The following is a 144,179-nucleotide window of genomic DNA, read 5'->3' on the forward strand; positions in this document are numbered from 1 at the left end:
TTAATAATAACATTTTTGAATGGAACATTCTCAACATGAATGCATAAATTCCAAATAAATATAACTTAAATATGTCCAAACATTACATGTAAATAGAAGGGGGTGTACAGAGGCTTTGGATAATTAACTTTTGGAAGAAAATAAGTTAAATTAATTGTAAGTTTAGTGAGTACATTATCAATATAACGTTATATTAATGTTAATTATTGATGAATGATGAAAGGTTACTTAAACATTTTTTTCTTAATGTTCTAAAATTGTTTGGGCCCCCATGGTGAGGGTGTTTGGGGTGGCCAATAGGGTAGCCAGGATTCAGCTGGGGGTGGCCACGGCCTATTTTCACAAATAGAATAAAGGTTTCACAAATCTAAAACTGTGTTATAAAGAATCTTTAGACTCTGGGATAATCCAGTCCAAATAAATCGGCTATGCAGCGATTTAAGAGGTACAAACACGGAGGATTGTTCACTCAGCGCTGTAAATTAAATGTCCCTTAACTTTCCCCTTAACTGCCGAATCGGAAGCTCTGAATCGGAAGCCAACTTCAGCGTCGTCAATTTCTGAACATTACAGTAAATATTCTGTTTTAAAAAAAAATGTCCTTGTCTGTGAACGTTTTTTTGTGTTTATTTTTAATTACTGAATCAAAGATATGAGGATAAGGATAGAGCAGTGGTTCTCAAACTTCTTCTGTCATTCCCCACTTTGAACAGGTGGGCCTTTTCAAGCCCCACCTGTTCCTCATCGCTCCAATAAAATGGTAGGCCAAGCTTAAAATTGTCAAATGTATCATTCTATAACAGGGGTCTCCAACCTTTTTTAGGATGAGAGCTACTTTAAAAAAATAAAACAAGTCGTGAGCTACTTTTACTCCTCTTTTTTTCTTTTTTTGCAGTGTATATATTTAGCACATTTTAACATTATTATATGCTTACCTCGCAGACACGCTCTAGGGGGGTCCGAGGGCATGCACCCCCGGGAATATATATTTTTTTACTGTCCTATAGTACACATTGGAATGATTTCTTACTTTAGTTTTTACAACTAGGCTATATTAAATAGATAAAGGTGTGCTCTCTAGCTCTTTCTCTCTCTCTCTCTCTGTCTCGCTCGCTCACAGAGGCTGTGTGCTCCTCCGTGGCGATGACGGCTTGCGTTAAAGAATAATAATAAACATATTTGTAAAGTGGGGGGACACAAACGGGATTTCAAAGTGTCACGGTTAAACTCCTTATGAAGTGGTGAGGTGCCGCTCCACATTGCTTTTCTTCCCGACTGCAACGCTGGTGTGTGTGTGTGTGTGTGTGTGTGTGTGTGTGTGTGTGTGTGTGTGTGTGTGTGTGTGTGTGTGTGTGTGTGTGTGTGTGTGTGTGTGTGTGTGTGTGTGTGTGTGTGTGTGTGTGTGTGTGTGTGTGTGTGTGTGTGTGTGTGTGTGTGTGTGTGTGTGTGTGTGTGTGTGTGTGTGTGTGTGTGTGTGTGTGTGTGTGTGTGTGTGTGTGTGTGTGTGTGTGTGTGTGTGTGTGTGTGTGTGTGTGTGTGGTGTGTGTGTGTGTGTGTGTGTGTGTGTGTGTGTGTGTGTGTGTGTGTGTGTGTGTGTGTGTGTGTGTGTGTGTGTGTGAGCATTTCACATGTGTGTATTAGACATTTTTACATATGTCTGTAAATGATTTTGGTTTCAGATGTGTTTGTGTGAGCAGGCTCGGATTGGCCATCGGGAGATTCTGGAATTTTCCCGGTGGGCCGCTGCCGTTGGTGGGCTGCTGCCGTGGACTTTCACAGCGCCGCTGCGCCGGTACTGCATCCGCCGCCGCAAACACCCGCCGTTGCGAGGCTCCGGCGGGTCCGACGCAGTGGCGCTGTGAAAGTCCACCGCCGTTGCGAGTCTCCGGCTGTAACAGTCCACTACCGCCCGCGAGGACCTAGGTTCGATTCCAGCCTGAGGTCCAAAAAATGTATTTAAAAAAATAATAATCTCCCGTTCATCACGTCCATTCGCGACCCACCTATCACATCTCTGCGCCCCCACACTTTGAGAAACGCTGGGATAGAGGGAGTCGTATCTATGTTGTACAGATTGTTAAGACCTTTGAGCCAAATTCTTGTTTTTGGGCTGTATAAATCAAATTGACTTGAAACAGTTGCTGTTTTGAGTACTGGCACCTTTTTTATTCCAATTCAAGCACTGCCTGTGACAGACTGGTACTTCTACTTTTATTCAAGTACAAGATCTGAATCATTCTCCCACCATTGCTAGCAGCACCATTGCTAGCAACAACGATGCAATAATAAAAACATACAGCTGAAAAATTGTTCACGCTTTTGTTGACATTAAGAGATGTTTATTATTATTTTACGGACAGTGTAGTGCAGTGATGTAAAGTAACTAAGTACATTGACTCAAGTACTGTACTTAAGTACAATTTTGAGGTACTTAATCTACACAAAAACTTAATTTTGTGTAACTTTGTACTCCTTAATATGAGGGGCCGTACAGGCCGTAATTCATACTGGTCCTCTCACACACATTCTCCTATATATTTTCACTCTTACACACATACATTCTCCTTTTACATACATACATTTTCATTCTCACACACATATATATTTACACTCACACATTCATACATTTTGCTCTCATATTATCATATTTCAATGCACACATTCATATATTGTCACTCACATATTTATACATTTTTCTCTCACACATATATACATTTTGCTCTCATATTCATATATTTTAACGCTCATATTTATACATTTTGCTCTCATGCTCAATGTTTACATTTAATATTATAAATAATATATGCATGTCTGAAGACAATATATGTATGCAAGAGAAGAATGCATGTATGTGTGAGAGAAAGTATAGTGGAAACGGAAGGAGTATAGTTGAAACGGAAGGCAGGTCATTATCGCGCTGTGATTGGCTCAGAAGGTCAAGCGGGGCGGGCTCATGTTCAGAACTTCGGATTCAAATCAACGTGATGGAGGGAGATGAATCCGTGTATCTTCGGACCATTTGTTTTTCTTTATTAAAAAAGTAAACGGAAGAGCGTCTGCGAGGCGGTTTTGCTTTTTACCTTTCTAAATGGTCTAATGGTCATTGGAGCGAGGGGCGCGAAACTCGCGGAAGTGATTTCAAAACAAAAGCACTCGTTTGCTTGGAATGGTGATAATATTATAAACAAGGGGAAACAAGGTGAATTAAGCGATCACAACGAAAACGGCCCAGACACACATTGAGCCCAGAAAATGAATGTTATTAAGGGCTGTAAATATAATAAGCCTGTGTCTAAAATTGACAACATTGTTAGGAGATTTAAACTATACAGCGATTCTGCACTGCGGTCAACTCAGCCGTCTCTCTCGCGTTTGTTTTTTCATATGCTATATTTTTTACCACAAGTTCTTAATAAAACTGACACTGTTGGACTCGGCAAGGCAAGTTTATTTATATAGCACCTTTCAACACAAGGCAATTCAAAGTGCTTTACAAAAATGAAAGACATTAAGAAAATGGCATTTAAAAACAGTCATTAAAAAGCAAAGATAATAAAATAAACATTAAAAGAAAAAATACATGGATAAAAGTTACAGTGCAGTTTAAGATATGAATAGTTCAATTAAAAGCAGCGGCAAAAAGAAAAGTCTTCAGTCTGGATTTAAAAGTAGTTGCAGCGGACCTGCAGGTTTCTGGTAGTTTGTCCCAGATATTTGGAGCATAATAACTGAATGCTGCTTCTCCATGTTTAGTTCTGACTCTGGGGACAGAAAGCTGACCAGTCCCTGAAGACCTGAGAGTTCTGGATGGTTCATAATTTAGCAGTAGGTCAGAAATGTATTTTGGGCCTAAACCATTCAAAGCTTTATAAACCAGCAGCAATATTTTGAAATCAATTCTTTGACACACAGGAAGCCAGTGTAAAGACTTCAGAACAGGAGTGATGTGTTCCACTTTCTTAGTGTTAGTGAGGACTCGAGCAGCAGCGTTCTGAATCAGCTGCAGCTTTCTAATAGATGTTTTTGTGAGACCTGTAAAGACACCATTACAGTAGTCGAGTCTACTGAAGATAAAAGCATGGACGAGTTTTTCCAAATCCTGCTGTGACATTAGTCTTTTAATCCTAGGTATATTCTTTAGGTGATAGTATGCTGATTTAGTAACTGTTTTAATATGAATGTTGAAACTCAGGTCAGAGTCCATGACTACACCTAGATTTCTGGCTTTATCTGTTGTTTTGAACATTGCAGACTGAAGCTCAGCGCTAACTTTTATACGTTCTGCCTTGGCTCCAAAAATCATTACCTCAGTTTTATCTTTGTTTAATTGGAGAAAGTTCTGACACATCCAGTCATTGATTTGTTCAATGCACTTACTCAGTATTTGTGTTGGAGCATAGTCTCCTGGTGAAATGGTTATGTAAATGTGTGCGTCATCCGCATCTATGGTAACTTATTTTGTTGTTTTTCATTATCTGAGCCAGTGGTAGCATGTCGATGTTAAAGAGAAGAGGCCCCAAGATGGAGCCTTGAGGTACCCCACATGTCATATTTGTCAACTCAGATGTGTATTTACCTATAGAAACAAAGTTGTTTCTGTCCTTTTAAGTAGGATTCTAACCAATTTAGAACTGTTGCCGAAAGTCCCACCCAGTTTTCCAGTCGGTCTAGTAATATGTTGTGGTCAACAGTGTCAAACGCAGCACTGAGATCTAATAATACTAACACTGAAGTTCTGCCACTGTCTGTGTTTAAGTGGATGTCATTGAAGACCTTTACAAGAGCAGTCTCCGTGCTGTGGTTTGGTCGAAAGCCTGACTGGAACACATCGAAACAGTTATTTAAATGCGAGAAATTACTCAACTGTTGAAAAACACCTTTTTCAATGATTTTACCTAGAAATGGCAGGTTTGATATGGGCCTGTAATTGTTCATTACTGAAGCATCTAGATTATTATTTTTTAAGTGCGGTTTCATGACTGCAGTTTTCAGGGCCTGTGGAGTGAAGAGACTTGTTTACTATGTGAAGTAGGGATGGGAATTTGAAAGCAAATGTATATTCGAATATTCGACCCCCAAAAAAACGGTTAACCGATTAACCGAAATGTACATATCCTATAAAGAAAAGAAAAAAAAGGTGGGGGAAAAAAAAGAATTATTTCGAAAAATACATGTGGTGATCACAGTTTGAACAGTTGACAGCTATAGGCCTACAGCTTTCATGCTTAAAACATAACTTGGTTTTTAAATTAAAGAGGGATCATACACGAACAACATAACGGGTTAGGGTAACGTAACCCTATTACAACAGACATCAACAACCTATAACAGGGCCTATGCACAGAATGCAGCTATTCAATACTCATTCTTGTTTAAGAATATGAGCATGTCTACATGCTCAGGGGAGAGGCCGGGTGCGGAGGCGATTCACAATCAGGCCAGCTGTAGAGAAGACCCTCTCAGCTGGAATTTGGGCATAAGATGAGGTTTGAGTCTGCGTGATCTGCGTGTAGGGAGGGGCAGCAGCCATATCATTAGCTAGTACTAGCTAGATCTGATGGATTTGGACATAAACGCGAGTGAAGTATAACCGGACGAGAGAGAGAGAGAGATCCACACCTGCAGTCAAAGATCTGACATTTAATAAAGCTAGTTTAAGTTCGTTAAATACACTATCAGTCAGATTTTTTGTGACAAGCTGTGGCTGACATGGAGTCACTGCTAAATTTGATAAACTGACCCAAACGTTTGAGCGCTTCCTGTTCCTAAACTGATTCTCCGCTCTCAATCTATTACCCATCAACACCGATATCGGTAAAGCTACTGGCAGGCAGGGCCCCGGCATGTCCTGGAAAGAGTTGAGTGCCATACGCCCTTAGCCTGGACCCAGCATATCAGTTAGAGTTTGCTGCGTTTTGTACACACACATCCTTATCAGGCTTCGGAGACCGCAGATGCTGTCTTGAAGGGGGGAGGACGTTTTGGTCCGGATGATTGTGGTAGGCATGGTGATGAAGACGGGGGACATGGTGCGCGTCTCTGCTTCGGTGATTCTGGTGGGCGTCGTTGAGGGACGGGGTCAAGGACATGCTGCTAACCCTTTGTATCGCCTTCATATTTTCAGTGAACTCTAGGAAGGAATTGGTGGCAACCCTGTGTATCTCTTTCGTGTGGTCATCGAACTCCAGGAGGGGGGGCGAGTGTGAAAGGGTGAGCGGAGAGAAGAGAGCGCTGGGGGATGAAGGAAGAGTATCCTCAAAGGTGTTGGTAGGGGGGGTGAAGGGTGGTGGAGACTCCTCCATTTGTCTCATAGGTCTCTCATAATTAAGACATTCCTCAGGCGGGTGCAGTGATACTTCTTCAAGGTTTTCTGCGCGATGTGTTGTGTCTTTCTCCTGTTTTGATTCCTCTTCTCGCTTGTCCTTGGCAGAGGGAACAGATTGATGGCGCAGGCAGTTGAATATGTTAGAGATAAACAATTTCACTCCTGACTTGTTCAGGCAAACTCCATCTGCCTTAAAAAGATGTCTGCGGTCCCAGAAAAAGTTAAAATTGTCAATAAAATTGACAGAATGGTCAGTACAGGCAGTTGAAAGCCACGTCTTCAGTGCAAACAATCTGCTGAATCTCTAGGTACTAGTTTGACTGCTACTAACAATACATTGAAGTACTTTTACTGTGTATTTTTTGAGAAATACTCTGTCAAAGTCCCCTCCTGAGAACAAAATCAAGCCACTTTTGCTAAGTTTGATGAGGGAATTATTTTTTGTTGCCATTAGTTCTTCGTGAGATTGATCCTGTTGGACTCAATACTAGTGAAACTACCCCCACAAGTACGATGAAGTACTTTTACTGTGTACTTACATTATAACCTCTGAATCTTTTGGTGCTTGAAGAAATACTGGTTAAGCCGGCCAGGTTATATATATATATGCCTTTTTTGCAATATTTATTAAAATGTCACTAGTTATTTAAACAAACCACTATCTGAGGATAATATACAAGCAACCATAAAACGCCCTTTATCTAGAGAGCCATTGAAGCCCATGAAGAATGTAACCTTCCACAAATCTTTTCAACTGCTGTATTAATAAGGTTGCCACGTGTTTTCAAATTCAAGTTAAGGCACTATCTGTGCAGAACATTACAAATATTCTTCATTTGCGGTATTTTATTTTAAAAGTGTTCAGAAAGACTGCATCAATGATATGCTATATATTGTAACGGACTGGTTATAATGTTGATGTTTGATGCGTTTTGTTGTTCAGAGTTTGTTTGCATTTTACAGAGTGTCAGTGAACGTGCCACTGTTTTGATGGACAGTTCTTGTGACCTGTGGTTGCGGGATGGGTGGGAGAGTGTTGTCTGGTTGGTTGGCTGTGGAGGAGGGAGATTCCTGGAGGGAGGGACGGGGAATGTGACTTAGGCCCAATCCCAAACCGCCCCTACACCCTAACCCTACCCCTCCGTTTGCGCGTTCGCGCGGAGGGTCCGCCACATTAAGTGCTGTTCCAAACCAACGAGTGTGGAGCAGTGTGGAGGGGGAGTGGGCTATCAAGCCATCAAACAGCGAGTCTGCATCGGTGCTGACTGGAGACCGGTGTCAACCTGACAGGTCTCAACGCTGTGTGTGTCCGTCAGGAAACAAGCTGTTTACAAACAGTTCCAGCAAACATCCACTGATAAATTGCGATGTTAACAACCTCATGATAACCTCACATTGTTTTTACTTAGGATCATACCTGTGTATTAAAGATGTTTGGAGTTTTATTTGAGTTATTAATTTTTATTTTTTGCTGATTTGAAACCGTTGTTACATACAGTTACGGCATTTCCTGTTTCTGCCGGAGAGAGGGGAGTTTGTCCTAAAGCTTGCCGCTGTATTTACTCCCTCCATCTGACAGGAGGGAGCCTCGTTGAGCTGCGAGTGTCACTCCACAGAGTTCGGTCCGTCACTGAGGGGTAGTGTGTAGGGGTAGGGTGTAGGGCGTGGTTTGAGATTGGGCCAGAGAGTGAGGGCTTAACAGAGTTAGTGGATTGTTTTGGCGTGGTTACGGCCAACAGTAACCTGTGATCTTGATAATAAACTCCCGGATAAAGGACAAACCAAGCCTCCCTGTGTTTCTATAGCGAGACGCTACAATATATATATACACAGGGATGCAAACTTGTCACCGTTCGGCGAAATTCGCTGTTTTGAATCCAAAGTAGGTCATTTGTTAGACCCTCCAGAAAAACGCGGGCTAAAATCCTTGATTATGCGGGCTAAAATCCTTGATTATGCGGGCTAAAATCCTTGATTATGCGATTAAACATGCGGGGTTTTCATGTGATTTTATGCGGTGAAGTTGCGAAATATGCGGAAATATGCGAAAAGTTGCGAAATATGCGGGAGGCGGAAAAAAGGTGATTCTTCTCCCACACCCTGTTACTAGGCTACTACTGAATGAAAGTGAGCCCTTTTAAAGAGTTCCTATGATAAACAAGCATACTAGAAGCAAGCTACATCACAAAGTGTTATTTATGTATTTATATATGGGCTATTTTAATCACTCTCTCACACACACACACACACACACACACACACACACACACTCTTCTCCGCCTCATTCTGTTTTCATTTACTCGTTCGTTATCTGACCAGCTTCAATCTTGTAGGCTACTCACCTCGTTTTTGTAGCCCTCGAAAGGGTTTTGGAGGTTGATGCCTCGATGAACGCGAGTTGTTTGACTTTCTTGTCCGCAGCAGCAGAAAGCATTTTAGAATGTTTGAATGAATCAAAGTGGGTCGTCACCGTCGATTTTCTCTTATGCTCCAACACACAGTTGCACGGGGTGCAGAATAGTTTCCCCCCACTTTCGTTCAAGACATCGGCGTACTGCTTTGCCCGGTCTTTAGCAGAAATGTTCGTAGGCAAATGAGATGGATTCGATTTTTTCATCTTGGTCAGAGCCGTATAATAGTATAATAGTATATAATAATAATAGTATAATAGTATATAATAATCTATATGGCGCTGATCTTGTTGTTTTCTCTCTCGTGTGAGTTCCACACATTCACTCTACGGTGTTGTTTACCTGCGCGAGCTGATGACATCACTACTTCACGTTAACTTTTTTTTCCCTCAACTTTGTGTGGAAAAATGCGGGGATTATGCGACCTTTTAATAAATATGCGCCCTTTTAAAAATCTGCGCCATTTTGCTGATTATGCGGTAAATTATGCGTTCGCATAATCGCGTTTTTCTGGAGGGTCTAATTTGTGTGATTCATGTAGATCTGCAATACAAATATTTTTGGGGTATGGGGGGGTCTGGGAACCGGAGTAATCTGCGGCCGCGAGCTGTTATGTGCCATCATGACACGCATGGTGTTCTTTTTTCTATATATTAATGCAGCGCGAGCTGTGTGCTCGAGTCTTCCTGCCTGTCAGCTCTGCTCATGGATGTATAATAAGGCTCTGCTGCTCCGCGGTGATGGTCTAGCTTCATTAGCTACATTACCTACGGGTGCGTTCGTTAATATTCAGGGATGCAAACTTGTCACCTTTCGGTGAAATTCGCCGTTTTCAATCCAAAATAGGTCGTTTGTGTGATTCATGTAGATCTGCAATAAAAATATTTTTGGGGTATGGGGGGGGGTCTGGGACCCGGAGTAATCTGCGGCCGCGAGCTGTTATGTGCCATCATGATGTGCATGGTGTTATTTTTGTATATATTATAATGAAGCGCGACTGTGTGCTTGAGTCTTCCTGTTTGTCGGCTGAACTCTGCTGCTCCGCGATGAGGGTCTAGCTTCAGCAGCTACATTACCTACGGTGCGTTCGTTAATATTAACTGTGCGGTCCGGAGTCACTGTGGCACAGACTGGACCGCTGGTGAACAGCTGTTAGAACGGGCCGTTCAGGTGTTCAGAGCAGAGCTCCCTGTTGGAGCAGCAGAGCGTGATGTGAACTGAAAAGTTTTTCTGTCGCAATATTATTTAAGGAATCGTTGAGCTAGCTAACTAGCATACAATGTCACTATCTGCTAACGTTAGCTTTAGCCTTCGTTTTCAAATAGTTTTTTCATAGGCTATAAACAGAGGTGGTATAAGTATAGATCTTGTACTAGAGTAAAAGTAGAAGTACTCGGATCTTGTATTTGAGTAAAAGTAGAAGTACTCAGGTCTTGTACTTGAGTAAAAGTAGAAGTACACAGATCTTGTACTTGAGTAAAAGTAGAAGTACTCAGGTCTTGTACTTGAGTAAAAGTAGAAGTACTCAGATCTTGTACTTGAGTAAAAGTAGAAGTACTCAGATCTTGTACTTGAGTAAAAGTAGAAGTACTCAGGTCTTGTACTTGAGTAAAAGTAGAAACTACCAGAGTGTAGGAAAAGAGCAGTTTTTTTTATTATCTGCGAAATAATCACCATGATAATGATTGACTTTATTGCCAGCAATATACTTTTTTCACAGAAAAATTAATAACTTGCTACATCTCTCAGCCAGCCAAACTACTACTCAAGCAGCATGCGTTATGCCATCATCTATATCTGTATAGTTCAATGTTTATATGACAATAATTATTGTTGTTTTTGAACTGTATTTCTTTATTTGATTGGCAGTCAGTTGTTGATTACATGCAGACGTTGATACAGCTACAGGCTACTTCAATATATATCACACTAATTCATAAAGCAAGTTAGACATTTTCATGTTCTGGACCTTTGCATGGGGACATTTTCTCTAACTGGACCTCGTTGAATACCCCTGATCTACGGCAAATGTGCATTCAGGAAAGCAAGTTCCCGTAAAGGCGAGTGGATTTATGGCAGGCAGTGAACCAACGATAAAAAGAACGGCTCTCACCAAGTACGACTCGGTTCCCTTTGTTCGTACCAAAGAGCCGGTCAAAAGAATCAGATCGTTCGCGAACGTAACATCACTAGCAGCTAGTTTGAATGACTTTGTATACTGCAGGGTAGCTTGTGAATTTACTCCAGGTGGAACTAAAGTCTGATTTAACACTTGATTATATTTCACATCATTCATCCACATCTGTGAAGTAACTAAAGGTATTAAATACCATTTTCCTCTGAACTGTAGAAGTACAAAGTAGCAAAACATTGAAATACTTGGGTACAATTTTGAGATGCTTGTATAGTACATAGTAATACATTTTCAAAATGCTCCACAGTGCTGCCAAAATTATAAACTGACTGCTACACAATTAAAATAAATGCTTTTATATATTTCTATTAGATGTGACTCTTTAGCGTTTCTGTTATTAACACTGCTGCTTGAGTTGTTCTGACTGCTAAAATCCTCTGTTATTCCTCATTTTAAAGCCGATATTCCGTGGGGTGGGGGGCTCGGATCCTTGTCACCTTTTTCATACCTGATGAGTTTGCATCCCTGTATATATATATATATATATATATATATATATATATATATATATATAATATCAATATTTGTATTAACTTCAACCAAAGTCAATTTAAATAGCGGGCAAAAATGGGTTAATTGCCATGGATGTGGTGTTTGATATAGTTTACGTTCAATTTCAACCATTTTAGGCAGAAAAACGTATATTGACTAAAACTTTTTTAATAATTTACTATAATTTAGAAAGGTTTTTGTGAGAAATCATTTCCAAAGTAAACTTATTTTATTTTATATTTAAATTTGAAATGTTTGCACACAACATTATTAATTGATACATTTTTATCAATTATTTTTAATTATGAATCCATTTATTTTATTGTATTTCCTTGAGGCTGGGGAAGATATATCAGCATGTAGTTCAACATGCAAATGTTCTAATACAAGTAAGTAGAAGTATAACATGGAAAAGGAAATCAAATTCGTTTCATAGGAGGATGTGGATTTATTTTCTCTCACCTTGTAATTACACAATCAAACAGCTCTGGCCTTCACTCACAAAAAAACATTTTGTTGAATTGGACACATTTTTCGAAGCTCTATTGACTGACATGCAATGACTGGGACTGATGGAAGAATCTACGAGGAACGAACTAGCGGCAGAGAAATAATCATATTTTAAAAGACAGCAGCTTCATAAGAGGCCAAGAAGAGTGACAAGGTGTGTCAGTGTGCTGAAGGATAGTTGTGACCAGCTATCCAGGCCAGTCTCTAAAGACTTTCCAAGGTGTAAAATGCTGCTGCTGGAGTACTAGTGCTGATATCATGTCTACCATCCTCTTAAAATAGTAGTACTTGTGCGGGAGTAGTTTCACTAGTCCAACAGTGTCAATCTCACGAAGAACTAATGGCAAAACAATTATTTTTCCCTCCTCAAACTTAGCAGAAGTGGCTTGATTTTGTTCTCTGGAAGGGACATTGACAGAGGATTTCAACAACAACAAAAAACACACTAGAAGTAGGTTGCTTCATTGTATTGTGGTAGTAGGTGTAAGACTACCGAGTCCAGCAGTATCAATATCGTTAAGAACTTATGGTAAAATTGTCTTTTTATCACTCATCAAAGATAGCAGAAAACATGCATTATGTACTATGGAGGGGACTTTGACAGAGGATTACTCACAATGTACACAGTAAAAGTAATTCATTTTATTTTTGGTAGCAGTCAACTAGTACCGAGTCCAACAGTGTCAGTTTTATTAAGAACTTGTGGTAAAAAAAAATGAAGAGCTGCTGATTTGGAAAAATAAACGTGAGAGACGGCTGAGTTGACCGCAGTGCAGAATCGCTGCATAGTTTAAATCTCCTAACAATGTTGTCCATTTTAGACACAGGCTTATTATATTTACAGCCCTTAATAACATTCTTTTTCTGTGTCTGGGCCGTTTTCGTTGTGATCGCTAAATTCACCTTGTTTCCCCTTGTTTATAATATTATCACCGTTCCAAGCAAACGAGTGCAGGGGTAGACATTAAGGGTAACATTTCACTGGCCCAAGAGCATTCGTCTAAACAATCGACTAATAATGAAGAAAATGAACACATTTGTTGCAATAGTAATTTATGCACAAACTACATTACTACTTGTACTACAACATTTGAATCATCAGTTCTTCCTCATTTTCCTCAATTGTTCATATTTGGTTTATTAAAAATAATGATATTGTGGTCATTGTTAAAAAATGTCCGCTATTATCATTATTATGAGTATTATTATTTGTATAATGCGCTTTCTGCCTTCCTGTCATTAGGAGTTAGACATGTAATGGCTATGTAATAGCCTAGATTAGAACCTTCATTATCCTAAACTTTTGGGACATTTCCCTATTGCGAATATACCTTTATATTTGTTCTACTCTTCACTTACTTGTCCGCATAGGTCGGCTTTGATGTAAAGAGCCGAGAAAAGACCTTGTTTATATTGGCATCATATAGAGAACCGCAGTGACGCGTCCTAAAACCCGGAAGTAAACTTCTTCCGATTCCTTCGACAAAAATACAATGCTCCGATCGATCGGCCGCCGATCGATATCGGCCGATATTCACTCTCTGCCGATCGATCGGTGCCCTCTATAAAGGCCGACCGGGAGAGCCGATCACATGACGTAAAATACATGACACTTTTCTCTGTGCGCGGCAAAACAAGCTCGCCAAATGGCTTCACCAGTATTTGAAGGTGTCCGAAAAAGACAATAAAATAGCGGTATGCAACGTGTGTGTGAAGCAGAAATCCTGCAGCTCCGCCCGCTGTGACGGACCGGTGAGCGGAGCAAAACACACAATAAGAGTTAGACCTAACACACTTAGCTATTTTATCTACCTCTGGAACTAGCTAAACTAGTTATAAATATGTTTATTCTTCACTGTCGGGTCACTCATTACTGGATCAGTGAGCTGCATGAGACGATACTGACGGGCTGTCAGGGGAGAGAGGAAAAGAGAGCGCTTCCGCTCATTTCTCCCGTGTTATTATCCAAAGTTAATGTAAACTTGAATAATGTACTTCATTTGAATGTAATAATTATGTTGGTTGTTGTTTGTGGAAGCGCCAGTGAATGAGCCCCATTAACTGAGTTTTAAACATCAGTTTAAATCATAGACTGTATATGGTTTAAATAGAAGATCCCCATAGGCCCCGCCCACTCGATCGGTATCGGCCAGAGGTGGGAGTAAGTCCTACATGTGCAAGTCATGAGCAAGTCTCAAGTCTTGACCTACAAGTATCAAGCAAGTCCCAAGTCACTGTGGTGAGAGTCAAGCAAGTCAAGTCAAGTCATACAACATTCTGATGAATAAGCCCAGTTTCCACATTTAAATCAGTTAAAAGACAATGGTTATGAAAATGGATTCAACTCACACTATGATCTTCATTACATACACAGTTAATCATTTGAAATCTAATTTAGACCGATGGCAATCATATTAGATCAATATTAACCCTAGAACTGCAGACAATATAGCTAGGACTCAATCAAAAAGTCTGTTCAAAAAGGCAGAATTCCAGGTAAGAAAATCGTATATGGCATTTGCCATTACACATATTTAATTTAAATGTCTGTTAACACTAGAACCACCAACAGCGTCAGCACCTACATAGATATCATTTTCAAATCATTTAATTTGTTCCTCTTCATAATTTCCTTATAAACTAAGTAGGACGATTTAAAACTCAGTTAATTGGGTTCATTTAGAAATTGCTTCAGTTTATCATCACAACAGATCAAAAAGTTCAGATTCATTTTACAATAAATCAAGGAATGATGCACTTCTACAAACAAAAACAACATAATTAAAACATTTAAACAAACTACTAAAAGTAGATGAACTACATTATTCAACAGTTTACAGTAACTTCTGATAATAACACAGGGGAAATAAACGAGGCATCTCTTTCCCTCTCTCTCTCTCTCTCCTGACAGCCCGTCAGTATCAGGGTTAGTCAAAATGAATCCCTTGGAGGTTCTAGTGTTCATTTACCGTTTTGTCTTCTCTTTGCAATGCTTAATCGATTTGAAACCAAGTCTAACGTAGCTTAAACTTAACGTTAGCTTTCTAGCTAACACAACACATTCACGCACCTTTCTCTGTGGGGTTTTTTGTAGTGACGAATGAAGTTGGATGTTGTGGTGGTCGTGTCACTGATCTTTATAATGCAGACCCTGCATACCGCTGTTATCTTCTTATTAACGTCATCAACAACATAATCCTTGAATCCAAACTTCACTATTTTTGGAGTAACGCTAGCCGCTGCCATGTTAACTGACGCTCCTGCCGTCTAGTGGGTTGCCAGGTTTGCGCGCACGGCGCTATAATCACCCAATCACGTTTTTCGAAAAAACTAAACGTAATATCTCACTACAAAAACAAACGCAAATATTTAATTTTAAACAGTCAAGTCCTTTCAAGTCATCTGTCTCAAGCTTAAGTCAAGTCTCAAGTCATGAATACCAAGTCAAAGTCAAGTCAAGTCTTTTATCAATGTTAGTCAAGCAAGTCTCAAGTCAAAAAATATGCGACTCGAGTCTGACTCGAGTCAAGTCATGTGACTCGAGTCCCCACCTCTGGTATCGGCCGATACTGATTCTGGCGATCGGAGCATCCCTAGTGAAAATATATGTATGTAAAAGGAGAATGTATACTCAGTGAGAGGACCAGTATGAATTACGGCCTGTACGGCCCCTCATACTTTAACGTGCAATTACTTATCTGCCACTACGTTTTTTTGCACTATTAAATACTGCTCATCACTGTACAGTATTTTACATTAATTGTGTGACTATCTATGTTTCTTCTAGTTATTGAATTGCTCTTTTTACTGCACTGTTAGTGTACAGTTTTGTTATTATGCTGCTGTGTTTATTGTATTTTTGTAACTCTGGCACAACAATTTCCTTTGGGATAAATAAAGTATAAAGGTATAAAGTATACAAAGTCATTCAAACTAGCTGCACCTTTACCAGCTTTATAAACACTTTAATGCATCAATAATTATAATCAAAACATACAATATATATTTTTCTGAAATGGACCAATCTGCATAATGAGTTCTTTTACTTTTGGTACTTTAATTATACACTCACCGGCCACTTTATTAGATACACCTTTCCTGTACAGAGTCTTTCCACCACATCCAAAAGGTGATCTACAGGATTTAGATCTGGTGACTGTGGAGTAGGGCTGCACGATTTGGGGAAATAATTGAATTGCGATTTTTCTGACAGATATTGCGATTCGATTTGCGATATTTGTTTTTAAGCGACCCAACGGAAGTTTATTGTAAAATGCGGCCATATCTCCGGCTAGGAAGGTCGTATCAACGTGCTCCCGTCTCTAGCACCCCCGCAGCCCGAGCTACGAGTGAAAGAAGTGAACTTACATGAAACTTCCGTTGGGTTGCTTTAAAGTCAAGCTTCAGTTTAAGATTCACCCTGTAATAGATGTATAACATGTGATGGAGCATTACTAACCTGACTCGGATGCTTTGTTTCACCAAACCATCTAGGAAAGCTCCATTGGAAGCCATTTGGAAAAGTATTTCAAATATACTAGGCAGGTGATTGGATCAATCTGTCTATCACCTACTATCATGGGCCACTTCTGATTGGTTAACAATGACTGGTACATGTGGAGCACAGCACTTCTGATTGGTGTGGATGACTGACACACAAGAAGAACAAAAAAAACTTAAAAAAATCGCAGGCTTTGCGATTTGATAATTGCATCATTTAAAATTGCGATTTCGATTTAAAATCGATTAATCGTTCAGCCCTACTGTGGAGGCCATTTGAGTAAAGTGAACTCATTGTCATGTTCAAGAAACCAGTTGGAGATGATTTGAGCTTTGTGGCATGGCACGTTATCCTGCTGGAAGTAGCCATCAGAAGATGAGTACACTGTGGTTATAAAGGGATGGACATGGTCAGCAACAATACTCAGGTAGGCTGTGGCGTTTAAACGTTGCTCAATTGGTACCAAGGGGCCCAAAAAATTCCAAGAAAATATCCCCCACACCATTACACCACCAGCCTGAACCGTTGATACAAGGCAGGATGGATCCATGCTCTCATGTTGTTCACGCCAAATTCAGACACTACCGTCTGAATGTCGCAGCAGAAATCAAGACTCATCAGACCAGGCAACATTTTTCCAATCTTATATTGTCCAATGTTGGTGAGCCTGTGTGAATTGTAGCCTCAGTTTCCTGTTCCTAGCTGTGACAGGAGTAGAACCTGGTCTTCTGCTGCTGTAGCCCCTCTGCTTCAAGGTTCCACGTGTTGTGGTTCAGAGAGGGTCTTCTGCATACCTTTGTTTCAATGAGTGGTTATTTGAGTTACTGTTGCCTTTTTATCATCTTGGACCAGTCTAGCCATTCTCCTCTGACCTCTGACCTCTGGCATCAGCAAGGCATTTTCGCCCAGATAACTGTCGCTCACTGGATATTTCCCTTTTTCCTATTGTCTCCGTCTGTCTGCTTTTTAGGTGTCTGACGAGGAGCAGGAGGCTGTGAATCCTCAGCCCAAACGCAGACGCATCCTGGACCCTTCAGCCATCATCTCGGTCCCCGTTTACACCAACCAGGTACACAGCAGCTGGTGGGCCATTCGGTATACGAGCCATTATAGATTAGAAATAAAAGGCCAACCAACAAGAGAAACAAATCACACATTTACGTCAAATATACTTTGAAATTAAATGTTTAAACTGAAGATGGAAAGATCCAATATTCTCTGATATTTAAGTGGTAAAGTTAGGACAAAAAATCTCACTTATTTAACCCTTAGATGCACGAATGACTGGACCCTACACTCTTCCATAAGTGGTTCTAAAAGGACCCGTATTAGAATAATATGTGTTTTTATGCAATTTTTGTCATTTTGGTTAAGAAAAATCTCTTGTATAATATTTAGTATTATATTTTGGTTCACACTAGAAATATTTTATATTTAATTTTTCACTATATAATTTTATAAATGTCTTTTACATTTTGAAAAAAAATGTTTTCCCATAGGATTCCATAGAAAATGCATGCGGGTCAGTTTTGCCCCACTTATGGAAGCTTGGGGTACTAATACAAAAACTACAATTTCTTAAAACAACAAATGTAAATTAAAAATGTGAATGGCATGATATGAAAAACATGTTTTTTGAGGAATAGCTGGAATATGAAATGATACATTTTTTTAATTACAAAGATACTTCAAGAAAACCACCTCACCGTCCAAAAAGACCCACTTATGCATCTAAGGGTTAAGAGAGAAAAGGTTGAATGTTCTCTGATGTTAAAGCAGTACATTTACACAAAGAAGTTAGACATTTACAGGAATAACATTTACATTTTCTCTGACTTAAGTGATACATTTCACAATAAGCGCACAAATTGGTGTGCTGGAGTTGATGAATTGATGAGGTTTTGTTAACAGAAAAGAAAATTGCAAACATTTCTTAAATGTACAATCCTACAAGAAGTCTGAGTTCTCCCAGAAAGCCTGAGGTCCTCACCAACCCCGAGTTCTTTTAAGTCGAGGTTAAAAACATTTATTTGTACTGCTGCTTACCCAGAAGTCATTTAACTTTGTTTTATCCTTACACTTCTTGCAGCATCATCCGTATTTACAATGTTGATTTTAAACTACCCTGTAACTCTTTTATGAATGGTCTTTATGAATCTGTTATTCCATTGTGTTTATTTATTGTGTTTCTTTTCTTTTGTTTCTCTCTTAACTATTGTGTGTTAGTGTTGATCTAATGCGCTCTGAATTGCCCTTATGTCTGAACATTTGCTATATAAATATACTTACCTTAAACTTCTATTCTTGTAATTTTGTGATTTTATAATCCCAAAGATACCTTGACTTTAATCTTGGAAATTCTTAGTTTTTTCCCTTTTTAAAACTCATAATGGCCCCTGGTCGTAAATGCCTCACTGCATAATAATGTGCAAGATCTTTGTGTGTGTTGATGACATTTCTGATGTCCTGAAATACTTGCAAATCATTTACATTTTATAATTATGTTTTTAATTACCTGAGTTTGTCTTTTTAATCAGGTAAGCAACGGTTTGCAGCTGAAGCAAATCTCAGGTAAATATTTGAACAAGACTTAAACCCAATGTCTGGAAGATGTTAATCTGGTGTTAATCTGTAAATGTGACTGTCTTCGTCTCTGGGCAGACGACGGGGCAGACGACGGGGCAGACGACGGGGCAGACGACGGGCAGACGACGGGGCAGACGACAGTTTATGGTTTCAGTTTTTCCCTCCGAGCAGCAGAACAACCGCCGTCTCCTACATTGACTCCGAGGAGGACGAAACAGAAGTGCTTCTGAAGAAAACACAACCGTAAGTAGTTAAACTAGTCTGATGTTGAATCTTTCTATTAATGCGCTCCCTTTCCTGTCACTCAGGCCCAATTGTCCAAAATAACACTGCACGATATATTAAATATATATTATATATAAACATAAATGGCTCATACAAAATCAATAAATCTGCATTTATATGTGTCATTTGTGGCTTCTACTTTAATAAAACTAAAAGCTTTTAAGATAAAATCTACATGTTCTCTTAATAATAATAATAATAATAATAATAACAATAATAATACATGACACTTATAGCGCTTTTCTAAAAACTCAAAGACGCTTAACCTTACCTTTTTTATTCCAGGGCCATCTTTAGCTCCCCGTCTCCTCCAGGGAGTCCGGAGGTGCTTCAGTCCAGACATGCCAAGAACATGATCAAGTGAGTCCGGATCCTGTGCTACCCAATACGTAGCTCTTCAGCTGATATCTCTCGAGTCACCCATCTCAATTCAGAATTGTGTCTGATTTATGTACCTTGCTATGCAATTGAAGTTAATCTAGTTTATGAAGGTTCAGAAATGACTTGGGACATCAACATTTTTTATCTCATAAATTCTGCATATATCTATGAAAAAAATCTTCATAAGTAGCACAGAGAGAAGGTTTTGTAAGCGGGACTTTCAGGTTGGGACTTTTTCAGGAAGTAGGTGGGGGTGGGGAGGGATCCGTATAACCAGGGGAATTGCAGATCTTGCTTTAAAATTGAATTGTGACATCTATAATAAATATAGCACAATTCATGTAACTCAAAGTGGTTTGCACAAAAAATAAATAAAACATTGTGTGTTTTTGGTCGTCAGTAAGACCGACATAAAGCTGAGGGCGGCCAACACTATAGAGTCCCCTGAACCCAGAAGACGGCATTTCATCGAGGAAGACGATGATATCATCTGCATAAACCCGATTTCTGGCCCTCAGAATTCTCCGTACAGCGAGTCGTTACGGGAAATACCGCTCAAGATCCGCTGCATGACACACGTACACAAGATCCCCGTGCTGTCGGTACGTATGCTTATTTTCCCTATTTTATTTATTTTTGAACTGTAGGCTTTATACTTTTTTTTCCTACTTGTTATTTTTCTATACATTTTGTATTATTTCATTTTATTTTTATCAAGTTCCAAGATGGAGCAGCTGTTACGAAATTACAGTTCTGATAGTATTATATGAGCAGCAGTACGTTAAGATGTCGACCGTTACATTGTTTAACACAGGGTTTGTTTTGGTTTTAAGTCGACGCCTTTAAGTGACGTGCTGACTCGGCTATCCGTCATCCTAGACGCCCCTCCCCCTCGCCTCATGCTGCTGAGAAAGGAAGAGGTGCTCCCGGCGAACTCCACCGTCGGCGAACTCGGCCTCGGCATCGCTGACATCATCGGTGGGTCACATGACATCACATGTTAATTATTTCTTTAGTAGCAAAATTGATAAGCAAACATTAAATAAAAAAAGTTAGTGAAAGGATCATATATTCATATTAAAACTTGAAATAAAAAAATGAAATGTATTCATTTAGTTGTATTTTTCCCTATTTTTGTATCCGTTTCATTTTCTTTATAGTTTTCTTTTTCTTTAACCTTATTACTCTTCGATAAGGCACTCCTGTGACTCCATACACAACAGAAGTCAAACAAACAATTCCAGGTCCAGATTATTTTGTGTTTCTGAGGCTTTCAGCAACACAAATTGTAAACCACTAGAAGGCACCAAATCATTATCGTTGACTAGTGCTACATGATGTGGTGGTTTAGGGCACCAATATAACAGAGAGAAGCAGGAGCAGGGCTCACATTAGTGAACACTCTGCTCCTCCTGAGAAGTGGCTTCCAATGTCCTTCTTTAATTATTTCCTACCTATTTAGGGGTTAAAGAAACATCTTGCAATTACAACAAATAAATAATCTACAAAACACAAATTTCCTTACTTTTTGTGTTAAGTTTATATAAAAAGCTGCAGGAAAGTTCAACCGGATATATTGGCATCTCCGCAGTACAGACCGCATATCGCAAAAACTACACACAGGCTATTGATTGGAAGAGAATATGGAATAACATCACATATCCACATCACCAATTGATACAGTATAAGATACACAGATATGACCTGTCAACCAGGAAATGCTGTCAACTAAGGATGATTCCAAGCCCCATATGCCTTCTGTGTTACCAAAGGACTATTGGAACATGTTTTATGAATGCACTGCAGTTAGAAAGTTCTGGAAACAAGTGATTGACATTGTATCTGAGATTATTGGAGTTCACATACCCTGTCTCCCAAATATTGTATTGTTGAATGATGATTCCTCTCTTAACCTACTAAACCATCAGAAAAGGCGGGTCTTCGCTGGTTTGACTGCAGCCCAAAAATAATGTGTAACACGATGGAAACTCCCAAATGTATTAAGGCGTGGGCAAGGGACTCCCTACCTTTTTTCTCTTTCTTTTTGTATTATCGTTTACATAATTTGTATCTGTGTATATATGTTCCTCAGTTAGGGCAACTAGTTGGTCACATAACAAAAACAGATTTACACACATGCATTGCACAATGTTTTAAGTAGCACATGGCAGCACAAAATTAAACTTTATAACTTTTCACTAACTCTCTCTCATGTGTGCCGTGCAGAGTGTGTGGTGATGGCAGCAGAAGATGGCAGCGCCACAGAGAGCAGCAGCAGCCTGACTGTGAGGCTACAGAGCAAAGACAGAGACTCCTCTCAGGAGTTCTCCTTGCACAGAGTGCGTACAGCTTCTGCTCCTCCTCTTCTTCTGCCTCCTCTTCTTCTTCTTTCTAGCATCAGCTTTCTTATTGTTCCAGCAGCAGCACATTATTATCAATGTTGGAAGAAGTACTCACATATTTGGAACTTAAAGCTCCTATCATGCAAAATGCACTTTTTAATGTCTTTTATACATAAATATGTTTCCCCGGTGTGTAAGGGTACTCACAAACCCTCTCTCTTTTCCTCCGTACCTAAATCTCTAAAAACCGAGGTACAACGGAGCTGATCCAGATTTGCTGCCAATATGACGTAATATCAGAAATGTGGGCTGGCTTTACACCCACGGCCCTATCAGAAAGTTGCTATCAGAAACAATGCACGACGTGTTTTGGAAGTAATATGGTCTTTGTTTACATTAGCAAGCATCGCTAACACTCAGAGCTAACCTGTACTGGAGAGAGTATGTGTAAAAGAGCAGGAAATAAAAGGAACTCACCTTTTAGTAAACCCGCAAGAGAAAAAGCATTTGAGCTCCATACTGTTTCAGAAATAATCCTTAATGTGGTTTGGAACATGATATGGTGTTTAATCACGGCAGCATTTAGCTGCATCTGAGCAGATCAGACAGCTCGTCACAGACCTCACAGTGTGCCTGCGTGCTCCAAAGGGGGCGGGGCCAGCAGCTACTGACCCAGAATCAGCACTTCTCTAACAGGGCTGAAATAGAGGGATGTCTAAAATGCATGATCTGTTTGGTATTTTGAGCAAACTGACATGTTTTTTATATATATTTTTTTATATATCTGAAACCCATAATATATGCCTAAAAATAGCAAAATAGGAGACCTTTAAGTTAAAAATAGCAATACAACAATGCAAATATACTCATGTTAAAGCCCGCATTAAAACCTACCTTACGTAAAAGTACAAACGTTTTAACATCTAAATATACTTGAAGAACCGAACACATGAAGTACCGACATGAAGAATGATATATATGTTATTATTAAATTATAAACTTAAATGCCTTATTGTGTTCATCACTTCAGTTTTACAGCTGGTAAATGTGGGGTTTTTAAACTACTTGATATACTACTGCGTAGCTTACCCTATGATAATATCATAATGTATTAGTTGATATAGATTTTGTAATATAATCCTAATCTGCAAAGTATCCAGTAACTTAAGCTTTCAAATAAATGTAATTGAGTAAAAAGTACAACATTTGCCACCAAGATTCTAGTTTAGTAAAAGTATAAAGTAGCATAAAATAACAATTCTCAAGTACCTTCAATGTGAACTTGGAACAGAACTTACAACAGAATCAGAATTCTTTATTTTTCCCAGGCTGGAATGTGATTTTGTAAAATGTTCTCTATTTTAGAACAAAGTAAAATAAACAATATATATTTTAGAAACAAGAGGTTTATTTGTTATAAAATGTGCTCACTGTACTACCACACAGGTTGCCCAAAGTTATTTCTCTTAATAGGCATGATGGGAATTGTAGTCTCTTTTTTGATTTAGCCGTTTTTAATATGGTTTTAGCTGCTGGTACGGGAAGTAAGAACTGGAGTATATGTATTTATTAACTTTCCAACAAAGATTATTATATTAATAATTATTACAATGATAATAATAATGTGTGTTTGTTTTTCAGGATGCTCCGCTGGGCTCCATCTTCTCCCAGTACATGTCCAAGATGTCCGCCCCCTCCAAGAGTAAGTGGCGCTTCCACTTTGACGGCTGCAAAGTGACGGACAGGCAGACTCCGGCACAGCTCGACATGGAGGACGGTGACATCATCGAAGTTTGGACCTAGATCAATTCATTTTGCATTAACCATAGCGTGCTGCAGGGATGAGTCCTACACCCCTGAAATTCGTTTTTAATTTCATTTTAGCTATTCCTACTCGTCTCATTCAACGTTTTTTTGGAATGTTATTTTCATTAGAAGCATGAAATAAGGTGTGTGCTTAACACAAGCTTAAGAGATTTAAGGTTTTATTAACCCACTTTTCAAGCTTCTAAATGCCATCACAGCAAACATTAGCCGCATTTAGCTTTGCGTGGTGACAAAAAGGAATTTTTGACCGTTTAGCCTAACGTTAACACTTTACTTCTGGAAATTGCTTTTAGGCTTCAACAATTATACAGTAGCGTTAATATCTATAAATTATAATGCAGAACCAAACGTGTTAGTATCATTAATGTTTGTCTGCCACAGAGCTTATTTTCCGCAATAGTAAAACAAAAAACAATGGAAATCTACTGGTTTGGTAGTGCAGTTACATTATCTCTAAAAGTCACTTTATTTGTAGATGTTAAATACAGAGTTAATAGGGTTATATGATAAACCATTTCTTTTTTTAAACAGAGTAAATAAGCCCTCATTGTACAATTGTATACTTGTAATGTTTTTGTGACTGTACAATAATACTTGTTAATTTTTTACTGTTACTGGAAATAATAAAATGATTAGAAGTTACTTATGTCATAGTGGAAGAAGTATTTATATATTGTTACAAAAGAAACGGAACCACATTGTTAAAATATTGCAAAGTAAAAGTCCTACATTCAAAATGCTGTTGACTATCAAAATGTGTTTTTTTCATCCATTCATTTAAAATGTCTTTATTTTTATTGTTACAATGGCAGCTTGTCATTTTTTATTTTTCCAGAAACTATGAATTGCCGTATAATTAATACATAATAAATTCATAGACATATAAATATGGCTAGAATATATAAAAGAAAATAAATATGGCTTTGAATTAAATAACTAAGCTTATGAAATAAATATGTATGAATTTGGAAATAGAAAAATATGACTGAAATGAATAACTCTCTGACATTAAAATAATTGGCTTTGGATAAATAAAAGTTATATATTAAATAATTATGTCCATAAAATAGATCAGTATGTCACTGAAATAATACATATGCCTATGATCTATATGGATAGAAATTAAAACTCATAAATACAATAAATGGCTTCAAAATAAATTAATATGCAGATAATATTTAAATATGGTTATGAAATAAATACATACAATTGAATATGACATAAGTAAATATGTAGATGAAATAAATAAACATGACTATACAACAAATATGGCTATGAAATAAATAAATATACGTAATGACTAAGAATTTATAAATCTTCCTGTAAAATAAATAAGGCTATGAAATAAATCAATTTGCATTTTAAAGTAAAAATATATACCTATTAGGATTTAAATGTGTGCTATGTAATTAAAGAACATACATATGCAATAAATAAATATGCATATGTAATAAAGATATACTCATCAAATAATACAAATTCCCCACCACGTAATGAATAATAAAGCCTGAAATGAATACACGACACAATTATGATATAAATAACTGTTTTCATCAAATTGATTAAATTAATCATTTCATTATTATTGTCACGTGACCACAGAGTCATGTGAGCTGCGAAGCGGAAGGTTGGTCAGAGCCAACATGGCCGCGGTGCACAATTGTCATCTCTGAAGTCTCCTGGAGTTAAGATTTTATATTTTAAATCGCTTCCCGGTAAAGATTGTTCTTATGAAGTAGCATTTTTGATTAAAGCAACAAAATGGAGTTTGAATAAAATTCACAGCTCGGTGTGACGAAGACGATATTTGAAGCGGCGGCAGCGAGAAGAAGGAAGCGAGAGCCCTTACTCATCTTCCCAGGTAAACAACACCAACAACGGATCACTGGACCACAGTTAGCTGCGTATTATCTGCATCAAATGAACAACAATTATTACACACATGAGTTTCCTCATAAAGACGGATAAGACTTAAGGTTTGATAAACTTCGCTACGTACCTTTATCTTGTACTTGGCGAGACATCTCATGCCAGACTCCATTCAAAATATTGCGAATTTAGCCTCGCTTTATTGTCTGCTTTTTATTTTTGTTAAAACATTACTAAGGATAATGTATTTATTGTAAGCATACCGTCCTGCATCATTTACACGCAATCAATATAGTGTCATTGTTACGTTTTTTCATGATACTATTTTAGCGACGTGTTTTCAACTGTTATGAAGGCGATGTATTGTTTTCTCGGTGAACTGTTTTTCATATTGAGCGTTGTAGAAAATATTCATAGGTTATAACGAAGCGTTGGTGAAACCATCTGTTGAGTAGGCCGAATGCATCATTTAATTTAATTACCTTTTAATTGTTTTAAATAACGTTTAGTTCGTTGCAAACCGAGGAACATAAAACAGGCAGAATTCTGAATTGAGTCTGGACTGTCGTTCATATTGTTTCAGAATCATCTTAAAGACGTGTCGAGTTTTGCATTACACACCTTTTAAACGTCCCAAGACATTTCATCACCACTCTAAAAGTAACGTTGTATGCAACGCAGAGTACCTAAACATGTCATCCTTCTGAATGGAGTCTGGAGTGGTGTCCAACAAGTAGGTTAACTGTTGGTAGCCTATATTTAGCAGTGGCTTATTATTTACTCGTGCGCACACAGCGTGAGTCTCTAAAGAAGTTAAAATGCCAGTTATAGGAACATCCGACAAGAAATTGTGTGGATTACTGAGATTAATGATATGATCATGTCCTGAAACTGATAACCCTATGATCAAGGAAATGCACTTTCGAATGGAGCAAGGTCCAACACAGCAGGTTAACACTGGTTAAGTATCATTGTCTGCCCTTTTCCTTGTAATTAAGCCACATTCAAGATAACAAGTGCATCCATTGATATATCCAGTCTCTGATTGTGTTACGTTATTATGAGAGTGCTCTCATACTTGTTTGATTCTGAAATTGTATATATTTATATAAATATATGTGTGTTTATATGTCCAAATCTGTAGCCTGTTATTGTCTCATTATACCGCACTGTAAATGAATTAAAAGTAAATATATAAATCGTCATGAACACATCTGTCCATCAGACAGAGCGCAGTGTCATCATTAATGGACGTCCGCTCAGAGGAGAGGATTTCTCATTTCTCTAACCGCCTGCTGCTTCCTCTCCTCTCTCCTCGGTTCCCCTCCTCGACTCCTCCGCTCGAATCTCCTGTGGGCGGGACTAAGTCACGAGGATAGGAGTCGAGGAGGGGAATTAGAGAATTGAGAAGCCTTCTTTGTCATGAGCTCCTGGCCATTGTGTTTAGTGATCACATGACTTTCTCTGGTCACGTCTTCTTCACTTCTGTCCAGCACAAGACATTTTTTTCTGCAGGCAGTGAAGTTGCCTTTTAAGGTACTCTGAGTTAGTTTTATTTTAATTTAAATGTTATTAAGTACATTTACTCAAGTACTGTTGCTTAGCTTAGCATATAGACTGGGGGGCTATGATAGCATGGTTCTGAGCTAAGGTAACATAACCTTACTGATTATCATGTTAAATATTTTTTATCTCATTTACCATTTTTTAGATTAATGTGAGAAAAGAGAACCATCCCAGTCCGAGGGGATTTCTTGTAACTGGGCTCAGTTTAGTGAAACTAACATTACTCGTGATGGCTCGACAGAGAAGCTCACATCTCTCTTCCTTTTTCTGTCCTTTAATGTGCGTCAAGAAAGTGATTCTTTTGCATAGATTTGTCTCAAAAAGTCAGTCATTATTAGTTCAAAGTTAATACTGGATCCCATTTTAAATTGTTTTCGTGCAACAGACTTAACATTGATTTTTCTGTTTCGAGACAAGTGTTACACATTTTTTAATAATATAATCTATCTTAATTGTTCGATGGGTTAAGGTTTTGTGCAACATGATTTATTCTTAGAAATAAATCCTTGCTGATGCCTTTCAGCCATAGTCTAAAGCATACGATTATTACATTATTATATTTTGTCATGGATTATCTTTCTTCTTTATAATTAATGTTATTTATAACACAATATAGCGTATCCCCCAACTATATAATACCCCTATTCAGCACTTTCAATCTGTCTTGTAAAAAACAAAGCTTCACATATCTATTTTTGGACAGAATGGACAGAACATTTTTCTTTTATGACAAGTAAATATCTGTTAGAGTCACTATGAATTCAATCATCTCAGAAAAAGCTTTGTTTGAAATATGGAAATTCTCAGTGTATATCATAAGAAGTCATTATTATTGTTATTATTATTATTATTATGGACTGACAAAACAAGACATTTAAAGACGACCCGTACAATTTGAGAAATTGTGTTGGACATTTTTCACTTTTAATTTATCTGGGAAGTTATATCAATTCAAGCCTGAATGTATTTTCTTATGATTATTTTTGCGCATTTAATTGCATATTAATTAATTCATTCATTCATTTACTCATTTACTCATTTATTGTTTATTTTGGCCTCTCCTGACCTCCATAAATGACAAATGCAATATTTGTAAAATGTTCAACGCATCAAATGTACTTTGATTCACTGTTGTGAGGCACCAGAACACCAACCCTTCCTACGGGGAAGAGGGAGAAGACTTTTCAGAGATGTTTAGTGTCACTTCAGTCCCACATGATCAGTAAACCTGATGCTCCGGTGCAGCTGCTGCTACCGTTTGTTTGCACAACTAATTCAGGCCAAACACATGACACAGAACGATTCATTGTTTTATGTTTCACTTTCAAATTCATTTCTATCTGTCCTGACACTTTGCACAGAGTGCCAAAAAGAAGGACACATCTGTAAACAAAAAAGGTTTCAATGAATGTAGGAATATAAAGAGAAATGTAAATAAAATGTAAGTAAAGATAGAAATAAAAGAGAATAAATAAACCACATTTAAAATAATTATAAAAAGGAACAAATACAAATATTTAATAAACCATAACACCGTATAAAATAATAATTCTTAGCATCTTAATTTATATTAGCGTTTATTTATTGATTTATTTCTCAATTAATTTGAAAATATATTTTGAAATGGATAGTTATTTATTATTGGATTTTCTTTAGATATTTCTTTTATAATGATTTTTAAAAAAAAAGGTTAAATATTTGTTTTATCCTTTTCATTTGACTTATTCTTATTGCTTTGCCCTTATTAATTGTATTCCTTTCTCTCCACATTACTTCTGTGATAATTCTCTTATATTCTAATAGTGTATTTTCATGGCAGTCCCTTGACTCTCCACTCACCGTCTCTGTTGACCCCCCCCTCAGCGGCGGCCATGTCTCTGAGCGAGCAGGCGTCGGACGTGGTGCCGTTCTTCTCCGATGAGAGCGAGGCGGAGGGTCCTGAGGAGCAGGGCGGGGGGGCTCCGCGCCCGCAGGAGGAGGAGGAGGCGAGTGGCGTGTCGAAGGTCCGAGCCCTGATGACCGTCCTCGTCCTCTGCTACATCAACCTGCTCAACTACATGGACCGCTTCACTGTGGCAGGTACACCGCTCACAGGCTTTCATTCTGACCTTTTTATTATTGAAGATGTTTACTCCCAAAGGCAACATGCACACAATGTACACAATATCTGTTTTCTTTTTTTATTACTGACACATTTTATTCCATATTTTATTCCATTCTATTTCTATGTAAATACTGCTATATTTTGTATTTTGTATAATAGTTCTCTATCTGTGTTTTTAATTCTTGTTTTATTTGTATGTATGCACCCTGACACCAAGTCAAATTCCTCGTACGTGTGAACCTACCTGCTACAAAACCTGATTCTGATCAGGGATGTAATATCACAAGATTTATGAAGATGGGTTGTAAGAAAAACTGTTATTTTTCCTAATGTCCTAATAATCTTCTAGAAATAAATATTAGATATTGATTAGAAGCATATATTTAGAGGCACTTTGATGAATCCCTCAATGAATAATATGCATTAAATAATTACTGCATTATGAAAAGTTTGTTTATGTAAACAATAGAGACAGCTAGTGAGGATCATAACGTCCCATCCCCAATTATTTGTATTCCTCCCTTATTTTATTTCAGTTATTTGCTTTTAAAATATTTTATTTTGTGTTCTAATTGTACTTATTTATTTCGTTTTGTCATCAGTTTACTGTTTAACAAGCTCAGGCCTATAACAAGATAATGTTGTAACGTATATGAAAAATGACCAACATTTCATTATCAAAATAACATTGGATAACAAATCATTTGGTCTCGATTAAAGCAGTAATATACATTTCTTTAGAAAAAGGCTTAAATTAAATCAAATATAAATATGTATAAAAAATGTATTTATTATTCAAATATATATATATATATATAATCTGAATAAAAAATATACACATGCCATCTTGCCCTTATTCTTTACCAAATGATAGTTTGAAAAATAAATTAATACATTCAGGAAAGTAGAATTAATTTCAAGTAAATTGTAAAATCCCGATGCCGTCTTTAAATATTTTGTTGTTGTCTTTAAAGCTGTGGTGATTGTGTGTCTGTCTCCTGAGAAGTCAAATGAAAGCCTCTTTGTCCCCCCACAACCCCCAACTCCCCCCCCCCCCCAGGTGTTCTCCCCGACATCGAGCACTTTTTTGGGATTAACGATGAGAAATCCGGCCTGCTCCAAACTGGTAAACAGAACTAGATTATTATATACATATTAGCTATTAGAACAAGAATCACTAAATGTGGAAATATAAAGAGGAATTCATAAACTAGAGCAAGCTAATTTAATAATAGTTAGCTAGCAAGTTCTACTTTATTTATTATTATATTCATAATCATAATCGTACACATTTTTATATTTATATAGTATTTGTATATATATATATATATATATATATATATATATATATATAAGTGTAATATATGTATTAAGATGAGTTCTGAGTGTTGTTGTCTGTTCCAGTTTTTATCTGCAGCTACATGTTCTTGGCTCCTGTGTTTGGTTACCTGGGCGACAGGTACAACAGGAAGTACATCATGAGCGTGGGCATCTTGTTCTGGTCCCTGGTGACTCTCGCCAGCTCCTACACCCCCAAAGAGGTGAGTCGGCTTCTTGATTTCCTCTTGCACAACTACATACATCTTTTTCATAGGCTTCAGTGTGTTGTGCACAAAAACCCAGGGAGTTGTTGTCAAGGACAATCTGAAATGCCAGGCTCCTTCAACATTGCAACGTATGGTATACTGAAATACGATTGTGCTTAAAGGTTTAAGGAATATGCAGGAATAAGAACAAATAAATGCTGCAAAGCACAGCAGGAAACAGACCTTCAAAATAAAAGCTCTGTTTCTGAAATTCCCCATTCTTCAAAAATCAGGAATTCAATATTTATCGGAAATAATTTAAAAAGAATGATCTTACTTAATATTCTGCTTCAATACAAAACGCTTTAAATAAATATAATCATAAATATATAAACAGACCCTCTGATGTCCTTGCCAAACTTAATGAATACTATTGATTCATATTCTAAACTTTCAGGATACACAGTCAACTGGAATAATTCTGAGGCCATGCCTCATGCCATCCTTATATGTTGGACAAATTCCAATTTAAATGGGTTCCGAAAGGCATGAAATAACTTGGAATCAAAATATGTCAAGATTTGGAAGAACTTATTTTACTACATTTTAACCCAATTTTACAAAAGATTAAAACAAATTTAGAGAAATGGGGAAAGATCAAGCTTAAATTATGGGGAACAATTTGTATTATTAAAATGGTTATTGTCCCTCAATTTAAAGTGGACCTATTATGCTATATTGGAAAAATATATTGTAGGGCCATACCTATACAAAACATGTCTGAGAATACCAAACAGATCACCCATTGTAGCCATACCTCATACTGCTCATACCCCTCTTTTGCAGCCCTGTTAGAGAAATGCAGATTTTGGGTCCTTTTTTAATTTCCTGCTTTTTAAACACATGTGCTCTACAGTACAGGTTAGCTCCAAGCGGCAAACTCTGGGGCAGAGCCGGGAGGCCAATAAGGAAGTGCCACAAACTGCAGTTCATCTATTGGTCGATAGGCGATGACTGCAGAAAGGATTAATTTCCATAGACCCCCATGTTAAAATGCCCAACTTCACAGCAGAAATAAACATGTTTCTACCCCTGGATGCAATACAACATTATTCGGGATATAGTTAGATTCCACCTTTATGATTATTAATTGTTGAGTGAATTGTTTTATAACGCAACCCTTTTATTTATATTAGGTCTTAACGTTTTTGCATAAATTAGGGCGTTGTCACTTTGATGGACAGGTACGTGCTAGTGATGGGAATTATGGCTCTTTGAAGGGAGCCGGATCTTATGGCTCCGTTCCTTTCAAAGAGCCGTTCAAAAGAGCCGTTTTTTTAAAAGGGGGCGGGGTTACTAGGTTTATCTGCGAAATAATCACCAGGATAATGATTGACTGTATTGCCAGACCTAATGTCAATAATCTGCATTGTAAACATGACACAAGGTGGTGCCATATCCATGTCATTCATGTCAGTGAATGTACTTTGAATTTACCCTCTGTATGTGTTAAGTAAATAAAGTTGCCTTGCCTTGAATGAAATTCATGCAACTCTTAATATTAGATAGGCCTACTGTGTTTTGAAGTGGCAATAGAGATTATTTGTTGACCCTGCTTTAAAGGATATTTTGCCTTTACAAATGGTGCACTTTATCACTGCCTGCGTTTTGGTTGAAGTGCATCCAAATGCTGCTGCGTTTTCGCGTTTGGCTCATTTTCCATCCGAAAAACACGTCGTCTACCTGTCCTGTACCACTTGTTATGGCTTCTCTCTCGCGCGTATTCCGTTAAGACCCACCCCATCTCACTCCTCGTGCTGAAACCTACCAATCAGAGTAGGGGCGGGTCTTCACAGAATACGTTTGGGGAACAAAATCAAGCTTTTTAAAAGGCGAGTGGATTTTGGCAGACAGTGAGTGCGGACCAGCGATTGAACGATAACAAGAACGGCTCTCACCAAGTACGACTCGGTTCCCCTCGTTCGTACCAAAGAGCCGTTCAAAAGAATCGGCTCGTTCGCGACCGACACATCACTAGTACGTGCCTCACTGTCAGCTAACAGCAACTTGTCCACTCTGCTAGGCTACAACGTTAGCTAGTTGTAGTTACTGTACTTGACCCTTTAGCCGTGATTGTGCCTTTTAGGGAATGTTGTTACAAATACCAGACAATTAAAATGTCGTGCTGTGCGGTTGAATGTACTAACATAACTTCCAAGAAGTCTAAAATGATAATATTATACATGTTAACCCCGTTAGCAGGTGTTTGTGTGCTTGTTAGCTTAACTTGTTATATAGCTTATTAGCCAGCTAAGGACGTAACCCTTTATACATGTGTGTGTGTGTGTGTATATATATATATATATATATATATATATATATATATATATATATATATATATATATATACATACATACATACATATACAGTTTAGTTTATGATTCAGCCTTGGGTAAGACTTTTATAGTCAATAAGCGCTTTCACACCGCAGTACTAGAGATGGCAAATCCGGATCCTTTTACGGACTCAGGGTCTTCTGAGTCAGTCATTGAAGAGATCCGGATCATACGAGTCATTTGAGTCATATGAGTCAGCATCACCAAGACCGTAGAAATCCTATCGGTGAAACCGAAAACGTGTTGCATTTCACGAGCATATTAAACTGACGTTATATTAACCTCCGCTACACAGTGTATTTTGCTTTAATAAAACATTTTGATCACAAAAAAAAGGGTTATTTTGCGATTTGGTGAATCTGAGTCTGCTGTTGACTCGTGCATGACGACGAGTCTGCTGGATCTCTGGATCTGCTGCTATATGGTTACGGCTCTGAGTCCGCACGAGTCTGCTGTGTGTTGCAGCGAGTCAGGATTTGCGAATCTGAGTCTGTGAAGTTCCGCTGACTAACTCGTAGACTACTGGTCTCTCTCGATCATTGACCTGGATTCACGGATCCCGCGATTTTGATCAAGTCCATTATGTTTCCGGCTCTAAATGAAGTTTCAGTGTAGACTTCTAACAAAATGGTCATGTTGTGCAACAGTCTCCTGCGTGTAATAGCTGCATTTCCAATAAGGATCTTACTTGGCAAAACGTTTATTTTGAACATAGCACACAAAAAGAAACAAACAATGACAAATGATTGCAAAACAGTTAGAATATATAAAATGTCTTAATTATACAATTATTATTATTATTAAACATATAATTAGGCTATATCTAATCATATTCCCCCCATATTTTCTCATGGACTGCGTAATCATTGCAATACTGGTGTTTATGTGTGTAAAGTGGTGTATTTTGCTTTAATAAAACATATTGATCACAAAAAAAAGGGTCATTTTGAGATTTAGCGAATCTGAGTCTGCTGTTGAATCGTGCATGATGACGAGTCTGCTGGATCTCTGGATCTGCTGCTATACGGTTACGGCTCTGAGTCCGCACGAGTCAGCTATGTTTTGCACAGTGAGTCAGGATTTGCGAATCTCTGAGTCTGCTGTTGACTCGTGCATAATATAGCCGCGGGAGCCGGGAGCTGGAGGAGGGGCTATGCTCGTGCACATGACGAGTATGGATCTCTGGATCTGCTATGCTATTACGGTTAGGAGCCGTCGGCTCCTCTGAGTCCCCACGAGTCTGCAGGAAGTTTCACTGATCCGCGTCCCTTCCCCTGAGCCAAACGATAACTTCTGGCAGGCAGCTATCCTGTATACTTGCTAAAGGGTAGGCAGATGGACTGGGGTACGTTGTAATGTGATTTTACATGTTATAAAGAGAGTAGCGAGTGACGCAATTTATAGTTTTAATTTGTACGTCACACCAAGTGTGGGACTCAAAGGACTCGGGTTAATGGAGAGGGGAGACTCATCACGACCAGCTCATTTCTAGGATCCGGGTTAATGATCCGGATGAATCAGGACTCGCCCATCTCTACGCAGTACTTTTCCCACAAAGGTTCATCAGAACTCTTTAGTTCTCATGAACTAAGTACAGATCGCGTTCACACCGGAATAAGTCCCTGGGGAAGGATTAGGCAAATGACGTCACTTCTTCTTCTTCTGCTTTGGGTTTACTGGCAGGCCGCAAACAACTTCACGGCGTATACTGCCGCCCAAAGTCCCCGGCCGGAAGTCCCCGGAGTTAGGGACTGGCTTCAGTAGAGGCTGCTGGGACTCCCAGCAGCCTCTACTGAAGCCTTCCGAGTAAATCGCCAGAACGCCGACACCTCCTCATCTCTACCGCTCCCATGTTTTCTTTTGTGTTGCCATAAGTTAGTCTCTCTACGTTTCTGCGCTAGGCTAATGCTAATGCTAATAATGCTAATGCGAGGATAATAAAATGGCGGCTTCACAAAACGTTTTGGGAGTTTTACGGGGCGTGGTTTGCTTTCCGCCCAGCCAATCAGACATAGGAACCTTTTTCTCCCACGAAAGTCCCTGCTCTCTAGCAGGGACGGAAAAGGGGGTAAAAAGGTTCTCATGAACTAATTTTAGTTCCGGCTCTTTTTGGTGTGAACGCGACATTTCGGAACTATATCGGAACTAAAGTGGGAAAAGTACTGCGGTGTGAACGCGCCTTATGGCTATGACGCCCATAATGCTAAACGGGAGCAAATGTTAAAAGGGGACCCAATTATCCCAGTGGTGGCCGCCGGAGCTAACGGAGCCGCAGGGGGCTCCGTTAGCTCCGGGCGGCGGAGTCCGGCATTATAACTGGAGATCAAGGAATGCAGCGAAACGCGGACTTGGTTCGCCTGCAGCCCGCTGTAATATTAGCTAAATAAATTATGTTGAACAAGGCTTATTAAGCTGAACATCGCCACAATTGTTCTGCTATGTATCGGTACTTATTTTATTTTATTAACGTGTGAATGACAAGCATTAAGAATAACAAAAAATAGCTAATTATCTTGCAGATTGTCTCGTTTGATTATGAATGTAACGTTTATACAGTGGAACTACACTGTTTTATCAAAACCAAAGTGCCACGCAGTAACTTGGTATGCATGTATTTCATGTTAGCTTAGCTTCTTAGCTTGAGCTAGCTCTGTTACTTCCAGCTCGGTGGCAGCAGGTCCCGCCTAGTCTCCGCCTCTTTGCCCTTATTTGGATCAGGCTGGAGCAGGTGGGAGTTAGACTCTGACGTCACTGTCGAGACCTTAGTGGCCGACTCCGCCTACTAAGGGCTTCTCGGCAACTCTGCAGAATCCTATGGGTGACGTCACGGACACTACGTCCATTTATATATACAGTCTATGGTTAGCTCTGAGTGTTAGCAGGCTTGCTAATGTAAACAAAGACGAGATTACGTCCAAAACACGTCCGGCATTGTTTCTGATAGCAACTTTCTGTGGGTCCGCCGCCGATTTGACGTCAGATCGGCAGCATATCTGTATCCGCTCGCTTTTTAAAAGATTTGGGTACGGAGGAAAAGAGAAAGGGTTTTATTTTCTGATGCTGCGTGAGTTCCCCGACGCACCGGGGACACATATTTATGTATAAAAGACATCAAAAAGTGCATTTTGCATGATAGGTCCCCTTTAAATAATATAGTTATGATGCTGCCAATCAAAATACCACCTGCCATTTTCAAAAGGTATGATGTAATAGTCAAACAGTTTCTATGGGATGGAAAAAAGGCCAGAATTAAATCATAAATATATAAAGATAAAAAATAAGTCAAACATAATAAATACAGTTTAAAATGTAAAAACATGCCCTCTGATCAGCCCTAAATAGAGGCACCAAAAGATGCTAACCAGTTTTTTTCACTTTAACTTAATTTCTTAAAATCCCAAACTAATCCTCCCCCTCCTCTTCTGGCCCTGCAGCACTTCTGGGCCCTGCTGCTGACCCGGGGCCTGGTGGGCGTCGGAGAGGCCAGCTACTCCACCATCGCCCCCACCATCATCGCAGACCTCTACGTGAAGGGGAAGAGGACCAACATGCTCTCCATCTTCTATTTCGCCATCCCTGTCGGCAGGTGGGTTTACTGGACCAATCAGCATTATTATGTAAACTCAAGAACCATTTAGGAATTAGGGTTGCTAAAATAATTGATATATCACCTTTAGTACATTACCAGAGTCTCAGGAAACAAACAGTGTCATTAAATTGTTAATAATAATAATAATAATAATACAACATTACATTACATTTATAAAGCGCTTTTCCTGGTGCTCAAAGTGCTTACAAACAAGTAAAACAAAATAACAACAAAAGTAGAAAGTGCTAGGTGGAATAAGGGCAAGGGGTTAGTTGATTAGGAGTTGAAGGCAAGAGTGAAAAGGTGAGTTTTGAGGGATTGTTTGAATGATGTGAGAGTGTTGGCGGATCTGACGTGGCTGGGGAGGGAGTTCCAGAGTGTGGGGGAGGCTGCTGCGAAGGCCCTGTCACCCCAGGTCCGGAGCTTTGTTAGAACATTTTACAAACATTTCTTGTTTTGTCCAGCCAAGAAATGTAACATATTGAAGAGGCAGGAATCAAAAAAATAGTTCACAATTAATGAAATAGTTTATTGGTAATTGATGAATCTATGCAGCTTTAGTAGTGATGTTATGTTTCTATTTGTAAACCCTGCTTCTTTATAAGTACTCCTGCACTGGAATAAAATAAGCAGCCAAAAACTTCTTTAAACGTCACCTATTGTGCAAAATGCACTTTTTCCTGTCTTTTCTACATAAACATGTGTCCCCTCTGTGTAAAGAGATTCTGAAAGTTTCAGGAACAAAGACCCCCTCTCTTTTTGTCCTGTTCTGATTTATATAAACACCTTTCTGAAAATGAGCTGATCCGATTTTGGCCACTTTATGATTTTTTGGGTTGTGTAAGCATTAGCCAATCACCTGAATCTCCACTTCAGAGACATGTATATATCTGAGACCTATTATATATTGATGAAAAACAGTATATTAGGGGACCTTTAAATAATATTTATTATTATTCGTATCGCACAGGAAGTGTTCTTTCTTACTTATTTTTATTCTTTTTTTTTCTCTTCGCACTATAGACTTTTTCAGTGTATAGGAGGAAGTACAGAGTACATGTATAGATAATGCATAATAACAAATGAAATAATAATAAGACACCCCCCCCCCCACACCTTTCATCCCGCAGTGGGCTGGGATACATCGTGGGGTCTCAGGTTGGAAACATAGCGCATGACTGGCACTGGGCTCTGAGGGTGAGTCTCTCTCTCTGTCTCTGTCTCTGTCTCTGTGTGTCTCTCTCTCTGTGTCTGTGTGTCTCTCTCTCTGTCTCTGTGTGTCTCTCTCTCTGTGTCTGTGTCTCTATCTCTCTCTGTCTCTGTGTGTCTCTCTCTCTGTCTGTCTCTGTCTCTCTGTCTCTGTGTCTCTATCTCTGTCTGTCTCTCTCTCTCTGTGTCTCTCTCTCTGTCTCTGTGTCTCTATCTCTGTCTGTCTGTCTCTCTCTCTCTGTGTCTCTCTCTCTGTCTCTCTCTCTGTCTCTGTGTCTATATATCTGTATGTCTCTCTCTCTGTCTCTCTCTCTGTCTCTGTGTCTCTATCTCTGTCTGTCTCTTTCTGTCTGTCTCTGTCTGTCTTTCTCTCTGTCTCTCTCTCTATCTCTGTGTCTATATATCTGTCTGTCTCTTTCTGTCTGTCTCTCTCTGTCTGTCTTTCTCTCTGTCTCTGTGTCTCTATCTCTGTCTGTCTCTGTCTGTGTCTCTGTCTGTCTCTCTCTCTGTCTCTGTGTCTATATATCTGTCTGTCTTTCTCTCTCTTTATCTTTGTCTCTCTGTCTGTCTCTCTCTCTGTCTCTGTGTCTCTCTCTGTGTGTCTCTCTCTCTCTCTCTCTCTCTCTCTCTCTCTCTCTCTCTCTCTCTCTCTCTCTCTCTCTCTCTCTCTCTCTCTCTCTCTCTCTCTCTCTCTCTCTCTCTCTCTCTCTCTCTCTCTCTCTCTCTCTCTCCTGATGTTACTGATGGTGTTGTTGGTGCTCTCTCACGGTGTGTGTGTGTGTCCCAGGTGACCCCAGGCCTGGGTCTGGTTGCCGTGGTGCTGCTGCTGCTGGTGGTGCAGGAGCCCAGGAGAGGGGCGATTGAGGCCCGGACCGACCTGCACCACACCAGCTGGCTGACCGACGTCCAGGTGCTCAGCAAGAAGTACGTTCAGCTCCTCTCACTCATTAGAACTCTGAGACCAGACTTTGTAAGGGCTTGCTTTGGGCCAAAATCACTCTCATTGACTAAAGAATGAATTGATTAGAACTCGGTGAACAAAAGTCAAAGGTCACTGTGACCTCATAAAACACATTTCTTTGTGCCAAAACATCTTGATTTTAAACATATTTTTTAAAACTTTTTTTAATATTTGAAAATAAACAATTACATTTTAGGATCTGATTGTCGTTTCCAATCAAAATCAATATGGAAAGCTGGCAATATGTAGCGACCTTTGTCTGACGCGCTTTCAAAAATGTTTTGCTGGGATCCAAAAAATGCAGTTAAAATGTGTAATTTAATGAATAAAATAAATCAACTTATTACAATGTGCACAGAGACATTTTATAAATAATCTCAGTTATGGAAGTATTTGCTCTGCGGTCAACACAAGAAACTACGCCCCTCTCTTCCAAACACACCTCACAGATTTGAACAGGGGAATTTATTCTCTGCGAGTGCTGCACAGATCCATGGGACCCACGCTGACCAACCCATTGCAATCACACAATAATATTTTATTATTTGACTTCTGTCGCGGCTTCCTTCCTTTGTTTTCTATCCAAAACTCTTCATCTTACAGCTGATTTTACACGTGTTACCAGGGGTTAAATTGGGATTTGATATGGGGGGGGGGGGGTCTTGTTATTTGACCTTAAGGGCTTTACTGTATATGAGGCCCTGAAGTATCTGCTCCATTATCTGTATCAAATGCACACATTGATGCCACCAAATGACACAATACAAATAGTAAGTACTACAAATAAATACATTTACATCTTAAATTATTAATATATACACAACATATTTTTTACAAATATCCAACCTTCAAATTTATATTTTAAATCAACATTGCTCTGCACACTTGCTAAAGAACATTTGTGTGGAAATCTCAGTTCATTTGTAGGGCTGCGCGAGTATGGCCAAAGGTGTGTGAGTAAATCTCACTGTAAACTATTGAATTATGACCGACCATAACTCAGCTGTTTGCACACACATACATTTAGCATGGATTAAGAAACGAGCTCCGTGTTACAAGACGGGTCGGGTCGTTTGGCGGCACCGCCGCAGACTCTCTGTGTACACACACACACACCGCCGCAGACTCTCTGTGTACACACACACACACGCACACCGCCACAGACCTTCTGCACGGAGGAGCCGCGGAGTCTGAAAAACGATATCCGGTCCCAGAGATCTGCTATTTTAAAGTAAAGTCAACACATATCGACCCTAAATATAGCATATATTAAGAACGAGAAAAGTTTTAACATATATAGCGTTTTTTTTTTTTAAACATATGACAAATGTGCGAGGGTGATGACGTCATAGCATCGTCCTATGTGCTGGGGGTGAGCCCCGGACAGCCCCGGCCCAATTGAACCCCTGCGTGTCACTAATCAGAAGGATACTTGCAGCTCATGTTTGACGATGCAGGAGGATAACTGTAGGGTTTTAAAAGAAATGAATCCACACATTTCTGAAAACGTGCCATAATCGGCAGCACTTTGCACATTTCTTTTGGTTTTATTGTGTAAACACTTGCAGCTCTTTCTGTAAACATTTGCACAACGGACAGCTACGTTTGAAATACAAAAAATACTTTTAACAGGTAGATAAAACAGCGATCTGACGTATATTCCATCTATAAAAAGGGCTTTAGAAAGTTGAACTGATTACAAATGTTCCTGTTAGAAATGGTCAGGTGTGTTGGCTCTCTATTCAATTCAATTCAATTCAATTCAATAGCTTTATTAGCATGACCATAGTTACATATAGTATTGCCAAAGCTCTGGATAGTTGCAACATCTATACACAAATAAACAGTTATAAACAAACTGCTAAGAATTTGAACATTAAGCAAGAACATGTTGTTTTTTTTTCTTACAAGGAATACAGATTCATTTAATTCATATAATACATTAATACAAAATAGAATATGATATAAGATATATAAGATGTGAGGTGTGTTCCAATAAGTGAGGTAGTTTTTTGTGTGTTATAATTTGGTTGACTCTAATAGTTGTGGGCTCAGACTGGTCCTGAGGCAGATCACAGTTTGGACCGGTTTGTGAACAGAGTGTCAGGACCAGCTGAGAGAGGGGACTCTTTCCCTTGTTCATCTCTTGATGCTGCAGGGCTTTGTGGTGGTAGGAGTGGGGGTCACTTTCTTTTAGATGTAGCCAATATTTAATTGATCGTTTCTGGATTTGTATTAATAATGGAAATGTGCCTAATTCTCTCTCTCTCTCTCCCCTCTCTCTCTCTCTGTGTGTGCAGCCGCAGCTTCGTGCTCTCCACCCTGGGCTTCACGGCCGTGGCCTTTGTGACCGGCTCTCTGGCTCTGTGGGCCCCCACGTTCCTCTTCAGAGCCGCCGTAGTCAACGGGGAGAGGCCGCCCTGCTTTGAGGGGAACTGCGCCTCCACGGAAAGGTGAGCATAAACACACATGTCAACGGAAAGAAAGTCTGGCCTTCTAAACGGAAACATATGAATATATTACAACAGTACAAATATATTCAGTAGTGCAAATAACTGTCCATGGCAGCGTAGAGGAAATGTCTGCTCCCAGGTTTTAGCCCTGACCCATTTCATCACTAGAGGCATTCTTAGCTGCTTTATCTTTGAGTTGTTTGGAGCATTTCAGCTGTGTTGATGCATACGGCAGGATGACCCTCAGCTGCTAAAATAAAATAGTAAATTAAAAATTAAATATAGAAAATGTCACATTAAAAGCACTATCTAAAAATGCTGTGCACAGTGGAGTTATGTAAACACACTGAAATTCAAAAGATTTTAATCCTGAAAATAAATATATTTTGTGGTGACAACCAAGACAGGTTAGGGTTAAAAGCTTGAATGGCAGAAATATTATTAATATACTATTTATTTTTGCAGATTTAGGAAATGAAACAGTTTTTAATTTTTTTATTTTATCTGACATTGCATGAAAAATAAAGTAATAAATATATTATGTTTTATGTGGATCAGGACATAATTTGCTTTAAATAAAACCATTTATTTTTATTTTTATACAATCTGAATAACTTAAATGTATTAATACACATGAGCTTGACTGTGAAAATAAAAAACAACCCAAGCATAAGTATACCCATAACAATTTCAGTTTTTGAATACAGCAACAGTTGCATTATAAAAACAATTGGCATTTGTATTTCTTCAAATATGTGAACACCTGCTGGTTGTGATCAGGAGGGCAGCCCCTGACTCTCTGACTGTTCCTCCTCCAACAGTCTGATCTTCGGCACCATCACCGTGGTGACGGGGGTGCTGGGCGTGTCCAGCGGCGTGATGATCAGCAGGAAGCTGCGGACGCGGACCGCCCGCGCCGACCCGCTGGTCTGCGCCGCTGGACTGCTCCTCTCCGCGCCCTTCCTCTACCTCGCCATCGTCTTCGCTCAGTCCAGCACCGTCGCCACTTACGTGAGTCTCACACAGTCCTTCTCTGACGAATACAAGTCTGAGAAGACACAAATAATAAGGCTGTTTCCTGTTTGTCCCCTCAGATCTTCATCTTCCTTGGAGAGACCTTCCTGTCCATGAACTGGGCCATCGTGGCCGACATCCTGCTGGTGAGAGCCTGAGCCCTGTCTCAAAATGTGCCGCTCTGGGTCCTTGATATAAGGGGAATGGGCCTGGAAGGTTTTGAATTTGTATTTGAGAAGGTGTGGGAACCCTGTGTTTAACTTTAGCTAACTTGAATCGTCTGAGATGTCAAGCCAAAGCTCACAATTTATGTACATTTCAAACAAAAATGTAAGTTATTGACAATTGTCTAAAAATATTTATTTGAGCCTCAAAGCAAGATAAGTTTATTTGAATGGCTGCGCTGACCTATATTGACTTGTTGGTGGCTAATATATCATTTTTTAACCATTTGTTCAACTATTATATCTACATAGTAACTTCTGCACTGATTTAGGTCTTGGATTCTTTAACATATTTAATGAGCATTGTTGGAGGGAGCCTGAGATCAAAGATACTTATTGCCAATGACTGATTCTGTGTTGTACATATATTTATAATAACTCACTTTATTTACTGCCTCTGTCAGTATGTGGTGGTCCCGACGCGCCGCGCCACAGCTGAGGCTCTGCAGATCGTCTTCTCTCATCTGCTGGGAGACGCCGGGAGCCCCTACCTCATAGGAGTGGTAGGTCATCACACACACACACACACACAATGATCTGACACACTCACTCACTCTCATAATGCCTTGCACTTTTTATTCTCTTCCACAAGTATTTTTTGGGGATGAAATGGAACCAAAAATACCCAAATGATTATTATTAAAAATACAACTGACCTTCAGAACTAATTTTGAAATGAACAACAAATGAAATAATGTCGAAGTATATGATGTAATCACTATATGAAAGGTTTGTAATAATGCGAGTCTCTTTTAATGTGTGTGTGTGTGTGTGTGTGTGTGTGTGTGTGTGTGTGTGTGTGTGTGTGTGTGTGTGTGTGTGTGTGTGTGTGTGTGTGTGTGTGTGTGTGTGTGTGTGTGTGTGTGTGTGTGTGTGTGTGTGTGTGTGTGTGTGTGTGTGTGTGTGTGTGTGTGTGTGTGTGTGTGTGTGTGTGGTGTGTGTGTGTGTGTGTGTGTGTGTGTGTGTGTGTGTGTGTGTGTGTGTGTGTGTGTGTGTGTGTGTGTGTGTGTGTGTGTGTGTGTGTGTGTGTGTGTGTGTGTGTGTGTGTGTGTGTGTGTGTGTGTGTGTGTGTGTGTGTGTGTGTGTGTGTGTGTGTGTGTGTGTGTGTGTGTGTGTGTGTGTGTGTCAGGTGTCGGACTCCCTGCAGCAGACGGACTCCTTCCTGTGGCAGTTCCGCTCCCTGCAGCTCTCCCTGCTGCTCTGCGCCTTCGTAGCTGTGATCGGGGGGGGCTTCTTCCTCCTCACCGCCCTCTTCATCGAGCACGACCGCAACCGCGCCGAGAACTACGTCCCCACAGGTGAGCCTGACAGGAAGTGAGTGGCCACATGTAGAATCATTTCCAAAATAAATCAGCTTTGTCACCGGTATTAAGCAGAATACAGAATGAGATCAGTGTGTGGGAGAGAAACTCCCTCTGGAGGGGAGACAGGGAGTTGAGCCTGTGTAGACCTTTGCCATGCACACAAACCTATAGAACACACTATAGGAAATAGAAAACCCAGAGAAGCAGAATAGAGCCTCATTAAAATATTTTATATTCTGATAGAAAGACACATACACCTCGCTAAAAACATCACTACTGGTTATACAACATTCTCAGTTTTCTGAACAAACAACTAAAGTAAATGTAGTGGAGTAAAAAGTTAGTAGAGAAGAAAGAAGCAGATTTTTATTATCCAGAATAGTTGATATTGTTTGTATTGATATGCTATTTTTCCTTTTCCTTTTCATTTTTTATTGTTAATTCTCTATTCCACTTTTTAAGTATTTGTATTTCAATGATGAGCACACTGCTTCTGTAACAAAATCATTTCAATAAAGTGTATGTATCTATCTAAACTTGACCAAAGCCATATTATACATAGAGAAAATCAGTCTGATGTTTCAGATTTCTTTCAGCGGTGCAACAGAATAAACCTACCTTTGTCTCCCTCTGTTCCCAGGTGACGAGCCCATCGTGGTCCCGAAGAGCGGCCGCTCCACCAGAGTCCCGGTGTCCAGCGTGCTGATCTGAAGACACATTTTATTATTATATATTTAATATTTTTTTGGACCGATCGGACTATCTGCCATGCAGAATAGTTTATGGACATGTTTATATTTTAATTCTGGACTCTTTTTCTTTAAAAATAAAATTGACCGTGCCCGGGAACATGAAGCTGGTTGGAAGTGTTTTCAGAGCGGCGTGACATAGAAGGACTCTCCTGGGAGAAGTTGCGCATCTGTAAACTGTAATTATTATTTTTCTTACCTTCAGCAGCTGGTCTGGGATCAGCTGGAGATCCAGAAAACACAAAGACAATATTCCTATTCTCTGTAACCAAAACACAGAATGCATTGTGCAAGCTCGGGTTATTTTGTATACAGAAGACGCTTTATTAATCTAATCCTAACCAAGTGTTTGTAGTTTAATTATAACACTAGCAGAACCAGAAAACCTTTATTATCCTTCTGGTTTACAAATATCAGCCCTGCTTTTAAATCCTGTTATATTTTAAAATGTTTCCGATGATAAAGGGAATTTTAAGAGCTCGGACATTTTATTTTAACTTTGGTTTTCTTCGCAGCTGAGTTTAAGAAGGAAACATTTCCCCACCGTTTGTGTCCGCAGGTAGAGCACACGCTGCGGAACATTCCGTTCTATTTACATTTTAAATTCATGTTGATAAGCAAAGTTTGTAATTATTCTCAAATTATTTTAGCAAACCTTTTTGTGAAATATTAAACAGGAATGAACTTGTCACATGTCTGTGTGTTTGCACTTGATGGAAATGTTTTCTTATCATCTAGCTCAGAGTTTTTATGAAACAAGATGATCAAATCTGTTGATGCGGCTGTAATTAAACATCAACATTCAGACCTTTGAGTATTTCCTTTAAATCTGAATCTTATATTCAAAGCAAAAGTTAGATTTTAAAACATTCATTCATTCATAAAAGAAAAAGGCAAAAATACTAACAAATTGACAAGCACCATTAAAAAGTCATTACCACTCAATGATAACAATTATTAGTACGTTTATAGATCAATACGATCAATATATCAATTCAAATGTTAACAAGTTATAGTTAGGTAAAAATCCCTTTGCAGTTATGGTAGATAATGAGATCAATTAAATGTAAAATCAAATGATTGTTCTAAAATGTAAAACAATTACAAAAGACGAGAGGTTTAAGATCACATTCCTAAAAATGTATTTGCTAAAAGCCTACCAAGCTTCACATTACTTCTTAATAGCAAAAAAAGAAAGAAAGAAACCATTAAAGTAATAACTCTATTAAGGTTAACATATACATGATGACTGGTAATGCCTTAAGGAGAGGTTTAAGGGCATTACAAGAAAGTTATGTCATTTTCTAATTTGTTTTTATTTGTTTTTACAGAAAAGTCAGTATTTCCACATCAGTGATGGTTATTTATAAAAAATGTCATTGTATAAATATTTTGTGAAAGCACCAATAGCTAACTACCTATCATCGCAACATGGATATCAAAGTATTTGGACATAAATATCGATTTTTATTATAATCCATATCTCCCAGCCCTGTGATGGACTTGTATATCTAAAGCTTTGTCTTTTGGCTTGGCTCGCCACAGCGGTCCGTTACGACCTTCCATGTTCCTGCTGACGCTGCAAAAGAAACCTTGCCTTTAATCGTGATCAAGCCCCAGAGAAACCCCCCTAAACTCACAAACGACCAGTCTAAACCCCCCTGCAGACTACCGTGGCCTAACTCAGACAGCCAACAGAACCACACCGTCTGCAAAGAGCAGGAACTAGGGCTGAATTTAGGAGAAAACATGCAATGTTTGTTCTGTTAAAAGGTCTTTTTATTGCGTTGTTGAAAAATAAGTTCACCAGACGATGACAACGTTTCTGTCTTTGATACATTTTCTCCTTTCCAAACATTTCCATTTGTTTTTGCAACCAAATGTTCCTTATGTGTGTTTTCTCCTGTTCTTTGCTCATTTTCAGGTTCAGTTCTGATAACTTTACCAAGTGACCTTAAGAACAGATGAAAAGCATTTGTTCACAATTTTGACTTCAAAAATGTTGCCTTTAATTGTAAACTGATTTTGGGGGGAAATCCAGTCAAAGGTTGAAAAGGTATGTTTTGGTTAAATGTATGGTAGTTCGAAAGATTCTGTACGTTTCTGTAAAACATCTGATCAAATGTCCAAATATAGTATTGTTTAGTATTGTTAGAAATATCTCACTCGTCAGTGAGTTTCAAAACAGGATCCATGTATTTATGATCCTTGCAGAATGGAAGTAGTCATCACATACAGAGCATTTGGTCCAACTAGTTCCCGAACAGTGTCCTTCACATGCTGATATACAAGAGAGGGAGTTACACAGTCACAAGATGGACGAATACCGGTTCAAAGCAGTATACAATGTTTAGATTAGCTAAAACCCACGTCAGAAATGATCATGCCATGTCATGAAGCTCAGCGCAAGTTCAACCAGGAAGACCGTCTTTATATCTGTCATTCACGTATATCCTTCTTAGTACGATCACCCCTCTAATCAGCGATTGGGGGTGTTCACTCCCTAAACCTATCACTTTTGTCTCTATTCCCACAAGCCAATCATAGAACATCGTCTAACCTTTAAATCTGCTCTCTCCCCTCCTGACAGCTGTCATTGCAGGTGACTCAGCGCAGCCCTCCACCACCCCCTCCACCACCCCCTCCACCTTCCTTTTCTCCGAACCAGGGTTCACATCAAGCTTAAACCACTCCTCTTCAGACCAACCTCCATCAATCCCTTCATGCCTCCACCACCACCAATGTCGCACAGCGGGGAAACACCATTACTGTTTGCTTCTGGCAATAAATCCTGTACCAAAACCATCCAGAATTTCAACTTCACCCTTAACAGCAACACTCTACCCCCCCCCCCCTCACATCCGCAACCTCAGTCATCTTCGACAGTCAGCTCAAATGTAATCACCACATAAATCACATCACCAGGACCGCCTTTTTTCACCTCAAAAACATTGCCCGTCTCCGCCCATCACTCTCCTCCTCTGCTGCTGAAACCCAGATTCATGCATTCATCACATCACGACTCCACTACTGCAATAGCTTCCTCTACGGCATACCATCCAACCTCCTCAATAAACTCCAACATATCCAGAACTCTGCTGCCCGCCTCCTCACCCACACCCGCTCCCGAGACCACATCACTCCCGTCCTCCAGAACCTCCACTGGCTCACCGTCCATCAAAGAATCGACTTCAAAGTCCTCCTCATTACTCACAAAGCCCTCAACAATCACCCCCCCCTAACTCACAGACCTGCTGCACCACCACACCCCTTCCCGCTGCCTCCGATCATCAGAAGCCAACCTCCTATCCGTCCCCACCCGCACCAATCACCGGACCTGGAGGGACAGAGCCTTCTCCGTCGCTGCCCCCTCCCTCTGGAACTCACTCCCACAACCTTGATTTTGTATTGCTTGATTTTATAGATTTTTTCACTATCTCTGTAAAGCGACTTTGAGCACCTGTAAAAGCGCTAACAAAATACATCTATTATTATTATGAAATATATATTGTTACAATAAAACATGTCTCTCCTATAGGCTGAATCATGTTAATCGTTGTCACATAGCTATCACATGCCTACAACAGTGTCTTCTCTTCTTGGTAATCATACATCCTGTCATGTACACTGTTATACACTTGGGCCTTCGTTATCATGTGCACATCCTTGAAAGAGTACTTTTAGTATTTTCCCAACAAGTATAGTTGAGCTCATAGGACTTGATATACTAATTGGCACCTTCTTGAGTGGATGAAGGGGTAATAACATCATTGGGGTCATCAGGTGGGCCCCCTCCTTCCTCAGTGTTTTGTTGAAAGGCCCACGACACCTCCAGAGGGCCCCCGTCCTCTTTACCCCTCCTGCTGGTTACTTTGCAGCCCAGATGGAATCCCTCCGTTTCAGCCAGTTGATACTTCGGTCCGTGGCTTCTCCCAGCGACCAGATGGCCTGTGACCCCATCCAACCTCCTCAATGTGACCCCACAGGCCATCAGGTCTGCCCTCGGACATCCCTACTTTTAAGTACCCTGGTGGTTGATCTGGCTACAAACTCTGCAGCCGACCTCCACAGGGAGTGCCTGTGTTCTCCATCCCCGCTGTACTGCCTCGGTTGCTATATCCCAGTACGTTAAACGTTTCAGTTTGTACGTTTCATCGACTGCAGCCTCCCATGGTACAGTTAATTCAACAATGTAAGGACGTTTGTACGCTTTACCACATGATCAAATCTGGCCAGAGATTGGTTGTGATGATCTCTGGTGGGAAGGTGTGCTTCTGACCTAGGTCAACTTGCATATCAGTCTGGAGCCGAGTCCAGCAGGTTCACTTTCTAACAGATGGCTTCTTTGGAATGCTCCCTGCTAGACATTTTTAAATATACACGAGTTAAATATGAATAGTGACAGGCAGAGGATGAGGGGATGAGGGATGTCTGAATGACGGGATGTAAGGATTGAGGGATGAATGGATGTAGGGGTGTATCGTTGAAGGGGGTCGATGGGTGGAGGGATGAAAGAGATTGGCTGAGTATGCGGTAGAAGGGGAACCGTATGGGTAGAAGGGAGAGGGAGGTCGGGTTGAGAGAATGAAGACAGGCGATGGCCAGATGTAAATAGAGATGGCCGAGATTAGAGACGGGGTCTTCATTTATTGTCACAAACTACCCAGCATCACCACAGTCTTACCAGAACCATGTTTACCTTCACAGCCCACTAAAAAGATGATTGATAGGGGTAATAACAGCCCAAATCTGGCAACTTCACTCGTGTGTTTTCCCGCCTTTCTTGTAGCAGGTGTCCCCCTTATCCTCCCTCGTCCCTGGGTGACTGTCTCTGCGTTTTTCTCCTCTTTAAAGGATGAGATAGAGGAGACGAAGAGGAGCGCCTCGGCTTCCTCCCCTCGGTGTGGTTTCCTGTTTGTAGGTGGAGGATGTGGAGACGGTTGCAGCAGCGTTCACACAGCGCTGCAGCCTCTAACATCACGGCTACATCTCATTGGCTCGAGGTGTTTGTGTGTGAAACTGCTTCTTTTTTTCTCCAGTTGCAGTTTTTGCAGTTTGATCAGCCCACACGCCTCCTGCAGCAGAGCGGGCCACTTTTATGTCGGTGAGTCACCTGGGTGGTGAGTCAACTTTAGCAGAAGTTTGTCACATTTAGTCTTAAACCTTGAGCTGGAATTACATTTTCTTATCTTTCAGAATGCTCCATCTCTTTGACCTGCATTAATGCTTCTCGAATAGGAAACTCGTCGAAGCATCTGAGGGTCCGTGGCGGGAGCTGAAGGTGAATACAACCCTTACTCAGAATCACATTGAGTTCATCGCAGAAACAAAGAAAAGTAAAACAAGAGAACAAGAAATATGACTAACAGAGAGAGACCGTACCATCATACAATTATAAAAGCCATTAATAAAGTAAAATCGTAAAGTTGTAATACATGAGCTTGTACTATATCATCCTTTATTTGGCAACCAAAACCTGAGCTCAAATTTGGTGATTTTGAAATGTTTTTTGTTTCAGTGGCAGATGCTCACTCTCTTTGACTTGCATTGATGCTTTGGAATAGGAAACTTGAAGAAGCCATCTGAGGGTCCGTGGCGGGAGCTGCAGCGAGGTGATTGGGTGCAGCACAGCGACGGAGGAGGAGGTGCAACGAGAAGAAGTGTTCAGAAATGGAGGACGCTGGGTCGCAGTAGCTGCCTCATGTGGACCACTCTCTGCCAGGAGACACGCCGAAGCTTCACCCGTCACCCGTCCTCCGTGTCTACAGGTGAGTCCTCTCATTTTCACATCCTCACCTTTAAATAAGGGACTTCTACATCATGGAGGAAGCTTCATTTGTTCCCCAGCATGCACCTGGAGGAGGTGAAGCTAAGCATGGAGGCCTGGTGAAGGCATTTACTAAATTACTGTATTCGAGTACAATTTGAGTGACTTGTACTTCAATTTCATTGTATGCTATTTTATAATTCCACTCCTATATTTATCTGACAGCTTTAGTTACTTATCAAAATTCCGTAATTTTATATATATGATTCTATAATGGGCCATAATGCATTTTGAGCACTTTTATTTTGGAAATGTAAGTATATTTTGATGCCATTATGTGTGTACTTATACTTAAGTAATATATTGAATGCAAGACTTTTACTTATTTTTACAATTTAGTACTTTTACTTAAGTGAAAACTCTGAGGACTTTAATCCTCTCTCTCAGGCAAAGACATTTCAAAACAAAATAATTATTCAATTGAATTTGACAAAGGCAAAAAAAGTGTATAAAATAAATGAAAAAGACGTAAAAGAAATCTTAATGAAACATGACTTAGGTTAAAGGGTAGACAATCTTTGCTTTGTCGTCCTTCAATGAATATATTGATACACAATCAGGCTAGCTGAAATGTAAAAGATGATACGTACAGGAAACAACTCAGGATCTTCTACGGTATGTGTCAGGTGTGAAATGAAGGGCTTGGGTTTAAACACAGACACATTTCCACTAAAAGCAGGCTCCTTGTTTCACTTCAGGACAAAAGTCATACATATATTCCTGTGATAAAGCACAGAGACACCAAGGATGGATTATAAATCTCCTGGTGAAGAAAGCCATACAAATGTGTCAAAACCATACATGTGTTTAGTTGACACACAAAGTATTTTGTAGGACAAAATTGAGACTGTGAAAACCACATGTTGGCTCTGTGAAGAGTTATTGGCCATTTTTTAACAATTTTGGACGTTTCATAGACTAAACTGTTAGCGATACATAAACATTTTTGTACATTTTGTTTTACATTTTTTCAGAAAATAATGAATTACTAAGGTTTGAAAAATGTTATTGTTAACTGCTGTATTTCAGTTTTAAAATGAAAAAAATGACACGAATACAGGATTTAACGAGAGTTACCTAGAAAACCTCTACAGTATGTATAATTAATAGTCCTGCATTTCAAATCTACTGTTTCAATTCAATATTTAAAAATGTACAATAAGAAACAATTAAAAGCACAACAATCAAACATACATAGAAAATGAAAAACAAGATCCAATGACATAAGAAAATAATAAAAACTGTATTATAACCACAGTATTGTTAGGTATTTTCAGTACAGTACGTTTCAACATTTCAATATACTTACATACAATAACATTTATAATGCAGGGAGTTTACCGTAACAGAATATTATCACAGTGTGGTATTAGTAACTTTACTTTTACTGAGTATTATTACAGTGAGGTAACTATAGTACTTTTACCTTATCACAGTATTTTTACAGTCTGGTACCAGTACTTTTTACTGGAACAGAGTATTTTCACAGCGTGTTATTATTACTTTAATTGTAAGGAAGTATTTTCACATTGAGGTAACTAGTACTTTTAACTTACCACAGTATTTCTACAGTGTGGTATTAGTGCTTTAACTGTATCAGAGTATTTAAACAATATGATATTAGTACTTTTTACTGTAATAAAATATTTTCACAGTGTATAATTAGTAACTATGCAGTATTCACAGTGAGGTAACTATTACTTTTACCTTACCACAGTATTTCTACAGTGTTGTATTAGTATGTTTTCTGTAACACAGTATTTTCACAGTGTGGTATAAGTCAGTTTTCTGTAACACAGTATTTTCACAGTGTGGTATAAGTCAGTTTACTGTAACACAGTATTTTCACAGTGTGGTATTAGTACTGTCACAGTGTTTCTGTGGAGGTTCCGTGTCAGAGAGCAGTGTTCTGGTTCTCAGAGCACAGATAAGTTTCTGTCTGCTTTTCCTTCCTGTGTGACGCAGCTCTGTGATTATCATCGGGTACTTCCTGTGAGCTTCAGGAAAGTAAAAACCACCAGTTATTCAAAAGAAATAGAGCAGGTGGTTTCACCTTAAATACTTGCTTACACCTGTAAAAAGATACTTTTTTATTCAGTTTCTATAAATGGATGGGACTAAAGCTCCTTACACACCAAGCCGATTTTCGGCGTCGATAGATGTCGGGCCGTCGATGAGCGTTGTGTCGCCCTACTCAGATTGGTGTGTACTGCACCGTCGTGTCGCCCTACACAGATTGGTGTGTACTACACCGTCGTGTCTTTTCGGCCGTGCCGACACCTTCCGCCGCCGATTCGACATGTTGGTGGCAGTATACGCGTGAAGTTGTTTGCGGCCTGCCAGTAAACCCAAAGCAGAAGAAGACGAAGTGATGTCAGCGGCTCATTTGCGTAATCTTCCCTCAGGGACTTATTCCGGTGTGAACGCGATCGGCTCTTAGTTCCATAGGGGAACTAAGTACGGCAAAGTACTTGGTGTGAACGCGGCTAAGGAGATGAATCGAGGATATGCAAACTAGCAATTGAGAAAGGCCTATTCAGAGATAAATACAGGGCAGAAGAACTCTGTGATCGTGTGTTAGTAGATTACAGTGGCCCTGAAGGTCAAAACACAATCATGTTTTAAAACCAGATTTTTTTTTGTTTTTGTGAAATGTGTAAAAATATTATCATCTTTATTATAACATCAGTCATGACCTTTCAATCAGGTTAAGAGCAAATCTTAATACTCTTTCAGGACATGATGTAATACACTATAGAGTGGTATACATATGACGCCATTTTGTAGGCCGACCCGCATGTTAGCTCAGCAAGGACTCCCTTTACAAAAAGCCAATGGCATTTTTGCATTGGATTTCTGTATATTGCAAAAGATAAGCTCTGTGGCAAACAACCGTTTATGATACTTAAAGGGCCCATGTCATGGCCATTTCTACTGATCATAATTCCATTGTTGAGGTATACTAAAATAGATTTATACTGTGCAATTTTCCAAACTCACATTGGTTTCTCATACAGCATCTCTGTGAAGTATGTGTATTCACCGGTATTCACTCTCTGTCCTAAACGGCTTGTTGGAGCTCCTGCCCCCCCCCTCCCTGTGAGCCCAGTGTGCTCTGATTGGTCGGGAAGTTGCGAGGCTCGTTGCTGCGATCTGCTGCGAGGAACGGACAGGCTTCCGGGTCGGCGATACAGCGAGAACAAGCAAAACTCATCCTGAGCACACACAAACACTCACAGCCGAAGTAAAAACAATAAGTGTGGCTTGATATTGAGTAAGAAAAAGGTTTATAGAGAATGGGTCTGCGGAGAGCATTTCTCCGTGATCCCAACTTAGCAGCCCGAAAAACGTTTACCCATTTAAACAGTCGTGGTAGATACCTTGTTTGTTTTAAACATCATCAATACACAAACAACAATGAATACTTACAGGTTGTGTACCCGAATCTCCCGCTGGTCCAAACAAAGTAGGAACAGCATCGTTCTTCAGTGCCCTACGCTGTACATATCCGGCATGAATCGCTGAAAGGTTTGTGAAGCTTTGTTTCGTGAAATGCTGGCAGAGCAGTGACGTGCGGTGAGGTTCATGGCTGGTGAGGCTGCTGACTCACTGAGTCAGATTTACAAATATTATATTTTGACCTTAATCGAAATATTCGGTTATTTTCAAAAGCTTTTTTAGTCTGATGCTTCGATTCATTTTAAACAGACCGTTCAACAAAAGGATACCCAAAATCTAAATATTGGATTGTTCTTTCTTAGTAAGATCCCATTTTCATTACAATTGTGGTCTTACCTTGACTTGAAGATGAAGTCCATGCTATCCTTCTGGACAACAATCTCTATTACTGTTTTGTAAAAGTCCTCCTTATCTTCCTGTAGTTTCAAAAGTCTAGTTTGTTGTTACGTCTACCGTCTCTGCGTAGAATTACAGTAGCAACAAGAACCTGTGGGCTCACGTGCGCCCCCTTCAGTGCGGCAGAGGTTATGGCTGCCTCTCCTGGTGCTTTTTTCATTGCCGTTGTATGATGAGACCAGCGGGCCTAAATATCATATATACGTGAAATAAGTTATTTAGAGACTATGGATGGCGAGGATAAATGTAATAAACGGATCTACAAACATTACATTGGTGACCTACAGTGAGATGGTAACAGGCATGCACTTAGGGCCCGCTTTCCAGTCAGTCTCTGTGGGGTGACACATTCTGAGGTGAGGCAGATCTCATCTGTGCCTCACCTACCCCACAGTAAATGGCTTGAGCGCGCTCACAAAATAAGTGCCCGCGCTAAATTAGTGCCCGCGCTCCAGCAAGTTACTGTGGGCTTACGAGAGGCAGAGCTCGTCCCTGCCTCACTTGTCATCGCTCCCGTAACGGAGCTCGGCAAATTTACTGATTTTGACTATAAAAAGCGATTGGAATCATACATAAATCACACTTACAGCACAGATCAGTGGAGACATTTTATTATTATTACTATTTAGTTTTTCTTTAGTTGTTTTTCCGTTACATTGGAGTATGACAGGTGAGGCTCTGCCTCCCCTGCCTCCCCTGACTGCACGTCGCTGTGGCAGAGGGTGTGGCCTCTGGGTATTCACACGTCACAGTACCCAGGAAGTAAACAATGGAAAATGAGAAATCTCCAACGAGGCGTTTTGGGGCAGCATAGACTGTGTTAGAGTTTTACTCGCTACAGGGTGTACTTTGAGGGTTTTGACTCTGCACACCGTTTACATGCATAAAAACCTTCATAACACACAAGGGGACGGGTAATAACCGGAAAAGCATGACATGGGCCCTTTAACAGGTTTTGTTCAGCAGGATAATCTCCACATATTTATACCACTTTGTGATTATTGAAGCGTAAATGCAACCGGCAGAAGTAAAGAGCTAATGTTACGTTACAACCACCGTCGCACGGCTGCGCATCACCACGCTAAGCTAAAAGCGGCTAATATTCGTTGTGATGACGTTAAGTCGTTTATTTAGCTAATTCTTAGCAACCACCATTTTTATAGAAGCTTCGGACATTCACGTGTGTGGTAACTACTGACATCTTTTATGGTGTAGAACAAAAGGTGAAAATCTCTTCAGCTTGTGTTTACCATAGAACTTATTTCCGGCAACACGTAAAAAAAAACGTTGACTCTGAGACGAGGGAACAAGAAGTGCAAAGTCTCTCCTGGTTTTAGACTCATCACTTCACCGCTCCATTGAATGCTACTTTTGAAAGGTTTGATCACCAGTCTGGCCTAAAGTAGTGAAATAATTTAATATATAAATGTTTCTCACGTTGTCTCCAGATGAAACATGGCCGTCTCCTGGTTCGTCTGGGTTCTGCCAGCAGCCGTCCTTGTCTCCGTGGTGCTGCTGGCGCTGGTGTGTCTGCACTGCAGGAACAGCGGGCCTCTGGGTGGGCAGCCGTCTCGACTCACACAGCACACACACACGTGGTTCATCGTGACCTCAATATTACATCCTGTGGTCACTGCCACATTGCTTTATAGCTTCTGACAGGTGCTTTTATTTCAACCATTTAAATAATAATGTATTTCTGTTTCCTCCCATCAGTCTCCATCAGGCAAGCGAATGTTTCAGAGGAATACATGCCGTAAGCCTTTACTTCTACAACACATAGCTAAAAGATCATATTTTTAAAGTACAATCATTCAGATTTAATCTCACAGTGTTTTATGAAATAATGACTGATTTTCTTTCTTCTTTTAATCAGATCCACTGAATTCAGAGTCATCCATCCCTGTAAGTCTGAAACACCTGAAAAGGTGTAAAGAAGTTTATTGCACAAAGTCTGTGGCAGTTCTGAGGGGTCGCTCCACAAAAAGCCACAACAAGCCACAAAAAAGCAGCGAAGCTAAATGCGGCTAATGTTTGGCGTGATGATGTTTTGTGCTCTCATTAATAACTTGATATATTATACACACACATAGAAGCTTCAGACATTCACCAGTGAGGTATTTACTGACGTATTTTATGTCGTGGAACAAAACGTGATCTCGAGACGAGGGAGCAAGGAAGTGTTAAAATGCCAACTTATTTAAGGTTTTGAGACTCATTCCTGTACCACTCTATTGAAGTAGTGATTACATTTATATACAAATGGACATTGATAGTGAAGTTTTCCCTTAGGTGTGCTCTTTAATGGAATAAATTATTGTTACGGCAAGCTAACAAAATATATACCTGCTCTTGTATATATATATAAGAGGCTGTGGCTCAGTGAGTTAATGCGCTGATCTTCAAATCAGGGGAGCACTGGTTCAATCCCCACAGCAGTCAGCATGTGGTTGTGTCCCTGGGCAAGACACTTCACCCTAAATTGCCCACAGAATTCAATGTATGTAAGTCGACATGTAATGATGATGATGATGATGATGATGATGATGATGATGATGGTGACTTCCTTCGTGTTGAGTTGCAGCCCAGCAGAATTCTGATGTGAACTCCATCCACTTGCTGTCCCCTTTGTGAGTCACTCCTTTCAAACTAAACACACCTGCTGCCGTTCATATAGAATCATGTTTTATAAGCTAATATTCTACGTCAATGATATTCATTAATGCTGTGAACTATATACAGCGTATGCAGTGGTGTAAAGTAACTCAGTAAATTATCTCAAGTACTGTACTTAAGTACTTTGAGATACTTGTATTTTACTTGAGTATTTCTATTTGATGTTCCTTTGTATTTCTACCCCACTACAAATCAAAGGTTAATCATGTACTTCTACTCCACTACATGTATTTAATACCTTTAGTTACTTTACAGATGTGGATGAATGATGTGAAATATAATCAAGTGTTAAATCAGACTTTAGTTCCACCTGGAGTAAATTCACAAGCTACCCTGCAGTATACAAAGTCATTCAAACTAGCTGCACCTTTACCAGCTTTGAGAACCACTTTCATGATCAATCATTATAAAACATATCATATATATTATTCTGAAATGGACCAATCTGCACAATGACTACTTTTACTGTCGCTACTTTAACTATATTTTAATGATAATACTTTTCTACTTTTACTTGAGTAACATTTTGAATGCAGGACTTTTACTGTAACAGAGTATTCCTACACTCTGGTACTTCTACTTTTACTGAAGTACAAGACCTGAGTACTTCTACCACCTCTGAGTGTAGACCAAATAAAAATAGAAATGTAATTTCTCAATATTTAATCAATTGCGCAAATTTACATTCAAAACAGTTACAGTTACTACTTGTGAAAGCTCTAAAAATATAAAATGTTCAAAGACCCTGCTTATGGTTGACAGTATTCATGTTTTAATTCAATGATATTATATTTGTATTTCCCCGCTCAGCCTCCCCTTGTCTGACCCTGGAACACAGCGCAGACAGAGATCCTACACCCCAACGGAAACTGGTGACATTCTGCTGTTTGATTTCATTTAAGAGTTTGACTGTTTACAGCACCTTTGTTTGTTAAGTTGAATTACTCTTGATTTATAAGTCATGTTAGTCGGAATTGCCAGTCAGTGTATCACTTAAGTTAATTTGTTGCCGATCATACTTTATTGTCTTACAGAAAGTAATCCAAGTTATGAGAATCCAACAGACGGTAAGATTGGAACTGCAGCAACGTCATCTTCTTCCGTATTTAAGTATCAATCTGTCCGACAGCTTTAGTTACCTTTCAGACTGCTATTGTTGATCCGCTTCCTGTCCAGGGTAAAGATTTAAAAGATGGCTCAATTCAATATTTGATCAAAGGTGATATATTTATAATTGGCCTCTTTATAAATTCCCTTTGTATTAATCCAACTATGTATTTTCTTTCGTATTTCGCTGCTTTTGGTATACATAATTCAAATGCAAAATATATTCATTATTAAATAAATTCATGAAATAAATGAATACAAAACAACATTTAAATAAATAAATAAATACAGGGGGAAATAAAGTAAAAAAAGTAACATAAAATAGAATGATTTAATACACAGGTAAATAAATCAAATTAAAACAAATTATCAACTTATGTCACATTTTATCAATCAACTATTGCCTCTGTCTAAATTACATTTAAGTAATTCTTTCCTCCTTCCTGTCAAGTAAAAATAAATCTGTTTTATTTTGATGAAAGCTGATGTGTTACTTTTATTTGTTGAGTAGATTCTCCTACATGTTAGTCTAAATAAAGTCATTTAAAAGCCTCTTGGATCAGCTGGAAAACGCTTTGCCACAAAGCAGAGAAACACGTTTTGATCTTTTTAGAGAAACACTGTTCTGTTTGATGATCTAAGAGAATATGATGCTGTATATTAAACAAGCCAACCGAATAACATCTTCTCATTTGAATCGGCCTGTGCTCTGCAGGTCCGGACTACATCAACACTGAGAGCGATGCAGAAGACCCCGGATACATGTAGGAGAAACATCTGGAGCTAAGATTGATTTAAAGCTGGAACAGTAAATCAGAACTGACTGTTTGTTCTCCTCCTCCTCCTCCTCCTCCTCCTCCTCCTCCTCTGCAGAATCGTGTTGCCTGAAGGTGAAACCCCTGTGACCAATCAGAGTCGAGCCTCCACGCCTAGTTCAGGTACAGTTTGGAAACCGGAAACCCAAGTCAGACTTAAGTTTCGCCCAGCATCCAGTTTATAAAGTCTCCCTGGCAAAAAGTGACTTCACTTCATGTTTTAGTGAAATGATGATTTGGGATTGATGTTATTTTACACCACCACTCTTCAAAACACATTTGAAGACTTTATCAAAAGGCTTTTTTAATATTCCTGGTTTAGTTTGAAGTTTGACTTTTTTTTCTGAGCTAAAACGATGTTATTTAAACATTGTTGTGTATTTTATTGTTCCCTTTTTGTTTGGCTTGTAATATGAGAACATTGGATTTGACAGCCTCTAGATAATGGAAACAAGAAAAGAACAAGAAAGAAAGACAAACTAAGAATTGGAGCGAGAGAACAGTTACACTTGATATGTTTTATATAATGACATCATGGTGGATAAATGTTCATCAGGTCGCATGTGAAGTGATGAGCTGTTTGTTTTTCAGATGTTCTACATGACTATGAAAATGTCCCAACAAAGAAGGGTGAGTGTTTTAAGAGGGCGTCTGTCCACTTTTTGTATATTATAATTGTAATTCCTTGTGTTTTAAGTGTCTATAGTTTCCTATAAGAGCCAACAAGTTTATTTTTTTTCTCTTAAAATCTTTCCCTTGTATTTTCTCGTATTCATTTAATCGTTTGTTTATTTTAATCGCTTCAATGCATTTTGATGTTCTAAATCATCTTATTCCATTAACAAGAAGACAGTTCAAATGGTTATTCTCTGAGATTTAAGTGGGACATTTAAGATAAAAAAACTCTAAATATTTATTTATAATAATGTTTATTTTATAATATTTATAATTAGCCTGACAAAGACACATTTTAGATTTGTTGAAACTGTGTTTTCTCCTCAGAGGAAAAAGACTATCTGAACGTGGAGCTGCTGCAGTATCAGAGTGAGTTCTCAGATCACGTGGGTTTCTTCTTTGCTGTTCTTTCTTCCTCTGTGGTGTTCAACACAGGAAGCTGTGAGCTCTGTGGCTCAGTGGATAGTGTGCTGGACTTCGAATCAGGGGATAGCAAGTTCTAGTCCCACTGCAGTCAGCATGTCGTTGTGTCCCTGGGCAAGACACTTCACCCCAAATTGCTCCTGTGGGGATTGTCCACAGGACTGCATGTGTGGAGAAAAGCGTCTAAGTGACATGTAACCACATTCAAAGCAAAAGAAGCAAATCAGGAACCAGCTAATGGCTTACAAGAAAACTGGCTGATATGAATTTAGTTTTCTATCTAATCTTTGTATGTTTTGTGTACAAATATGAATCCGTTAAGAACTTAGCTGTCAGATAAATGTAGTGGTGTAGAAGTATGGAGTAGCATTAAAAGAAAAAGACTCAACTAAAGTACAAATACCTTAAATGTGTTCTTTCTGATGACGACCTCCACACATAAAATGTCAAATCGAATGCACAGAATATTATGAAATGCACTGAGGGATGAACTCTTAATAATAATAATGGGTTCCATTTATAAAGCACTTCATATTCGAATTCAAATCCCGAAGTGCTACAAGCAGTGAGCATGAACAGTATAAATAGACATGACACAACACAGTAGAATTAATAAAAAGCAATAAAAAATAAATAAAATAAAAATAAAAGGGTGGTAAAAAGGTCTAGGCAAAGGCTCTTTTGAAGAGATGGGTTTTGAGGCCTTTTTTAAAAGCCTCCACGGTCTGTGGTGCTCTCATGTGGTCGGGGAGAGCATTCCACAGACTGGGAGCATCCGAGCAGAAGGCCCGGTCTCCCATACGGAGCTTAGTCCTGGGGGGTTTGAGCAGGTTGGAGTTGCTGGAGCGGGTGGTCCGCAAGGAGGTATGGGTGGTGAGGAGTTCCTTGAGGTAGGGAGGGGCAGTTCCATGGACACACTGGTGGGTGAGGACGGAGACCTTGAATTCGATCCTCTTCTATTCTTTGTCATGTTTCTCAACAGGATCAACACCAGATCTGTCCGTCCGGAGTGACAGCACCACGGATGGAGACGATAACGACAATGTTGGTAAAGAAGATGATGATGGAGACGACGACGAAACTGATAGTGACGATGATGAAGGAAACTACGTCAACGTGCATGAAGTGACACTGACTGATTAACTGACTCTAGTGAGCGCCATCTACACTTTTTTCCTCCTTGAAGTCATGATGGCTTTTTTAGGTTGGATTTCAAACTGAGGAAAGAAACTGAACATGAATTAAAACTTTTCAATTTGTTATTTTACAAGAAAAATACATTTGGATCTTCTCTAATATTGAAATAGTAATTATTTGAGAAACAACTTGAATATTGTTTGAATTTACTTGCACATTTTTTTTGATATTCTCAAATTAATATGTTAAATTCATGCGAAGAAGAATCTGATATTTTGACATAAAAATGTTGAATTTAATAGAGGAAATGTGATAGAAAGTGAGGATGAGAAATAGCTTTGATGGAGAACAGAAACTCGTTCGTTCTGTCGGATCCTGAGAGTTTCAGCTTTCCAGGTTCTGAAAGGAGGATACTGCTAACGCACCAACCAGACGTTTGGCCAGCAGCAGAACGCTGCATCTGAACTGCATTAGTAGAATTTAAAAAGCCATAATAAATCAAAAGTCTTACCGACAGAAAGCTGTTGGACATAGAGGGTATGTTGGTCACCTTTTGATCCAAATTAACTAGACAATTAATGACGTTGCTTTGTGAGATGATGATGGGAATTGTCATCATGTTGTAGAATACATAAATCAATCTAGGGCACCAACTCAAAAGTGAGCTTGTTTTGCAACTTATGAAATGATCTCATCTCTGCTGAGTACAGACAACGATGTACAAGTACGGATGATCTCAATTCTGACATAAAACAAAGGGAGTCCACAGGGGTCAATACTCGGACCACTTTTTTCCTCATGTATACTCTGAAAATATGCAACTTGGAAATGATAATACTTTTAATTATTGATTAACCTGATGATATCTTTTAGGTAACTCAATGAATGCTTCGCTCCATAACATGTCCGAAAGTAATGAAAAAAGTCCATCTCAGTTTTTAAAACTATGGCGGTCTTTAAATGTTTAGATATTCACTTTGTGCTATAAAATAGAGAGAATCAGCATATCCATATATATGATGGATAAAACGGCTTTTAAAAACATTTTTGAAATGCAAACATATTTTGTGTACATTTTATAGCCTACATAGATGTTGTTATTTTGAAGGAACCAGAGAAGTGTTAATCAGGCTATGATAGACAGACTATTATTGGGTATTTAAGGCAGATTAAGGTTACACATTTTGAACTGACGCTATTACAATGATTTCATAAGAACCTTGAATTTCTGAAAGTAAGTGTTTTGTAGTTTCTAACATTATGAACGTTTTTGTTGATGCATATCTGAGCTTTACTTTGATTTTACTGACAAGTCCTGAGAATGTCCTTATTCACAATTTGTTTTAATTATGTATTTATGTGTCTTACCTTTCTCTGTAATCCATTTGTGTTTTTATTCAATTAAACCTTCATCAAACCTTAAATTCTAAAAGATTGTATTCTTTAGTTGTAAAACCTTTCTTTTAACAAAAACAACTTATCTTTCTGTATTTTGACATATTGTGACATTTAAGTCTAAGTTACAGAATAAATATAAAAGTCGTATAGTTTAATGTAAACAAACTATAGTAAAGTATGTTAAATATGTATATTGTGTAACAAACCATAGTATAGTGTGTACAAATTCACGGTTGTAAAAATACTATAACGTAAAAATGTAGACATGAATGTTAAAAAAATGCTAAGTATATTACTGTATGGGGAAAAAAAGCTCGTATGTCAAAACTAGTCACAGTAGTATGTTGAAAGAAATGAATAGTAAAGTATGTCTGAATATTTGGAAAAACCTAATTTATCAATGTTAAAATATGACGTATTGTATGTCGGAAATGATATCATAGTATAGTATGTCAAGATATTGTGAATAAAGTCATAGTATAGTATGATGAAAAATATGAAAATATGTTATTGTATAGTATGTCAGAAAAGTCATAGTATTGCATGTTGAAAATATCAGGAAAAAACATATAGAATGTCAACATTTTGAGAGTAAACTAAATAGTATTTTTTTAATCAAAATATACCATGTCTTTTTTTTCTGTCATTTTCGACACACAGGGGTCTCCAACCTTTTTTAGGATGAGAGACCTTTAACCTTTGTGCGCTGTTTGGGTCTGTGGGACCCGTTTTCAGTGTTCACTAAAAGAACATGTATGCAATTTAATTATTTTAACCTGCTTTATTTGGAGGTGGACCTCACATCCTCTAGGGGGGTCCTCACCTCCTCTAGGGGGGTCCTCACCTCCTCTAGGGGGGTCCGGGGGCATACAACCCCGGGAAGATTTATTTTTAAATGTTGAAGTGAAATGCATCAATCTGGAGCACTTTGAGCACAACATGAATGTATGGATACAGCTCTCAACACTCAGATGAAAGAGAGCTGTATACTTTTCAATAATCCAAACATCTTTAGAATATGATCACAACCAATAACAAATCATTTAAACTGGTTTATTCTTATCTTTCCTAGTTAGCATTCTTTCTTTTTATTTATGCTTACTTTACTAATCACTCCCCTTTAAACAGTTTTTTTTACTGTCCTATACACATTGGAATGATCTCTCTCTCTCTCTCTTTTTCTCATTCCCATATTTCAAAATACTGTATTTTGCTATTTTCTTGCACATTTTTGACATACTTTTGCATGCTATTTCTTTGCAGATTTTCATGCACCATACTGTCTTTTTTTACAAAATTCGACATACCATACAATGTCTTTTTCCCCAAAACAACATTGGTATGTTGACATTTTTAGAAAAAAAAACAACATATGTTGATATTTTGAGAGGGGAAAAAAATAGTATAGTATGTCGAGATTTTGATAGAAAACGACATGGTATAGTATGTTGAAAATAGTAGAACAATTACATAGTATAATATTTCTAAATTCTGAGAAAAAAAACACATACTAAAATAAAAGTCATACAAGTATAGTATGTCATAAAAGGTAATATTAAAGTCGATCAATAAAGTGAAAGAAAAGATAATGAAAGCAGACGGCAGACCCTTGTTAGCTGAGTCCAGTCCTCATGCTACGCTAAGTGGCTGCAGCTCCACATTTAACAGTTTATTTGTTTCAACTATAAAATAACTTCAAGGACACAGATTTTTTTCAGTGGTTTTATTATTAATGAACTGGTTTCTTCTGTAAAAGGACAGAGGAGGTGTGGGGGGGGAGGGGGGGAGGGCTGTTTTCACTGTCGTCAGTCTAAATGATTCCACCAGTTACCGTCTTTAGTCCAGCTCCGAGTGAAAACAGTCTGTATTTACACTTAAAAATCCAGAAACGTCTCCATGTCTAAAAGATGAGGTGGGTAAAAATGATAGTGTTAATTTGGTGTCAGGAGGTGGGAATGTTACAAGATGCTTGGGGATTTTTTTTTTTGGGGTGGGGGGGGGGGGGTTTCTTCTTCCTCTCCTGAATCCAGCGGTGAGGGAGGGCTTCAGTTTGCAGAGGGGTGGAAGGACAGCTGCTGGGAGGGGTGAGCCTGCACCTGGACAGCTGGAGACAGAACATTTATATATTCCATTCTTTTGTTGGTTTTTAAAACATGACAACATTTTCTATTTGCATTACACTTATCTGTTCAAATAAAAAACAATTAATAGTGTAAAACAAACTATAAGTGTTACATAATAATTAATTAAATCATAATGTATATAAATAAAGATTTTAAAAAGATGTTACTTTAGTCAAATTCATACTATACAATGACCTTTCAAATTCAAAAAGTATTTAAAAAGTCATTTAATTTATTTTAAAAAAGTCAGAAATATCACGTGAAATATGTCAAAAATGTCATAAAAACTAATCATATTCTACGTATTAAATATTATGTCATATAAATGTCAATAAAGTAAGAAAAGTGAAGGTATAGAAATAAATGAATAAGCAAATACGCACAATTTCCCCCAACATATCATCATAATCACCAGGCGCTGCAGAACATTTCAGAACAAAACCACAAACTGCTCTGGTTCAGGTGGGGACTTTTTACCTTGGGGGTGTCCGATGTAGAAGTGCTGTGGGCCCCCCTGCTGGGGGCCGTGCTGGGGGTTGGAGCCCCCGCCCTGCTGAGGGGAGACGTAGTGCAGCATGACGGGCGGCAGGCCGTGACCAGCAGAGTGGTGGGGGCCCGCCATGCCTCCTGCTACATGAGCCTGGGGGGGACAAAAAGGACGCCATGTGAGGAACTGAGATTAAAGGTTAACGTCAGGGAAGAAGTATTCAGACTGTTTACTGCAGTCAAAATACTACTACCATACTGTAAGATACTACACTACAAGTTCAAAACCTTACTGAAGAAAACATTTGTATTGTACAGTAAAATGTAGTACTGTGTGAGTACTTAAAGTAATAATAATAAGATGTAGTTAAAGTAATAAGTGTTCTTTTTTCTAAAACGGAGGGGATTCAAAAATGACAGAGGTGATTTGATTCATAAATACATATATTTAAATATAAATAAAACTATTAATATTTTGATAAAATGTTACATTAATTGATATTAAATGTTAACTTGTTTCTTCATTCATGTACCTCATTTTCATTTCCCCTATGTGTTTGTCTACTTCCTTTCCTCTTTTATTTACAAAAGGGTCAAAAATAACTATCAAGCGATTTTATTAATAGATTATTATATTATTATATTTCTCCTTAATTGAGGTAATAATGAACAATACTTCTTTATGCCAATCAATCCAGATTGGCAGTACATGGCTTCCACTGAAGAGGGAAGGGAAGAAAACTCATAAATACATATATTTAAATGTTAATGAATGCCTTATCTCAGTGGTTCCCAAAGTGGGGGGCGCAGAGGCATGACAGGGCGCGAGAGACCAGGAGGAAAAATGGTTATAAAAAAAGAAATCATAATTTGAAAAATGATTGATTCGAAAATAATATGATACAGTACAGTACTATTACGTCTGGGTCTCTGCGCTTCATTAAAGCTCGGCTCTGTGTGTGTGTGTGTGTGGAACGAGCCATTTTGTGTGCGTGCGAGAGAGAGAGAGCGCACCGGTACCGGAGATCGTTGTTGTTAGCTTCTGGTGCTAGCGAGCTACGCTAACGGATATAAGGAGTTTTTTCAGCAACAAAGTGGAGGAGAGTCCTCTCCTGTCAGACTGAGAGGCTCAGTGAACTAAAGGACTCTCTCAGTGTTATCTCAGTGGGTCTCAAACGTTTTGGTCACCATTAATGTAAACACGAGGCACATGATATATATGATCATTATAGTTATAAAAAAATAAGAGAATAAATGAAAAACAGGTATGAAATACTATATGACAGTAAAACAAGAATAAAGTTTAAAAGGGGAGTAGTTTGTAAAATATCCATAAAGAAAAAGTAAATCTGTTTACAGTTCTGTTTCATATGGGTGTTGAGAGAGGTATCCATAGATCTCTTCATTTTGCTCCAGATTGATGCTTTAAACTTCAATATTTAAAAATAAATCTTCCCGGGGGAGCTTGCCCCCGGACCCCCCTATGTGAGGTCCACACACCACCTATAAAAATAGCACTTTACCCCTGCTTACACCTATATGCCGTGAGCTGATTATCGAGCCTTCATTGTAACAGTTGCAGGTACACTGTGTATGTGCGTGGGGAGTGTTGCAGTAGAAAGTTCCACTGTAGCGCCCGGTACATTAATGGGAAACCCTAAATGTTTGAGCACCCTCTATGAAACGTCAAGCTACCCCACAGCACCCCCAAAATAAATCTCTGGCGCCGCCACTGAGCCTGACTTGTGTTGGGGGGGCCCGACTTTTTTTTTTCTCCAAAGGGGGGGCCTGGCAGAAAGAGTTTGAGAACCACTGCCTTAACTAATCGATCAAATGCTACATCAATTGATATTTCTGTCTTACTTGCTACTTTTTTTGATGTATCTTTGGAATAATTCTCCTGTTCATTTAATCATCAATATGTTGCCTTCATTTCCCCCTTCATTCATTTATTTCTATCAATACTGATAAAGGAAGGGGATGTAAAACTGAGAACATCTCAAGCAGTCAGATTCATGAAGTGGAGAACAAAATGCTAAATGAATGTTTTAAATGTAGTGAACTAAAGGTATAAAGAGAGAGTTGTGACCCTCACACAGACTTGAGACCCTCCCTCTCACTGACCTGTGTGAGCTGGCTGATGGAGGGGAAGCCGTGGGGCAGAGCCTGGTGGGTGGGCAGGCTGTAGCCTTGCATGGCGTAGGAGGCCTGGGGGGAGCTGTGGCCCGGCTGCATGTTAGGAGGGGTGGGGGCCGACAGACCTCCAGTGTGGAACATGTTCTGAGGCTGAGGGCCAGCCTGACTCGACTGAGGGGAAACACAGTTTAAGAAAGATGTTTAAAAAGCAAGAGTAATCAAACCAGGAGGAGACGATTGCTCTTAAGGGCGTCACACAAAGAGACATGTTTATGCTGCACTTTTGAAGAATAATCTCCCATTATTTCCCTATTTTGAAAGTTATCTTAATTCTATGGAAGCCCATTTCAGCCATTAAAAGACAAAAAAATGAAACTTCAGCTTTATTTATTTTTTCCCTTATTTTAATATTTTAAATTCCAAGTCATTATTTTAGTAATGCATTATTTGAAATACTAAATACAAATAAAGCCTCATTATTTCAAAAATAACGACTAAGTAATTAATATGTATATATATTTACTTATTTAATTATAAATTATTATAATAGAATTTATATTTTATTTACACGTCTTTTTTCCATCAAATTTGCAGAAAAATGTGCTTCTTGCAACTCAAACGCCAAAAAAGCATTGTGACGAAATAAATTAGTTTCAAAAAGTGCAAAACAGTATTGTTCGTTGTTTTATGATTGTAAAATGTTGCCTGAAAAGTTGAATTAAAATGTCCTCGTCCTGCTGTTGGTCCCTATGAATGTGGGTGCAGCGTTACCTGATTGTGTCCTGGACTGGGGGCTGAGTGCTGGGGCGGGGGCTGGTTCCCAGTGGGGGTGCTGGAGGGCTGAGGGTGATGCATGGCGCCCGAGTGGTGAGAGAACGACTGAGCTGAGAGACAAAAACAACAACATTAGAGGAAGGAACTCCTTCAGAAGCAGCTACTGATCCCTGATCTGCTGAGCCTCTCATTACAGACACTACACCTCAAACATCATTCTAGTGTTTGTATAATTAATAAAGTATAATTCTGCTTACCATACATGGCCTGCTGTTGCCCCTGCAGGCTCTCAGCCTGGCCGGGGTACTGGCCCCCAGGAGGCCCCATCTGCTGAGGGGGGGCCCCTGATGTCAGCATCCTCGCTCCCCCCTGCAGCATCGAGTAAACTGGCTGGTAATGACAAAAAACACAGAAGAACAATTAAAACATGTAAATAAAGTTTTTAAAACAAGGGGCTCAAAGTGCTCTTTAAAAAGTAGCTATGAGCCATACAGGTGTTGATACACTAGTTAGATGTTTTTTATAATTTCTTGAATCAAATCAAACTTTATTTATAAAGGCACCTTTCATACACAAAGGTAACTCAAAGTGCTTCACCAACCAAACACATAGACAATTTACAAATAAAACAATACTAGCTCCCCCTTCCCAGGTAACACATAATTGTGATTAACAAATATGACTTAATACCATATATTTAAAAATAAATAACAATCAAATAAATCATAAAATACAATTCAGTTAAAAGCAATATTAAAAAGGAGGGTTTTGAGTTTGCTTTACAAAGTGCGAGCGCTCTCTGCCGTCTCCTGGGAGGCTGTTCCACAGTAATAATAAAAACCCTCACCGTGGGTCTGTTTTCACTTTATGATTAAAAGGCTGATTATTGAGCGCACCTGTCCGTGGTAATGGGGGGGCAGGGTCTGGATCATCTGACCGTACTGCAGGTAGGACTGGGGGTACGGTGAGGCCACCAGTGGGGGTCCTGCTGCTGAGGCTGCAGCGGAGATCATGGGGGAGGTGGAGGAGGGGTGGTGCTCCGGACGCTGGCCCACCACCGGGCCTGAGAACAGAACAACACACGCTCAGCGCTTCAGCTCGTAGCTACGAGTCACAGTACTGTCAAGAATATATTAGAAATAAGTTCATCCTATTATTAGACTTGATCTTACTTCATTTGGGGACCTTTCTTATACAAACCAATTTTCTTCTTCTCATTCCAACACCACTTTTAAGATTGTTGTATTAAATAGCTATTAGGCTGTAAACAAACTACACATGGTTTCACTTCACCACCGCTAAGGCTAATTGCAGTGAGGCCTTAAGGAGGTTTCATTTAGACACTTGTTAGCAACCGCCAATTTTAAAGACACATAAAAGCTTCAAAATTCCCCAATCGGCTAATTACTGACATTAATGATGTCGTAGAACAAAATGGTAAAATCTCTTAAGCTTAGGTTAACCACAGTCTATTTCAGACCTCTAACCCAACATACAAACTGCAAAGGCTAGGAAAACAAAAATGCTGACTCATGGGTCAGCATGTGTGCAGCTTTTACCTTTGGCTCTGGGGTATTTGCCCTGGTTGATGGTGTACTGATACATCTGAGGAGCCTGAGGAGGAGAGGAGGACACATTTGAAATCACATCAGTTAAAAGTATCCTCTGAAATGAATCACTGCTCAGGCGAGTACTCAGTTCTGATTGGTCTGTTATTTGTGTATAACAGACTGCTGCTAAGGACACTTTGATCACAGGCGCTGGTGCAATCATATCAATCCACAGAAAGAAGTCCAGTCAAATGAACAATGTCAGTTGTGGCAAAAAAACACATTCGTATTTGTTACACCATCAGAAAACAACATGGAATACTTTTGAAATATTCATTTTTATGAATCTAGAGATCACACACATTTGGATTCATTATGGCTAAGCTGTACTTAGAAAAGAAAGCAAAAGCAAACAAGAGAAGTAAAAAGGTTTGAAGACAGAACTGGACGTCAGATACATCAGCAGAAGAAGGCAGACAGGAAGTAAACATCAAAGGGAACACGCTATGTGCTCTGGCAGTGTTTACAGACTGGTTCATGGAAAATAAAATGTTGGACAGTTGCCGGGCAGAATGTAAGGGAAGAGCTCAGACAGTTACACAGCATGAGTGCTGGGAGACGATGACATTTTCAAAGTTTAATAAAGTAGAAATTGCTAAACTTGCTAAATCACAGAGCTACGCAGTACAATCTGACTGACCATTTCGCTTAGTGAAAGGAATACAATCTACAATCTTCATTAAATGAATTCAATCCTTTTCAAATCAATATGTTGTATCCATGTAATAAGTGGGATGACCTGCAGTGAGACGGTCACTATTACAAAATGAACACTGATATTTGTAATATGACACTAAAGGAGGGTTCAGACCTGAATCTGGTGTCCTTGGATGTGCAGGGGGGACATGTAGGACAGGTAGTGTCCCGGGGGGGTGTTGTAGATGGCGCCTCCCCCTGGCTGTCCTTGGGGGGCCAGAATCAGAGAGGGGCTGGGAGGGGTCGGCCGAGGAGGGGTGGGGGTCGGTGCAGGCTTCTGTCACAACACCAAGAAAGAAATGTTGTTAGGAAAATATTAAACATTTGATTGAAATCTAAATGCGAGTGGTTGTGTGTGTTACAAACTAACCTGGACTGTATTCACTTTTATGGGTTGAAATTCTTTTGCATTTGGATTCAATGTTGAGATTTTCACTTGCCTGCAAAAAGGAAACAGAAAAAAGGGTCATTACAAATATACGGAAAAAATACCGAACGTATAAAATATGATTCAGGAAGTCCAGCTTTATTATATATCTATGTATGAACGTCTGTCAGAAGCAAAAACACCGTGCAGATTTTTATAATACTTATGCTGCATTCACATGACGTGGTTCTGATAGCCTAGCGCTAACTCAGGGGTCTCCAACCTTTTTTAGGATGAGGGCTACTTTCACAAAATAAAACAAGTCGTGAGCTACTTTTACTCCTCTTTTTTGTTTTTTGCAGTGTATATATTTAGCACATTTTAACATTATTATATGCTGACCTTTAACCTTTGTGCGCTGTTTGGGTCTGTGGGACCCTTTTCAGTGTTTACTAAAAGAACATGTATGCAATTTAATGATTTTAACCTCCTTTATTTGGAGGTGGACCTCACAACGTCTAGGGGGGTCCGGGGGCATGCACCCCCCGGGAAGATTATATTTAAATGTTGAAGTGAAATGCATCAATCTGGAGCACTTTGAGCACAACATGAATTGATGGATACAGCTCTCAACACTCAGATGAAAGGGAGCTGTATACTTTTCAATAATCCAAACATCTTTAGAATATGATCACAACCAATAACAAATCATTTAAACTGGTTTATTCCTATCTTATCTTTCCTAGTTAGCATTCTTTCTTTCTATTTATGCATATTTTACTAATCACTCCCCTTTTTTTTTACTCTCCTCCGTGGCGATGACGGCTTGCGTTAAAAAATTATAATAAACATATTTGTAAAGTGGGGGGACACAAACGGGATTTTGACATGTCCCCCCTGTCCCCAGTGGAAACTCTGCCCCTCATGTGTTGTATAGGCTGGCATGACTAGGCTGTTCAATGGGGCTGATGTGTTGTGTAGATTCTGCTAGAAGGAAAATCACGGTCAAACTCCTTATCAAGCGGTGAGCTGCCGCTCCACATTGCTTTTCTTCCCGACTGCAACGCTGGTCCCGCAAATCAAGCAAGAACGTGATTGGTCGATATTCATTGTGGGGGTGGGGGGAGGAGGGGTTTTGTTTTGTGTATTTTTTACATTTTGGATTTGCTTGGCGAGCTATTTTTAGAACATGCCCCGCGGGCGACTCACGTTGCCCCTGCGGGCGACTAAGTGCCCGCGGGCACCGTGTTGGCTACCCCTGCGCTAACCTATACGTTGCACATTGTTGGAAAATGGCCGCCCAACGCTGCGCTCAAAGTTCAAATATTTCATCTCCGACCACATTTCCTGCTGACCTTTTGACACGCACAAATCAGATGAAAGCTGTACAATATTCACAATTCTGAAGCTGCATTGTTTTTGCAAAAAAGTGAGCTTTGAGAGCACAAAATGAAAGACACAAGGAATTGATTTCAGTTTACTTTGTTTCCCTTCATTTTTAGTAGGTCTGCCCTCGACTAAAGATTTTTCTAGTCGACCAATAGTCGTCAATTAAGGCGATTAGTCGACTAATCGTCGCACGTTTATGATACCTTATGATTATAAATATTCTTCTTTTCTTTTCTCCCAAAATGGTTTCAGTTTCAAAGGCTGATAAAGAGCGTTATAATTACAGCATGGTACGTTGTGCTTCACATAAAATATAAAATAAAACTGTAATAATGAACCTTTGAAATATAAATTAAATGTAAAGAGCGCATGAGAGTCACAGCTAGGGATGGGTATCGATAGGATTTTATCGATATCGATACCGCTTATCGATACCGGTATTTATCGATACTTTTCAATAATTTGGTGCTCAAAATTATAGACATGATTACAAGATGTGAAGATTAAACAACAGTCATTTTATTGTAATTTATTTTTATTTATTATTTAATGTAACTTTTTCAATGTCATACCAAGCAGGTATGAGTGTGTTTGACAGTGTGTCTCTGGAAGGGGGGCGGTAATTAGGGGCAGTTCATAAATCCATGTAAACATGACCATTATTCAGTTAAACGGAGACGCTGCGTGCGCAGCGTAACCATTATAATCCATTTATTGCGTTTATTATTTATAATTGTAATGATGGATTATCAGTAATCATTTTAAAGTTACACAGAGACATTGGATTAACTGTTTTTATGCCCTTGAACACCACTTTTGATCACAAAACAGCAAAGGTAAGACATAATTATCATCATGGCTACGTAAAGTGAAGTTGTTTTCTTGCTCTTTCCTGGCTGCTAGTTCAGTGAGTTCTGGTCGTACAGTGATGAGACTTACACCAATGGAATCTGTGGAATCTCAGCTTTCATGTGCTATGTTGACGTAGAAAAGATCGCTTTTGCCAGTTATGTGCTAAAGTAGCCGTTAGCCCCGTTAGCCCATTTTGCTAAGTGTTGATTTAGACCAGGGGCTCTCGAGCCGCATGTGGCTCTTTAAGCCCTCTGCGGCTCTTTAAGCCCTCTGCTCTGGCTCCCTTGAGCTTAGACAAAAATAAGAAGGAAATAAAAGAAAAGTATTTGTAGGACTATATACATTTTGTTGCACGGTTGAAAATGTTTCGTAACTTGTATTTTGAGGTGATACTGTGACACATAAATAAAAAAACGGTTTTAATTAGGTCAACTAAAATATGCGTCATATCCTGCTACGGTCCCGCGCCAGCGCCTTTTCTTGCAGGTGAATAACCTGACCCCCGGCTCGATGAGCGAACTATGGATAAATCAAAGAAAAGAAAAGTACCGGAGGAACACAGGATATCATGCTGCGTGGTTAGAGTTATATGCTTTCAAGCAAACGATGCTGGCTCACCGGTATGTTTGATATGTGGAGAGAAGTTGTCAAAGGTGCTGCAGCCTTTACGTATCGAGGAAAAACACGGAAGAGGAAGATAGCTGACGATCTTCAGTCATAATTCAATCAGTTAACTCTTTGTAGGGTGCAGCTATATGTTTTATTTATTTCAAAGTGGGTCAATTTTAAATTGTATTTTTTTTTTCCTTCAAATGTGCAGAGGACTTCCCAGGTGCTGTGTTGATTTATTTTAAAGTAGACCTGTGTATTTTTTTTAATTCTCCTTATAAGAATTATTTGTTTCTTATTAGAGGTAAACAGTTTTATATAATGTAATAAATAATAAATGCAAAAAAAATGTAGTTTTTGTCTATGATGTAACAATAAATACAACTTTATAAGCTATCAAGCTATCAATTATGTTTTGCGGCTCCAGACAAAAGAAATTGTTGGAAAAGGGGGCAAAATGGCTCTTTTGGTCAAAAAGGTTGCAGACCCCTGATTTAGACTCTTGGTGTTGGACTTCTGTTCCGTGTAGGTAAAATGGTTCATATCGTCTGTTAGCTGAGTTTTTCCCGTGAAGTGGGTATGCATCATGAATAGGTTGTTAAATGTTAAGAAGCCTTGAGACGCTGTTTCTAGCAAGATGTTGCGCCTGTGTGTGAACAAGCAGCGAGGACACACACGGAACATTTAGTTATAGTTTCTATTATTCATATCTGAATATAACAACCCAATAAATACTACAGAGGAAACGGAAACACTGAAAATATGAGCGTCGGCAAAAATCCCTCATCATGAAATGAAAGCTTTATCGTTTTCTGAGGTCAGAATGATTATATATTATAGGTCTATATATGTTGATACAAAGCTAGGCTACTGCCTGACTCACTGCTGCCGTTTTCCTCAGAGTCTGAGAAAGTAACACACGTTGGGGATAATTAAGCTCCGTGTTTTGTTATGAAGCCGGCCTTCAGGAAGCTGCGCTCTGATGGTGTGGACATGGAGCAGACTTTTTGCCGTCGTAGTTTGCCTTTACTCGCTCAGAAAGATCCACACTTTGGATTTCCTGCCCGACCAAATTAAGTTAATGACCAGGCTCCGCTCTGAATGAAGTCTGAGGGTTTCCGGCTGACGCGTCATAGCACATGCAGCACACGGATGGAGCTTTTTTTTTTTAAATAATTGTTTTCAACTAATCGACTAATGAAAAATTGCTCGATTAAGACTTTATTAGTCGACTAGTGATTATTTGACGAAAGGGGGCAGCCCTAATTTTTTGTTTAGTGCAGGGGTGCCCAATAGGACGATTGCGATCGACTGGTAGTTCGCAATGCAGTGTGGGTAGATCGTGGCAAATTCAAATCTCTCCAACCATATTGTCTGGTAGTTTTTTTGTTGCCATAAGCACAATTTAAAGTCTTTTCAAATGTAGTCAGCACCACCCCCTCTCATCGATGCCACAAGGGCACAACGAGGCGCCTTCAGCGCACACAGTGCCTCCAGAGCGCACAGGGACGATGCTTCTGAGCCTTTTGGAAAGGAAAAATAATATTTCTAATTCAGGTGCCGTACTCATGCCGCCTTTTGGCATGCTCAAATCCAGAGACGGAACAGACATCTCCTCAAAGACAAATGGAGCATTATTTAACACCAGGAAATTACTGTTATATCGATTCGATAATGAAATCGCTTTTTTGAAAAAGTTTCCAACCATATTTTATGAATATTAACTGTGTGTCGTCTCTCGTACACGATCACATTGTTTAGTTATACAACAGCGATTGCACTAAAAAAAGTTGGAAAGCGGACCCGATGCGCCCTGGTGACCGAACATTAACTTACTTTGCTGCTGTGCCGATTCTGGCTGGAGAGAGTAAATTGCCAGCGGTTATATATCCTTGAAAAAGTGTGGGCACCCCTGGTTTAGTGCCTTACGATTCTTTTTTTATGGGCATTTTTGGGGGGACATTGTTAAACGGGAATAAATAACAATATCTTTATAACTTTATATACCTGACAACCTGAACCTAATGTCCACTCTCTTTTATCATGTATGGTGTTAGTAGCTGCTGCAGTGACTCACGTAGCAGACTCTGGCCGCTCCCCACTCTCTGAACAGCTCTCCTCGCTTCCGGGGGCCGGCTGGCTAGTCCCAGGCTGCGGCCCCTCCGGCCCTGAGGCCTGGGGGCCAGCAGGAGCCTCAAGGGTCTGCTGCAGGTCCTGGGCAGAGGAGGGCACAGGTTTGGGCGGGGAGGAGTCGTGCTGAGCAGGATCTGCAGAGGCTGGGCTCGCTGCTGGGGAGGAGGTGGGCTGCAGCTGAGACACACAGGAAGGAACACGTCACAAACTGACCACTCACACAGCCTGAATGTACCTATGCTCTGTGGAATCATTTAAATGCACACAATGTTACATCATTTATACATCACTTCTGACAAAAATAATAAATGGAAATAAAACGCATCACATTGTTCTCACCCGGAACTCTTTGCCGAACTTGCGCAGCTCCTCCAGCTGGTTCCTCTGCTGCACAGAGGGAGCTGCAAAGAGGGGATGGGGGTTAGAAAGCACTGATCACCACATACTAAACACTGGAGACAGTGTATATATTATTATATTATTATTCCCTGAAAGCCAGTAGAAGACGCTGCATGTGTACGGCCCCTGATTTTTGTTTCGATGTAAATACAAATATTAAGGTAAAATTGCATAAATAGTCAAATATGAAAACAAAGAGAAAGAAAGCATAATAATATTACAGGATTTGCTGTCACTATTCGAAAATTTCACACAAAACATCCCAGAGTCAAAATAAAATGACTGTCCGTTGAAAAGAATTCTCATCCAATTCCATCACTTTACTAGAACTTCCATCACTTACTGAGAAATGCAAACGACAATTACAAAGTGTGAAACACTTTAACAAAGCTTGAGACAAATGTACATTTTATAAAACAAATTTACATTTTATAAAACAAATTTACATTTTATAAAACAAAATTACATTTTATAAAATAAAATGACTTTAGCGAAACACTTTTAAAAGAACTGAGACAAATGTACAAGTCTCTAAACACTTTAACATTTGCCGAAACACTAACAAACTAGAGAATCAAACCGGAGAGGGAATGTCCATCATACCAGAAGTGACGTGCAAGTGATTGACACAAACTTAAGTTTGTTTTGGCGGATAGACCGCCGGTACCTATGGACGGTACGAGTGTGTTTATGGTCGTTAAACATGTTTGGTCCGTTCTGTGGAAACCACCTGGGCCAAGTGACACGGTTTTGCTCATCACGATATACTTTCTCGTGCGTAAGAGATACGTTCTTGTGCGCACGAGAAAGTTACCGGTTCGCCAAGTAGGAAGTGGAGCTGTGCCTTTTACACACAGCCTTCGCTGTGTTTACCTTCATTAGAACAGCTAAAGAGCCACTGCAGGCTGCTTCGTTTTAAGATAAGATAAGATGGACCTTTATTAATCCCCGTGGGGAAATTCAGTTGTACAAAGCAGCAACAGGGTAAGCGTGAAAAAACAGGACAGCAAAGATTCACACAGATTAATAAAATCAAAAATAAAGTCAAGAAAAAAAACACACACACCTCCACCCACCCACACACACACCCGTCCAAATCCATACAAAAATGTCATCTGTGGAAGCCGTAGTACTGTAAAAAGCACGACCAATCATTTTAGCCGGCCCGGCTAAAATAACTGGATGGCCTACCTGCCTGTCAGCCTTCCATCTGTGCACAAACTTATCTCGTGCCCTCATTGGTCATGTGCGCGTTCGTGTGTGTTGGAGGAGGGGCTCTGTAAGGAAGTGGCAGATTTTTTCCGGTTGTGTATTTTCAAATTCTTGCGCACTCGAGTTGGTTTCTCCAAAATTACCTACCCCACCTTTAATCGCAGTCATATCAATCAATGTTAACTTGGAAAGACACAATATTAATATTTTAACTCAATAACATTAGGTGACATTATTGTGGCAAGCCTTACATATAAATATATAAGGTAGCAGACATAATTTAATGAATTGTAACTGAACAATAACAAATAAAAGACCAGCAGGGGTACCAAATCTATGCAGACTGCTGCAATAAGTACATTAATTAACTGTCTCATCGATGTTTGTCTGAATGAATATGATACTATTAACAATCATATTATTCATTATCAGCTGTCAATCACTGTTATGATTCACATATTCATTTATTATTGAATAAACTGTATTCTTTGGAGGAGTTAATGATGAATGTTCCTCAAGATGCTTGCTCACCCTCCTTCAAATTTGAAAGACAAATAATTATATCATGTATCAAAATTCAAAAGATTCAAAAGAACAGTTCAGCGCCCCACGACTTTACTGCAAACAGTTACAACCTTGACTTTACATCAGAAAGAACAAACATTAAAAGAAGTGACTAACTGCATCAGTTAGGGTTACAAAACGTGTATTCAGCTAAAACATATACATCGCTGCAGTTATTATAACATTACATTACATGTCACTTGTTAGACGCTTTTATCCAAAGCGACTTACATACTCAATACTCGGGGTGAAGTGTCTTGCCCAGGGACACAACGACATGCTGACTGCAGTGGGGTTTGAACCTGTGACCCCCTGATCCGAACATCAACGCACAACCCACTGCACCACACGCCTATTATCCAGTGGAAAGTCCTTACCTACTGGCCTAGTTAAATCAAAGTGGTTACTTTTTTTTGGCTGGGCAGTGTAGTTTTACACACCGTCTTATTTGACTTTCTCAGGACTTAAAACTGTTTTTTGGGGGCAGACCCCGACAAAGAAAAAAATATATACACACATACAAGGTCATCATCTTAACAGTTGTTTATGCTCATCGAGTCATCCGTGAGCAGAGCATCAAGTTGGCATGCCTATTACAGCTGAATGTGGCGATTACCATGTTGTTCAGCAAAACGCCTCACAAACTTATTAAGATCTAAAGCGTTTTGATTCAATGCTGAGTACAGCCAAACTTGACAGTCTCTTCTCTGTCATTGTAGACCGCAAATACCTCATTCCTTCCGTCTACTTGAGTCCAAAATATGCTTCTCGTTTTGCGCCGTCCCGTTCAAATGAAATCGCCGCCAATCATATTTCCAAGCTCGCGCCAGGGCCGGGGGAGGGGTTACAAGGCTCCGTCTTGTGCTGCATTCACTTGCACTCGGACATTAGAGATTTTCTCTCATAAATGTCCGATGAGCCACAACTTTTCTTTCAAAACAATGATGCCAACTGGGGTGGCAGCTGGGGTGGCAAGGCTATTTTTTAGGGTGGCAGTTGCCACCCCATGCCACCCCGGTAGATCCGCCCCTGGAAAAGACACGACGGTGCGGGACACACCAATCTGAGTAGGGCGACAGGACGCTCATCGACGGCCAGACATCTATCGACGGCCGAAATCGGCTTGGTGTGTCAGGGCCTTAGACTACTACCACAAATACAATGAAGTACTTTTACTGTGTACTTTTTGAGTAATAGCCTACTCGATCAAACTCCCCTCCTGACTACAATAATGCATGTATTTTGCTATATTTGTTGAGGGATAAAATGATTTTTTGCAATAAGTTCTACATGAAATTGATATTGTTGGACTCAGTACTACTCCCACAAGTACAATCAAGTACTTTTACTGTGTACTTTTTGAGTAATACTCGGTCAAACTCCCCTCCCGAGTACAATAATGCACGTTTCTGCTATCTTTGATGAGAGATCAAAATAATTTGTTACCATAAGTTCTACTTGTTCTTCTAAATTGATACTGTTGGACTCAGTACTACTTGGACTACTACCACAAGTACAATCAAGTATTTTGACTCTGTACTTTTTGAGTAATACTCGGTTAAACTCCTGTCCTGAGTACAATAATTCATAGTTCATAGAGTACAATACATGAATTATTGTACTCAGGACCGGAGTTTGACTAAGTATTAATCAAAAAGTACACAGTAAAAGTACTTGATTGTACTTGTGGTAGTAGTCCAAGTAGTACTGAGTCCAACAGTATCAATTTCACTAAAAACTTATCGCAAAACATCATTTTATCCCTCATCAAATATAGCAGAATACATGCATTATTGTAGTCAGGAGGGGAGTTTGATCGAGTATTACTCAAAAGGTACACGGTAAAAGTACCTCAATAGCCGCGTTCACACCAAGTACTTTGCCGTACTTAGTGCCGGCACTTAGTGCCCCGGCACTTATTACCCCAGGGCACTTAGTACAGATCACGTTCACACCGGAATAAGTTCCCTGAGGGAAGATTACGCAAATGAGCCGCTGACGTCACTTCTGCTTTGGGTTTACTGGCAGGCCGCAAACCACTTCACGGTGTATACTGCCACCCGAAGTCCCCGGCCGGAAGTCCCCGGAGTTGGGGACTGGCATCAGTAGAAGCTGCTGGGACTCTCTAGCTTCTAAAAATGGGGGTAAAAGTTCCCGGCTTGAAGTACTCTTTTTGGTGTGAACGCAACATAAGGGGTACTAACGGAACTAAACGCGAAAAGTACGGGGAAAAGTACTCCGGTGTGAACGCGGCTATTGTATTTGTGGTAGTAGTCTAACAAGTACTGAGTCCAACAGTACCAATTTTATTAAGAACTTATGGCTAAAAATCTTTTTATCCCTCATCAAATATAGCAGAAGTGGCATGATTTTGTTCTCTACTTTGAGAGAGTATTACCCAAAAAGTACACAGAAAAAGTACTTCATTTTATTGTTGGTAGCAGTCAAACTAGGACTGAGTCAAACAGTGTCAGTTTTATTAAGAACTTATGGTACAAATTATTTGTATCGCAAATAAAGCAGAAAAAACATGCATTATTTAACTCTTGTACTAGCGTCAGTGCCGCTTCTCAGCGATTACCCTAAAGGCGCGATTAATCACGCACTCAAAAATGAAGAGCTGTAATTTGACCAAGCAAACGCGAGAGATGGCTGAGTTGACCGCAGTACCGGAATGGACAACACTATCATAATATCTTCTGAAAACAAATGCCAGTGTCTGTGTCTGTGTCTGTGTCTGTGTCTGTGTCTGTGTCTGTGCGTGTGTTAAAACGAAGCAGCCTGCAGTGGCTCTTTAGCTGTTCTAATGAAGGTAAAAACAGCGAAGGCTGTGTGTAAAAGGCACAGCTCCACTTCCTACTTGGCGAACCGGTAACTTTCTCGTGCGCACAAGAACGTATCTCTTACGCACGAGAAAGTATATCGTGATGAGCAAAACCGTGTCACTTGGCCCAGGTGGTTTCCACAGAACGGACTAAACATGTTTAACGACCATAAACACACTCGTACCGTCCATAGGTACCGGCTGTCTATCCGCCAAAACAAACTTAAGTTTGTGTCAATCACTTGCACGTCACTTCTGGTATGATGGACATTCCCTCTCCGGTTTGATTCTCTAGTGTGTTAAAGTGTTTCGGCAAATGTTAAAGTGTTTAGAGACTTGTACATTTGTCTCAGTTCTTGTAAAAGTGTTTCGCTAAAGTAATTTTGTTTTATAAAATGTAATTTTGTTTTATAAAATGTAATTTTGTTTTTATAAAATGTAATTTTGTTTTATAAAATGTAATTTTGTTTTATAAAATGTAATTTTGTCTCTAGCTTTGTAAAAGTGTTTTGCATCTTGTTAATTTGTTTTTGTTAATGTTAAATAGTTTTTTCTTTGGTAAAAGTGTTTTGCTAATGTAAATTAGTTTTATAAAATGTACATTTGTCTCAAGCTTTGTTAAAGTGTTTCACACTTTGTAATTCTCGTTTGCACTTCTCAGCCACCGTACTTTACAGTGACTATGCCTGCGTCAATTGTACAAAGGAAACCTCTCAAGTTTATAGTTCAATGTAGCCAAATTTGACTTTTCTAACTTAAAAATGACAGCTACTTTGACTTAAATGCTTCAATATATCTCAAATCTAACAGTAGGAAAACAAATTATTATAAATATTGTGCAGAGATAGCTTTTTCTAAACAACATGTATTAACAGGGAAATAAGATTGCAGAAAGCAGAGGGCTAGACCTCGCTCCCAGCCTAACCAAACACAGTGGGATTTTAAAGATTGACATAATCACAACATAAACCCAGTGTTTTGTAATGTCAAGTGTAAACGTGTTTTACCTTTGGTGCTCTTCCCTTCAGCCAGACTTTCAGATCTCTCTTTAGCTGCTGTGTTCAGGATCTCATTCACTGTGGAAGACAGAGAGAAACCTGATCACCAAGAGAACACTGACACATTTAATGCATTTAGTGTTGTGGTTGATCAAGTTTGGACTTCACATTTACTACATTCTTCAAATCAGAGTAATTTTAACTCCACTTTTTTATGCTCATGCACATTAACACAAAAACCTTATAATCCAACTCTACCTCATTAGATACAAATATAAAAAGATAAACTTTGCACACGTAATGTATAATGTATCATTATCCTATGTTTATATTTGGGTTGGAGCAGTTTTGCATTATATTATTTTACTATAATATATCAAACTTGTATATTGTGTATCCTAGAGGTGCTCTTTAGATATGTCTTTGTAGTGTTCATATGTATATACTGTATTAACTGTTTTAATCCTGTGCAATGCCTGAAAAGCTACACATGACCATTTTTTTTAAATGTATGGTCAAAAAAAGAACATTGATCTATCTATGTATGCAAAATGCACTTTTTTAAAGGGGACGTATTTTGCTCATTTTCAGGGTCATATTTGTATTTAGTGTCTCAACTGTGACATGTCTCCATGCTTTAATGTTCAAAAAGCTCTTTATTTTTCTCATACTGCCTGTGTTGCAGCACCTCTTTTCACCCTCTGTCTGAAACCAGTGCAACTGATTGGTTAGTAATAATAATAATAATAATAATAATAATAATAATAATACGCAAACAAAAACCTATATAAACACTTGACAGGAAAGGGGAAACCCCAACAAATGTAATATAGCGTCTTCTGCCCCATGTATTAAATAACTTAATAAAAGTCTCACCATCGACAGTGAACAGCGGGGTCGGGCCGGAGGCTTTGGCGCCGGTTGTTGCCATGGTGACAGCGGAGGTGGAGTTGGAGTCCAAGAAAACAGGGCCGCCCATTGGGATATCGAGGGGCGTGGCTCGAGAGACTGCACGGAAGATTCACAAATCAGCAGTGTGCTTTGTGTCTGTGTCTGTGTGCATGTATTTTTTGTGTGTGTGTGTGTTGTATGTACCTGCTGAGGACTGGGAGTTGGGGTTGCGCAGGGTCCTGCTCTGGAGTCTCTGGGATTTAGGGGAAGTTCTGGAAGTAACTGAGACAGAGAGAGGGAAACAGCATGAGAAAACAGACACTCACACATAAACACACCCCCCCCCCCCCCCCCCCACACACACACACACACACACTGAACAGCATCTCACTGACTGTGAGCATCTCCCTGGTTTCCTCCACATAATAATCCACAGACCTTATTTCAGGCATAAAACCAAAAACCCTTTGACTTCCAGGCTAGAGAACAGGAAGTGCTAAAATGCTGATTTATTTAAGGGTTTAAGGACTCATTCCTGCACCACTCTATAAAAGGAACTTTAATGGATAAAATGTGCTTCCTTATCAAGGTTCAAGGTCAAGGTTCTTTATTTTGTCATACGAACATAGCTACAGTGTAGGTATGTAGCTAAGGCATGATGCGTTTTCTCGAAACTGGTATCTTTAAACCTCCATACCTCCGTTGACAGAAGAGCGTGCGTTGTCACCGAGGGCCTGTGGGTGAGAGAGGGAGTTCGGGAGGACGTGATTGGTGCAGGGAGGGCTGCCGGCCGCGGGTGGGCTGCCCTGTGATTGGTGGGGAGAGTAGGAGCTTCTGACGGACAGCGGGCTGCTGCGGTCAGACGGGGGTTTGGGGGAGGAGGCGCCGGCCGGGGGGTGTCTGGAGGAGGAGGGGGGGGCGGTGCGCCCGGAGGCCCCGGACCGGCCCATTCCGATCTCTCGAGCCCGCTGAGGGAGGGGAATGTATTTACCTTCCCTGGGAAACAAGGCGGAGGGGAGAAGTGGTCAGATGAATTCTGGGAAGTTTTCTATCAGAGACATTTCTGTGGAGCAGAAAGTAAACGTTTAATTCTTCTGTAACTGTAAATGTTATGATGCTTCAATTGTAATATTGTATGACGAATCTGTCCTTCAATAAATAACATATTAAAGATAATAAATAAACTAGTGTTACCTGCCGGTGGGGATGAAGCCGGGGCTCGCCCTCTCCTCCCTCTCCCTCACCACCGAGCTGTATTTGTCCTCCTCGCTGCGGCCCTCGTCGTTCTCCAGAGAAACACGCCGGCGGTACTGCAGGCTGCCCTCGATCTCATTGGCCAGCCGAGCGGCTCGCGCTTCCCTCTGACGGAATCCCTCAGAGGTGCCCTTCTCCAAAGGCATGCTGGGAAATAAAACAGATTTTCAGTTAAAAACTATTACAAGCTGAATAAACTGTTATGAACAGGTTTAGACTGAAGGACAAGGTCGTTTGACATGCCATCAGGAGATTCATTCAATTAGAATTACAGTTCAAATGACTCCTAACCTGTTTTGCTACAATTTGCCTTGGACTTTGATAAACTACGATAGACCACTTTCAATCATTTCTGAGATTTTATAGACCAAACGATTAATTGACTCATTAAAAATGGTCACATTAACCAACATTTAAAAATATTGTTAGTTGCAGCCCTTCTAGTTGTAGTACAATTATCAGATTATTATACTTTCATATAAGGGATAAATGTTGACAGTAAAATATAATAAAAATAGAAACAGATTAGAACCATCATTCATATCTGTTATGATAATATTTTAATAGTAAAATCAAGTTTCATATTGAAATAAGTGGGATAGATATGATACAATAATAACCTATGCTCCCGTTTAAAGCTCTCTCACCAACATATCACCATAACTGATAGGAAAGAGAGTAAACTATTACAGATAATAAACCCGGGATGAAAAGTCAGGGTTTGCTTATAGTCCCGCTGAATAGTCACTTTGCCTGGAGGAGTCAAACTGACTCACGTATACATGGAGAGGCTGGAGTCGTAGGTGGACTTGACGCCGTACGTCTCCTCGTTGAACTTGAACATCTCGTTGGCGTCCCAGCCGTTAGACTGAGGAAGAAAAACACATGAAAGTGAGACATTTGAAGCAGTTCCCTTCATGCGACCATATCTCTACTGGACACAGTGGAGGCTAGTTCAACACATATTTCACACACATTTTTCTGTTATCAGCCGGCCAAACATTCAAAGACTGAAACAAGGCCGCTGCTTGCCATATCACATTTACACTCAACTTGGCGACCTTCTCTTTATGTTAGCTCTTTATTTCTAAACTAGCGGCACGTTGAGTGACTTATTTAAACAAAAATTACGTATTCAAATCAATTATAATGTAATTAATTCCTAAGCATGCTGATCAGAGTAGTCTCAGTGATTTTGTATAAATAAAGAGATATATAGATAAATTGTTTCAGATAGGTAATAAAGTGATGCATCTCTAGCAGCCACTTCAATGTGTATTACACTTCCTTTCATTTGAATATGTTAGTGATTGAGATCTCACCGCGTCTGCTTCCAGCTCAAAGTTTTCTCCGTTTCCGTTTCCATCCCACCTCTGCAGGACCTTCTCCCGGTGGTCCCCGTTCACCCGGGTTGCGCTGATAGACGTGTCAGTGAACGTGTCTAGACACACAAATGAGTCAACAATTACAACTCTCATAGACACTGTTATGCTGCCACCTCGAATGAACCTCACAAAAATATGTGTATAGCTTTAGACCACTTAGTTTGTCTTCACCACAATTTGGTTTACGTAACCTGATTTATTCTCAAAGTTTACAGCCATGCGGATGTTTTGAGTTAAGAGTATTATGGAGCAACCTGGATCTGAACTATAAATGTTGTTTTTTGTTAACATGTTTGTTATTTTTTTTACTTTAAGTTGTTTTCACCTCTGTAAGAGAGATGCCACATCAGTTGTAATTAGACGTAGAGTAACCAGACAAACTGGTTATAACATAAAAAATGTGACATCTTTAAAGAATTTAAAGGCTTACATAAACGTTTAAATCTTAACCTACAAGAAGAAAAGTTTTACAGTATTACACACCACAAATACAAATTCCTCTTGTTTTTTTTACCTCTGACAGCAAAGTTTAGGTCGACATCGCGGCAGGTCATGGTCACCAGGTCGGCGGGGCTAAAGATCATGGTGTCTGTGATATCTTCGATCTTGGGTTGAGAGGACTGGCTTCCTCCTCCTTCCTCGCCGCCTCCTCCTCCTCCTCCTCCATCACCTTCTCCATTGCTCTGTTTATGGACAGCATCCACAGCCAGTTCACACTGAAGATGGACAGAAGAGTACACACTGATAAATCACATAACTTGGATACAGAGAAAGTGAGGTGTTAGGAGGCTTCTTCTTTTTTTTTACCTGTGAGCTTAAAGTCTTAAAGACTCCCTCGTAGGCTGCGCCGTTTTTCACTCTCACATCACAGGTGGAGCCCTGAAAACCAGACCTGTTAGTGCCTTTGTATGTGGTGCTTTTAATAAAAAACTGTTCTGATTACAACTTCAGACAGACAAAACAGCTTACCACCACTGCTGTGAGGAAATGGAGCATTCTGGCATTGTTGTAGACGCCATCAAATACCTGCAGGTATACAGCTGACATGAGAGTGTGTTGCATTGGTTAAACTGCCTCAACAGAAATCTGAGGCATTAATAGGTATGTTTAGAGGAACAATACTAACTTTTATAAATATATTGATGCCAATATTTGCACTATAGTATATTATTTTTTCTAATGTCTCTCAACAAAAACAAAATGTTTCATACATTTTTGTGTAGAGAAAAAACAAACATCATTTTACCAATTGACGGAAAATACATTTAAAGTCTTTGTTAGTGATGAATTAAGTTATTTGAAATACCTTCTTGAAAATGTGAAACTATTTAATATGTTGCCAGGTTTTATTTTCCCTCCCTGGCTATATTACATGTATTTTTTTTTTTACTTTATTTGATCCATTATCATTTGTATGATTCTTTCTATTTCATTGTATTGTTGATTTATTCAATTTCTTCAACATTTATTTTAAGACTCTGGTAAAATACTTTTAAAATTCCCATAAAAGTAGGGAACATGCAGGCCACCCCGGGCCCCCTAGTTTTGGGCTGGGCCATGAATACTAGCTCCGCCCCTGGTTCTAACAAGTACATTTTCTGAATAGAAACGCTCTGCTGTCACTACTTACTAAACTGCTTACAGGAGGTGACTGTGATGGAGGTTTCATTGTGTTCCTGGTCCTGCAGAGTGGAACAAAATAAAAACAAACATCAGCTAGCAGCTCAAATCTGCTCCTTCAGTGAGAACAATAACACAAGCCTCTAACAGGCAACACAGCAACCTTTCTAGCTAGCAGGCGAGCAATTTAAACTAATGACATGGCATAATTAGGTACAAATTAAATCGGCTAATATAATCTAAACTGTTTGTCTTAAGGGTAACATAGTTAAATATGATGGTTGTTGTTGTATAAAATAGCAAAATTCGGCTAGCTAAGTCAGCTAATGGAGCTAGCTTGGCGTAGACGTCGAATGTTAACAACAGAGACACAAACGAACCGCTAGAAACGACGTCGGCATCACATTAGAAACTGACAGTTGAGCAATTCTTTAGTATTTAAATTATACTTTTTAGTCATGTGCATCCCTGATAATCCAGTCTCGTCGTTTCAGCAAAAAGTCACACGGTTAGTTTGACAGGCCAAACACGATACACCGCTGGAAAACAACAAAACACGGCAGCGGGTGCATTAGGTTTGTCCGGACCCGGTGACTGCTGTCCATGTGATGAGGGTCGAATCAAGCTCCCGGGCAGGTTCCAGGAAATAGTCAAATCAACACAGATAGTTTGATTCAATAAAAACACTCCATTGTGTTTAAAAGTGACCGTTTTTCAACCATGAAAGAACTCCCGGAGTGTGAATTTCCCCATCTATGAATGTACGCCCAAGAACCGGGCTCAGCCGAGGTGCTGTAACGAACGCACCAATCGTAAACCCCGCCTACTCATTTAATCCAAAACCTGATTGGACAAAACCTGCTGTCAATACTTTCTGACCTTTTTTAATCATTGGTTGGTTTTCATGTCAATCATTTTTCACGACGGGTCGTAATGATTGAGGTCATGTAAGGAAATTGATGCTGCAGCATGTTTTTAATTGGTTTCAGTAAAGAAAAGTTAAAATGAACACATATTTTAATATAATAGGGAATAAAGTAAGTTTTATCCCCATAATAAGTAATACAATAATAGTACAAGAATATTTTCCAAATTAATAGTCCAAAGGAAACATTTAAGAAAATAACCATATCTATAATATACAAAAAAGGGTTTTTAGTATATAATATTTAACCATATATCAAATCTTAATAAACTGACATTATTGACCTTGGAAACAGGTCACGTTCCTGTTCCTTTGAAACAAGAAATTGTGTGTGCTATGCTGTTATATACAATGTGTCATTTCAATTGAAGACGACTGTGTAATGTGGTTGAAAGCCTTTTGTTTAGTTTGTCACCGTTTGTAATATGTAATACACTATTGGAGGCACTTTATGTTGATTTCCAACACAATGCAGCAGGAACCATATTTGTTTAACACTGCAGGATAAAGAAATTAATTAAAAACATAATTGCTGCATAACACTGCTTGTGCGTATGAAGAATAATATGACTTTAAAAAAAATCCACATATCCCTATACAGCTTCTATGTGCTCCAGTAACCTGATGCCTTTTATACAGGCAAAACATGAAATACTCACTTGGGGGTCCAGGGACAAAATCCTGCATCTTGGATCCAGTTTACACATATACTCAGAAAAACGTATAACACTGATATAAACCTAATATCAATTTATTCTGGGGCCAAAACTATTTGAAATGAAAAATAACACATTTAGTCCAAAATTATAAAGTTTGTATCTCCTTTTAAAAATGTAGAGAAAGAAAAATGGCGGATAGATAACAATTTAAGTTTCAAATGTCTGTCGGTATATTTTATAACGCCATTGTCATAAAAACTCTTAACAAAATCGTTTTTTTAAATAACTTAGTTCTATTTGATTTATTAACTTAAAAGCTTTAAAACTGGTGTTTTTTCCACATTTGTCATACTTGTTAGTATAAAGTGATGACGCCTTAATGGGGCGCTGAGAAAATGCAGATACATGTAAATAAGCAATGATGGTGTTAGAGGTTAAATAGATTTGTAGTTTTTGTGGTTATACAAATGTTATAATATTTGTGCGGTTAGTTATTTGAGGTGCAAGCCTCCTTTTTTGTGGCGCAGTCGGAAGAGCCAACAAATATGCACTGAAGCAGAACATTCTGTCAGATCAAAATATATTGTGCATTTTGGAAATTATTAAATATTTATTTTTCAATAAATGTTGACTTTTGGACTTTAAAACGCTTTGGGGTTATTAGAGAGGTCTGAAACAATTATTTGCAGCCACCACTGTAATTTAACTAATAGCATATACTAATAATAAAAGTATAGCTCGACTTTGTCCGACAGCTTTTACAGTTTGCTAAAACTAAAAATTATAATAAATGGTGATTTAAATTCAAAATTCTTCACAAATATTTGATACAGCCCTAGCAGTGTAAATGATTTACTAGAAATAGCATTTAAAAAGGTGACAGGAAGAAAAGAAAGACCACACCAACTTCTATGTTTCACTATATTTATATTATATCATTAAATTCAATGTAGTACCTGAAACTAACCACACAGGGAGGACAGACGACGCTGCCCGCCCTCAACACACGGTCCCAGCAAAGAGAGAAAAGAGACAGAGAAAGGCACAAAGAGTTTTGAAACTGAGAAAAGGACACTAAACATGATGATTAAGGTGGGGAAGGGGAGGGCACGGGGAGGGGAGGGGAAAAGGTGCATATAGACAAATACATGAGCAAAAAAAAAAAGACCGGTAGAAATGACTGGGTGGTTTATGTGGTGGATAAAGAAACGGGCAAAGCTCTAAACTGAACGATGAAGACAGAGCGACACGAACGCAGGCCGATGACGACAGACACAGAAAGGCACAAGTAGAAAAAGTAGGTATTCTCATTGAAATGTTTCTGCTAATTGTATTTTTTTTTCTTTACCCTTGATGAATAGAGAATGAGGTTGAGGAGGAGAGGACAGCATGAAAAGAGAGTAGCCTTGAGAATGAGGAATTCATAGCAAATCTTATATATACTTTTTTCCTTCTTTTTATCCCAAAAATTAAAAAAAGGCACAAACACAGTCTCAATTACAAGATGGAGTCGGAACAAGTGTTACATGGAGTAAGCATACAAAATAAAAATAAAAAGGTGTCTTAAAAACAAATACAATTAATACTATTATTCGGACCGTTATTATTAATATTATCATTATTATTATTTCCATCAATAATTATTGTTATTGGTATTATCAATAGTTTCTCTTTTGCGTCAGAGAGAAAAGCGAGAGAGAGAAAGAGAGAGAGAGACATTAACTGAGCAGCTGAGTGTGACTGAGGTAAAGGTTTCCTGCCTGCTCCGGTTTATGTGCCACTTAGACCCAAAACATTACATTACTCTGCTGTGTAACGCCAAACTCCATTGAAAACATTTCAATTTCAGGACGCCTTGTGTGAGGTGGCGTATCAGGGCCATCGCTAAAATAATTAATACAGTGCAGGGCGAGGGGCGTAATATTCAGAGGGAAAAAAACTGGGAAATATTCAATAAAATATCAATGAAAGTGGTTAAACTAGAATACGTGAATATTCTTTGTAATACATTTGCGAGAAAAAACATATTTTGGGGGGATTTAGATTAAAATGGTACATTGTCTTTTCTCAGGAACAAATTTGTTTTGTTTTCTCTCATAAATTGACAACATTTATCTCTGGTAATATCAAAGTTATTTCTCTCGTACATTTTGGAATTTTATCTATGAGTTTTTTCTCTGAATATTGAACCCCTCTCCCCATTTTTTTTTATTTATGGTACAATGGCCCTAATAAGCCACCATACAGATATGTTGTTTGATGAACTTCTATATATATTTTTTTTTGCTACCAACAATTTCCCCTGGTTTTGAAAAGTGACTAGCTTGTTTTTATTATACAATTGTTAAAGTGTGTAGTCTATAAACTACTAGTTGACTGAGAAAAACAACCCAATGTCATTGATAGATTTTTTTTGTCTCCAAATGTTCTTGCAGTTTCCATTTTTCTTTTGTTTTTTTAAATAGTAAGTCATATACTAACTTATTCTCTTTTTTTATTGAACAAATATATGTAATTAAATGTACGATAATGTAAAATACAACAAGCAAGCTGTCAAATGTTAGCTTGAACCAAGGACATGTTCTTTGCTTGATAAATGGAAACATATTGAAACCACCATTAGTGTTATTATTAATATTACAATACATTCAATTATATATCATATTATTTATTAAGAATTCACATTGGTTTGGTCTTGTAGCTATTCCAATCAGCCATGAGCGTATCAAGTGTTCATGCTAATATATTTCTTTAAAAGTTAACTTCTTAACCAAACCCTATTTCCCCCATATTTTTGTCAGTTACAGAATACAATTGTGACAACCATTTTGAAATGAGTCCAGTATTCAGCGCTTCAGTATTTGGGCTGCACAGATTAATGCATTATTTGTTAACTATTCAAAGTATTTCTAACTATTTCCATAATCGATTGATCGGTCTGAATAATTATTTGCAAGAGAAAAACTTTTAAATTCTCTGATTCCAGTTTTGTAAATATAAATATATTCTAGTTTCTCTATGACAGTAAATTGAACATTTTTGAGCTGTGGACAAAACGAGACATTTGATCAACATTTCCCCCTTTTTTCTGACACGTTAGTCAAAACAATTGATTGAACATTATAATCCACAGTTTAATCCACAATGAAAATAATTGAGTTTTGAAAAAGTTGGCTCAGATTGTTATAGGTTTCTGACAACATTATGGAAAGTATCCTACGGAGGAAAGTGTCTTTCTTTACCTTTACAGTTATCACGTTATTATTGTGTCCTGTGACTTGTAGAAATAGAGTGTAATCTAAGAAATACTTAGCTGATTTCAACAACGTGGATGCAACATGAGATTTCAGAAAGTGACTCCTCCTTGAGTGAGACTTTGTTAGACACAACAGAGTGCATCAAGGGGGAAATGTAAAGAAAGACATTATATTTCTCTACAGACTGCTTCTATATTGTTGTCAGATGCTTAAAATAACAACCTGAGCCTGAGTCAGTGTCAACTCAAACGTTTAGTGGTAGACATTGATGGTGCAGAATCGCCTGATAGGATAATGCAGACCAACAACCAATCACATGAATCTCCCGCCCCAGACACACAAGCAGCGGTTTGATTGGCTAGAGCTTGTACTGGCATATGATTCGATTGGCTGACGCTTCCGTCGAAGCTTCAAAAGTTGAACATTGCTCAACTTTTGAAGCGAGCAACTGCTATGCTTTGCTCCCACAATGCAGTTCGGTGAAGCGTGACGCCACCCCATTCAAAGTGAATGGGGAGAAGCGTTGAAGCTTCAACGCACGCCGCCGTGTGTAGCGGCTAACACTAATTTAGTTTAATTTAATTGTAACACTAATCATCTTTGTCGATTAAGTTGACGATTAGGTGAAAATAGTGAAAGATGATAAATGTCTTGTTTTGTCCACAACTCAAGGATATTCAGTTACAGTCTTTATTGGAGCAAAGAAACAAAAAGGTATTTAAATTTAGGAAGATGGAATCATAACATTTGGACTTTTTTCTCCTTCTCAAACTGACAAATCGATTATCACAACAGTGGACGATTCATTTCATATTTCACAACTGATAGATTAACCCTTGCAGCTCTACCCATAACGCTCAAAAGTCAACTAATGTCATGACTGTTGTCTCCATCAGTCGCAAAAACATGTGACCACAGAGTCCGGGTTGAAAAATACCAAAGACGCTACATTCAGAAACTTTAAATCTGTATCATCTTTAAAAGGAGCCTGCTGTGTACCAGTGAGTAGAGTTTTGGGTCTACCTGCCACAGTGCAGATGTGTGTGAGTGTGTGTTTGGCCTCTGGTTTGACTTGGCAGGACCGACGTGAGGTATCAGGTCTGCTGGCTCCACAGCGAGAGAGAGCCCGCTGCGATTCGTACCGGCAAAAATCAAAGCTTATTAGACTACAAAAAAATAAAAACAAGTGTACCGCTAGTTAGTGTCGTAAAGCTGCTTCCGCCTGTCTCTCCCGTTGCTTTGTCTCCTCTCTCTCTCGTTTAGTGTTAGTACTTTTACCTCCTCCTCCTTCTCCTTCTCCTCCGTTTCGCCTCCAACCTTGCTAACAAAATAAAAATACTGGTTATGAATGGCTATGATTTACGCCGCCTCATCCAATCTCACGCTCGCTCACACACAAACACAAACGCACATACACACTCCTCCTCCTCCTGCTCCCGCTCTTGCTCTTCCCTTCATCAGAAGAAGGAGTACTGGTTGTCGACGGCTCGGGGCGCCCTCGCTCCGTCGCGCTCCTCCCCCTCCCCGGCTTCCAGCTGGCGGAGAGGAGTGTCCCGCTCCTCCCAGTCCTCCACTCCTCCCCCACTTCCACCGCCGCTGCCTCCACTTCCGCCGCCACTTCCTCCTGCTGTCGTCGTCGCCACGGCCGGCGCCGCCGCCCCCCCTCCTCCTCCTCCTCCTCCTCCTCCTCCTCCTCCTGTTGCTGCACTTCCTCCCGCCGCCATTGGCTCCGCCTCGTCAGCTCTCTCCTGAGGGGGAGTCGGGGGTGGCGGGCGGCCTGGGGGCAGAGGAGGAGGCAGCGGGGGGCTACGGGGTCTGCTGGTCAAGTCTGCATGGAGAGGAATTAGACGAGAGAAAAAGAGAAAAAAAACAAAGAGGGGTGAAATGAGAGAAAAGTGTAAATAAAGGAGGAGACAGGAGGCAGGAGGAAGAGGAGGAAATAAGGACAAAAGTGACAGGAAGTGACAGCGTAGTCGGAGGAGAGGAGGGCGGGAGAGAAGAGAGAAAGTGACAGTGAGTGAATGTTAGGTGGAGAGGTCTGCGGTCATGGAGTCCATGGGAGTCATGGAGCCAGTCAATTTCAAGGAGCACACACACACACACACACACACACACACACACACACACTCACAATCACAGTTTATTAAGTGGTGGGCAATGTACGTTAGCCCTGAGAGAAAACAAAAATATCTTCCGATGTGTTTTTTTAAGTCTGATCGAAATGATTAAATAAGTTCAAATACACTAAAAAAAGTGACGTTTTACAGAATACTTGTAGACTAGTCAAAACATATTTTATCTTCCAGTCTCTGTCAAAAGTGTCAATCTGAATGTGAGTCGCCAAATTCTGATTTCTTTGTGTTGAAATCAAAGGTTACAAACCTGTTGTGAGAGAAATATGTCCGTTCTAACTAAGCACATCAAATATGTCCCCACTCACTCCCAAACACCCCCCACTCTCTCACTCGCTAAGTTTCTCTCAGCTGAGTCTGGTCTCACTTACACACAGTCAGAGATGGGGGTTGATGGAGAGTCAGGATGGCGCGTGGTGATGACATCACAGACTGTAGGCCGACTGCCTGCCCTGTCGCGGCCTGCAAAGGGACGAGCCAACGGATACACACAACATCAGAGAGGTGAGACAACACATGGGCAGAGGGAGACGCTGCAGGGGAATAATCCTGCATTCTACTTGCAGAATTATGTCACTTGCACCACTTTTATTGCACTCTTTGTTCTTTGAGCTTTTTACCTGCAATGAAGGATGAAAATATAATATAATAATATATAATGTAATCCAGTTTCAATGTTGAAACAAAATCATAGAAATGTAAGTATGAGTAGTGACATCACTATGCAACACTTGCGCTTCTATTGGCTCACGCTCCAACACATTGTAAGTGTTAGGTTAAGGGGCGGGATCTCTTTAAGCAGTCGACCAATCACAACAGAGCCGGCCAGCTAACCAATCAGAGCAGACTGGGCTCTGGTTTCAGACAGAGGGTGAAAAGAGGTGCTGCAGCACAGGCAGTATGAGAAAGATAAAGAGCTTTTTGAACATTAAAGCATGGAGACATGTCACGGGGGAGGAACAAAATACAAATATGAACGTGAAAGTGAGCGTGATAGGGCCCCTTTAAGTTAATCAGACACTAATGGTGCAGCACTGTATATGTTAAAAGGTTGTTTTTGCTTCAAAAAGTGTTCTGTCCCTGTCAGGTACTTTGGTTAAAAGAATACATTGATGGTGCAGAATCGCCTGATAGGATAATGCAGTAGGGCTGCAACTAACGGCCCCTACACACGGCGGCGTGCAACTCTGTGTGTACACTGGTTTAGCCCCGAGTAAACACAACTCGGTTTGTACACAACTCGGTTTGTACACTGGTTTAGACCCGAGTAAACCCCGACTTGACTACACATACAACATATCAGAATTTAAAATGACTAGAAATATAGTTTAATGAGTTCAATTATTATTTCAGCTATATTTATAAGCTTGTTTTTAGCTGAAAGTGTTTTTCTATAGTCCTGTGTGCGAGCTCCCGGAGTTCAATTCCTTGTTTGTGTTTATTATTCTTGTAGAATACGTTTTATTCCATGAACCGATAAATAAAGGGGCAGGATCGGGGGGGATGGTACCTGGCTGGCGAACAGCGGTGGCCCCTACAAAGCTGATGAGTGTGACGTCCGAGGCTCCGCCGGACTCCAGGGGGATGGGGTGCACACGGAAGTGCTCCAACATGTCGAAGATGGACTGGAACCAGAGGTGCTGCACACGGCACTGACCGTCCTCGTTCAGGGACAGACGCAGGTGCTGCAGAGGGGACAGCAAGTCAAACTCAAGGTTTACCAGTTTACCAATACATTTTTGTTGACTATATTAAATTGGAAGAAATGAAATTGTGCAGATCATTCTGCTTACAGCTTCTGCAACGTGAATTTGTGTTGCTTTTTTATATTATTGTAAATTGAATATGGTAATGTTGGTCAAACAAAACAAGATTTCTTAAGACAGGGTCTGAAAAAATTGGTGGACATTTTCTATTTTTTTCACATTTATTAATTAATATATTTAAACTTGATTTCATATTTGAGAGCTATTTGCAATGATAGAAAAGACAAAAGAAAAAGAAAGAGATATATTAATAGAGCAGTAGCATCAGAGATTTAAATGTAGTAACATGATTCATTTTGTATGAATAATAGTCCTATTATGAAGTCAGTGCTCAAAATGAAACTCACCTTGGCCTTGCCCTGGAAGTTAAAGGTGAGGACGTACTCTCCGCGCCGCGTCTCGCTCTGCCGCACCAGGAACACGCCGTGGCTCGCCGGTCCTCCCGCCAACACCAGCTGAGCCGCTTTGAGGCGGGACAGCGTGCCGTGGAACCACTGACACTCACTGAGCGGGTGCTCCACCGCCTCCGCAGCGATCACATCCGAGAACAGGAAGGAGCCTGCAGGGTGGTGCATGTTGGGTATTCAAGTTTAAAAGATGGTCAAGTGGTGTTTGAAACAGATCAGACTAAACTGAACCATAACCAGGGCTGGGCAATAGGGAGATTATCAGAACCCGACATATTGTTACCTTGATATGTAGGGTCGACAGTGACATTTTTATAAATAGTAAATCATTTGGAAAAAATATCACATAGTGATATATACCTTTAAAACAAGGACAATACACTTATGCCATATCGAAATATACAACATCTAAGACGATATCTGGTCTCATATCACAATATCAATATAATACCGATATGTTTCCAAGCACAAACCCTAACTAATATTCTAAGGAGCTTTTCTTTATTTGAAAGCTAACCTATTAGCATGCAGCATGCATTATTGATCATGTTGTGACCATTACCACACCTCTGGTTCAATATCTGCAATTATTACTCGTCTTAGGATCGTATTCACCTGTGGCGTCTGGCGTCTCAGCGAAGGGTGTGCCCAGGCTGTTCCCGCTAAGAATCCGGCTGTCTGGTTCGTCAAGAGGCGCTCGGGGGGGCAGCTCCGGGGGGAGAGGGTCCATCAGAGGTGAGGAGCCTCCTATTCCTCCATAACAAACTGAGGACACAAACAAGCAGCAGAGAGTATAAACACACACATAAAGATGTAGAGGGATAGATAGATTCATCGAGGAACCATCAAATAAGTATTATACTACTTCGCCTGAAGTCTAGCAAAACCAACAGGAGCAAATACACATATTATATAAATCATATATCATTCAAAATACAATCATTTTATACTTTGTGCATTGTCTTTCATTTAAAAGGACTATCATTTTCCTGGCAAATCTGCCGGCAATATATATATTTGAAATATATTGTCTTTGCAGCCAGTGGAGAATCCTGGAGTCCATGCTTCCAGCCAATAAATAATGTAATACGTCAAAACCAAGACTTATTGCTTTTGAACCTAGTATTTATAAGATTAGACCATATAACATATATATATTATATATTATAATATAAGTGAATCGGTCAGCTCTAGAGGTGCTTGTAGATGGAAAACCTTTGGACAGGACCAGGCTTTCCTGCTTTTATACTAAGCTAAGCTAACCAGCTGTTGGCTTTAGCTTTTAAATTCAGCGTACAGACATGAAAACAAATTAATCTGAACTAACTAACTTGCTATCTCGCGGGGAAAAAAATCCCCAAAAATGAATTACCCCCAATAAAGAACTTTTAAACAACTACAAATTACAAATATCCTTGTGGCTTACTTTGGCGCATTAACAGCTAATATATATATATATATATATATATATATATATATATATGCAGGGGTTTTTCTAGCAAAATATAGTATGAGGGCAATACTGTGGCGCTGATCTTGTATATAAGATATATCAATTCTCGCGAGAACATGACGCCCATATACAAGATGGCGCCGCCGACGTAAACAACAACGCAGCGTCGGAGCTCTGTGAAAACAAAGCTGTCTATGCCGTCTGATGGCAGATTTTCAGGTAAAAAAATCATTTTGGTAAGAGGGCGCAGCGTCCCTGTTATCCAGTTGAGACAAAACCCTGAATATGCATCTACAAACTAATAATATTAATACAAAAAGTTTAGAATGTATTGGCAGAAAATACACCCAAGAATGATCAATAAGTAACACATAAGCTATAGCTCAAAAATCTACTCCTGGTTGAAATATCATCATTGTGATTTAAAAAGTGAGAGCAGCGCATGATCTTGCAAAGTTATTGGCCAAGCCTATCTGTGTATATACAGAGTGTATCCTCTGAGACGATGCTTAACACACACGGAAACCTTTAGACGTACCTTGTGAGAGACGGTCGGCAAGATCAGGCATCCCACTGATGTCCAGCGGCCCAACACTCACACCTTCAGCATCCTCCTGTTCACTGTGGGAGGCAGACAGTTCAATCATGTTGTCCGTACCTTACTTTGAGGTGACCTTGTTCTTTCATCATTTCATTACCTGAGACAGATGCCGTTCCTGATGTCACTGAGCCAGGCTCTCATCTGCACAGCGTCACGAGTCTCGATCACGTACTGCGCCGTGCCCTCCAGCTGAGAGGTGTAACATAAAGAGATGTATTAATATGTGGGCCAGCATCACTTACAAAGGCTTTTGAACCACATATTTTTTGAATATTACAAAACTGATTATTATACTGTACAGTGTTTAATTTTATATTCCGTTTGATCTTTTTCTAATTTTATGTGCATAAACTTATTCCTGCATTTTACTTGCAGCATTATGTTTTTTGCACAATTGTATTTATTTGTATTTCTTAAATATAGTATGTTGAATTGTAGGAGGAGCCTTGGACTTGAGATATTTGATGCCAAAAACTATGATGTAGCTATTGTTCATATGACAATAAAGCCTCTGAATTTAATCCTGAGAAGGTATCTTTTTAACTTACCTTTAATTGACTCTTTTCTCAGTGGTGTATTTGTTTAATTGTCCTTTACACAGCAAACCTTTCAGAGATTCAGGTAACTTAAATAAAATAGTAAAACAACATATATAATAATATCAGCAAGTCATAGCAAAGAATAGTAAAGAAAAACTGCTTGCAAAAACCACAAAGAAATTACAATACAAAGCATTTCAAAACACAAAGTGAAGCTGAATAAAGACTGGTCACCTGCAGCAGGAAGGTGTTCTCCTTGTCGGGGACCTCCAGCGCCGTGGTGCTCCTCACATCCACCATGGAGCAGCAGGGGACGGTCAGCCGGGGCTTCGACGACTGGGGGGACAAACCAGCAACATTGAAATCAATACATTTTAGTTGACTACAAAAGTGTAACATAAATATTGTCTTTGTGACCAGTGGAGACTCCTGAAGTCACTGCTCCCAGGCAAGAAATAATCAACCCTGTCAAACCTAGACTTATTGTTTTTGAACTTTATTTAATGTATTAGATTAGACAAACTTTAAAAGTGCTCTTAGATGGATTACCTTTGGATAGAGCCAGGCTTGTTTCTTCCTGTTTCCTGTCTGTATGCTAAGCTAAGCTAACCGGCTGCTGTCTGGGCTTTTAAATTGACTGTACAAACATGGGAGAGGAATCAATCTGCACATCTAACTCACGGCAGTAAGAGCATTACCAACATTTTCCCTACCCCATTCTAAAGAACTTATCAACTAGTGTAGAACAATTAATTGAATTATTTATTTGTCTCTGGCTTGCAATATGAACATGCGAGAGTATACAGTGCCTTGCAAAAGTATTCACCCCCCTTGCCATTTTTCCTATTTTCTTGCATTAAAAGCAAAAATAATATAATATTTTTGGGGGGATTTTATGGCAAGACCCCCACACAAAGTCAGTCAAAATTGGTGAAGTGAAAGAAAAAGAGCATGTTTTAAAACATACCACAGCAAGTGGCCTTTCTAAGCAAGAAAACGACACCATGAAGACTAAAGAGCTCTCCAAACAGGTCAGGGACAACGTTGTGGAAAAGTATGAGACAGGGTTGAGTTATAAAAAAATCTCACAAACTTTGAACATCCCACGAAGCACCATTAAATCCATTATTTTAAAATGGAAAAAATATTCAACGACAAAAAACCTGCCAAGAGAGGGCCGCCCACCAAAACTCTCACACCGTGCAAGGAGAGCATTGATCAGAAAATAAGAAAACACATTTGGAGTTCTCCAAAAGGCATGTGGAAGACTCCCCAAACATGTGGAAGAAGGTCCTGTGGTCGGATGAGACTACAATTGAACTTTTTGGCCATCAAGGTAAACGCTATGTCTGGCGCAAACCCAACACCTGTGATCACCCTCAGAACACCATCCCCACAGGGAAGCAAGGTGGTGGCAGCATCATGTTGTGGGGATGTTTCTCATCGGCAGGGATGGGGAAGCTGGTCAAAATAGAAGGAGTGATGAATGGAGCTAAATACAGGGAAATACTTGAGGAAACTGTGTTTCAGTCTGCCAGAGATTTGAGGCTTGGGCAGAGGTTCACCTTCCAGCAGGACAATGACCCAAAGCATACTGCTAAAGCAACGCCAGAGTGGTTTAAGGGGAAGCATGTAAACGTTTTGGAGTGGCCTAGTCAAAGCCCAGACCTTAATCCAATGGAAAATCTGTGGTATGACCTAAAGATGGCTGTACACGAGCGGAACCAGTCTAACCTAAAGGAGCTGGAGCAGTTTTGCCAAGAAGAATGGAAGCAAATCTCAGTGGAAAGATGTGCCAAAGCTTAAAGACACATACCCCAAGAGACTTGCAGCTGTTATTGCTGCAAAAGGTAGCTCTACAAAGTATTGACTTTCGGGGGGGGTGATTGTTATGCACCCTCATGTTTTTTCTTTTGCATTATTATTTCTTGTTTGTTTGTTTCACAAAACAAATATTTGTTGCATCTTCAAAGTTGTAGACATCAAATAATACAAATTCTCGAAAAATCAAATTAAATTAAATGTTTTAATGCAATAAAACAAGAAAAATGGCATTGTATATATATATATATATATATATATATATATATATATATATATATATATATATATATTGCAAAATCCTTTGCTCCTCCTATTGTCTGTGACTACTTAAAGGTGGGGTAGGTAAGTTTGAGAAACCGACTCGAGATACACTTTTTGTTATATTCCATGGAATGCTCTTAACATTTTATTTTATATTTTATTTTATTTTATTTCTATTCTTGTATATTTTGTTTTATTGTAAAATGCCTTTTATGCTGCTGTAACAAAAACAATTTCCCAATTTGGGATCAATAAAGTACGATCTATCTATCTATCTATCTAACATCCCGATAGCAATGAATATCTTAAGTGCTTTGACAAAAAATCCATAAAAAAATGTCATCTGTGGAAGCTGTAGTGCTGTAAAAAGCACGACCAATCATTTTAGCCGGCCCGGCTAAAATGATTGGATGGCCTACCTGCCTGTCAGCCTTCCATCTGTGCACAAACTTATCTCGTGCCCTCATTGGTCATGTGCGCGTTCGTGTGTGTTGGAGGAGGGGCTCTATAAGGAAGTGGCAGATTTTCTCCGGTTGTGTATTTTCAAATTCTAGCGATCTCGAGCCGGTTTCTCAAACTTACCTACCCCACCTTTAATATATTGTTTGTGTATATAGCATTTAAACATTTTTTGTATGTATTTTGTATATAGTATATGTTCACAATGCTTCTATATTTATAGGTAAGCAGGTAGGGTACTAGGGTAATTAATCCCCGCGGGAAATGTCAGTGTTACAGCAGAAACAAAATAAAAATAAAAAGCAAAAGTAACCTAAACAATATAAAACACTAATGAGCAATAACTCAAATATAAAAGGAGATCATGTACTCTAAATACTAAACTAAACAACTGCTCTTGTACCTGTGCTGCAGTGATACTTCAGTTTGCTTGGCAGGGATCAATAAAGTTGATCTGACCTCGTAACGCTAAAAGTATTTCAATTAAACATGTTTCAATTTCCCACACTTACTTTAGGTGGAATGAAGAATTCCAGGTAGTACTCCTCTCCTCGCTCCCCCCCTTCCCGGTCCCTCTCTTTGAGGACCAGACGACACTTATGCCAGCGTCCTCCTCTCCAGGGGACGTTCCCCCCGCTGGCCAGCGGCTGCACCCCCCCCTGAGCGGCAGTGGAGGATCCCGAGGCAGCGTTGTTGTTGTCCGTACCGTGGTGCAGCAGCCCGAACGAGAAGCCGGAGAAGCCGTGGCTTCCGCTTAGCTCGTCATTGGATGAACTGACACTCACCCCACCCTCCCGCACCAGCCGGCCCACCTTCCTGGGGGGTCCCATGCCGGCTGCGGCGGCGCTGCTGGGTGGCAGCGTAGAGGAGCCGGAGTGAGGGCCGGCGTTGGTCGGAGTGAGGAGAGGGGGAGGGGATCGTGACAGTCTGAGCTTCTCAAGACGATGGCTCCACTTTTCCTTCTCGCCTCCCTCGCCGTTGCTCCGCCGCCGATCCCTCGCCGCCTCAGAGAGAGACAGAGAGGTGGCGCTACTTGAAGAAGAGGGCGGCAGTGAGGAGGAGGAGGAGTGGGGAAGGGAGAGGGGCATGGAGAGGGAAACGGGCATGGAGGAGGTGGGTGTAGGAGGCTGTGTGCCAGAGTTCCTCTTTGAGCTTGACACCAGCGTGGCATCCTGCACGCCCATGGTGTAGCTGTAGCTGGAGGGCAGCTGGCTCTGGGCGGAGTCGCTGGAGGAGCTTCGCCAGTGCAGGATGCCCCGCACGCTCCCCCGCACACTACGCCCCACACTCCGCAGAGAAAAGCGCTTCTTCAGTTTGTTTTTGGAGGAGTTGGGCGTACTGTTACCGGGCGGGGGAGAGGACGAGGAAGGTGAAATAGTGTAGCAGGGGTCTGCACCATCCACCTCCGCCAACTCTGCCTCCTGCTCCTCTGGCTCCACGTCTTCCCCCACAGATGCCACCCCTAACCAGCTGTCCTCCTCTTCCTCCACTGGAGCTTCCCCGTTCCCCGGAGCCATCATGGCGCCCCGCTCCTCACGCCTCCCGTTGTTGCCTCCCACTGAGGAGCAGCATGACGATGATGAGGATGGAGGCAGGACTTGGGTGTGGGCGTAGGAATCTTGGAACCTGTCACCACCGCGGTTCTCTAACACCAGTCGTGCCGGTGCTGGCTTGGATAAAGCCCGCATTGTGTTGGTGGGGGGGCACGGGAGGACAGCAGCCCCAGTCACCGACAGAGGGGAGACTGCTTCCTCTTCCAGGGAAGTAGCGTCTGACTGGGGAGCCCAGCTCGCCATGTCGTCCTCCCCAGAAGCACAGCTCGGCGGGAGCGCCCCCTCCAGCTCACTCTGGAAGTGACGGACGAAGCGGTCGGTAAAGCGTCGGCAGAAGGCGGACGCCGAGTCCGGAGAGTAGTGGGGGTTCTCCAGGAGGAAAGCCCGAAAGTGCCGTGCAAAGTCACCGGCTGCAACGCGGGCGTGGAGCTCACAGAATTCGGTCCAACTCAGGCAGGGAGAGGGGGAGGGGGTGGGGGTGTCTGACAGGGAAGATGGGTGAGCTTGTGGTGGAGGGCTCACCAGAGGGGGGAGAGGGGGCGGCCGGGGGGACATAGGCAGCATGGAGGGAGATGGAGGGGATGGAGACGGGGAGGGGGAAGGAGGTAGAGGAGAGGAGTTTGCCGCTCGCGGGCTGGGCGGGGTTAAAAGAGAGCCGTTCATCCTGATGGTCAATCAAATCACTTCAAACATACGACAGAAAGCTGAAGTGATTGCACAGCTGGGGTCACTGACTGGGGGCAAACACGGCACATTGGTCTAATAATTTACAAATGAGTGTGAACTTAAGTGTCGTGCTCAGGAGCCCCATCTAAAAAGAAGACTTGAAATGCACCGGACCCACGCAAGATGGGGTTAAAAGAGGTCAAATATCTTCAAGGCTCAGCTTTCTGCTACATTATTTTTATAATTGTAATACTTTCAGCAAGAAAATATCAGATTCAGACAGCCAGTAGGAGGATGGGAAGAGGAGGATGGATTAGTTAGACCTGCCCTTTCTTCTGTCATACATCCAGAGAAGCGTGGCCACATCCTGTAAAAACACAGAAACAAACTGTGAGATCAGTTTAATAATACTACAAAGGCTGGTAATTAACAGGTGAAGAATATTACATCAGAGGTTGCAGCAGAATTACGGATCGAGAAATTAAGAGAGCTATCACCACAACAACAACAGAATGAAGGCTATTAGTCTATCCGGACCAATGCACATAACAATCTGTTTAAACCTGGATTTGAAAAAATAATCTGCAGAGCTTTCCACATTTGCCGTGAGAATTACCTGCAAAGGAGGGGAGCCCAAAAACGTTTAATTAAACCAGGTAACATTTAAATAACCAGCGTACAGGATGTGATTAGAGTTACCTTGTTAGTCAGATGGAAGATTTAGAAATCAGCTCTGATTTGTGTTGGGAACAAGTTCTTTCATCTTGAATGTACATTACTTACTTAAACTACATTTATCTGACAGCTTTAAATTCTCCTCAGATCAAGGTTTTCGTAAACACAATCAAAGTCGATTATTATAATGTAAATATTAATTCATTCTTTTTATGTATAAACATGATTTCAAAAACGAGAAAATGTGCTGCTTTTTCCACCTCATATGTTAGTAATAAAAGTAAATGGAGGTTTGGTCAAAGCACACATGGTTAATATGTCGATTTGGGTTTTGGGTAATTGGGACGCCATTTCTTATTATTTCCACTATTATTACAAAGCAAACGACTCATTGACAATACGCAGATAAACCATAATACACATAATCTTCAGTTTGTATTTGAAAACGAGCTATACCTTTACCAACTACAACAGTTAAACCTTGCTTTTACATTATTGCAAGAGTAAAACAAATATAATGATATCAAGTATAATAGTAAAGTGGTCATATCTGGGACATGTTTATACTTTAAATGCTTTAACAACATTTTCTTGATTATAGCCTATACTTTAACTGCAGTAACATTTTCAGGGCAGGACTTTTTACTGTAACATAGTATTTTTACAGGATTACATTTGTGCATTTATTATATTAACTGAACACATCCTCCACCACTGTCAAACATATAAATGATTGATAATTATTAATGAATGTCTTCAAATATCACATTCGCACTTGTTAGCTAGCTAACATGAACTAGCAATGTGAGTGTTGCTCATTCAGCTTTCTTTAAATACGTGTAACGTTCGCTAGCTAACAATAGCTAACCAACGTCAGCTAACTAACGGACCTGCTGATAATTAGCATCTTTATTTAATAATAATTCGTATGATATGTCTTATTTTGTATAACATGTCGCCACATAATGAATCATCCCAACAACAAGCAGCTATCACGAAAGAGTATTTGCGAGCTAAGCTAACCGTTAGCCTGTTAGCTTAGCTATTAATAAACCAGCTAGCTTAGCTATCAATATTGCTTCAGCACAACGTTGTGTGTGTTTTCTCTACCTGTACATCAGAGTCCAGTGTTTTCATCCGTGTGGTGGCACACATTTCATCCATCTTTTACTCACATAACGAAATAATAATAATTCTTCGTTAAAGGTTGTTGTTGTTGTTGCTAAATATGAATATTGCTATGCCTTGCCTGGACCCGTTCTTCTCGCACACTGCCCCTGACTCTCGCGATGGTTCGGTAGTACGTTAGGTCGGTGTTCGGTCGTTGACAGCTGCAGTTTAAAAAAAGTATTTAAAAAAACGCTGGATTTAACCGGACGAGTCGTTTCGAGTGACACATGTGAAGGTAAACGGGAAAATGAGCCCCGTGGGAGAACAGCGACGTAGACTGACACCTTCCTCCCGGATTTCCACCCCTATCTCAGTAAACAAGCAAACAAACTGTAGTGGAAAAATATCCTTCAGCCTATTTTAGAAAAAGTACAAACTCAGCTTTATTTATATATTTATTTATATAGAATATTTCATACCAAAATGCAGCCAAAATGTGCTTGGAGAAGAAAAAAAACATAAGCTCATATAATTAATAAAACAAGCACCAGTTGTAAAAATAATAATGAAAAAAAGTGATTTAGTTTTAAAAACAAAGGGTACGACACTACTCCTATTATAAATATTTTAAAAGTCATATATCTCTAAACAGGTAAAACTAGTATACTACAAATCAATAATATTGTAGGCTACTATAGGCACACAAAATATGCTGTTAAAGTATGTAAGATATTCAATCAAATGTAGTTCAAGTATTTGAATTATAACAATGTAGTATTCTCATAATATTATAGCCCAAATGATATCATTAGAATATTACTATTAGATATTTAGTAATTGTATAAGAGTAGGGATACTGGTTTAACCCGCACCAGCTCAGAGAAAAGTACAAATAAAGAGATTAAAATATATACATGTCAACAACATAAAGATGAATAAATAAAAACAATACACAGGGGAAAAAATATGTAAGAGAATAAACTAATATTTTGTAATTTGTAAATAAATATATAATATCTATTCATTATTGTAGCTATTTCTGTATATATTTCCATATATTTGATTTACTTATTTATTCTTTATTTATTTTGTTTTACATTTCAATATTTTCTGTTTGTATTTCAACACTTCCTATTTATTTATTTATGTTGTTTTGTTTCTGTTTATTTCAACATGTTGTACTAACTTACTAGCATTTTTTCTTTCATTTATGTTCACATGTTAACATTTTGATTTACCTTTTAATTTTTTATTTATTTATTTCCAATTACCTATGACTCAATATTGCTGTTTCCGATACATATATACAATCATTGACTGTACATATAATGTACAATTAAACAGAAATTACAATGGCCTTTAAAATAATAATAAAGAAATATTTTGAGTATTTTACTGTTAATAGTTATTTTGATGTTCATTACATTGCATTGGTTTATTCTGTATATATAAAATAGAGACCATCTTAAACTCAGAAGTGTTCAAGAAAATAATGAGGAAGCAGGTTATGTGGAAAAATATGTTGTTGCATAACAGAAATGACCCTTGTTGAGGATGTGAGGTTTCCTTTGAAGTGAACGGAACATGTGCAGAGTCCGTTGTGTTGCCTCATGTTCTCTTCCTGCAGCCGTTACTGGAGCTCAGGCAGCAGTCATTGTCAGCTTTACACGTTGATTTGGAGCATCCACCGGCGGCGGACAGGCGGAGAGCCCCTCTGCAGATCAGAGTGAACCAGTAGAGCTGCAGGGGCCACAGCAGGGCGGCCCCCAGGTTGCACTGCCACGGGGCCACCAGGGGCACCACGTACACGGGGATGGACGCATACCTGAGACACAAAGAGTCAATCATGCTCATTACTATTCAGTGGTAATAACATGACCCACAGTCGCAGTTCAGCTTCACAAGGGGTCATGGGGCCCCGAGGGAAGTTTTTTGAAAGGAAGTCTGTTTTCACATTCATGGAATTTGCTTTGATTCAAACTCAATTATTCAAATGCTTAGTTTTTGGCTAAAAAACATCTTCCTAGGGATTCCAACAGTGGAACATACAACACTGAAGACGTAAAAACGAAATAAAACAGTGCAATAAATCAGTGCAAGATACATTATTGTGCAACTAAAATGGTGTATATTGGTGCACATAAACACGAAAAGAGAAATTAAAAGAAAATGGAAAAATAACAGCAAGTAGAAAATTAAAAAACAGTTATAAAAACTTTTATAAAACTAAAAGAAGCATTAATGTACCAACAAAAAATGTGAGGAAACTATGGCAAAAATATTAGATAGGATTGGAAAACACTGATTTAGCTAGAAAAACAACCACCTGCAAGCTTCCACTGGATGGCGCTGTGTCTTTAAACAGTTTGTCTCCTGACAGGAAGTTAGCAAAAAAGTATTTGTTTTTATAAGGAAAGCATATTTTTTGCGTCATATTATATTTTCAGAAGTCTTTATGGACATCTTTCCATGTAACTAGATTGAAAACTAATAATGTTCTAAAAACACCCTCAACACATAGGTGATTTGTCTTTCTATACTAAAGGTAATTAAGTCTAAATTAAGCTAAAATAATATTTTAAATCATCCCCTATCCCCTGCTACAAAAAATAAAATTCATTCATTTTTGATATATTATATATAAATGTTTTTCCCGTTATTAAATAGGAGAAAATGTTTTAAGCAGGTTTCTTTTAGTATTAAAAACATATTAGAGCAATCTGTTGAATTTCCATTTAGTGATTGATGCTAAAATAAAAATAAAATGATAACACAACTTTCACTGCAAAGAACATACATTCAGTGTGATCAATTCAATATTTAATTAAAACATTATATCTGTATGATTTTTCACATGTATGTATATGTGGCCTTTTTTTTTAAATATGTTATTATATATATTTGTAATTCTATGCTTAATATATTTAATGTATATGTGCTCTTTTATATATATTTCTTATTCTATACATAATATATTTAGTTAATATAATTTTAAAATACATTTTTTTTTACACAATATAAATTAAACAAAGAACATGGCATATGGTTTCCCTCAAATCCAAACGCAGTTCTTTTTTTGTAATTTGAAAATGTAGGCTATTTTGCAAATAATAACCAATAATAAAAAGTAACTCAAGCTGAAGTTAAATAAATTAAATGTAGTGAAATAAAACAATAGTTACCTCTGAAATGTATTGCAGTAGTGAAAAATGAAGTACTAGAAGTAATGAGTTACTTTACCTGCTGTAGGCGTAGTACAGGTAAGGGAAGAGTAGGACCCGGCAGCAGAAGAAGGCGAGCAGCATCAGGACTCCGTTCACTTTGTGCAGCACAGTGTGCTGCTGCTGGTACTGACCACAGGGGAGGAAGTACGGAGGCTCAGACAGGACAATATTGCAAAAGTATTTTTTAAGGTCTTGATTTTCTAATATTAAATGTGATATATAATAAGCCAATGTATCTTGAAATCATTCATTTATTACCAAATCATCTTGACATTTAAAACATATAATTATATTTTAACAGATATACATCTTTATTTATGTATAGGGTTGGTATACCTGGATGAGTACTTTCCCAAGACAGACGAACGGGGTGCTGAGCTCAGCCAGAAATAAAACACCCTGGAAGAAATCTCCTTTCCCCTGACGCCACATCTGACACACACACACACACACACACATACTTACTTTGAGTGATATTACTCTACTAAGTCTGTATTATGTTCTTATGTTTGTGTAAGTCTTTAACCTCTTTTCCTGTCGTACACTGTTTTCTTGGTTTTGTTCTCCCTTTTTGCTTTTCTTTATGTTATATCTCTCACAGGCTCCGCCCTCTACTGGACTCTATGGGTACTACCCCTTGATCATATCATGCAAGCATTCATCCACTGAGACTTCTATAGACGTAGCCGGCCCCGGGGCGGGCCTACCTGAATGCGCGCGATATGGAGCGATATGGAGCGATATGTCTCGCCGGAAGAGGCGGAGGACCCGGACCTCGAGGTGGTGGAGATGGAGGAGCACGATGACGAAGTGCCCTTCGTGTTCACCATGCCAGCGGACCAGGCGGCCCCGTTCGCCGGGGAGAGGGACGACGACGACGACGACGACACCTCGTTGTCCGATGCTTCCGGCAGCCTCCAGGAGGATCCGCAGCACAGGTCTGCGCGGCAGGACTTCCCGGCCGTGATGACTATGGCGGCGGAGCGAGTAGGCTTACCGCTCCCCCCACCGCTGCCAACAAGGCCGGTGAGCCGCCTCCGTCAGGGCTTCTACGGCCCGGCTCGTCCGGCACAGCCGGCCTTCGCTTCGCCCCCCTTGCCAGACATCTGGCGGTGTGTGGAGGCGACGTGGCGACAGCCACTTAAAACGAAGGCTCCAGTGGCAACATGGGCTGGAATCCTCAGGGTGCAGGGCCGCTGTCCCGGTGTGCCCCCCCTGGATGAGAGCCTGGCGGCCCATCTGCTTCCGCAGGCAGCCGGGTGGTCAGAGGGGAGAAAGCCTCTGCCCCCGCTGCCGCGTGACCGTGAAATCCTGGAATATCTGGATAAGATGTTCAGGCTCGGAGCGCAGATGGCAGCAGCGGCCAGTAATCTCGGCGTGTTGGGGGTCTCGCTGATCACCCCTCAGCAGGACATCCCCGCCTCCCCGCCTCCGGACGGGAGCGATTACTCGGACCGCTGCGTGGGCCAGATGAATAATCTGGTCCACGGTATGGCTACCGCAGCCGGACACGTGATGTCCCTGGCCACCGTGGCGTCGCGTCACGTGTGGCTAGGTTTGACCGCACTGTCAAAAAAGGACCGGGATGATCTCCTTGGGGCCCCCGTATCCACGGAAGGGCTCTTCGGGTCGATCACCTCGGTCACCCAGCGTTTCAGTCGCTTGGAGGAAGAGAGGGCGCAGCTCAGCCGCATGCTGCCGCTGGCTCGTCCTCAGGCTCCTCAGGGGAGAGAGCACCCGGTGGTGGTAAGGCGGAGAGAGAGGCGCCGGTACAGAGCCCCCGTGGCTCCCGTTGCTCCCTCTGCCTCCGCGGTTCATCCCGGAGAACCGGCTCAGTACCGGCACTCGCGGGGACAGGCTGGCCGAACCCGACGGGCTCCCGCCCCGGCTCCCGCCCCGGCTCCTGCCCCGGCTCCGTCTCAGTGAAGGGCTTCTGGGTGGGGTGCACCGTCCTCCAGAAGCTGACTGGCGGCGGGAGGAAGCGTCCCGGCGGAGAGGGTCACCTTCTCCACCCAAGACGCGAGGGCAAATCCTGTCTCTTCCCTATATGATCCATCTGTGGCGACACGCTCATCTTTTCCAAATAAAAATGATTGCATGTATCCCAGTTTGAGTGTAATTTCTCTCCACAAATCCACACTTCCACACAATAGCCGCGTTCACACCAAGTACTTTGCCGTACTTAGTGCCGGCACTTAGTGCCCCGGCACTTATTACCCCAGGGCACTTAGTACAGATCGCGTTCACACCGGAATAAGTTCCCTGAGGGAAGATTACGCAAATGAGCCGCTGACGTCACTTCGTCTTCTTCTGCTTTGGCTTTACTGGCAGGCCACAAACCACTTCACGGTGTATACTGCCACCCGGAGTCCCCGGCCGGAAGTCCCCGGAGTTGGGGACTGGCTTCAGTAGAAGCTGCTGGGACTCCCAGCAGCTTCTACTGAAGCCTTCCGAGTAAAACGCCAGAACGCCGACACCTCCTCATCTCCCATGTTTTATTTTGTGTTGTTGCCATAAGTTAGTCTCTCTGCGTTTGTGCGCTGGGCGAATGCTAATGCTAATAATGCTAATGCGAGGATAATAAAATGGCGGCTCTACAAAACATTTCAGAGTTTTACGGGGCTTGGTTTGCAATTCGCCCAGCCAACCAGAACTGGGGCACTTTTTTCCCCCTGGAAAGTACCATCTCTCAGCAGGCACTACAAATGGGGGTAAAAGTTCCCGGGACTAAGTAATCTTTTTGGTGTGAACGCGACATAAGGGGTACTAACGGAACTAAACGCGAAAAGTACGGGGAAAAGTACTCCGGTGTGAACGCGGCTATTGTTAACTGTACAGATTCCCCACTCGCTGCCCCAGTTGTAACTCCAGTAAAGGAAACAGCTAGTGGGCATGCGCAGGTGAGAGTGATAAACCGCGCTATGCGGGTACAGGGACATTATGGCTGGCGTGTTTGGGTTAGGAGACACACAACGCCTAGTGTAAAAACTCCACTGGGTGCATTTCACCGTCTGGGTGAATGTGTCATGGCAGAGCGCGCCGCGGTGCATTCAAGGGCCGTAGTAGAAAACTCTGCATCTGTCCGGACCAGCATGACGCTAAAGTACTCCATCACGCAGCTGCTCGAGTTAAGACATAGCAGCACTCCAACCTGTATCTCAGCACTTAAACAACTTGGAGTTCTACGCCGAAGCCGCTATATCCACAGAAGCTCCCATAGAAAGTTTGTTTATTCCCAGTCTGGAGACTCCATTCCATCACTCTGGTCAGCTGAGCGCACTGTCGCACTATTTCCACATCATCATAATACCGCCGCTCATGGAACTAGTAGTAGCTCTGGAAACACCGCGAGACTTCTACACACCAAGCGGGACAGAAAACGTGGAGTGGATTTCAGCCTACTTCTTCCTCTACATAGCACCGTCTCATCAAGCCTCAAAATAGAACTAGTTAACACACAATCCCTCACTAATAAATCATGTCTCATACATGATCACATCCTAGATAGGGGGATTGACTTAATGTGTCTTACTGAGACCTGGCATCAGCCAGAGGCCTTTTCAGTCCTAAATGAAACCTGTCCTCCTGGCTATAATTACCTGGAGAAAGCCCACCGCACTGGTTGCGGTGGAGGCAACCACACAAACTCCCTCACACATCGACACTACAGAAGAGCAGTGCAATAACTTTGTTACTTTCTTCAGGACAAAAGTTGCCACTATTCGCTCTCTTCTCTCCACCCCTTGCGCTGTGTCTGTCCCTACTGTTAACCCACAGCATGGGATTTTCCAACCGCTCTGCTGCTTCACGGAGATCTGTCAGCAAGAGGTTGAGGACATCACCTGCAAGATGAAACCCTCCTCCTGCACACTAGACCCTCTACCCACAGCCCTTGTCAAATCGAACATCTCGGCTATAAGTCCCATGATCACCTACGTCATCAACAGCTCCCTCAAGGCTGGTCATGTTCCATCGGCTCTTAAAACTGCCGTCATCAGACCCCTTCTCAAAAAACCCACCCTAGACCCAGATATCCTCGCCAACTACAGGCCCATCTCCAACCTCCCATTTCTAGCCAAGGTGCTGGAAAAAGTAGTTGCCGCCCAGCTTCAGGACCATCTCCAACTAAACGGCCTCTTTGAAAAATTCCAGTCCGGTTTCCGTTCCGCCCACAGCACTGAAACAGCTCTGGTCAGGGTCACAAACGACCTGTTGATGGCGGCTGATACTGGATCCCCATCTCTCCTCATCCTCCTGGATCTGACTGCAGCATTCGACACTGTCGACCATAACATCCTCCTTCAGCGCCTCAAACACACCATCGGACTCTCTGACTCCGCCCTGAGCTGGTTCCAGTCCTACCTGTCTGGAAGAACAGAGTACGTCTCCTTGGGAGGTGTGAGGTCCCAGACACACCCTGTCACCTGTGGTGTCCCTCAAGGGTCGGTCCTTGGGCCCACTCTGTTCACCCTGTACACTCTGCCCCTTGGCCGTGTCATCAGCAAGCATGGAATATCATTCCATTGCTACGCTGATGACACGCAGCTATATATAAAGACAGACCCTATCCCACATGCATCCTCACTGTCACCATCATCGTCACCGTTCCCATCAACATCCCTTAACACCTGCATTGAGGAGATAAAGGCTTGGATGCGAGAAAACTTCCTGCAACTTAATAGCTCCAAAACAGAAGCTATTTTAGTTGGCACACCAAACCAGGTCCAGTCATCCCCCATAACCCACATGACCTTTTCTGGCCAAAACATACCCCTCTCCACAGCAGTTATCAACCTGGGTGTAAGATAGATAGATATATTGACAGACATCTGACCTTTGACACCCACATCAAACACCTGTGCAAAACCTCCTTCTACCACCTCAGGAACAATGCAAAACTCCGTCCCACACTCTCCCTGTCAGATGCAGAACAACTGGTCCATGCCTTCGTCTCCTCAAGGCTCGATTACTGCAACGCTCTCCTCATCGGGACTCCTAGCGGGAGCCTTCAGAAGCTCCAATATGTACAGAACAGTGCCGCTAGGATCCTGATGAGGGTGAGAAAATACAACCACATCACACCCATTCTTCATTCCCTCCACTGGCTTCCTGTCTCATTCAGGATCGAATACAAGATCGCACTACTGACCCATCAATGCATCCACAGGAACGCTCCTCCATACCGGAAGGAAGTTCTCACATCTCAAACCTCCACACGCAACCTCCGTTCCACAACTAACCATCGGCTTCGCCCCCAGAGGATCAAACTACGCACAATGGGGGATCGGGCTTTCTGTGCAGCTGCTCCTCGCCTGTGGAATTCCCTCCCAGACCACCTGAGGACTCCACAGACCACCTGAAGACTCCACAGACCACCTGAGGACTCCACAGACCACCTGAAGACTCCACAGACCACCTGAAGACCCCACAGACCACCTGAAGACTCCACAGACCACCTGAGGACTCCACAGACCACCTGAGGACTCCACAGACCACCTGAGGACTCCACAGACCACCTGAAGACTCCACAGACCACCTGAAGACTCCACAGACCACCTGAAGACTCCACAGACCACCTGAGGACTCCACAGACCACCTGAGGACTCCACAGACCACCTGAAGATCCACAGACCACCTGAAGACTCCACAGACCACCTGAAGACTCCACAGACCACCTGAGGACTCCACAGACCACCTGAGGACTCCACAGACCACCTGAAGACTCCACAGACCACCTGAGGACTCCACAGACCACCTGAAGACTCCACAGACCACTGACGCCTTCAAGAAAGGCTTAAAAACCTTTCTTTAAAAAAAAAATGTTGATTCAACTTTTGCTTATTTTGTTTGTTTTTATTATGCCTCCTGTAGCACCTTGGGATTGCTGTTAGCAATGAAAGGTGCTTTATAAATCGAATTTATTATTATTATTATTATTATTAAAACGGCCCTTTCAGTGTCGACCCCCCATGGGCGGAACTTCCCTTCACGGGGAGTTTTGCGGCGGAGCGGGTCGCCAGGGAGTACCACAGCTTTATAGCGGGGGCCCCGCAGCTGATTGCACATCCCCTAACGCAGTGTTATGGGGAATGGAAACGCAACTGTATAACGGAGTGGATGGACAGGACGCTGAGACTGGGTTATTCACTCCAGTTTTGCAGCATCCCTCCTCCGTTCACAGGCATAAGAGAGGCAAATCTATCGTCCCGAGGGGACATAGGTTTCCTCTCAGCAGAGGTTCAGGCCCTGGTGCAAAAACAGGCAGTGTCTGCTGTGCGAGCTCAAGACAGAGAGGAAGGGCACTATTCCCTGTACTTCCTGGTTCCCAAGAAGACAGGAGAATTCAGGCCCATTCTGGATCTTCGCAGCCTGAACCGGCACATTGCACGCAAAAAAATCCAGATGTTAACTATATAACAGTTGCTGGGACTGGTGCAGCCAGGCGATTGGTTCACAACCATCGACCTGAAGGACGCTTACTTTCATGTCGAAATTGCTCCAAAACACAGAAAGTATTTGCGTTTTGCCTTCCAGGGGGTAGCCTACGAGTACAACAGACTACCGTTCGGCTACTCCCTATCCCCACGCACGTTCAGCAAATGTGTGGCCACAGCGCTCCAGCCGCTGCGTGCCCATGGCATGAGAGTTTTCTTTTATCTGGACGACCTCATAGTCATGGCCAGGTCCAGGGAATGGGCAATGTTTTGCACAGCCCAATTGATCCTATAACTAACCAAGTTGGGCTTTGCGATCAATTGGAAAAAGAGCACCCCCATACCTCACCAACAGGCGTTGTATTTGGGAGTGGTGCTCGATGCAGGCGGGCTGCGCGCCACCCTGTCAGAGAGCAGACGCGCGTCCCTGCTTCAGGCGGTTCATAGGCTGCGACAGGGGGCGACAGTGACAGCTTTGACTATCATGCAGACTCTGGGTCTCATGGCGGCTGCTCACGTTGTGGTCCCGCTCGGGTTACTGCATATGCGCCGCCTGCAGAGGTGGTTCTCCAGCCTGCGTTTAGATCCCAAGAGGCACAAACGACGTCTGGTGACCATCCCCCCCTCAGTGGAGGGCAACCTCCGGTTCTGGGGGTCCCCGGATCACCTCCGGAGGGGGTCTCCACTGGGACGGGTGACCTCCTACATCACAGTGTTCACGGACGCATCCAGAACAGGATGGGGAGGGACCTGCCTGAAGAGAGCTATAGGTGGGCGCTGGTCTCTAACAGAAACACAGCACAGCAACCTCCTAGAGCTACCGGTTGGTCCTCCAGCATTTCAAACCCTTAATTCAAGGGAGACATGTACTGGTCAGGAGCGACAACAGCACCACAGTGGCATATATCAACAGGCAGGGCGGAGTCCGCTTCGCCGCTTTGTTGACCACAGCGGAGAAACTGTGGTTATGGGCTTCAGAGGTGGTGTTATCTCTGAGAGCCCTCCACATCCCGGGACTGGAGAACAGGGGGGCCGACCTCATGTCGAGGGGCGGCCCCCTGCCAGGCGAGTGGGCGCTTCACCCAGAGGTGGTGAAGCAGATCTGGGCCCAGTTCGGGAGAGCAGAGGTGGACCTGTTCTCCAGCCGGCGCAACAGCCACTGTGCCCTGTGGTTCTCCATGGCCCTGAGAGACGACCCGCCCTTGGGGGTAGACGCGTTTGCACACGAGCCATGGCCAAGAAAGCTGCTATACGCCTTTCCACCGCTGCGTCTCATTCTCCCTCTCCTGGGGAGAGTGAGGCGAGAACGTCTGTCAGTCATCCTAGTGGCTCCGGACCGCGTCGGGGCGCCGTGGTACTCAGAGATGACACAGATGTAGGTGGGCCAGCCCTGGGCGGTTCCCCAGTTCTGGGGGGCGATGTCTCAGGAAGCAGGTGCAATCGGGGCGTTACCCACTCTGGGCCGTCCTCTTCAGGCTTGGCTCCTGAGAGGGACAGGCTGAGACAGGGTGGATTGTCTGACAGCGTTATTCAGTCTATTCAGGCAGCTAGAGAGGGATCCACCACAGCCTGTTACAGGCCAAAGTGGCTGGGATTCCAGGGATGGTGAGGAGCGGAGAATAGAGCCCCTATCTTGTGAGTTGAGCTCTATTTTATCCTACTTACAGTTACTGGTGGACAGAGGGCTTGCTCATTCCACATTAAAGTGTATGCAGCAGCCATCTCGTCCTGCCATGAGGGATTTGGCGGCAGGTCAGCCTTTAGTCAGCCACTGATGTCGCGTTTTTACAGGGGGTCAGGAGGCTGCGCCCAGTAGTGCACGCCTCCGCCCTGCAGTGGGACCTGCCGCTGGCTTTGGTCACAGAACCATTTGAGCCTCTGGAGCTCTCCTCCCTGAAAGCACTGTCGTGGAAGACAGCATTGTTACTTGCCTTAACGTCAGCCAAGAGAGTGTCCGAGTTAACCGCTCTGTCGGTGCACCCAAGTTGCTTGTTGATCCGGGGTGACCAGAGCGAGAGCACTCTGCGAGTGCATCTCACATGCCTACGGACAGGCGGGGAGAGCCTTCCCCACGGTGGTCCGTGCACACTCTGCACGGGCTGTGGCTGTGTCAACAGCCTTATTTAACGGCGTGAGTGTGGAGGACATATGCACGGCGGCGTCTTGGTCAACGCCAGGCCCCTTCATAAAGTTTTATCTCTTGGACATGTCTGGCTCCTTTTCATCGTCTGTGCTTGCTGGGGCAACACAGGGCTGGTGAGGAGGGAGGGGGGCTGTGGGTCAGTGGGCATCTGACCCCCTCCCCGGACGTAATGCGCTTACGTTTTTCCCGGGCCCCGGTCCCGGGGGACGTGGCACGCACTGGGCCCATATGGGGCTGGAGGACTCTTTCCCCCTGCTTTAAGGCAGGAGGGGAGAGCCCTCCACATTATAGTCCATACACACTCTGCACGGGGTCAGTGTCTGAGTGTGGGGGACATGGGGCACTTGCGCTCTCCCCGTGCTCCTTAGGGACTCGGGAGAGGTGGTGCACAGTGAGCCCATACGGGGCTGAGGACTCTCTCCGTCCGCCTATGGGTGGACGGGGGGAGCCCTCAGCACTGTTTTCCGAGCACACTTTTCGCGAGGTAAGCGTGTCAGAGTGTGCTCTGTCAGCCGCGGACCAGTCTTCTCCACGGTCACAACCGAGGTAGAGGAGGGTGCGGCTGCTAACCAGAAAGCCGGTCAGGGGCAGTGGAGTGGAACGATGTTGTTGGACGACAGCGCGTGTATACATCGGGGCTCCGCCCACTGTACCCATAGAGTCCAGTAGAGGGCGGAGCCTGTGAGAGATATAACGAGGGGTTACGTATGGTAACCCTTGTTATATAAGCACAGGCGGAGCCCTCTACTCGGGGCACTGTCTGTCCTATGCTGCTATGCTGACAGTCTCAGTGGATGAATGCTTGCATGATATGATCAAGGGGTAGTACCCATAGAGTCCAGTAGAGGGCTCCGCCTGTGCTTATATAACAAGGGCTACGTAACCCCTCGCTACTGTTTAGCCATGATGAATCCAATTTGTTGTGCTATCCACAAATATAAAATAAATATTTAAGAAGATTGCTATAGTGTTTTCTGATGGAGCTAGAGGAAATAAACGTGTTTTTGGGACACAGCAGAAGTTATTGAATTAACTGGACTTTGGGACTGTTATACAGAATAACAGAACATACAATGTCCAAATTAACCAATCAGCAGTCAAGCTGAATCAGTGTTCAACCTGGCCGTGCAATAACAACAAATAATAGTAACCTGTGAAGCGGGGAAGCAGCAGGTCACCATGAAGATGTGATGCAGCACCATCAGCTTCTCTCTGCGCAGGTACCCCCCCACAGACGCCCACCGAATCCCCCCCTCCCCCTCCTCCTCGTGACCTTTGACCTGCAGCCTGTGACGGTAGCACAGGAACATGGCGTAGATGTCGTAGGCAAAGTACGGCGTAGCAAACAGGATGTAGTTGTCCGTCAGCCAATGGCTGAGAAGCAAACAGGAAATGATGAGCAAAGGTCAGAAACAGAAAGTAGATTATCAATCAACATTTGATGCACTTTGATTGTAGAAATATTCCCCTTCACTATGATCGTCTGCTGATGTAAATTCATATTCACCTTTTTACTCAAATAACATTTTGTTTTATCACTATATTGTGATAAGAAAATACATGTGTAATGTGTAAAATGTGTGGGTTCTTTTCATAGCAAATCCTCTAATTTGTTGGCTCACGTGTTTTTTTTTATTGAAATTTCATTCAAAATAAATTGAGTGAGAAATAAATGTTTTGTGTTCTACAAAAACAAAATCAAAAAGGACAAAAAATGATTAAATAATTGACAAAGGCTTAAAAACCCCAAAAGTAAAATCAAATTTAAATAGGAAAAACTTGATGCTGTGTGTCTATTAAACAATATTTAGCTTCCATAGAATGTGTTTTTTTTCAAATTAACACATTAACCCTCCGGTATCACTCTAGACATCTTTGTTGTGAATGGCCAATTAGGGTAGTACATTTGAATGATATCGGTGGGTTAACTGAAGGTTTACTTTTTTACTTTGTTTAATTATTTTTGCTCATTTTCAGGGTCATATTTGTATGTAGTGTCTCTACTGGGACATGTCTCCATGCTTTAATGTTCAAAAAATCTCTTTATTTTTCTCATACTGCCTGTGCTGCAGCACCTCTTTTCACCCTCTGTCTGAAACCAGAGCCCAGTCTGCTCTGATTGGTTAGCTGGCCAGCTCTGTTGTGATTGGTCAACTGCTTAGAGACGTCCCGCCCCTTAGCCTATCGTGTACTATGTGTTTGAGCGCTAGCCAATAGAAGCGCAAGTGTTACATGGTGATGTCATTATGTGACGGAAGTAAACAAAGGAGGGGGGGAGGGGGGGGGGGGGGAGTGTGGGAGAGACTCCCATGGGGTTTTAGCCTCTGCAGACCATTTACATGCACAAAAACCTATAACACACTACAGGAGAGGGAAACCCTAAAAAGCATAATAGGGCCCTTTGAAAATAAGATAACTAACAAGTAGCTGCAGGTCAGTTTCTTTGAAGGAAATGTTCTTGAAGATAAAAGTGTAAACAAAGCCGAGAGCATTGTTTGTTAAGGTTGTGTTTGTATGTCACAATGTTATTTGTTCTCTGTGCGTCTGCGCTGTGATTTGTTAACCAAATGTTCACTTTGACAGGGAAATGAAGGAGCAGCAGAGGAAACCTCGGATGAACTCTCCGTCCTCACAGCGTTTCCTATCATCCTCAGCGTGCAGGATTACTGAGCTCTGACAGCTTCTTACTGACTGAAATAGCTCATGTTGTTAATTAGATTACACACATACTGAGGTTTGGTTTGTACACCAGTAGTGTGAGATTTGTTTATTTTAATACTGGCAACCATGTTCCTATTTTTACATTGCCGACAATTGCGAATATAATGCTGGCAATATTCAATTTAATTTCTTATGTTCATCAATTCTCAAAACCCCTTGTGTTATCTTGAAAATTATCCCATGTTATATATCAAGTTGAATTAGTTAGTTAGTTAGTTAGTTAGTTAGTTAGTTAGTTAGTTAGTTAGTTAGTTAGTTAGTTAGTTAGTTAGTTAGTTAGTTAGTTAATTAGTTAGTTAGTTAGTTAGTTAGAGAAATGTGTCATTTAAATAAAGTTAATAATGCATTTAATATGTGTTTATGGCCATCGTAAATATCGTCAAATATTTTTAAAATGTACAGAGCATTGGGAGGGGGGTAATTCCTGGATAAGAAATAATCGGAATAAACAAAGTTTAAAGATAGGATTTTACAAATAAAAATCAAAACAATAATATAAAAATTCTCAGATTCTTTTAGATTAAACTCACACATTTATGAATGGAAAACTTGGTTAATAAAAAAGTGATCTTTTTTATAAAGGAACCGCATATATGTTTCTCATTAATTAATGGCATTAGATCCCCTTTTAACATGTGTAATCGTTGTCAGCCAGGAGCTCTAATATAAGACACATTTTTACTATACACTCTTTAGATCTTGGTGGCATTTTACTCTATATTTTTAACAATATGAAGGATTTTAATCATCAAAGAGTTGAGCTAAGGTCAGTGTTAGAGGAACAGAGAGAAAGTCTGATCTGTAAACTATATTCACTGTTTTTAACTCTTTAAATGAGAGCGGAGGGGAGACCTCTCTGCATAATTCTGACCCGGTAAAAAGATCCCTAACCATGAACAGTGAAGGAATCCTCCTCCTTAACAATGATGGTGAATCATGTCCCACAATATGAAGTCCTTACCTGTCCTCCATGACGTCCCTGCAGGAGGAGGTGATGATAAATCCAGCTGCTGAAGCCATGATGGCCTGGATCGACGACACCAGACTGAAAACACGGAAAAAAAGATCAGTTATATATTATATTTTCTCTATGACATGAACATAAATAATTCGCATTTGAAATATATAAAAACATTTTTAAAGGGGTCCTATTCTGCTTTTTGGGGGGTTTTCCCTCTCCTGTAGTGTGTTAGGTTTCTGTGCATGTAAATGGTCTACAAAGGCTAAAATCCCTGTGTTCCCTCCAGAGGGAGTTTCTCCAATACTGCCTGAAATGCCTCCATTTGACTCCTTTGTTTACTTCTGTAACATAGTGACATCACTATGGAACACATGCGTTTATATTGGCTATAGCTCCATCACATTGTACGTGAAGGGGCGGGACATCTCTAAGCAGTTGACCAATCACAACAGAGCCGGCCAGCTAACCAATCAGAGCAGACTGGGCTCTGGTTTGAACATTAAAGCATGTCCCAGTAGAGACACTACATACAATAGGAACCTGAAAATAAGCATACTTTATATTGGTTAATTTATATATATATATATATATATATATATATAGAGAGAGAGAGAGAGAGAGAGAGAGAGAGAGAGAGAGAGAGAGAGAGAGAGAGAGAGAGAGAGAGAGAGAGGTGAGTTTGGGAAGAACAAGATGTATCATGCATGTGAAGTTTAAAAATGGCTGATTAAAGAATAACATAATGAAGGGAAAGTCTGCAAATTAAATGGACTCTAGGATTTGATGTAAGCCTGTGTGTGTGTGTGTGTGTGTGTGTGTGTGTGTGTGTGTGTGTGTGTGTGTGTGTGTGTGTGTGTGTGTGTGTGTGTGTGTGTGTGTGTGTGTGTGTGTGTGTGTGTGTGTGTGTGTGTGTGTGTGTGTGTTCATGGGTTAGTGTATATCTGCAGTTATGTGTTTGTGTGTTACTCTGTATTTGTCCACCTGCAACATGTGTGTAGCTTTGTACTTTCTTGTGTTCCAGCAGGTTTGTGTGTGTGTGTGTGTGTGTGTGTGTGTGTGTGTGTGTGTGTGTGTGTGTGTGTGTGTGTGTGTGTGTGTGTGTCTGTGTGTGTGTGTGTGTGTTCTCACCGTGCAGACACGATGTCAGCCTCCCCCCGGCTCCATCCCATCATGTGCTTCAGAGCATGTTTGGACAGCAGGAAGACTCCGGGGAAGAAGACGCAGCCGGCGGCCATGAGGGCCAACATGTCCCCCTGTGTGTGTGCGTGTGTGTGTGTGTGTGTGTGTGTGTGTGTGTGTGTGTGTGTGTGTGTGTGATGTGTGTGTGTGTGTGTGTGTATGTGCTGCCAGTGTGAAATGAGGACAGGTTTCCAGGAGCTCTGAGAGGAGGATCAGCTGGGAGGAGCTGCCTGTCAGAGGAGGAGCGGGGGGGAGGGGCAAAGTACATTTACTCAAGTACTTTGTTACTTTAAGGTGAGATACTACAGGTGTATAAGGTAAAAAACGTAACTAACAGATATCACCATAAAACTTCCCCAGGTGATAACTAACATTAAAGCCCCCCTATTATACTCTTTTTCATCAATATATTATAGTTCTAAGTTATATATAGAACATGTCTCTGAAATGTTTGGCTCCAAATACCAAACAGATCATTGCAGCATCCCATAATCCCCTCTGTTTCAGCCCTGTTTCAAAAGTGCTGATTCTCTGGCTGCTTCTCACTTCTCTTAAATGCAATCCTTGAGTCCCTCACTTGCGTCTTTTCCTTGCGTCTTACGGCCCGTCCACACGGCGGCGTGCGTTGAAGCTTCAACGCTTCTGCCCATTCACTTTGAATGGGGTGATGTCACGCTTTGCCGAACTGCATTGTGGTCGCGTCACTTCGCTTTGCTCGCGTTGCTCGCTTTGCTTTGAGCAATGTTCAACTTTTGAAGCTTCGACGAAGCGTCAGTCAATCAAATCATATGCCAGTACAAGCTCTAGCCAATCAAACCGCGTGCTTGTGTGTCCGGAGATTCATGTGATTGGTTGTTGGTCGAGTTTCAGACACGCCCACTGGCAAGCTTCAACGCACGCCGCCGTGTGGACGCTGCGAGTCCCTCCCACCAGGGAAGCATAGAGAGACGCAAGGAAACCACGAGAAGGGAGAAGAAGCAGGGAAATGAGTTTTAAGAGCAATGGGACGTCCTTTCCTCCGGAGCGTCACGTGAAGCGACGTCCGTTTGTGAGGACGCCGCACAGCTGATCGTCTGACAGCAGCCAGCTCTGTCCCCGTTATTTTCACAAACACCCCCGCCTCTGTTAGTACACATTTACTGACATAGAGAGGCGAAGTCTCTCCCCTTCCGGTGGACCTCCATGGGACCTTATTTCGGAAAAATTATGTATTGAAGTCAATGGCGAGAGAAAGATTATCTTTCGATCCCGTTTGAATTGTGCCACGAATTACACATATGATGTTTGTCAATTTAAAAGATAATTTTGTAAGTCAAAAAAATAAAAATGTGTCGTAAAACTTTGGAGTAAGACTTTTTTTTGTGTGAAACGCTCAATGAACTACATCTCTGGTCTCGCACAACAACACACGTCACCAAGATGGCCGTCACTACTGTCTTGCCAAAAAAGGGATTGACTACCCTCACTATCACCACAATGAAACACGTCCAGAAGAATGTCATGCAAAGCTGCCTGCCTGCCTTCCTTTGATTCTCTCTGAACGGCCTGGTCTTTTTAATGTTCAATGTCAACCATTTGTGCAGATAGCATGAAGTAGAAAAGATCGCCGATGCTAATGTAGCGTTAGCGTTAGCATTTCTCCACCGGGGGCATCTGGGCTTAAACGGTGTATTATAGAATGATCAAACCGGTGTGACAGTACTCTTCAAAGGGTTCACGAAATATGACTACTACTCTTACTGTTTAACATTTTGGGTTACTTAATGTTACTTCATGTTAACTTAAGGCTAATAAAAATGACAAGGCTAAGCCGGCTGTAATGCTAACTAACGTGCTTGCTACTAGCTAGGTAGCTAACTTGATCCAGCCACTCCTGGTCCTTTCATCAGACGGGAAGCGAAAGAACGAGCAAGACCCATTGCTGGTATGATAAAAACCTGGTACTAAGCACACAGGCATCTTGTTAAAGTTATCTTATCTTAGCTATCTCTTATATTTAGTGGAGGAAAACAATTATGACATCACTTACGCGACTCTGGGATTTGTAGTCTTTCTAGTTGCACATTTTTCATAGTCTTATATTTCAACAGTTTTACGACAAACTGTGACTTTTTTGACATGGAAATTATTTTTTAAGATTGACAAACATATGTGTAATTCGTGGCACAATTCAAACGGTATCGAAAGATAATCTTTCTCTCCCCATTGACTTCAATACATAATTTTTCCGAAATAAGGTCCCATGGGTCGGAAGTAGATGGGCGGGACTTCGCCTCTCTATAAACATTTGTATCATCTGTTGTAGACCCAAATAAATAAAATAATTTAAGAACTCATTCTCAAAAAAAGATAAACGCCATTTTTAAAATGTATAAACGAACAATAGTTTGATTAATATTGATTAGAGTGCACAATAGAAATAAAATAATTGAGAGAAGAAAAAGAGATATGTTATCTATCAAAACCCAGTTAGATTAAAGGGCCCATGTCATGGCCATTGCTACTGATCATAATTCCATTGTTGAGGTATACTAAAATATATTTATATTGTGCAATTTTCCAAACTCACGTTGGTTTCTCATACAGCATCTCTGTAAAGTATGTGTATTCACCAGGTATTCACTCTCTGTCCTAAACGGCTTGTTGGAGCTCTTGCCCCCCCCCCCCCCCCCCTCCCTGTGAGCCCAGTGTGCTCCGATTGGTCAGCTCGGCCACTCTGTTCTGATTAGTCAACCACCAGAGAGGCTCCGCCCATGTCTAACACAGTGCATTTTTCGGCTCTGAGCGGAACATCAGTTTTACAATGGTGTCGGTACAGCCGTATATGTTTGAACCGGAGTCCGATCCTGAAAGTGAGACAGACCAACTTTTAGTCGACTAAAAGTCTAAGCATTTTAGTCTTATTTTAGTCAAAGAAAACTAATTATTTTAGTCAAGATTTAGTCGACTAAAAGTCTGAGCATTTTAGTCTTATTTTAGTCAAAGAAAACTAATTATTTTAGTCTACTTTTTGTCAATGAAAACTGTTGAATCTTTTTTAGTCATCAGATTATATAGAACATTTCAGTCAAACTAGTCGCCAAAACCAATTTGTCATTTTAGTCAAACTTATTTCTCAATAAGATTATATCTTGTGAAAAGCACAGGTTGAATCAGGGTGTACTTTGAGGGTTTTTGACTCTGCAGACCGTTTACATGCATAAAAACCGTCATAACACACAAGGGGACGGGTAATAACCGAAAAAAAGCATGACATGGGACATTCATTGGATTGCACTTTGTTTGTTTGTGTGGATACGTAGCAAATTAACATTTTAAATAGTAACCTACTTAATGACTGACTGAATGGAAATGACAATAAATGAAAATGTAAAACGAAAAAAGCGATCATGAAAATGTTTCCAATAAATGAATAAAATGATTTTTGTCCACTTTGTTGTTCAGATATATCACATATTTGTAACTGAATGATGCATTCATTGAAACAAAACACAGTATAAACTGAGGAGTGACTCTCGTGAGTTTCATGTGTTTTCTTCACTCCGCTGGGAAACTGCTCTCATGTCAAGAAGCATCAGATCAGTGCATGCGCTGCATCGTCCAATCAGTGAGCGATACACAGTAAGGGGGCGGGGCGAGTATCTGAGGATTTCATCGAAGGATGGTCTGGTGGTTCCTCGATTATCGCTCCTCCGTTATCGCTCCTCGATACTCGGTCCTCCTACACAAATAAGGGCAATGGGACGCTACTCAAGATGGCGCAGACAAATCAACTTCCGGTGATACCGAGCCCGAGGAGCGAGGAAATGAAAATAAGAGAAGTGAGAAGCAGCCCCAGTCTGTTACTTTAGATGAAAATAAGGAGCCACTCCCCACGCCCCTCTGAGAGATATTTGGTTAAAAAGAACACAATGGTGCTCTAGGAGGAGATTCAGGTGATAAGGTGTGGGGGGGGGGGGGGGTTACCTTGGTTGGTGATTGGCTAATGGTTACACAAGCCAAAAAGTCGTTATGACATCATAAAGTGGCCAAAATCTGATCAGCTCATTTTCAGACAGGTTTTTTTATATAAATGGATCAGGACAAAAAGTGAGAGAATCTCTTTACACAGAGGGGACACATATGTATGTATAAAAGACAGGAAAAAGTTGATTTAGCATAATAGGTGACCTTTAAGAAAATATTTTTTTTGTTTGTTTAAATATGAAAGTGAGGAGTATGTGCTAATTTGCATCGATTTCCAGAACTGAAATGTGAACACCGGATAAAGCCAGGTTTAAAATGATTGTTTAATTTTTTTAACAGATTAGTAAAGCCAAGGGGATATTGGATATCTCTTTCTATCTCCACATTAATCAGAAACTCTGTAATACTACAATTTCCTCAATTTTTTTGTAATAACAGTTGCATTGTAAAATAGTGTTGTTATGATTTTTAACAATATCTTAAATTACTTATTTTCTATGAACATGTTTTAAATATTCTTTGCGATTGTTCATCACTTTTTTCTATTTATTAGTTTATAACTTTAACATATGTATTATCCCTATCCAGATTACTATCCATTTATTTATGATAATTTAATTCTTAGGGACATTTACCGGTCTTAAAAACTGCAGATATGTACATATTCCAAATATCAATGAATAAAACTGTGAATAAAAAAAAGAGGTCTAGTCATGAAAGGGAATATTATCCAGTGTCCATTTATTTGTTTATCATTCACTACTTTAACTCTAAACATTTTTTTTAAGAAATTCAAGTATTTGTTGGGAACACAAGTCAAAAAACAAACAAAAAAACTTGTTTTTGTTTGTTGCTAAAACAAAGACAAAAAACATCAGTTTCAAACATCAGTCTCATATTTATAATAATAAAAACATCAAGTTTCTTTTCATAGAAGAAAAACAAGTCTAATGTCTAAAGGTGACGAGTCGTCTGTCCGTCTGATCTGTGAACAGTGTGCAGGAGGGCGTCTATTTCAAACACTTCCTCTACACAACAGAAACAAAAGAAAGTCAAATAAGAAAAGTCCAAAAGGGAAAAACGTTGATCTATTGTTCCCTAAAGTAGAACATTTGAGCTTCAGATTAACAAAGTGTTCCATCAATGTATTAATAATGTGCATTTTCAATATAGTATTTATGAATGTCGATGTTGAAATAATGATCGGATCAACAAAATGTTAAGTAATCAAGAAAAATGTCAAACGTTCTCAATTTCCAGCTTCGGCAAATTGTCTAAATCACTAGAAACTGAATGATCTTTGGGTTTATCTGATCAAATCAATCTGTGTGAATCTTTGCTGTCCTGTTTTTTCACGCTTACCCTGTTGCTGCTTTGTACAACTGAATTTCCCGACGGGGATTAATAAAGGTCCATCTTATCTTATCTTATCTTATATACAGTGATTACAATTATTTTCTGTTTTAGAGAAAATGTCTCGAAGAAATAAGAAACATAACATCATTTTTAAAAACAATAAAACACCAAATAGTAATTTAAATCGACACATTTGGGAACCTCAAAGGGGAAATATTTTCTGATGAAACATGACCAAATGTTTTGGAATTTCTTTACAAAGAAATTCAGTTTGTTTTGAGTCTTTATGAACTGAGTTTTCTTTGGGTTTATCTGACAAAATAAAGCACTTAAAAAACGTATATTGAGGGAGGAATGTTACATTTAAGTGGGAAAGTTTAGAGAAGATAAATGTTTAGTTTAAGTGAACCAGTTTTTTAAGGGGTTATGTGCGCATTTGAAGACTCAAATGACACCGTTGTCTCTTGACTAATGTGATGCTTTTGAGGGCAACGTTTGTGTTTATCACACTGAAAGCTTCTTACATTTAAAATTAATCGTTTTAGTGTTGAGGTTAACTCGCTCTTCAAATGTATTTAGGGAACAATTATCAAAACATTTTCTCAACGTTTGGCTTTTGTGAAAAAACCTAATCAGATCACAACAAACAAAAACTTCTAATAAAAATCACTTCCTAAAGATGAATTAAATACAAAAAGAAAATACCACAAAATGTACGTTTTCGTCATCAAATCAATTGCACAGCATTCAAACCCAAAAGCTCTCCATGGGATAATAAATATACACATGCAGATATACAAGTCAGGGGGGGCGCTGTGATCCTGGAGAAGAAGAGACTCTGAGGGGCCGGCGGGAATCCACGAGCTTTAAAAAAAAAAAAAGAAGAAGAATCCAGAAACTAAGGAACCACAGGAACCCGGAGAGTCCTTCAGTCTTTTCAGGAGCTTTACATTGAAAAAAAAGTGACGGGACAAACTGTGAGGTGGCAGGCTGTTCCTGAGTGCCTTACAGAAAGAAAAAAAGTTCCTGGACAAGTCCCTAAAGTCAGAAAAGGGCCAGACAACGGTGGGAACCAGAACCCAGAAGATCAGACTGATGGTTTTACATGTTTTTCTGCTTTATCTACACATCAGGGCACTTGAATTACTGATGTTCAGAAGACAAATCAAACCTTTGAGAATAACAATCCTGCCGTCTTGTGCAAGATCATTATTGCTTATATTGTGGGAACAATTAGTTTATAAAGTTTTTGGATGTAACTTTTTTTTTTGTGGATTCTATTTTCACAAGTAAGGATAAATAGACTTCAGTAATTATGAGGAACAACTCCTTTCATGTGAGATATAGATTTGAATGGAAGTAAACATGATTTACACTTTTAGTTTTGAGAGAAACTTGTGACCTTATATAATATTGCAAATGTTTGTAACATTTGTTTTAACCATGTAGTTGAGGTGACAACTTCTTTTTTTCTGTTATAACTTCTTTTTTTTCAAATGATGATTTATTTGAGTTATTCCATGGCATATTAAATGTAATATAAACTAAAACAAACCTGGCTGTTTTTAAAAATGTAATAATATTTCACCTTTCTTGCTATTACGGTTCACATATTATTATCACGTTCATTTAACTTTCAGTGCGATTTGTTGAGTTTGTAATTAAAGGGTTAAACATGTAAAAACCACCAGTTAGAAAATTAACTCAATTAGATATTAAGATATAATTAACATCTTCTGCTGAACTTCTTAGTGTAGAATCAGAAAAATGGTTATTTACTGATAATAATACCAGGATCAATACTGGTGCATCCTTATGTGGCTTTGTACAGTTCATAGTCTATAAACGGGACACCTGAGCCTGAAACTAAAACAAACGAAAACAGCAGCATTTTACAGAAAACATCCTTCTCTCTAAAAAAAAAAAATCAGAGTGGTGGGGCGAAGTGGAGGTAAAGAAAAGAAGAATCTGGAGGAATGACGTCTTTCACTTTACAGGTATGCACACATCAGTTTCTGTTCAGTTTTCTCCGGAGGTTTGAGGTAAACCGCTTCAAACTACAAAGGGTGGAGACACACACTCCTCAACAAACACTCAATAAATTAAGAAATGACAAAAAACAAAAATCTCTCTGCCGGTGGGCAAAAAGTCGGGGCAGAGGAGGTCAGCAGGAAAATTCAAACAAGACGGGAAGAACACAAAAAAGTCAGCCAAATATCTGTCGATTTGGCATTTTTCTTTATGCAGAGCATCTTCTTAGACAACCTTAAATCATTTCTTTACGACGATGGATAAGGGCCATTGTAGGCAAACAAAATGACAATGATAAAGCCAGGGAAAGGGTCATTAACAGAAGAGGATTAGGGCCATGTGAAAAGGCCTTTTTCTGGGATTAAACTTTATCATCTCAAAATTCAGAGAATTCTGCATTTGTTCGTCAGGAATCAGATTTTTTTCCTTCGAATTCCGACTTCAAATCGATTTTCTTTCCTTGAAAATGTATGGTTTATAAGGTCCTTATTAACCGTCAGAAATGTTCCTGTCGTAATTTTCAACAAAATACTTCAAACTGAGGAAAACAGTCCCTGCTCCTCTGATATTTATATCATGATTAAATTCTCTCCTGCAGAGTTATGCAGAAAGGTACAAACAGAGAACTTAGCGAAGCCGCTACGACCAAAGCACTACCGAAGCTGTGATGTGGAGAAACACGAGGGGACTGACTGTGGTGAGAACCTGCTACATCTGTTAGTTTGCATTATTAACGCGGCTTGGACTCGCAGAGAAAAACACAGTGAGTGAAAGCAGTTCCAAAAGAAAACCAAAAAGAAGGTGGCGCTGTTTGGTGTCGTTTGGCGGGGACACTGGTCCGGCACGTGCTCGTATCGGGAGCGTCTGAAACTCCGCTGGGCAAGCGATCCGCTCCGTGTCCTCAGTCCGTCGCTTGTTCAAATGAATCCGTATTGCACAGGGCTGGAATGACTTCAAAAATGGACTAACTCTAGCAAACATTAAAACCATTATTCCTTAAAGTCTCTAACACAGATGGAAAATCCACTCTAGTACCGGCTCCTCTTTCTTTTTCCTCCTCAAGCAGCTTTTCTTTTTTTTACATATCAGCACCGAGAAAAAGAAAAGTCCCGAAGCCTCGCCTGTTTGGGACGTTTAAAAAAAGTGAAGCAGTAGTTTTCATATTTTGAAACTTTGTAGATTTTGAAGGAGGTAAAATAAGTAATGAGGTTTTTTTTGGGAGTGTTTCCCCGTCTGCATCTCGCCAGGGGAACAGCTGAAAGGGAAAGACACAAACTCTTCAGTACTCTCACGGGCCATGAAATCCTTTTTCATACTCTGCTGCTCCCCGGGAGGAAGAGGAGGTTCATCTCTCCTCCTTCCTGGACACCTTGGAGGAGTGCCATGCAGTGGACCTGGGGACACAAAACCTTCTCTCAGACGTGGAATACAAAACATTCGTCCATCTAAATATCAGTGTGTTCGGTAAGTGATAGATGAGAAAAGAGCCCCTCCTCACCTGATGAAGGTCTTGAAGGCAGCACTCTGAGGGTTGATGCACAGCGGCACACGCTTGCCCTGCTGGTGCTCCGTGATGAAGCGATGGATTAACTCTGGAGACAAGAAGAGCCAGCAGGAATTATAGGAGGCTCAACTTGATTTATAAAGCACATTTCATTTCTGCTACAGGCACAATGCGTCGCCAAACTTACGAGTGAACACAAGCGTTAACTTCTCATTTAACATTCCTTTCATTGGATCTTTAGACGTATTTGTTACATGAGAATTTGTATATAATTATTTTTTTAAATCAATGTAATGTAAAATCAAATAATTAAAACTATAAGTTCACCATTACATTTCTTTAAAATAATAATAATACACGCTAGTTGAACTAAAGAAGAAAATCAGATAACGAAGATCAACAGTTAAATACAATTATTCTTTCTAATAATATAAGAATAATAATACTTGCAAGTAAAATATAATTAAGAGGTAAGAATAAAATAAGACAAACAAGTGAACAATTATGATAACATAATAATAGAGATATGCGTAAAAAAAAGAAGGAATAATAAGACCAACAGGCGGCATATAATAATAATGAATACATATTTATAAATATTAATCATTGGTCAAGTGGTTTGAAATAAATTGAATATGAATTAAGATGAACTAACCAGACTACTCAAAGACTCAACAACAGAAAACACGAATAGAATGGGAGGGATGAACCCCTCTTTAATGGTCTCACATGCAGAGCACACAGCACACACAGTGACATGTGTTCTCTGCTTTTAACCCATCCTAGTGCCAGGAGTCTAGTACTAGGAGCAGTGGGCAGCTATTGGACAGCGCCCGGGGAGCAATGGGGCTGATGTTCCTGCAGAGATACACAGAGATGTGTATCTCTGCAGGAACATGTCAACATGTATTTTCTTGATGTTATTGTTTATTGGTAATGTGAATTTATTTATTGTTATTATTCAATTCAGTTCTTTATGCTTTTATTTTGAAGGCAGCTTTGGGCACTGGGTAATTATGTATATATTGGAGACAGGCGGTGGTGGCATTAGGCCACCAGTATAGGCATATGCTTTTTTACCAGGGTGAAACAAGCGAGTGCAATTATATACAGGCAACCTAAACATTGTATTTTGTTGATATTGGATCATGGAAAGTAATTTATGAAAGGATATTCTTGTCTGGAATTGGATGGAAGTTTCCGGCGTTATACACAGTAACAAACTAAATCTGAGGCAAACACCTGGGCGTGCGTAAGTGTGTTCAGTTGGAGCAGGAAGTGTGTTCAGTTGGAGCAGGAAGTGTGTGTGCGGCGTACCTTTGCCCTGCCACACGGACAGCATGCTGTTCTCGTAGCTGTGGCTGAACGGCTGCTCGGCGGCCGGCTCAAAGTCCCGGGTGTAAACTCGCCCGCTCGGCACCGAGTAGCAGCACTGGCACATGCAGGTGTGGTAACGCAAGCGCCCCTCGTCCAGGTACGGGTGGGAGAGGGCGTCGCTGCCGGAGATACGTTTAGTCTGGAGGTGAAAACACAGAGACTGGGTAAAGAACACGAAACACACATAAATCAGTAATGACAGAGTGTGGGGACTAACCGGGTCGAACACCAGCATCCGACAGAGCAGGTGCACCGCCTCGTGTGTGGCTCCGTCAGACAGCATGTACAGCACCGACAGCGACGGCTGCAAATATAACAAACAAAGAAATAAAAAAATTAATAATCAGTTTCTTTCATTATCGTCTTTTAGAAAATGTGCTGCTGAACTTTACACCTGCTTTCTATTATGAATAATTCTAAAGTAAGAATATATATTTGGGTATGTTTGTTTTTATTTGCCGGATTCATTTTCTTGAGAAAAAAGAATTCTCTTCATGGAATCAATAAAGGTTCATATTATTTTATATTATTTGACAGATCGACTTCAAATAGAGTTCAGGCATCAGTCACTATAGGCGCGTTCACACCAAGTACTTTGCCGTATTTAGTGCCGGCACTCAGTGCGCCGGCACTTATTACCCCAGGGCACTTAGTACAGATCACGTTCACACCGGAGTACTTTTCCCTGAGGGAAGATTACGCAAATGAGCCGCTGGCGTCACTTCGTCTTCTTCTGCTTTGGCTTTACTGGCAGGCAGCAAACCACTTCACGGCGTATACTGCCACCCGGAGTCCCCGGCCGGAAGTCCCCGGAGTTGGGGACTGGCTTCAGTAGAAGCTGCTGGGAGTCCCAGCAGCTTCTACTGAAGCCTTCAGAGTAAATCGCCAGAACGCCGACACCTCCTCATCTCCACCGCTCCCATGTTTTATTTTGTGTTGCCATAAGTTAGTCTCTCTGCGTTTGTGCGCTGGGCGAATGCTAATGCTAATAATGCTAATAATGCTAATGCCAGGATAATAAAATGGCGGCTCTACAAAACATTTCAGAGTTGTACGGGGCGTGGTTTGCAATTCGTCCAGCCAATCAGAACTGGGGCACTTTTTTCCCCCAGGAAAGTACCATCTCTCAGCAGGCACTAAAAAAATGGGGGTAAAAGTTCCCGAGATTAAGTGCTCTTTTTGGTGTGAACGCGACATAAGGGGTACTAACGGAACTATTTTTCATTTCATTTCAAACCTTTATTTAACCAGATTGGTCCCATTGAGATCATAGATCTCTTTTTCAAGGGAGACCTGCAACTAAACGCGAAAAGTACGGTGAAAAGTACTCCGGTGTGAACGCGGCTATTAAGTATCACAGTAAACTCTCATGTCAGCGGGCATGACGATTTCAGATTTGGTAACATTTCAGCGAGATTATCAGCAAATAACCTGAGATGAGGTATAAGGCATTTCATTTCCGATCAATTATATACAAATACATAAATTAATCATTGAATGCCATCGGCTGTGGGACGATGGTGCTCATAACAGGATATTATTACAAATTCTATAAATGTACAGATTTTAATATCTTGTTTTTTGTTAATTAATGTGTAAATAAACTATTCTTGTAACACCAATAGAAAATGCATTTTCTCACAGTTTTCTGCCACCAGGTGAACAAAAGTCAATGCAGCAGCTTTAGGTAAGTGATTATTCATCAGTTGAAATAATCACAAGGCCAAATATTTATTTATTATAGTATTTCACTGACCTTACATCAGGGAAGTCCAGTAACATTATTTTGTTATTTTCTATTTATGCTGAAGTTTACAAATTGTCTCTCAGAAACAAGGAGATGTTATCTGCTAAAAAAGCAGAAAAGAGCTTTGAGTGGTTTTGTCCCGTACCGGTTTGTGTGGCCCCCTCAGGATGTGGGCTCTGGCCCCCTCGCAGGCTGCCGACAGGGCCGACAGAGGAGGGGTCCCCAGCAGGTCTGTGATCAGATCCAGCTGCAGGACAGAGAACCAGTTAAAGACAATAACACACATCTGCATAATATCAAAACATTACACTGGTTCATATAAGCTGTACATTCCTGTCTGTATTATCAAACTCTGTAGGTGGCCTCTTCAATTAAGTGCAAGAAATGCTGAATAAGTGAAAAAATACCCAAAAAATACCAAACCAGTTTAAAACACTGCAGGAAACACATAGTGTGAGGATTTAAATAGCAAACTTCACCTAAAAGGACGTGGTCTAATAAAGCAAGAGATCCACCAGGACATAATGGATGCAGAATGGATGCAGGTAGAGGACCTCACCTGCTGGATGGGGCTCTGAGCCTGGAAGAGGATGCGTCGGCCCAGCAGCTCGGCGAAGATGCAGCCCACGGACCAGACGTCGATGGCCGAGCCGTAGTGTCTGCAGCCCATCAGCACCTCGGGGGCCCTGTAGTACTGCGTCACCACCTCCTGGGTCATGTGACGCGACGGGTCGGGCTCCTCCACACGCGCCAAGCCGAAGTCACAAATCTAAACACAGGTTTAAAGAACATATATTTAAAAAGGTTAGCACTGCAATGCTCAGGATCTACCCGGCAGTGCACAGCTCAATAGAACATTTGAAACTGAATATTCATTTATACAGAGGAAATTTGCAGCGCAGCATTTACAGTGAAAAGAAGCAAACCTACACTACGCCTACAATAACTTAACATGTTATAACAATCTAACAATCATTTAAAAATAATGACATTTTAATTCTAAAATAATCTGAAATCATTTAGAAAATAATATAATATAAAATAAAACAATATAAAATGTAAAATATAACAATATAAAATAATCTAAAATAATTTAAACTAACCTGAAATAAAATAATCTAGAAGATTACCTCAAATAAAACCATTGATATGAAATAATCCGAAATACATTTAAAATAATCAGAAATATAACTAAAATATTTTAACTAACCTAAAATAAGGTAACAATTCTAAATGAAATAAAAAAGATAAATATCACGATAATGCATCCATGTAAAAACATGATCAGATGGTGTCTTTGGCCCGTGAAATACTCCATTAACGCTCTTTCTAACTTGCAAACGTTTTTAAAAAGCAGAGATTCTGTTTCACCTTGAGCAGACAGTTGCTGTTCACCAACAGGTTTCCAGGTTTGATGTCTCGGTGTAGGATCCCAGCAGAGTGCAGGTACTTCAAACCTGAACCGCACAACATATATTGGCAAGAAAATCTACAAGAGATTGTACAGTGCAATCAGAGAGATACAGTATGTCCACGTTTTTGAGTCCACGAATCCAGTCTTTGTCAAGTCTGTCACCACCTTCGCGCAGCTGCTGGCGCCACTTCGTCCGGTCCAACCTTTTTGATATGAAGTGCCATTAAAAAAAATAAAAAGTGATCAGTGTGCCGACGCTCGTGAAATGTCAACAGGAGGGCGGGGGGAGCATCGCTGCGGGGAAGCTGTGGACCTCTTTCGCCAGACAGCGCAACTTACATGATGCCGTTTAAACAAATTTAAATAAAGGGCGGTGCCGGCCGTCAGCGAACCGAGCCGGCCGCCAAAGGCCCGCTGACGACCGGCCGTTCTGTGATTCTCCAGAACACACAGATGGCCAGTCCGCCCCTATGTAGCATATTATTTTCGATGACAGGTGAGCTGATCGCCACTGGGCTTTCAACTAAAGACACAGCCACGCAAAAACTGCGGCATGTGTACAGCTCCTTATGGGTACTGCAATTTGTGAAGTGCCGGAGCGGCGTTCCGGTGCGCTCCGGCAGCACTACACCCCTGATCGTTTCACCATGGAGGAAAGCAGCAGCAAGTCGACTGGAGTTAAAGAGAGCGGGGCCTAGAAGTTATCCTTCTGTGCTGCGTTGCGTGCATGGCTTCCTTCAGCAGGTAACGGGGAGACGCGCTCTGGCGGCGGTCTCGTTCAGGATCCGAAAATACAATTTAAATATTTTGCACACTTATTCCTAGTGTGCCACTGGTTACAGTACCGCCTAGGGTTGCCAACCCCTGCACTGGATGATAGACGCTGAACAGTCCCATTAGAAAACATCTTAGCTACAGAGTCTGTCCTCTCCCTGCATGTCCTTCAGATCAGATACGTAGACAAATTAATATAAGTATTCTATTTTAAATTAAAATGATAGAGAACAATAAATCAAGTTTTGACACTATCATTTTAAATGTGTTGCTTGTAACCAATTTATTCAATTTGATTTGTGTACGCTTGGTTCAGAGTTAAAATTGATAGATTCATGAATTGATCGATAGAAAACTAACTTGGTTACATTCTTTAGTATTTTGTCAATCTCAGTTGACTTTAACACAATGTGTCTTGTTTTTCTTTTTCAGAATCACCAATACTTTTTTGATCCCAAGGGAACATTTTATTTTGTCCAAGTTGGTCTATTTAGAATTAAAAAAAGATATAATAATATATATATAATTTTTTTGATAAAAAAAGAGAAAGATGTATAACAAAAAATATACAATAATGAATACGAAAAATTATGTAAATGGAGTGTACTTATATAGCGCTTTATCCAGTCTTTAAGACCCCTCAAAGCGCTTTACATACTACATGTCATTCACCCATTCACACCCATTCATACAGAGCAGTGTACCTTACTCTAGGACCTAACATTCACACACCGTTGGCCATCGGGAGCAACTCAGGGTTAAGTATCTTGCCCAAGGATACATCGACATGTTGACTGCATGGGCTGGGATCGAACCCACAACCTTCTGGTTGAAAGACGACCGCACTCCCTCGCAGCCACAGTCGCCCCTATATAATGTACATTACAATATATATATATATATAATAATGTTATACATTTAAAATAGTCTACGTCTTTTCATAAAAGCATAAATAAGATATAGGAGAATATTGCTTATATTGCTATTAAATAATGAATGAGTATTGCTCAGTTGAATAATTGAACAGGTTATTGTTAGTTTAGTCTGTACTGCAGGGATTAGGTTTATTATTGATGCGGCTATGGGTACAATAAGTCTAGAAATAATGTCAAAGTAAATTACATATCTCCAGGTTTTGGACTTATGACTAATTGAGATTTGAAGACATACATTTAGGGAAATGTGATGGATGTTTTCTTATCTTTTTAGCGGATTGCAAGCACAAAAACTCTATTTGAATAACTAAAAATACTGTTTAGTGCGTCAGTAAGAGTGCTCACCCCGGAGGATCTGATAGAGGAAGACCTTGATGTGGTCGGTGGTGAGCGGCTGCGGAGACACGATCACTTTGTGCAGGTCGCTCTGCATCAGCTCCGTGATCACGTAGCTGCGGGGGGGTTCTCTGTCAAGGAAAATAAAACCCACACACAGAATGACCTCCGCCTACATGCACACCATGCATCTCTTAGGAGCACAGGCATGAAGAAAGAACAGAGTTTCATGTCTTATTTTACATTCACAAGTGAATAGAGAGGAGCTGGATTTAGAGGCTAAATTAAGAGAATTCAAAGGAGGACATGGGGGACCGTTAAAGGAAGAGAAACTGGGACAGAAGACGTGGGGGGGTGAATGTAAGATTAATGAGAAGGTGTGCTGGAAATTAAAGCCACAACCGTGGTAATATTATAAAAAGGAGGTGTGATTCTACCATGTTGAAAATAAATGACAGAGATGGAGAAAGAGGGAAGTATCAGAGAAAACGCTCTAAACTTGCAATAATAATAAGTGGTACATCTATGAGAACAAATATATTGTAAATAATTACTGAAAGTCTTATGTCACAAATGTAGAGGATTAAATGTTTTGTATTTTTTTATACAAATTATAAAATAATTGTACTAGTATTCCTTTATGTTAATATTACAACCAATAAGAAATTGAAGAAAATACGTTTATGAATCTTTTAGAACCTTTCACCCAGAGGCCATGCTTACTAAATTCAGGCAGCAGCTTAAGCGATTTAATTTTACAAAATATTCAAGTGTTTTATTAGTAAAGTATAGAATTTCTAGTTCATGTCCCACTTTAATCTTAAGAGAATATAGAAGATTCTATCAAGTCAATTTGTGAGTATTTTCTGAAATATTAACCAATTTCTGTTTTGTTTTTTTAAATGTCTGAATTTTTTCACAGTAATTTGACCTTTACTTGTCAATTTATCATGTTCATTTTTTTTTTGTTGCATTCATTTACTATTTAGATAGGAAATTCAGAGCTTTTTACCTGGATATTACCCCCTCCATTGTCAATGTTTATACTTGTATACTATATACAAGGCCATAATACACCATGGTATCATTCCCACTTCTGATCAATTGTTTCGTATATATTTTTTTAAAGGATACATTTCCTCAAAGCAGTCGATTTGAGGAGGCTGCAAAATGTCCAGAGCGGACAAAACCTGCAGAGAGAGAAAACCAAATAATCAGTTATATATTTGAATCCATCTACTACAGACATCCCGTCTCTTCTTTTGTCTGCTGGTCATTACGTTGTCGTGTTTGAAGAAGCAGAGCATCCTGAGCTCTCTGAAGACCCTCTTACAGGACACCAGGTTCTGGAAGACATTGGGCATCTTCTTCAACGCCACCTTCCGGCCGTCACGTGGATCTGTAACGGCCCTGAAAAACATCCACAACCACAGAAAAATGTTATACACATTCAATGCTTCGGACTACATATGTTATTATACGCTTGATGATAAACGGTTTGTGGTATTTTGATGTACTAATACAAAACATTTGCTGGTTCTTAGTAAATAAATCGAGGATTTGCTGCTTGTCTTCTTCTTTCTTTTTCTTTTTTAAATAAATGGTACATAACAGTTAAAAGTAAAGTAAATGTTTTGGACTGTATCAGACAAAACAAACATCATGAAGACATTTTCTTATTTATAGCTGGTTTCATATTAGGTTTTTTTTGTACTTATTGATTAATTGATTTTCTGTTTGGTTAAATTCATTTGTTTGTTTTTACACAGTAGTACGTTGTTTACAAGCTAGACAAGCTACACATTCACCAGGTAAGACAATATTTTAACTGGTTATGGTGACAGTTATTTAATGTTCATCTTAACAATGTGAGGATATGTTGCTATATGTTGTCTTATATTTAAGGATTGTTTATTGTCATTCTGCAACGCAGGGGTTCACAATAAAATGTAGTTATAAGGCGTTTTCACACCGGAGTACTTTTCCCAGTATAGTTCCGACAGTTCTTGAAATTTTGCGTTCACACCAAAAAAATCCGGAACTAGAACCTAGTTTATGAGAACCTTTTCACCCCCTTTTCAGTCCCTGCTAGAGAGCAGGTACTTTCATGGGAGAAAAAGGTTCCCATTTCTGATTGGTTGGGCGAATTGCAAACCACGCCCCTTAAAACTCTGAAAGGTTTTGTGAAGCCGCCATTGTATTTGCTGGCATTAGCATTATTAGCATTAGCATTAGCCCAGCGCACCAACGGAGAGAGACTAACTTATGGCAACACAAAAGAAAACATGAGAGCGGTGGAGATGAGGTGTCGGCGTTCTGGCGATTTACTCGGAAGGCTTCAGTAGAAGCAGCTGGGAGTCCCAGCAGCTTCTACTGAAGCCAGTCCCCAACTCCGGGGACTTCCGGTGGCAGTATACGCCGTGAAGTTGTTTGCGGCCTGCCAGTAAACCCAAAGCAGAAGAAGCAGAAGAAGAAGTGACATCAGCGGCTTCATTTGACTAATCCTCCCTCAGGGACTTATTCCGGTGTGAACGCGATCTGCTCTTTAGTTCATCAGAACTAAAGAGTTCTGATGAACTAAGTACTGGGAACTAAGTACGGCAAAGTACTTGGTGTGAAAGCGCCTATAATTCATTATGCTCCACAAAACAAAAGTGGTGCGTTCCTATTGTTTATTTTAAAAGGAGCATATTGAAGACGTCCTCTGGGCCTTGTACAGTATAAAGGAAATGTTTTATTAATGTATGGCTGCTTTTAATTCTAATTCCTATGCTTTAATATTTGTTTTTACCTATTTATTTTTGTCTGTTTGTTATAATTAATTGAATAGTTTATACATTCACGTTGGTAACTGTTGTCTAATTTTATGTGCAGATTAAATAAAAATAGATATTAAAATAGACATGTGACAAACCAATGGCTGCCTGGCAAGAACTAATGGACAACTAACAACAGAAATTCTGCAAACACTTATGTATGTTTTCACCAGGAGTGAATGAATGTGCATTTTTATATTTATTATCATGCACAACACATATATAGTGCTAAATAATGTATTGTTACCAGACAACGCCGAAGGCTCCATAACCGATGGGGCGGTCCGGCTCCATCTCAGCGGGGCTGGGCACCTCGCTGGCTGGGTTGCTGTAGGGCTGAGGCACCGCCGCCCCTCCCCCTGCGCTCCCCCCAAGAGCTGTGGGGTGGCGGGGCGTCCCGGCTGGGGCGGTGGGTCCGGTCAGGCACGGCGTGGCGCTGAGGCCGGTGGACGGGGCTCCGCACGATGAATTGACACAGAAATACTTGTGGCCCAGCTCAGAGCCCGGGAACAAGTCTCCAACGGTCTGCCGGCCGGCACCGTGAAATGCCATCCCTTCTCTCACCAAACCCCCAGAAACACTTTGTCTGCACGTAACCGGCTAGGCACGGAGGAAACAACTCCTAACTCAGCATGATCCACGCGTTTCCTGTGTGTGCAGACAGGGAACATAGTTAGTTTAGAAACAAATCCCACTTAAAGGGGACCCATCATGCAAAATGCACTTTTGTACGTCTTTTATACATGAATATGTGTCCCCGGTGTTCCAGGGAACTCACCAAGTGTCAGAAAACACAACCCTCTCTATTTTCATCCATACCCAAATCTCTAAAAAATGGGCTGCAACGGATCTGATAAAAACTGATCCAGATTTGAACACTGTCCTGACGTCAGGACAGTGGCGCTACGGCTATTGGGCCAACTCCACCAATCAGGAGGAGACAGCCACGGCCATTGCCGTTCGAAAGCGCTGGAGACGCTGTAGTACATATGCTAGAACGCTAGCCAATAGAGAACCGCAGTGACGCGTCCTAAAACCCGGAAGTAAGTTAGCATTTTTACCACGTCCGGTTCCTTCGACAAAAAGCAATGCAATTTCTCCATAGGATTTTCGAAAATAGCTTGAAATAAGGTCTGTGTTTGACACAAATTGAAGAGACAGATCACGTTTTGTTCTACGACATTAAATACATCAGCAGTGACCCCACTGGTGATTTTTGAAGAGTTTACGTGTCTGAAAAACGATGGTTGTTAACATGTGGCTGAATAGGACTACAGAAGTTGTCCAGGCCGTTTTAAAGCTCCCATGTCATGCTTTTCTGGTTATTACCCATCCCCCTGTGTGTTATGAAGGTTTTTATGCATGTAAACGGTGTGCAGAGTCAAAACCCTCAAAGTACACCCTGTAGCGAGTAAAACTCTAACACAGAAAATACCTCCCCAAAACGCCTCGTTGGAGATACGTCACTGCCCATTTGATTCTTCCGGGTACCGCCTGATGTCATGCGGTACCCGGAACGAAATGGACCAATCCCGAAGAGCTATGGCCACACCAGCAGCGGCGTGTTCCTCCTCCAGAGGTTCGAAGAACCGGCATTTCACAGACGAAAGCTTCCAAAACATTGCCCAGTTTGAGGCCGGATATGCACAGCTTGTTTGGACCGTTTGGAGCAGGGGAAGATCCGGGTATACAACCTGTAAGTTTGCATTGTTATTTGTGTATTTATCAAACAAGACTGTTTAAATGTGCAAACTGTGTTGGACTGCTAAGCCATTGACACAGTGCTAACTGTGCTAACTAAGTTGCTAGAGTTTCCATATATCAACTCTAATATCAGCAGATGGCCTTGCATACATGTATCTCATAGCAGGAGAATGTCTGCATTCACACACAAAATACCTATTGACAGTATACTCCGGGTGATTTGCCGTGCGGTCAGTCGCGAAACGTAATTACATTATAGCTGGCGTAGCGTGTATGCAACCGATCTAACACACGGAGCTAAGCTAGGTTTGGTCGGAAAAACATTTTTGTGATGCTACGTTGCTAGCGTTTAAATATATCAACTACAATGTCAGCAGATGGCCTTACATGTTTGTCATGGCAGGAGAATGTCTGCAGTCACACACACGGAATACTCATACAGTATACTCCGGGTGATTTACCGTACATTGTGACAGTACATATACTGCATGTAGCTAACGAGGCTAGCTGTATGCTAGCGCAAAACAATGTATTCATGCAAGTTACATTGTATGGTAGCAGAATACCCGTATACGATTGCAATTATAAACACGTTATTGCTAGCCTAATATGAACCACTAGCTTTTGTTCATAGTAGTTTTATTACACTGCATTATAGTTGCCTTTCCTCCAAGCTAACGTTCATATCGTGTTAGCTACCAAGGTAAACAAAGCTAGGTTAGCATATTAGCAGGCAAGCTGTTCATTACACAACTACTACTAACGAATCTAAAACAACTAAGTTTCTCTAATATTTTGTGATTTGCATTTGATTTCGTCCAGCCAGATCCTGGCGGACAATCCATGACGGGGACGGGACTTCTACTACTACTGAGGCCTCGTGCTAAAAGGCACCGCACCGGCTGTGCGCAGGCAAGATGCGAGGAGGAATGGATGATATACCATGTGTATATATGTATATTTATGTTCATTTTGTACATTTCTAAAAATAAAGTTTAATGGAAATACTTAGTAGGCCTATCCTTTCTTCCCTGAATTCATATATAGCAAACCATGATTTGATTTCTCATCAAACAGTAGTAGTTTATTACAGGTAAAAATAACTTACTCTTTGTTATGAACGGCTCGTAGGCCACAACGGAAAGGCAAGGAGACATACACGAGTTTACAAAACCACGGCACATTTATTGTGGTAAATGCAGAGATAGGTGGTCGAGGGGAGAGGGTCGCTCAGTTCGTCCTTCTGCAGCCGCTTTGGAGAGAGACTCCGGGCCGCTGGGATTAATAGCACCGGCTACGGAGGTGTCCGTGATCGCGCTGATTACCCTCTTCAGCTCCACCCCACCGTAAACCCTGCAACACACCTGCACAAAGGCCCTGGGGCCGTCACACTCTTCTATAACTGATGTTCCCCGAAAAAAGCGGGCGGAGCCTCTCTGGTGGTTGACTAATCAGAACAGAGTGGCCGAGCTGACCAATCGGAGCACACTAGGCTCACAGGGAGGGGGGGGCAAGAGCTCCAACGAGTCGTTTAGTGGAGAAAGTGAATACTGCTGAATACACATGCTTGACAGAGATGCTGTATGCGAAACCAATGTGAGTTTGGAAAATTGCACAGTATAAATCTATTTTAGTATACCTCAACAATGTAATTATGATCAGTGGAAATGGCCATGACATGGGCCCTTTAAGTCATTACACCGAACATGTAAAACACTCCCGCTAAGTTTGTTTGCCCTGTTCTGCTTGAAAGCAAGTACCTGCCTCCAGCAAACTGTTCAAACAAACGCTTCAACTTGTACCATTTAGAATCTGTATGTTTGAATATGGATCTTAAGTTGGCGTGACGTTGAAGCAGCGACCCTGCTGTAGTTCGTTTATAGCATAACGTTAGCATTTTGCTTCTGGCGACTAGATTTATGATTCGAAAATTATAACAGTAGGGTAGACATGTGGATATTATCCGGCTGAACAAAACGTGATCCGTCTCTTAAATGTGTGTCAACCACAGAACTTATTTCGAGCTATTTTCCAAAATCCTATGGAGAAATTGCATTGCGTTTTTGACGAAGGAACCGGAAGGAGTTTACTTCCGGGTTTTAGGACGCGTCACTGCGGTTCTCTATAGAGGCGTGAGTAGGGATGGGTATCGAGAACCGGTACTAAGTCAGTACCGGTACCTGATTGGACGGTATTGGTATACCGTTAAGCCGCTG

General features: G+C 40.5%; 7 protein-coding genes across 17 annotated transcripts in view; 3 read left to right on the forward strand and 4 right to left on the reverse strand.

Moving 5' to 3' along the window:
- The first annotated feature begins 6,001 nt into the window (after positions 1–6,001).
- On the forward strand, positions 6,002–24,657 carry nfatc2ip (nuclear factor of activated T cells 2 interacting protein). The gene is given in 10 exon segments (XM_034142978.1): positions 6,002–6,210; positions 17,404–17,502; positions 18,971–19,004; positions 19,095–19,243; positions 19,246–19,262; positions 19,590–19,664; positions 20,086–20,287; positions 20,519–20,663; positions 21,912–22,024; positions 23,669–24,657. Coding segments are annotated over 10 exon segments (1,119 nt in total). The 5' UTR covers positions 6,002–6,087; the 3' UTR covers positions 23,831–24,657.
- An 817-nt stretch (positions 24,658–25,474) lies between these two features.
- Positions 25,475–45,626, forward strand: spns1 (spinster homolog 1 (Drosophila)). 2 transcript variants are annotated; one of them, XM_034142980.1, is made up of 13 exons: positions 25,475–25,715; positions 29,153–29,368; positions 30,454–30,519; positions 30,798–30,934; positions 36,751–36,902; positions 38,036–38,102; positions 38,902–39,038; positions 41,376–41,528; positions 42,350–42,539; positions 42,623–42,688; positions 43,171–43,269; positions 43,896–44,064; positions 44,711–45,626. In XM_034142980.1, the coding sequence occupies exons 2-13, from the start codon at positions 29,161–29,163 to the stop codon at positions 44,779–44,781; spliced, it is 1,515 nt and encodes a 504-aa protein (XP_033998871.1). In that variant the 5' UTR covers positions 25,475–25,715; positions 29,153–29,160; the 3' UTR covers positions 44,782–45,626. The 2 variants fall into 2 exon arrangements, with proteins under 2 accessions (XP_033998871.1, XP_033998872.1); XM_034142981.1 differs by lacking the exon at positions 25,475–25,715 and adding an exon at positions 27,168–27,259.
- A 4,197-nt stretch (positions 45,627–49,823) lies between these two features.
- LOC117492621 (calsequestrin-1-like) lies at positions 49,824–62,758 on the forward strand. 7 transcript variants are annotated; one of them, XM_034142984.1, is made up of 14 exons: positions 49,824–49,923; positions 50,016–50,100; positions 50,384–50,587; positions 55,950–56,059; positions 56,218–56,257; positions 56,378–56,406; positions 57,080–57,131; positions 57,988–58,049; positions 58,212–58,244; positions 59,000–59,048; positions 59,158–59,222; positions 59,691–59,729; positions 60,102–60,143; positions 61,180–62,758. In XM_034142984.1, exons 4-14 carry the CDS (start codon positions 55,957–55,959, stop codon positions 61,338–61,340), a joined length of 675 nt encoding a protein of 224 aa, XP_033998875.1. In that variant the 5' UTR covers positions 49,824–49,923; positions 50,016–50,100; positions 50,384–50,587; positions 55,950–55,956; the 3' UTR covers positions 61,341–62,758. The 7 variants fall into 7 exon arrangements, with proteins under 7 accessions (XP_033998875.1, XP_033998876.1, XP_033998877.1 ...); XM_034142985.1 differs by having other exon boundaries at positions 49,835–49,939; positions 50,058–50,100; XM_034142986.1 differs by having other exon boundaries at positions 49,844–49,923; positions 50,058–50,100.
- Positions 62,759–64,482: 1,724 nt separating this feature from the next.
- atxn2l (ataxin 2-like) lies at positions 64,483–87,861 on the reverse strand. 2 transcript variants are annotated; one of them, XM_034142989.1, is made up of 23 exons: positions 87,504–87,861; positions 87,065–87,116; positions 86,404–86,460; positions 86,242–86,313; positions 85,949–86,150; positions 85,372–85,490; positions 84,826–84,917; positions 83,990–84,196; positions 83,493–83,791; positions 83,000–83,077; positions 82,781–82,912; positions 81,914–81,982; positions 76,247–76,308; positions 75,852–76,084; positions 70,928–70,997; positions 70,673–70,834; positions 69,811–69,865; positions 69,148–69,314; positions 68,509–68,641; positions 68,249–68,361; positions 67,466–67,648; positions 65,333–65,495; positions 64,483–64,836 (listed from the first exon to the last, which is right to left on the reverse strand). In XM_034142989.1, exons 1-23 carry the CDS (start codon positions 87,518–87,520, stop codon positions 64,778–64,780), a joined length of 2,796 nt encoding a protein of 931 aa, XP_033998880.1. In that variant the 5' UTR covers positions 87,521–87,861; the 3' UTR covers positions 64,483–64,777. The 2 variants fall into 2 exon arrangements, with proteins under 2 accessions (XP_033998880.1, XP_033998881.1); XM_034142990.1 differs by lacking the exon at positions 87,504–87,861 and adding an exon at positions 87,435–87,453.
- A 1,687-nt stretch (positions 87,862–89,548) lies between these two features.
- Positions 89,549–105,595, reverse strand: sh2b1 (SH2B adaptor protein 1). 2 transcript variants are annotated; one of them, XM_034142760.1, is made up of 10 exons: positions 105,342–105,574; positions 101,850–103,923; positions 99,028–99,129; positions 98,352–98,443; positions 98,192–98,274; positions 96,816–96,965; positions 96,141–96,352; positions 95,538–95,712; positions 94,399–94,489; positions 93,589–93,723 (listed from the first exon to the last, which is right to left on the reverse strand). In XM_034142760.1, exons 2-10 carry the CDS (start codon positions 103,551–103,553, stop codon positions 93,702–93,704), a joined length of 2,631 nt encoding a protein of 876 aa, XP_033998651.1. In that variant the 5' UTR covers positions 103,554–103,923; positions 105,342–105,574; the 3' UTR covers positions 93,589–93,701. The 2 variants fall into 2 exon arrangements, with proteins under 2 accessions (XP_033998652.1, XP_033998651.1); XM_034142761.1 differs by lacking the exon at positions 94,399–94,489 and having other exon boundaries at positions 89,549–93,723; positions 105,342–105,595.
- A 1,036-nt stretch (positions 105,596–106,631) lies between these two features.
- On the reverse strand, positions 106,632–122,071 carry LOC117493301 (ceramide synthase-like). Its single transcript, XM_034143798.1, has 6 exons — positions 121,953–122,071; positions 120,825–120,908; positions 118,294–118,516; positions 108,902–108,997; positions 108,582–108,691; positions 106,632–107,166 (listed from the first exon to the last, which is right to left on the reverse strand). The coding sequence occupies exons 1-6, from the start codon at positions 122,069–122,071 to the stop codon at positions 106,950–106,952; spliced, it is 849 nt and encodes a 282-aa protein (XP_033999689.1). The 3' UTR covers positions 106,632–106,949.
- Positions 122,072–126,688: 4,617 nt separating this feature from the next.
- The window catches only part of nlk1 (nemo-like kinase, type 1), a 19,885-nt gene continuing 2,394 nt past the window's right edge, over positions 126,689–144,179 (reverse strand). For both annotated transcript variants that reach the window (XM_034142430.1, XM_034142429.1), the window contains 11 exons: positions 140,507–140,907; positions 138,724–138,853; positions 138,578–138,633; positions 137,453–137,559; positions 135,356–135,441; positions 134,544–134,753; positions 134,130–134,231; positions 132,455–132,541; positions 132,178–132,376; positions 130,855–130,948; positions 126,689–130,750 (listed from right to left, as the gene is read on the reverse strand). In XM_034142430.1, coding sequence (XP_033998321.1) covers positions 130,702–130,750; positions 130,855–130,948; positions 132,178–132,376; positions 132,455–132,541; positions 134,130–134,231; positions 134,544–134,753; positions 135,356–135,441; positions 137,453–137,559; positions 138,578–138,633; positions 138,724–138,853; positions 140,507–140,811 — 1,425 coding nt within the window. In that variant the 5' untranslated portion in view covers positions 140,812–140,907 and the 3' untranslated portion in view covers positions 126,689–130,701. The remainder of the gene's footprint in view (positions 130,751–130,854; positions 130,949–132,177; positions 132,377–132,454; positions 132,542–134,129; positions 134,232–134,543; positions 134,754–135,355; positions 135,442–137,452; positions 137,560–138,577; positions 138,634–138,723; positions 138,854–140,506; positions 140,908–144,179) is intronic.

The sequence above is a fragment of the Trematomus bernacchii genome, unplaced genomic scaffold, assembly GCF_902827165.1.
Source record: "Trematomus bernacchii unplaced genomic scaffold, fTreBer1.1, whole genome shotgun sequence".
Taxonomy (NCBI): Eukaryota; Metazoa; Chordata; class Actinopteri; order Perciformes; family Nototheniidae; genus Trematomus; species Trematomus bernacchii.

What these genes read in the sequence shown, in the direction of transcription:
- spns1 (XM_034142980.1), top strand. Translation starts at nt 29,161, where the DNA reads ATGTCTCTGAGCGAGCAGGCGTCGGACGTGGTGCCGTTCTTCTCCGAT. An exon ending in ATCCGGCCTGCTCCAAACTG is followed by an intron (nt 30,520 to 30,797) that starts GTAAACAGAACT and finishes TGTCTGTTCCAG; the next exon opens with TTTTTATCTGCAGCTACATG. An exon ending in TCGTGGCCGACATCCTGCTG is followed by an intron (nt 42,689 to 43,170) that starts GTGAGAGCCTGA and finishes TGCCTCTGTCAG; the next exon opens with TATGTGGTGGTCCCGACGCG.
- LOC117492621 (XM_034142984.1), top strand. Translation starts at nt 55,957, where the DNA reads ATGGCCGTCTCCTGGTTCGTCTGGGTTCTGCCAGCAGCCGTCCTTGTC. An exon ending in TTATGAGAATCCAACAGACG is followed by an intron (nt 58,245 to 58,999) that starts GTAAGATTGGAA and finishes TGTGCTCTGCAG; the next exon opens with GTCCGGACTACATCAACACT. An exon ending in GCAGAAGACCCCGGATACAT is followed by an intron (nt 59,049 to 59,157) that starts GTAGGAGAAACA and finishes CCTCCTCTGCAG; the next exon opens with AATCGTGTTGCCTGAAGGTG.
- atxn2l (XM_034142989.1), bottom strand. An exon ending in CACCTCCTGTAAGCAGTTTA is followed by an intron (nt 86,461 to 87,064) that starts GTAAGTAGTGAC and finishes GTATACCTGCAG; the next exon opens with GTATTTGATGGCGTCTACAA. An exon ending in ACGCTCTTCTGTCAACGGAG is followed by an intron (nt 83,078 to 83,492) that starts GTATGGAGGTTT and finishes TCTCTGTCTCAG; the next exon opens with TTACTTCCAGAACTTCCCCT.
- sh2b1 (XM_034142761.1), bottom strand. Translation starts at nt 103,553, where the DNA reads ATGAACGGCTCTCTTTTAACCCCGCCCAGCCCGCGAGCGGCAAACTCC. An exon ending in AATTCTTCATTCCACCTAAA is followed by an intron (nt 99,130 to 101,849) that starts GTAAGTGTGGGA and finishes TTGTCCCCCCAG; the next exon opens with TCGTCGAAGCCCCGGCTGAC. An exon ending in TGAGACGCCAGACGCCACAG is followed by an intron (nt 96,353 to 96,815) that starts GTGAATACGATC and finishes ACCACCCTGCAG; the next exon opens with GCTCCTTCCTGTTCTCGGAT.
- LOC117493301 (XM_034143798.1), bottom strand. Translation starts at nt 122,071, where the DNA reads ATGTTGGCCCTCATGGCCGCCGGCTGCGTCTTCTTCCCCGGAGTCTTC. An exon ending in GCTGACATCGTGTCTGCACG is followed by an intron (nt 120,909 to 121,952) that starts GTGAGAACACAC and finishes CCGTGTTTTCAG; the next exon opens with TCTGGTGTCGTCGATCCAGG. An exon ending in CTGTACTACGCCTACAGCAG is followed by an intron (nt 107,167 to 108,581) that starts GTAAAGTAACTC and finishes TTTGTGTCTCAG; the next exon opens with GTATGCGTCCATCCCCGTGT.